The sequence below is a fragment of the Acartia tonsa genome, chromosome 14, assembly GCF_053477335.1.
Source record: "Acartia tonsa isolate MP-2025a chromosome 14, ASM5347733v1, whole genome shotgun sequence".
NCBI classification, from domain to species: Eukaryota; Metazoa; Arthropoda; class Copepoda; order Calanoida; family Acartiidae; genus Acartia; species Acartia tonsa.
The window spans coordinates 22,268,466-22,378,739 of record NC_137273.1 but is presented as its reverse complement, the minus strand read 5'-3'; the positions used below and the strand labels follow the sequence as shown (position 1 = coordinate 22,378,739).

Sequence of the window (110,274 nt, the reverse complement as noted above, 5' to 3'; positions counted from 1 at the left end):
AACACTTACTTTATAAGTTTTAAATTTAAAAGTGTGTATCAAAGATAACTAGGGACAATAAAAATACTGGCCTGCAGTCACTGAACTTGATTTGTCAATCGTTAGCTTGAAAACTTGAATGGGTAGACTAAGTCATGATTATTTTCTACAAAAGAAAGATGTTCTTAACTTTTCTCTTAACAATTTAAATCTAATTTTGCGGTTTTGTCTTTCATTTAATTTGAGGAATCACTGATTTATTGTCCCTTGTCGTCTAAGATCCCTGTAAATAAAATTCTTTTGGAGTTCTCTAAAAATAATATAAAGCAATTTCCCTCAAATTGCTATATCAAGCACTGAAACTTCTGTAAATAGGTGACGGGGGGGGGGGGGAGTGCTATGGTAGTTTTTCGTCTTTATTATAATTTTAGATATGTTATTCCTACGTGTCTCGCAGGAATAGGACACCCCTTTCAGGGGCTAAACATAGGAGAAGACACCATAACGCTTTGTATTCCCAATCTATTTAAAAAAATAAGTGGGCTAGGTTTTAGCGTTTGAACGGCACTTTGTGGGAAAGCCCCAAATAATGATAAAATTACTGTTTCATCTCTTTTGTGAAAATTAGGTTTAAAAGCTGAGAAAGACGACTTTTACAATCAAGTTGAGACAACATAATCTTGTTAAACCTGGAGGAAAAAAAACATGGAATCTAATAGAGAAAATGACCGCGTCCCAGATGGAGGGTTGACATCTTTTTACGGTTTATAATAACAGCGTGAGATTCAACTCCTCCATTTCAGACCCTCATAAAACCCAAGCAGAACTCGCTTAAAACCCCAGCACAGCAGAACCCTTATGAACCCCAACAGGGCTCTTTAGAAGTAACCTAAACCTAACAAGAAGTTTTCTGGAACTGCCTAAAAAAAGAATCCTTCTTATTGAATAATTAAAAGTATAGTTGTAAAAATTATTTTAATCACTATTTCGAATCTGTAAAATACTTTATTTGATATGATAAACCTTTTGAGAATGTAATATTTTTTGTTAGTAATCAGTGGCGTACACAGGGATTCCATAAGGGGCGTGTCAAATTATTAGAAATTATTGGGGGTATAGAAAGGCTTTTCAAATTTCAATTTTAAGGGGTTTTTGACACTACCCAACGTACGCCACTGTAAAAGTATGATATTAACAACAGATAGCAACTTTAACATCTTTTAGTTTGTATAAAAGTATGCTATACTACACATGAATATATAGGTTCTTGTTCATTATAATATTTGTTTAAATATCTTATCGAAAACATTATTGAAAGAAATATATACATTTTTAAAATATGTAATTATCATTTCTTAATTCGGTAATCTATAACATGTCGTGTCTGTAAGACTATTATTTCTTTTTAGATTGGTCCCAAGTAGTTTATATTATTTTTAATCCTTATATAAAAGTAACAGGATTTCTATCTGTATGCTTGTACCGCATGATCTCGCTAACGGAGAAACTGATATTATTCTCATTTACAGCTCAGCTTCTCTTGGGTACTATGAAGAATTATAACTGTTTTACTTTATTTATGTTTTTTTGGCTACAAACACAATTAATGTAACATTCATAATAAGCCATTTTATGACTTCATAAAGGCTTTTAGCAGTTTTATTAACAAACCTGTTACTCATGTTTTCTTCCAATATCGCCATTTGTAATGGTAAAAATCAGTGCCATGGCTGTAAAATTAATTTGAATTGTGAAATAGTTATTACACATGACGACATTTTAGTTCATTCAATTTTGTATCTTTCAATAAATTTACAGTAAAACAAAAACGTACCTAATCAAATAAAATAAAAATTAGCACAAACCTCAATTCGTAAAGTAATAAGATTAAAGGTTTTAAACTTCCCAACACAAGTATAATATTTGGATGTTCTTTTAAACACGAAAAAACGGATTTTCACAAAATACGAAAATATGTCATTCAGAAATCATATGTTTAGCATAATTTACAATCCGATGTCCTATTCCAAATAGCAAATGATACATATATTTTTAAAAACTAGAGCTTATGACAATTCTAACGGTATGCATAAAATTTTCCTACTATTAACACAAGCCGCGCAATTTGAATTTTAAAAATGTGCGCATTTTTTCAACAACCCTTGTAATTGTATCCATAAATCTTCGAAAATAAAGCCTTTGGGAAAACCGGTTTTTTTTGAAAATATAAGTACCATTATTGTGCTATTTGTAGTGTACGTTGAAAAATGTGAGAATAAGGTTGAAAAGTTTTAATTAATCACATAGTTCCTATACTATATTTGAATTTAAAAAAGTGCGCATTTTTTAACAACCTTTAAATCCACAAATCTTCAAAAATAAGGAAGTTGGAAAAATCGAGTTTAGGGCATAATTTGTTGAAATAATCATTTTTAAGTATTTGAAATAATAAATGACCCATAATATGTTTTCCAAATATATATACCATTTTACTTGTTTTTTTTTCTATAAATAAATAAGTTTTAAAAAAATCATTTCGCTTGAATGACCCTGTAAATAAATTGTTGTACAGTACTTAACCCCTAACGGTTGGGGGGGGGGGGCGTTGAACGCCCCCTACCCCTCCGGTTTTTTCTATCTCATTTTCTGTGTGTGAAAGATAAAGAGCCCAAACTGCGTGACTTTTTAAGTATGGGTATGACACATAACTAAGAGTTGGAATTTTTGAATATCTTCATCCTGGCGGGCACAGGATGCCAGCAAACCTGACAGGGTCATCCAGGTAAAGATCAAAAATATTTTTTTGACTAAAACAAAGCATTTTATCATACCAAAATACTAAAATATCCTCTAGTAGTACATCCTTATATAAAATACAGGTGTTCAAGTCACTTTCAGGTTCCAGGTATGACCCTGCAGGTCCTGATCCTCCAGGTCTCCAGAAATCTTTAAAAGGCTCCTGTGGCCGCAATTTTTTACTTAGAGACTTCAAATTTTAAACTTATGCTTTTCTTACATGTCTACATAACGTATTAAAATTTCATAAAGTTCGGCCGCCATTTTCTCCCCGGACCGCTGACTGCGGCAACTGGCAGCTGCCAAGTACAGCTGCGGCCGCAGAAATTTATATTTTGATATTTCTAATGTTAATTTACATAAAGATAAACATTTGTTCTTCTAGCTTCAAAAATGAGAAAATTACAGCTGTTCGAAATTTTTTAGTAAAAAAAGACCTAAAACAAAGGTTGTTAAATAAAAGGGTAAAGGAAGCGAAAATTGACTTAGACTTACAAAAGGTCGGAAATTCATTATCAAACATGGGACTTGCACAAAAGAATTTAGCCCTCTAGCTCTAATAGGAACTGAGATAATAGGGGGGGGGCGTTCAACGCCCCCCCTCCCTATTATCTCCTCTGACCGATTAAGGTCCGGCAAGGGGCCCGACTGTAAAGGGTTAAACCGTATACTGTTAGCATGTAATATCTATATTTACTTTATCAATAAACAAGGATGACAACATCCATAAGTAGCGAAGCACAAAAAATGGTAGATGGGAATACGTACAGGTAGATTTAAAAGGTTTTTACCAAAATCAAGAATAGATTTATTGGATAAAATAAATATGAAACCTTGTTTTATTTTGTATGATGACGATGGTCAAAGTAAATTATATTAACAATGGGAAAAATTATTTTGATACTGATATCCCATAAAAGTTTGAAAATTGGATCAAAATAAACAAATATCTTGGGAAATATGTAAAACATATAAAAATAGCCAAAAACCTGATAAAAGGCAGTCTGGCCGCCATGGTTGTTTTCTTAAAACGACAAAAAATTTTATTTTTAAATCCTTAAAAACTTTAAAAATTTGGAAAATCGGACCATATACACTGAAGATATGGAAAAAAGTGTTAAATACATTTATAAATAGCCTAAAACCTGCCAAAAAGGCAGTCTGGCCGTAATGGTTATTTCCTTTAAAGACGGGAAATTTAATTTTGATATCTACAACTGAAAAAATTTTGAAAATCGGACTATAAACACTGAAGATATGGAGAAAAATGTTAAAAATATATAAAACCAGCCTAAAACCTGCTGAAAAGGCAGTCTGACCGTCATGGTTGTCTTCTTTTAAAGACGGGAAATTTAATTTTGATATCTATAACTGAAAAAATTTTGAAAATCGGACCATACACTGAAGATATGGAGAAAAATGTGAAAAATATAAAAATAGCCTAAAACCTGCTGAAAAGGCAGTCTGGCCTTCATGATTGTTTCTTTAAACGACAGGAAATTTAATTTTGATATCTATAACTGAAAAAATTTTGAAAATCGGACCATAAACACTGAAGATATGGAGAAAAATGTGAAAAATATAAAAATAGCCTAAAACCTGGTAAAAATCGGTCCGACCGCAAATGATGTTTTATAGTTAATTGTGCTCCTTAATAATGGGAATGTTGACAAAAAATTTCAGCATTCTATTTTTTATAGGAGCTGAGTAAATCCCATTTCCCCCATAGCGTTACGGACTGACGGACTGACTGACTGACTGACTGACTGACTGACTGACTGACGGACGGACAAAGTGAATTATAGAGTAGCTTCGCTACTAAAAACACATTACAAAATGAAAATATCATGAATATAAATAACAAGGATGGCAACATATATAAGTAGCGAAGCACAAACATATTGAAATATATCAACAAAGTAGCAACACGGTTCAATGCTATTAGCAAAGCATCTTAATAATCAAATCCTGAAATTGAAAGTTTGTCCTTAAACAGTTTCCAGTATTAAAGCAATTTTGAATACTTTGATACTTTTTGTTTAAAATAATCTTGATTTTAGATCTTCGCGTTTATGGATATTTTCTTCCTTGTGTACAATTTATTCAAATCAGAGGCCTGACCCCTCCTACTTTCTATGGCCGTACATGCATCTAGCGGCGCAGCTGCAAGTTGTTGATAAAAAATGAGACCTCCAGAGCCATGCAGTGTTGATTCAAATCCTACCTTGCCGGCCTAGTACACATAATACAAATGTACAAATTATTATGAATGTTTTTTTTCTAAAATAAACCCGTCATGTCTGATGATTATTATCTGATCGTTGTCAGTTCATTTAAAGATTTGTATAGTTTGTTTTATAATAATGTAATATCTTACAAGGTATGGTTCAAAAATAGATCATCAACACTGTAGCTTCCTTAAGGTACTAAGGTCATATTGTAAACCAACATTTCTCCTGTTCTTTTACAGATAAAATACTATTATAAAATCCTGATTGGTTGGTGTAAGCTAGCAGATCACTTATACTGATAAATTTGTTTTTCATAGTTGGGGATGTACATAAATTTATTGTCCATTGTTTTATCCCTTTAGATCCCTTTACCCAACCTATGGTAAAAGGTAACAAATTTAACAAACAGTTGTTATGGCTGACATGATGTTGACTTGCTGTTTTTACTTTTCAATTTTCTCATCTGGGCGTGCCTGCTGACCATGACACTGTAATGTCAAGTTATGCAAATAGTAACTAAATATCAAAACACCAGGGGTATCAGGTAAAGTAACAATGGACTGACAGCCAATTCTTCGATTGCATGTCTCTTGTCTGGAAGTCCTAACTGTGCAGGAGGATAAGTTGCGCATGTAATGTGCCAAGACATACCATTATTTTAAAGTTAGTATGTTTTTTAACCTAATTTTAAAAAAATATTCTAAGACATACCCCCTAACCTTACTATTGATGTCAAACGCCCGACATTGCAGCAATAGTTATCATTCTAATATCTCTTGTATATATAGGTATATTTTATTAACTCCACACTTGAATCCAACACATTACACATTAAGCTAATTAGGACGGCCTCGTTAGAAATGGTTGCCACTCTGTTGAATTAAGTTTGGACTGTGTGAAAAGATGCCTATAGTAAGAATATTATGTTAAACATACTAATCAAATCCTAATTATAATGATATGTATGCCTTTTATCTATAGTATTACTTCTTAATAATATATAGTATTTATAATGTTTATTTATATTAACAAAAGATTTCAAATTAGCTTATTTTAATTTCCAGCGGTTTCCCTCATATTGCATTGACAATAAATGATTTATATTTTTTTATAAAAAATACTTTAGATGCAAATTTTAGGTTAGGCAAGGATAAGTAAAATTTAAAAGTTCTACGTAGGGATATGGCCCCACAGGGTAAGATTCTCTTGCGATGGGTTAAAGATGAGATCATTTTAGCATTTAAAAATGGAAAGGAGGGGGCTCAGTGGTTAATTTTCCCTTTATCAAACTGATATTTTATAATAAATGTTAATTACATTATCGAATGGACAACGCATTCTAGAGAGTTAGCAACCCCCACCTCCCCCCCTTCACAAAAAATAAAATAGATACTATATCATAGAATGTATTTAGTTGAATTGCATGGACGTCAATCATCTCTTAGGATAGTTCGTAGAATAGCAAAAATATTTAGAATTAGCAAAAATCTTTTTTACTTTAATGTTTACAATGTTTAATAATTTATTACTTAGAAATACCATACATATTTTTATACATTTTTACTAAACTTCTTTCGTCATAATTTTTATTACTCTAATTTTTGTTGTAATCCATTGATAAAACATGAAGATCTGATATGTATATTAAAAGGTGTAAATTTTTTTTCTAAAGTTTAGTAAGCTCGTGAATGGTCTCTAAAAATGATAATTTAGTTATAGTTATGAATTTCCCAAAGAAAGGTGATTTAAATTTTTGAACACACATTGTAGGTTTTACAAATTTTATTTCGGTTCCAGGACAAACGCAGGAGTCCCAAACGTCCGAGTGGACAAACGCAGGAGTGTTAAAATATTAATTGTATTAAGTATATCTATTGAGATTAGGTTAGGTTAAGATATGAATAAACAGCCCCTCGCAGGTGTTAGGCATTTCAAAAACCTATAAGATGGTCTAAAATAGGTTAGGTTAGGTTAAGTGTCCACTCCGACTTTTGTCCACTCCGACGTTTGTCGTAGGACCTTTATTTCTTTTTTTAAAAAAGGGAATAAAATATGGCCTAAGCCACAAATAAAGTTTTAGCCTAACCTAAAGTCTATAACAGTGGCGTGCACAGCACATGGTTTAGCAAGAGGGGGGATTTTTTTTACACCTTTTTAGACATGAATATAGGGGATTTAGACCACAACAGGGGTGTTATTTTAGTGTTAGCCAACCTCCTTAAATATCCTCAATCTACATAATTAACATTCTAAAAGTCCAAATTTGTTATCATCAATTTCAAATAATATCTTTAAAATTTTATGATAAACATCTATGAGTTAACTTTCAGGGGGGAGGGGACGAGAACACATAGGATTAAAAGGATTAAAATTTCGTAAGGTTTATAAGTTCAAAAAATCTGTATTGTGTTGTAGCAACAAAAGTGTATACACTCCTCAAACAACGATATTATTCTACAGAAGGGTTAATTTTGTTGATCATTATTGGGAGTGTATATAAATTTATCTTCGAATTTTTTTAATGTCTCCATTCTGGCGGGTGCCACAATGCCAGCTAACCTGGCAGGGTCAACCAAGTAATAAGCAAAAACATTTTTTGACTTACACAAAGCAGTTTATATTACCAAAATACTAAAATTTCCTATAGTACATTCTCATATGAAATTTAGGTGTTCAATTCAATTTCAGGTTCCTAGTATGATCATGCAGGTCCTAATCCTCCATGTCTCAAAAAATCTGAAAGAGGCTCCTGTGACCTCCGAAATTTATGTTTTGACATTTCTAATATAAAATTTACACAAAGATAAATATTTTTTGAATTATTTTTTAAATTTTCTAAGTAAAAAAGGACCTAAAAACAAAAGTTCTTAAATAAAAGGGTGAAGGAAGCGAAAAATAACTTTGACTCACTTTGACTCGAAAATTCATTATCAATCAGGGGACATGTACAAAATTTAGTCCTCTAGCTCTAATAGGAGCCGAGATAATACGAGGGGGATCATTGCCCCCTCCCCAATCCCCACCGACTAAGGTCCGTAAAGGGTTAATCAGATTCAGAGCTAGGTTGGAAAAACCATTTTAAGTAAATAAGTGTAATACACCATGTGAGATAAAAATCAATTTGAACTGCAAAAATAATAATTATACGAATGAGACATCTGGTTTTAAGGAACAAGGCCACTCTTTATATTATCTATTTTAAACATTTTTTGTATACTTACATTTGTAGACAACAATTGTAAAATTATTGCTCATGAAAATACAATCATTAATGATTTAGTTTTTACTAGAGGCAAAGCCCCTAGACGCCTCCATGGGAACTTAAGGCAAGGGGGGGGGGAGGAGGTGATGAGTAGCTCCTCAAAATTTTTGAATGATAATAGATATTTCCGCGGATATAGAATGAACAATTATAAGATTAAAACCAGTTTTTTTAGCTCCGAGGTGCCGAAGGCAGTTAGTAAGATTCATAGCTACACACAGACATCCTGTTATTTTTATGTATTGCAAAACTTTTAATACTAACATTTATATGGTACATAAGGATAAGGACACACAGAAAACTGTCCCGAATTTGTATTAATTTTGAGGAACAAGACTCCAGTTACGTCATATTTTTCTTTCCCGAAAAAGGGAAGGGGAAAGAAAAAAAAGGGAAGGGGGGAAGAAAAAAGAGATGGGAGAAAAGGGGGTTTTCCCCATCTCTTTTGAAGAGATTTTTTTCCCCCCTTCCCTTTTTCGGAAAAGAAAAATATGACGTCACTGGAGTCTTGTTCCTCAAAATTAATACAAATTCGGGACAGTTTTCTGTGTGTCAGGATAAGACAATGAAAGATTGATTAGCCTTTCACCATTCCAAAAATGAAATTACCACATTGTAAATTATTGATATTTTAAACTAAAATTTAAAAAAATTATCGACAACTCCTACCCCCCTCCCCCCTCCAAAGCTACAACATTAATATACTTTATAATGCTATCCTAATAATGTTTATAAATATAGTTTATTAGCTGATATAATACATTCGAAAAGTTATTGCTCTGGCTTCGCTATGATGATTATAACCATATTTGTCCGGATGCATTTTTGCCCTTTGGAAAACCCTAAAGGTGGTTTCCTTAGACATTATTGTTTGTCATCATCATAATAGTTATATGGGCTTTTAAAAGACCAAAATTGCAGTGTCAAGCTATTATCAACATGGTAAAGCATTAACTTTCAATTAGGAAGGGTTAAGGAGGGTTATTTTGACTTGATGTCTTCTTTGTTGAGAGCTGAGGCAGAATTTGATGGAGAAAATAAAATCCCCCCCCCCCTCAAACGCAAAAATATTTTTTTTTGTCAGGGGGGGAATTATAAAACTTAAAAACTTTGGGTATTTACAAATAATAAATCAATTTGGGTTGATTAAAATAGCAGTGTAAAAATTTTTCAACCATTGATTTCAATCTACAAAAGTAATAATTTTGTTTATTACAAAAAACTACGCAAAAATTTAACGGAAAACTTCCCGCAACTACCCTGCGAAAAAGTTTATACAGTTTATTTCGTACTGTAGAATTTTGCAACTTATCCAGTAAAACCATTGCATCTTACAAATAATCATTTATTATCAAATCTTTACATGTGTTTAAGTTCTTTGTAATGTGACAATTTTAATGGTGTCTTGTATAATTGTATAGAGTTTACCTATTATATAAAGTAGTAAGGTTTATGGCTTATCCATAGAGATTACGCCATAGAAATTTCGGTAATATAACATAATGGACTATTTTCTAAAGTATTGGCTCACCTTTTTCCTACATACATATGTCTAATAAAATCTCGCGACGTCAACTGACAGCGATATTCCACAAATAGGGCCAGTCAGTTTGTCTATCGGTCCCTTCAAAAACGATTTTGGCGGCAGATTCATGTTGTATTCAAGATTGGGTTGTACAAACCTACAGTATCCAAAGTTTAACGCAATTGATTTAATATATAGAAGGGTTGATACTGTTTATCATAATTGGAATGTGCATCAATTTATTCATTGTTTTATCCCTTAAGATCCCTGTCCATATGTCATAATTAACTATTGATAGTAGAATAAATACAAATATTAATTAGTTATTATTCTAATTATCTAAATACTTATATATATCTTGTATCTTTTAACTTTATTCCATAGAACAATTGACTGAAAGGGAAATTTAAAATTAAGTTCTCTTAATGAAAGAATAGATATTTATTGCATCGTATTTCCGCGGTTATAGAAATCCTATTATATAAAGTAGTAAGCGTTTTTTGTCTGTCCCGAAGGATCTCGCTAACCGCTGAACCAATATTGTTCTCCTTTACACTGAAGCTTCTAATAGGTCCTGGGAAGGTTTTAAACTATTTTTGGAGGTGGTGTCATCACACGACTCCCCCCCCAAAAATTTTTTTTACTCTTTTGAAACTCAAATTTAAAATGGGATGAGGTCGACTTTTTTCCCTCATACCTTAAGTGCCCCTAGATGCTTCTGGGGGCGTAGCAACTAGTTAAAAATATAACAAAACTGGTATTAATTCTATAATTCTTATTTTAATATTCGTGGAAAATTGTCTGTGTACATTGCTATGACTTGACTTTTAGTATGGCTGAAAAACGATTCTAATCCAGCCGAAATCAATCCTTTAGAAGCCATGCTTATAAATTATAATTTTAGACCCAAATAAATGGTCTAATCAATAGTAATTTGGGTTCTTTCTTACAGAGTGCATTATTTTTAAAATAAATTAAAAATAAGCGAAAAGGTAATTTTTCCCCTATGCCGCATTGCCTAACCCCAACAGTACCTTAACCTTTAGGGGCTACCCAGTCCCCTATATAACCTAAGCTCAACTGACATAGAGTATTATACAAATAATCGAAAAAACACCTTATTTTTAATTTATTTCTTAAAAAATGATGGAAGAGGAAAGTTACCAGTGCTCAAATAGGAACTTTGTGTGAAAGTGTCATGAGTTGAATTTATGCTACTGGTCACTTTATCTTTAGTAATCTATGATTGTTTAAGCATATTTGCACCTATTCACATTTACTGCATGAACGGATATAATATATGTGGATATTATGACAAGGGAAACTTTTATGTCAGTTTAAGTTGCTACTTTAGTCCTCATTAATTGGTCAGTACTTTCCTCTAGTTTGAGGGGAGGGGGTGGAGAAAGAGGGCTGGTATGTTGGGTATCGTTATATTCAGAAGCTGCTATTCAGCCAATTAATTCCAATTGAAATTGTCGCGAAATTTAATATATTGTTGAGGTAAAGTTGGAGTATAACTTTTTTTTTTCATCTAACTGAAGAGGGATGGAAAAGAAGGGAAGAAAAAGGGGAAGGGGGTTGTGGGGAAATTTTCCCTTAGAATTGTTTTTCAGAATCACATTCCCTTTTCCCTGCGTTATGTTGGATAGCTGGATGGACCATTTTTTAGAGTAGGCAAAAATATGATGCAACATCCAAGTAAATACATATCGATTACTGCCTGGATTGTGTTTATTTAATATTTATCATGCACGCAGTGTACCTTTTCATTTTATATGTATGTATTAGTGGTTACGCCCCTAGAGGGGGAGGAAATTTTTCTTCTTTGAGGGGCAGGTTGTACGATCCGCTAAAATAGTCATAAACCTTCCCAAGACCTATGAGAAGCAACTCTGTAAAGAAAACCATATAAGTTCAACAGCTAGGGATATCCTTTGGTAGACAGACAGACACATAGACTGACAGACAGACAGACACATAGATAAACACACAGACAGACAGACACATAGACTGACATACATAAATAGTGGGTGTTTATTTATCATGCATGTGCTGTGTACCTTTTGATTCTATATGCATGTACAAGGTACATACATACACATTAAATGTTAAACTGTTAAGTAGTACATTTTTGAAATTATTTGCTTGCTGTTCAGAAGAAAAAATAATTTTAGAATAACAATAATACCTACACAATTCTATCTCCCTAAAATTTGAGGGGCGCCTTTTAAGAAAAATAACTATTTATTTTTACTTAACCCTATTATAGATGGGAGGAGGGGGGGGAAGAAGGGTAGGAACACAAAAAAAAAGTTTTTGCCAGGGACGCCCAAGACCCGTTCGCCCCCCCTCCAAAAAAAAAAAGCTTGGACGTCTTTGAGAACCCCCCACCCATTAATCATTTAGGGTTAAACATTTACTATCTACACAAATTACCATGAGGGAAGGGGTGGGTTAATTTATTGTCAATATTTTTTATCTTTTTATCCATGCTATCATTATGCATACACCGTACCTTTTGCCTTTTTAAATCATGCACTTAATATATGTAACCAAGGATGACGACATCCATAAAAGCGAAGCTCTGAAACGGTAGGACAAACGAACATAAACACTTGTAGAGTGTCAGAACTGAATAATCAGAATATAAATGTAAAAAAAGTCAAAACAAAATTATTATAAGTAAATTTGTTAAAAACAGCTTAAATACAGGATAATGTTTAAGGACGTACTTACATTTTTAGGACTTGATATAGAGATGCTTCACTTTTATCATTTTACTTTGTTGTTTAAAATGGACAAAGGGAGATTCTGGTAACGCCTTCTAAATTTTAACTAACTACTACAGGAATCATCATGCAAAGTTTGATATCGATAGGAAAATTCTTACATTTTTAAATTAACAAAAAAGCTATCTGTTCCGGACGGACGGACCGCCCCTAGTTATAGAAAAAAAACTTCGCTTTTAACAATGGTGTAGCCTCTCATAGGTCAAATGAAGGTTAAAATTATTTTGGGAGAGGGTACCACCAACCTCCCAATAGAAATAAAAGAATATAACTAATCCAATCTAGCGGCGAAAATATTTTTTGGTAAAAAGATGATGTTAACATAGATTTAAAAGAAAACATTTTACGTGCCCCTGGAGACATTTTTGGGGCGTAGCCGCTAGTTGTAAATAAAACAGAATAGAATTTGTAAAGCCAATTTTAGGTTTCGGGTATGTGGGATATTCCGTTCAGCCCACATACAGGACAGACAGACTGACATACATCCAATTACTCTACTACATAGTATGTGTTTATTTTTTGTTTACAAAGAAAACTGTTTTTGTTTAAATTAAAATTTAAATTTCCTTCTTCGGTGTATAAGTTATAGGGCTCGGCAGCCACAGTCATAATCATCCTTAGCCGCCAGCTGGCCGCTCAATTTTTTTTATAGAAATTAAAAGCCCCTAAAATTCCGGCCGGACAGTATTGACTGAAAATATATAAGCCGCTGTCAAGACAGCAATATGTAGCTGGTCGACAATTGACACAAAACAAAATATCCACAGTGGAGAGTTTTTTTGCGGCTGCAGCTATAGAGCCCTCAAAATATGCTGTCATCAACATTTTGTTTTGTATTCTATGAACTTTACTAGATATAACTGCTTGGATGTGTGTTAAGAATATGCTGTTCCTCAAAGTTGTAAGCGGTCTTACGCGATATTGGATGGGTGACGCAAATTTCAGATCTTAGTTTTTGCGATTTTAGAAAAATGCATCTTTTTTATATACTAGCGAATTAAAAAATCTTTCATGAATCGCTTTTATCTTATAGAGAAAATAAAAAATATGATAATATTTTACCACGAAAATTGATGTATGAAATTTGCGTCACCCGTCAAATATTGCTTAAAACCGCGTACGACTTTGAGTACGGAATTTTCTTACCCGTCATCAAATTCTTGGGCTTGCTTCTCTGACTGTTAAAAGTTTGATTTGTACATTATTTCAAAGTTTTAAACTCATTTCACTACATAATTATTTTGGTGTCTGGGCTACTTTAAAAAATAGGTAAGTCCGACTGTTAATAGTTTATCAGATGCTAGCAGAGATAGACGACTAAATTTTTTTTTTAAATTGCAGAATTATCATGTTTAAAAGGGACTTTCTTGTCATTATCATAAAGTTGCTTTGCTTTATAAATCATACCTTGATTGTCACAGGAATAATCGTACCAAGTTTTAAATTTATAGGATATTTCTAACATGCCTAAGGGCTATATGTTACGGACGTATGTACTAAGCATTATTATAAAAATAATTTGCGGATTTTTCAAACTTTAAATTTAAAACTTAGTTACTAATATGCCCTATCGTCCCTGTATATTATGTAAATAAAATATAAAAATGTTTTATGAATTAAATAACTAACGATACATTGATGTATAACCCCGATGATGTCAAATATATAGAACTACCCTTTCAGTAGATTTAAATTATTAGATGAACAGTTTCAACACCGCTTGTTTGAACTAACCAACCAATATTTAATAACAGTACACAAAGTGTATTAAGCCGACAAATGAGAAAAAGTATAATTTACCAGCTCTTATCCCCTCCCTCCATGGTTGAAGGAAGAGATCAATTTATCGTCTATTGACTTATCTTTATACCCCATATAGAAACTGTACACTTTTTATCAATATGAAATGTTGCTTTGAACGAGTGGATAAAATTAGGAGAGGAGCGTCACGCCCCCCACCCCCTTAAACCCTATCTATTCCCCCAGGGGTGGGTCTATATATGTTAATTTCAGTGTTTATGTGTTACTGATAAAATTATTGATAAGCTTGTGCCTATCTCAAATACAAGTACATCCAAGCTTCTTATTTTATGGGGGTGAAAATGAGGGAATATTCCCGCTCATTATTTATAATTTATTTTAAAATAAGGGGTTTTTAATTCTTGCAACGAATCCACAAGAGAAATACTTGAACTAAAAGTAATTAAAGGTAATTTTAAGTCTAAGATATAAGAATAAAATTATCCGATTCATCCGATTTTTTAAATACTGATTTCTATTACAACAAGGTGCACTCTTATAAGCGAAGCGAACAAGTGTTAATGTTCGTTTGGCCTTCCATTTCAGAGCTTCGCTTATATGGATGTTGTTATCCTTGTTTTTATGGAAATTTCTGTACATTTTTGACATGTGAAAAACATACATATGATAAAAGATATTTCAAATATTTATTTTAAAAATAAAATATCCATTTACCATTGTTTTTTAAATGCTTTTGTATTATTTAGTTTATGATTATTGGCATTTTCAGAAATGCAATAACCAAAACAAATGTATTAATTATTTTATATATCTTTTTGGAAATTATTTGTTTGATGAAGTTTAAACATTGAACTTTACAAAGATAGAATTGTGAGGCTACTCTTTAATATTACAGTACATATTACGTCATTCAAATGTCTGTCAGTAGATCCGGACCTTAGGGAGGAAGAGAACATTGGGCTGTTTATTATAATAGTCCCAAAATTATTATGATAACGTTTTCTTTTTTCCAATTATGATCCTTTAGCCGTTCAACTGATGTACATCCCCAATGATGATACACTAAATTACCCCATCTTACATTACATTTAGGGCTTGAAACGCTTGAACACCCAACTTGATAAACCAATCAATCGATATTCAATAGAATTTCACCTTTCGCTGCTTTTGCTAGCTAAACCGTTGTTAACCTTCTTTTAAACTGATTACTTATGGACATAATTGTCCTTGTTGTTTTGAGGAAGTGGATATTGGATATTTTAGAGACCCTCAAAGGGTCCTAGGACAAACGTCGGAGTGGACAAAGGTAGAAGTGGACACTTAAGTTAACCTAACCTATTTTAGACCACCCCGACGTTTGGGACTCCTGTGTTTGTCCAGGAACCCCACAAAGATGTTGAAGAACTTTTTCTGATTTGTTGCCTTAAAACCTATGGAGACTTAATCTTGAATAAGCTATTAAAACTAAACTTTCAAACTTTTCCAACCTACACCAATTTATTGCCCTTTGTCGTAACACTTAAATTTTCTGTGGTATCCGTGACTCAAGCATGATAACGTCAGTACTTAAATTTATATTTCTTTGAAAGAGCCTCTAGGAGCCTTTGAGGTGGGGATAGTAGTGAGGAATTGGACCCCCCATCCCCTCTCAATTAAAAAAAAAGTTTCGGCACCCTTGTAAGAAAGGAAGTCTAGTAAGTCATACCGTGGTGCTGCCTAGCGGCACTCTAAAATATTGATCATTTGAGGGTGGTGGTAACCCCCACTAAAATAGTTAGAAACCTTTTCATGAACTATGAGAAGCTACACTGTAAAGGTGAACCATATTGGTTCAGCGGTTAGTGATATCCTTTGGTTCAGACAGACATACACAGATCATGTTTCTTTATTACAGGGATAAATGTTCTAGATTATAATTTCTTTATTTTATTTCAGCTTCATTTTTAACACTTCTTATTCTACATCATGTTTTTAACAATATTTTGCGCTTCTTATGAATATGCGCGTATCCTTGTTATCTATCAGTTATAAACTTTATAAACCTCAGGACGGAAGGGGAGTGGGGACCTTGGGCTGTTTATTACAATTGTCCCCAAAGTTTAATAATAACGTTCTTATTCGTTTGCTTAACAACCTTGGGACCTTGTATTTAATTTTGATTGGTTGGTTCAATAAGTTGAGTGTCCAAATGTTTCAACCACTAATTGTAATCTACAGAAGGGGTAATTTTGAGTATCATTATAGGGGATGTGCATCAATTTATTAGCCATTGTCTTATCTCTTTAGATCCCTGATAAACCCCGATGAGAATACCCCCCCTATGCACTCTTTAGTTTATATTTAATCATCTTGATATAAGTACACTGTAGTGACTTTAATATGAGTTTCGTTAAAAAAGGTAGGTTTACAAATTTTTCGGTTTTATCTTAAATATCCGGTTTGGTGTTCCAAAATTAGGTACAGGATCGATTTTTAGATTCGTTAGAAATGTTTTTGTTTCAAATTTGAAACGGCGAGGAGCGACATTTATAATTCATTTAATTAAACTTTGTTAATTTTATCAAAACTCCACTCTTCATATTTCATATTTTTCGTTTACTCCAATCCTTTTCAATTGCCTAAAAAACTATATATAACTTGTTGCAAAGGAAATACTTATATCTTTAAGACTTGATTATAGAGATGCTTAGCTTACATTGTAAATATTGTACCTTGTTGTTCTAGGAATCCAAAAATCAGATGAGTAGGATAAATATCATATAAAAAGGGGCTGTAAAAAAGTTGAAAAAAAACATTAATTAAATGGACGTACTGACTTTCTGGTAACGTTTATAGAATTGCTTCTCTTTCTAAACCGTATCTAACTTTTTCAGGAAAGTTTGTAATCAATAGAAAAATTATAACATGCCAAAATTAACGAAAAATACTAATTGTAACGTACTGACTCTAATTATAGAAAAGTTAGATCATGGGTAGTAAACGATGTAGCGGGTTTCGTCGCATTTTCACAGTAGCTTCTGATAGGTTACTTTAGGTTAGGTAAATGATTATGATTGCCCCTCAGGGTTACAGCCCCATTCAGAGAAAAGCTACTGTAAAACACGACAAAACCCGCTACTTCCTCTTCCTTCCATGATTCGAAAAGTTTTACATAAGTAATTTTTAATAACTATTTCCTCTAAATTTTCCTTATACGTTTAATATGTAGCAATGCTAATAATTTTACGCTACTCATCGTTATTGTAAATATAGAAAAGAATATTAGAAATAATACGTTTAGACCTTCTGACAAATGATTTTAAGTAACTTTACAAAGTTTCTTAAAAATCAGCCATGTGACGTAATACAAATGAGAGATTATCTTTTTTAGGGATATTCTTTCCCACTTCTCCTCTCATCACACTTATTTTTATGACGCCACATGAATGATTTTTGAGACACTTTGTAAAGTTACAATTAAAATAGAAGGAAGTTATGCATGGAAAAATGAATTTTTTAAGAGGACTTTTTCTTTTTTGCTTGAGCAATATTTAACCCCAAAGTTTAGGTCAGATTAGGTTAGGTTATATTGTTTTCTGGGAATCTACACAGGGTTAGACGCACCAACAAGTAAATTAATTTAAAGAAAAAATATTCATAAAGGTTTACTTTTTTTTCAACAGTAATGTGACGGGGGGTCTTCAGTGCTCGATACTCCCTCATAAGGAAAGCACCATGTTTGTATGAGGTAAATTCAAAAGCAGTCTCTATTTATTCAAACCTCTAATATCAGAATTATTTCGCAATGAATAGAGCGTAGCTCATGACCCCGTCACTGGATATAAAATACGTGGATATTGTGACAAGGATTTTTTGTCGTCAATTTAGGTGGCTAATTTATAGTACTCAGATATTCGTCAATATGTTCCTCCCTGGTCAAGGGAAGGGATAAGATATAATAATGGAAAGTGGAGGGGGGGAGGGGAGATATCGTAATATGAGCAGGCTCGATGGAAAGTTTTATCAGGGTATGCGAAATACTCTCACAATATCCACGTATTCTATATCCATTAAACGTACTTTAAAAATTTCTCATTTTCCTTCTATTTTTACGCCCAGACTCTTATATATGAATGTTTTATAAGTCAATATTTTTTTTAAAATACGAATTCAGGTATTTGACAATAGACAATCTAGATAAATGAAAAGGTTTATTTTAAAATCCTTAAAAACTAATAGTGTCAAAAAATTTCAACCATTAACTTCAATTACAGAAAGGTTAATTTTATTTATCATCATTGGAGATCTACATGGCTTTATAGTTAATTGTCTTAACCCCTTAAGATCCCTGGATATCACAATTTTAGCCAAAAAGAATATTAATAATCCATTGTCCAATCCCTGGTAAATGTACATGTATAGATATTACTCAGGGAGTAAGGGAGGGGACAATGGGCAATTAATTCAATTTAAGTGTATTTGCTGAAAGACCTTGAAATCCAGATTAATCCAGAAAGTATGGAGGAAATTGTAAAGCCACATCATAACAAATTAAGTTTATTGAATCATTGATACTTGTCCGCAATATTCAAAACTAACAAACAAGTTAGCGGCATTTTGTGCGCTAGTACCCAAAGTCAGTCAGAAACTGCTAAATTCTTGCACATTCCCTTTAAGCCAGTACCCAAAGTCTGAGACTCCTAAAAATTGAAAATTCGACCCATCTTCCCCTCCCTTACTCCCTGGGTATTACTACATATATATGAATAAAATGCATGACAATTATATGTTAAAGCATGTATATGGATGTTATTACAAAGTAACCAAAAAGTAAGTTTTATCAATTTTTCCTCGTATTATATTTACTACTGCTTAATTTCCATTAGGACCCCAGCAGAGGGGAAGGAGGGGGGGGGGGCGGGTATTACCACTTCCCATTTCTCAGCTCATATTAAAGCTAAGGGTTTCAACAATAAAAAATAGCCTTTTTAAAAGTAATGTTTGTTTTTTCGTAAAATTCATATTAAAATTTTTAAGAAATAAATTTTCAAAAAACACAAAAAACCAGGGGTAGGCTGCCGCGCGTTAGCCATCTTTAAGCCTCAGGAAAATCAACCTCAACCATTTAAAAATTTACTGAAAGTCTAAACCCAACCTAAATTTGGTAGTCAATCTTTAAAAGAACAAGGATGACAACATCCATAAAAGCGAAGCTCTGAAACGGTAGGACAAACGGACATTAACACTTGTATAATATCAGAACTGAATAATCAGAATGCAAATGTATAAGAGTCAAAGCAAAATTTTAAGTAAATTTGTTGAAAAACTGCTTGATACAGGATAATGATTATGGACATACTTACATTTTTAGGACTTGATTATAGAGTTGCTTCGCTTATAATATTGTACTTTGTTGTCCCAGGAATCAGTATACCAAAAATCAGACCAATCGGATAATTAGGTCATATACAAATTTGTTGTTAAAAATGTAAAAAAAATCAACATGTTTAAAATGGACGTACGAACATTCTGGTAATGATTATAGAGTTGCTACGCTTTCTAACTCGTACCTATCTATTACAGGAATCACCATGCAAAATTTGAAATTTATAGGACAATTTTAACATGCTTAAATTAACGAAAAAAGCTATTTAAAAAAGTAAAAAAATCAACGTCTTAAAATGGACGTACGGACATTTTGGTAATGATTATAGAGTTGTTACGCTTTCTAAATCGTACCTAACTACTAAAGGAATCACCATGCAAAATTTGAAATCGATAGGACAATTCTAACATGTCTAAATTAACGAAAAAAGCTATCCATAACGGACGGACGGACGGACGGACGGACCGACCCTAATTATAGAAAAGCTTTGCTTTAAAAAATTGTTATAAAATCAATACGGGCTTAGATTTGACGGTTAGTCTAGCCTTGCTGAATAAAACAATCTTAGGAATAAATTTGAGTAATTCTTTATTTATAGCTAAATAAGACAATGACAGATAAACTTACGTAAAATTCCAATTATAATAAACAAAATCATCCCTTGGATTTGGTGTACAACCCAATCAACAAAGTCTCATTTTTTTACATCCAATAAAAACATGTACATATGAAATATTGGGGACCAGTATAATTTACAGTCCAATATCCCCCTCCTCCCTGATTGAGGCATTTATTCGAAGGGCTAGGGAAAGGTAGAAAAAATCTAAAGCCATACTAAAACTCATATAGAAAAATAAAAAAGTTTAAAACCATCACGGGACCAATATGAACTTTACAAAAGGGAAAACTCTGTAGGTTCATTTGTTATCGAAATCTTAAGCTGCAAAAAAAACTTACTACTTTATATGATAGGATAACTGTGTATTTAGTAAGATCTCTTAAACCACTGACAAAATGAATGCTCATTTGAAGAAACTTTTTATTAATTATAATCAGGTTTCATGCTATTTATACATCTCTGACCATCGCAAATAGCAATTCTATAATGGATATAGAATATTTGGATATTATGACAGAGGAAGTTGTCCCATTTAGGTTGCTAGCATAGTTCTCAGGTATTGGTCTATACGTTTCTTGGTGTTCAGAGGTGAGTAAAGTCATAGAGTGGAGAAGTGGGGGTTTAGTTTTATTAGCTAGCTGGTAGAAACAATTTATCAGGGTTGGCGAGAATCTCTCACAATATCCACGTATTCTATATCCATTGCTACTGTTAAGGATAAAAAAAAACATACATTAATATAAAATACAATTTTGCTAGTTTTTACTACACATTTTTCAACAATTATATTAACACTTGTTTAAGTTCTATTATACCTTGAATAAAAAGATATAAATATTGATACCGGCGCACATATTAATTCAGTTACTTATTGGTTTTTGAAAAAGTAAAAACTACAACAGAAAAATACATTTATCTATAGATCTAACTATATAAAGATAAAAAAAATAATAAAATGAGAGCCGATCAAAATTCTTACCTAAGACAAGGTAAAAAAAGACTTTTATTTTATCTGTTAAGATAGAAATGGTGAAAATTTATTAAAGTTCAGTTCAAATTCAAATATTACTGCAACCAAACCTTTTCTTTAAAAAGAATAAAAAAGTTATAGGATTCTTGGATCACTGGGCCATAGAAACGTGCCTGAACTGGGTCTTTTTGCGCATTTTGAGCTTCGTTGTATATGATATTGTTGAGTTTTGATATCCTGATAAGATGTAACTCCCAGCCAGCTGGCTAATATAACGATACTTCCCATAACTTTACCCCATCACCTTCTCTGACCCTGGAGGAATGTATTAGTCAATACCTGGAGGACTAGAGTCCCCAAAGTTTTAAATTAACGTTTCCTTATTCATTGGCTTATCAACTTTGGGGACTATTGTTGAATTCTTGGTTTATTAACTTGAGTGTCCAAACGTTTAAACTACTGATTGTTATCTTTGTTTATTTTCATTGGGGATGTACATCGATTTATGGGTTATTATCTTATCCCTTCAGATCCCTGAAAGAAAATACTTAACAAATTAAAAATATGTTTTGCAATTTTTTACCCAGTAATATGTTTTTTCCTGTGTTTTACAAATTTTAATTATGTGTGGTGTAAAGTAAAATATTGCGAAACCAAAAATAAAACTATTCAAAAAGGTTAATTTGAAACAATGATGATAAAATCCATAAAAAAAAGATAGACAAACGAACAATTAGAAATATAGAGTATTAATTTATTTCATAATCAACATTATTTAAAAGTCTCATTACTCAAATACAGGATTCCTAATATGGACATACTTACATTTCAGACTTTTATAGAGATGCTTCGCACTATTAGTCTATATTCCAAATGTATAGTAATTATATCTAAAATATCATTATGTTTAAAATTGACACATTTTCTATATTGTACCTAACTGTTAAAGGAATCGACATGTCAAATTTAAAATCGATAGGTCAATTTTAACTTGCCTGATTCGACGACGTAAGTTATAGAGTAGATGATACAATAATCTATCTTTAATAACAGCTGAGAAAATTGGACGTACAGACAAAATATATTCTATAGTAGCAACGCTGTAACAAATAATTTACTATGGAGATAAGTTTAAATCCATGAAAATGTTCAGTTTTGTTTAAAATTATAAAAAATAAAGTTATAAACAAATAATAGTATAGTTTAGTATTGAAGGTATAAAATGTAACCTTATTTAAATTAAATCAATTTTCAATGTTATCTTAATTTTTGGTATTTATATGACGATAAGATACAATAAAATAAGTGTTATGTAGATGACAAATATTTAAAATATTATTCCATACTATGTACAATTACATCTAGTATTTAAGTAATACAGATTTATATTTCTTTACGGACATATCCTATTATATAAAGTAGATTTTTGTCTGTTGCGAAGGATCTCGCTAAACGCTGAACCGATATTGTTCTCATGAAGCTTCTTATAGGTCTAGGGAAGGTTTTTAATATTTTGGGGGTGGGTATCTTCACCCTTCCAATAAAAAATTTTCTCCCAAACAAACATTTTTTTACTTTTTCTTTATAATATTCATATTGAAAATAGGAGGGGTGGGGCTAACTTCTTTCCCCCCCCCCTTCCACCTTTAGTGCCCCTAGAGGCTAATAGATAATATTCTGTTTGTTCAAGTACTGCCATTCTATAATTGTTAATGTTCGTTTGTCCGATTGTTTGATACGTTGAGCTTCGCTTTTCTAGTTATTGTCATACTTGTTTTTACCTTATTTCAATATAAGTTAATAATTTTTTTTTAATGGAATCAATAATTCAGTTTTTAATAAGGCAAAAGCTTTTCAAATTTTGATAGCGCTGCAACTCACCAGCTTTTACTCTTTTGGTATATTCAAAGAGGTGTATTTGTGTGTTTTTTTGTCAGGGAGGAAAAAGACTGCAATTTAAATCCATCTTTCTCTTTTTCTCTCTTTCTCTCTCTCACTCTTTCTCTCTCTCTCTCTCTCTCTCTCTCTCTCTCTCTCTCTCTCTCTCTCTCTCTCTCTCTCTCTCTCTCTCTCTCTCTCTCTCTCTCTCTTTTCTCTCTCTCTCTTTCTCTCTCTTTCTCTCTCTCTCTCTCTCTCTCTCTCTCTCTCTCTCTCTCTCTTTCTCTCTATATTTCTTTTATATATTCACTGAATATCTGCCCTACAACTTACTTTGTCCGTTTGTCGAATCAATGATTTTTTGTGCTTTGCTTCTTATGTATGTTGTCATCCTTGTATCTATTCAATGTATAGTTTGAAATTAACATCAGCTATACAACTTTGCATCCAGTTGTTCTTGAAAGTAAAAAGTTCAGTTCTTCTCTTTAAAAGTTTGGAACATTTTAGAGGAATGAATAAAGATTTGAATTATTTAATTAGATTTCAAACTTTTTCCTATAAACATTGTTTTAAGTTTTAAAATATTACATTATTAATAAGTATAATTACATACTTTTTGGGTAATACCATTTCTGATATTTTTACCAAAGCTACTCTATAACTATAGATGTACGTGGGAGAAACGTGTATATCTGAGCTGCTATACAAGATAAACTGCTGAATTTGTAAAGATAACCCGTTTGTCTGTTTGTCATGCTAGAAAAGGTTTCGTGATTTTCTTCTTTAGTCAGTTTGCCCACCCATTATTTTGTGTTTGCTTCGCTACTTATGTCATAACTATTTGATATATCTTAAAAGTATTAAGTCTAAATTATTCTTCTGTCTGAGACTATTAAAAATTATCTATGTACTTTTTTATATTTTGGCAACAGGGAAAAAAATACAAATTACAAAAAGACTACTAGACATCATATTATTTCTAATTGTGACAGAAATTCTAACGTAGATTAGAGGGTAAATTAGGGCCATCCATAAATATTGAAAAGCATTGCTTTCAATAATGAACAAGTAAAAACTCTATTTATCTAGATTCTAGATATTTTATTTCTATCAGAGATGTAGAGATGAATAATTACATCCTAATCAATATATAGTAATTTTTTTTGTCTGTGTGTCCCTTAAGATCCACTAAACGGCTTAACTGATAGTTTTAATTTTCTCTTAATGGCAGGTTTTGGGCTTTTTTGCGGGGAGAGTGTATTTCCCCTTCTGTAATAATATCACCCTTTTCCCTCAAATAATTAACCAAAAAAAAAATATGGGGGTGAAGCACTTGATGGTGCAAGAACAGATTATTTTTCAATGTAAGAGGAAGTGGGATTAATTATACCATTAATCCAACCTTTATTCCTTAAAATAATAAAATTATGACAACAAAGCAAGCGGAGCATGTTAAAATTCAAAATATATTTGCCAGGGATCTTGAGGGATAAGACATTGTAGATCCCTAATAATGATAAACAAAATTACCCCTTTGTATAATAAAGGTATTGGTAAGGGGTCTGGACACTGCTTGTTCGAACCTTCTAGTAAGATTTAGGAAAAGTACCCAAAGTTTTTAAGCCAACCCTAAAGAGAATTGGGTACTATTGTAATTCTCAGTCCTATTACCCCTCCCACCCTGGTATTTTCTATTTGTTTGTTTTGAAGTTTTAAAATGACATAACAAATATAAAACCAGGATGACATTATCCAAAAGTAGCGAAGTTCAGAAATAAAACTAAATTAATTAAAGTATCAAGAATATCTAAACACAAACAGACGGACGAATTGATTATTTAGGAATAAATACCAAGAGAATCTCAACAAGTTTTTGAGTTTTACATGTCAATTCAATTTTCCATGCGAATCACATTCCAAGAAAAAATAGGCTTGGTTAACAAAAATGTGTATTGTAAATTAGTTAGAGATAACAAAATAGTAATCAAAAGTTTTTTTTAATATCCATTATTATTTTTTTTTATTTTGGGTTATTTTGTTATTACATTATCATTTACAGTTAAGTTTCTTATATGTCCAAGAAAAGAATCACAAATATTATTGGAGAGGGTACCTCCACCCATTAAGAAGAAATCGTCATAAGAAAAAAAATACAGCCCCCTCCCCTCAAAAAAAATCTTTTCATTTTGAACTTTAAACTCAAGAGTTTATTTACCCTCCAAATGCTTCTAAATGCCTCTAGGGGCGTATCCGCTAGTCATGAATAAATTTAGTAGACTAAAGAATTTTAGCCACACTTGTTAACATTTTCTAAACAAATATTTATTTTACACAAAGTCATTCTGACTTCCAGTAAATATGACGTATTTATGTTGCTATATGACGTCATTCAAAGCCTTTATCACACAATAAGAAAATTACCTTTATTATTATTATTTGAATTCCACCGACGTGTTTTAATTGGTTTGTAAAATAAAAGACCAAATTAAATTTAATTCTTTACAAAATAGTAATGATTAGCCAATAAGTCAAAAGTGGTTTATTTAAAACAAAACATATTTTTAGTTTTTCATGTTCTATATTGCGATTACGCCCCTAGAGGCTTCAAGGTGAATGTTCCATTTCTGTTTAAAAAGGAAAAAAATCCTAAAATTTTAAAGGTGTAGGGACCACTTTGCAAGGGGTATTTTCTTTCGGAAGGGTGGTGGTACTATCATTATGTTACTTCTATAAAAGTTTAAATATTCCGTATCCCTTATTTCGAGAGTCTTATAGGGTAGCTTTGTTACTAAAAATAAAGTATGTCATGCATATAGATGAATAGAAATAAAATGAATTAAATATTTCATTGCAGTATGCTTTTTTTTTATCTAAAAAGTATGATTCATATACATGACATATGTACTTTAATTGTCAAAAATTGTTTCAGCCTTTTTTGACTATTTTTCCTTGTTTTAATAAAAGGAAATAAAAAATACGGACGAGACTGCTATTGATGACGCTTTAACCTAGGGGAGCCTATCTCTCATTAATTTTCCAAAAACCCGGGGTATTAGATTAAGTAACACCCAACATACAACCAACTCTTTGCACGCGCTTTGTCGAGAAGTCCTAACTCTGGAAGGTAATAGGTTGAGCCTGTTTTGGGCTAAGGCATTCCACTTATTCTCTCTATTAATGTCGCACATCCCACACAACAATGGTAGGAAGCATTTCCAATGTCTTTAGTTATGACACGGTGTTCAACCGGGATTCGAACATAATACCTTCCTGACGACGAGTGGAGTGTAAAGTCACAAAAGTAATTGCACAAAAAAAATATATTTGGACAAAAAGACAAAGCTTTTTATAAATCTGATGCTCAGTGGTCATGAAAAAATAATTAAATTGATAAAAAACTTCTGAAAAAAAAAATAAGGAAAACATTAGTTTATTATCAGCAAAAATGCAATTATGAAATTATACTATAAAACTGTTGATATATTAATCTTTTTTCTTGCCATTAAACTGATAACCTTAAAAACATAAATAATAATGAAATATTATAGTGTATATACAAAAACGTGAATTTCTTTATTAAAAAAAGTATATTTTTCGACTCTTACATTTAAGCCAAAAAAAAATATTTATTAATTTTTTATTCGTAAAATTGAAATTGATGAAAATTAGAGGCTGTAAAAATATCCTTAAATTGCTATATTCATATTTTGATTTTTTGCTAATATTACATAAACAAATCATAAATCACCACATTAGATATTTCAACATTTTTATTTCAAACTTTTTTCTTCTTCAAATAGTACGTAACTTTTTATAGACAACTCTTTTTGGTATTTTATAAATATCTCTTATATTAATTGCCTAAAAAGTTAGTCTCTATGAAAATTTCGTCATAACTTAAGACAGAGATAGCGTAAAGTTGCACCAAAAATGACGTCATACGATAAAATAACCAATGAGAGACCAGCATAAATTTTACCATTGGTCAATTACAGTGTATACTGTCTCTCGTTGGTCAACTTTATTGTATGACGTCATTTTTGGTGCCACTTTACGCTGTCTCCTTAAGCCATTTAGATGATAAATTTATTTTTTGTTATTTCTGACTCAATGCCTTACCTTTATGATATAGACGTCTGAGAGTGGGGGTATTGGGTTTTTTATCCCCCTAAAAATTTAAACAGTTAATATCACCCCAAATTAAAACAAAAACAAAAAAAATACATTATATTACTTCTCTAAAACCTTTGAAACTCCACATTTTACCCCCCTCAAAATAAAAAGCTTGGATGTTCCTGCTCTATGACCAATCTAAGCCCTCTAATATTAACAAACATCAAATAATTCTGTATTGTTATGAATAGTATATAAGATGAATACAGACGGTTCGTTCTGTATCACATAGTAACCAGGAATTTAAAGGGATAATACCATGGCCGATAATTTGATGTATATCCTCAAATGACAATACACAAAATTGCCAAACAGTAGATAACAATCGAATAAAACATTTGGACACTCAACTTAATGAACCAAACAATCAAAATTTAATAAATGTCCCCAAAGTTGTTAAGCCAAAGAATAAGATAACATTATTATAAAATTTTGGGGAGTAGTGTAATAAACACCCAAATGTCCCCTCGCGCCCTGCATGTTATCAATTTTTTTATTCTTGTTTAATAATATTTAAACAGTTGTATTTTTAATAAAAATCATTGTTTTTTATGTGTCTATAGATTAGAGATTATGATTTAATGTTTTTACCTTTGATGATTTTTTAAATTCTATTTTGAAGATTTTTTAAAGATTATTCATAAACTTTTTTTGTTTTAGTTTACAGTTCAACAGAATGCGAAACAGAAATAAGTTGCGCAGGTAAAAACAAATTTTTAGGGTGTATGCCTTGGCTAATAAACAGAGCTTTTACTATGCACATTTTAAAAGATACTGCAATCAAAGAATTAATTATATGACTGTGAAACTCAAGTAAAAAACACAAACATTTTAAGCATTTGAAAAAATGACGTCAAACAATACAAATGCCCCACCAGGCCAGTTGACTTTGTAATTTACCAATGGTAAAATCTATACTAGCCTATCATTTGTCATTTGTATTGCATGACGTCAATTTTTATTAGGCACAAGCTGCTTGAAACATATTATGAAGTGCTAAAAATAAGGTATCAAAATAAAAACCTCTTTCATGTCGTCTTGATATAAGAAAAGCATTTGATAAAGGAAACCAGTCCTTTATATTAAAAATTCGGAAATTTTGGTATTGTTTGAAGTAACAACCTCCAGAGAGACAACTCTGTGATTGAATGTGCTTTTTAAAGTTCTAACTTTGATTGAAATAAGTTGCACCTTTTTATGACTATTGGTATAATGTATGACTTTTTAGTCAGGGGCCTAAATGGATAAGACAACGGCCGATATATTGACGTACATCTCCAATTATAATACACAAAATTACCCATTCTGTAGATTACAATTAGTGGTTGAAATGTTTGGAGACTCAACTTATTAAACTAACCAATAAAAATAAACCAAAGTTGCCAAGCCGACAAATAAGAAAATGTTATTAAAAAATGTTGGGGACTAATCCAATGTCCACTCCATCAAAGCGTATTGCTACTGCTCAGTGTATTTGTATTGTGTTACTAATTTGGAATGTTGCAGAATTTCAAAATTTTAATGCCTTGATAATAAATCAAAATAAGGAAAATGTTCACCTATTAGAATTAATGAATTAAGAATAATATCTATAAATCTATGTTATTTTTTCTCTCTATAATCTCATCATTTTTATTACTAATATAAATAGCAATTAACTTAGACTCTATTTAACAATCTATCGTTCTGCCTAACCTATTTTTTATACATAAATCTTATTATCTATTTATTTCATTAATAATCTATTTCATTATTAATCTATCTAATCATCTATATATTCAATTATCTATTATTAAGTTATTTGCCTTTCCAATTATATATCTATCTAATCATTTTTCCACCCCCCTAACTATTAGCTATCTATCTATCTATCTAGGTGGAAAGCTGGTTGTCCTGATATTTTGTGCCCGGTGGAGTGGCCCCTGCCAGATGATCAGCAAAGCTATGGAGGGTCTTTCTAATTACAAAAATGATGTTGTCTTCATTGAGGTATGGCTTTCAATCCAATCAATTTCCACTGGATTAATGCCTGTTCTGAGCCATATTAAATAAAAATCAGTTATATCATGTATTGCATCGTAGTATAGCTAATAACTCATTACATTTACCCCTATGATTTACATAGAAGCATTGCTTAGTGTGCCTAATTGGCATAGAAATTACCATTGCAAAAGTCAATATGATAATTGTCTCATTTATTCTTAAAATAAAGTTACAATGATTTAATCAATTTAAGGTCGACGTAGACGCCTGTGAATCTGTAGCAGACAGATATGATATCAACTCTTTACCATCATTTGCTTTGGTCAGAAATCACCAGGTAGATAGATAGATAGATGGATAGATAGATAGATAGATAGATAGTTAGATAGATAGATAGATAGATAGATAGATAGATAGATAGATAGATAGATAGATAGATAGATAGATAGATAGATATATAGATAGATAGATAGATAGATAGATAGATAGATAGATAGATAGATAGATAGATAGATAGATAGATAGATAGATAGATAGATAGATAGATAGATAGATAGATAGATAGATAGATAGATAGATAGATAGATAGATAGATAGATAGATAGATAGATAAGTTATGACTGCCTTGAGATTTCTAATCTTTAGATGGAAGTCATATCTTTGCCATTAAATTCATATTCTTATACATTCATAAGTTTACATTCCATATAACAAAATATTGTGTCAAAAAATTAGCTAATATTTTTGACAAGAAAATTATCTTTTTTATTAAATAGAATAAAGGAATACATTCATAATTTGCAAGATGTAAAAAGATTTCTTTAAAAATATACTATTAATAAACAGGAAGGTAGGGAATATTAGGCTGTTTACTACACTAGTCCCCAAAGTTTTTTAATAACGTTTTCTTATTCGTTGACTCTTAGATCCTTGCTTAGTAAAATATTTTCAACATTGCAAAAACATTTTTATATTTTCTTGAGTTATTTTTTCCATTTCTTTAAATTATAAGCTTAGGATTTATCAAGTATTTCATCAAATAGTTTTAACTAAAATAATCCAAATGATCAAACTAAGAGGCAAAATATACAGATTTCAAAATAAATTAAAATTTTGTAAATTCATTAAAAAGGTGAATTTATATTTTCCAAATTCATTGCTATCTAAAATTTAAGAAATTATAAATTAAAGGTATTTTTATAATAGAAATTTGCTTAATTTTTTTCAGGAATCCTAAGGGAAACAACAATGAAAGATAAATTAAAATATATCCCAAATGATGATAAACAATGTTGGAAAGTTTGAACACTACTAGTTTGGAACTAACCAATCAAAATCAGATTAAAGTACCCACAGTTTTTGAGCCAACGAATAAGACAATTTGGTTATAAAACCTTAAGTACCAGTGCGTAAAATTTACATATGTTCCTTCCATTCCTGCTTAACCCCAATTTAGAAAATTTATAATGAATTCAATAACTATTTTAATCTTTGTTTTTGATTCAGTTGTTATCCCGCCATTCTGGAGTCGACTTGTTAGGATTGAGGTACGTTTTAAATTATACTTAGAAAAGCTGTTCATCATTAAAACAACGAAGTCTGTCTGTCTGTCCATTTTTACCTTAAGAATATATAATTGCTGTGAAGAGAGTGGTCCTGACTCACTTTTGGATTATATCCTTCCTAGAGGCCTCTAAGGGCACTTAGAGGAGGGAGGGCGTGGGATAGTCGACCCTCCACTTATAATTTTAGATTTGAAAAGTAATAGTTATTTCTCGCATCGTATTATAAACAGCTTTCCGCCGATATATAATGTACAAGATTAAAACCAGTTTTTTTAGCCCCAAGGTGCCAAAGGCACGAGTTAAAAAACTGGTTTTAATCTTATGATTGTACATTTTATATTCGTAGAAAGCTGGATATAATACGATGGCATAGTTTTTTTGTATGGATGAGAACCGGTTCTTATCCACCGGATTCGAATGAATACGAGAAAAATAAGTTGTTGGTGAAAAGTACTTTTAATCTTTTTTTATCTCCAAAGGCATGAATTAGATTTTAAAAATTTGGAGTAGGATTCATTTGTTGTCTTTTTTTCTCATAAATCTTTGCCAAAACGATATTTAATAATCATTTTTGTTTCAGTGATTTGATTGAGAGATACAAATAAAGCTGAAGAAAGAAAATATCTTTTTTATTTTAATCATCATTCATAATCATTATTTTTTATGAATTTTTGCCATTTTTTTTTCTATTCTTCTGCCATAATTTCTTTACAATTCTTTAAATTTACTTACTGATAAATCAACGAAATATTGTTAAAAACTTACAATTTAGGAATTAATTTATTAAATCACCAAAGAATTTTAACTTAATTCTTTTCACCCCATCAAAAAAATAGATACACAGCGATTTGAATCTGTTTAAATCTTAAGTAAACTGTAGTCATCAGGGTCTGTAATCTAAAATATTTTTAAAAGCTTTCACTAAATTGACTAGATTTTAAAGAAACCCTATACTATTTTTGTAAAATGAAAAAAAGAAATTTATATTGATTAAAAGCTTCATGGGGAAGACCTACCCCTGCGGGACCTTTACTTGCAGTGTCCTAACCCTGCAAGGTTACCCTCTATCCAATTTAACCAAACTCAACCCCCCCTCCATAATTTTCTGTTTATTATTAAATAATGAAGGGAGTTCCTTTGCATGACTGGCCATTTTTTGGGAAACTGTTTTTATGAGAAAAAAATCGCTAAATATTTAAACCGTTTTTGGTAGTTTAATAACATAAAACATTGATCTGAAGCAAACAATAAAAAAATTTCCCGCCTTCCAAGCATATCTCATATAATTGCTATAATTAAAAATCGCTACCCTATGTAACTTTCATGTTATTGTACAATGTATACCATTCTAACTACCACTAATAATATAATCTACTTAATGTACTTTTTATTCTTTAATTTCTAATTTATTTCAGTTTCTTTTTAAATAGTTTACTAATATATAAGCAATGTAAAAATGCAATGCCAAATTTTCAACTTTTCTTACAACTTGTTTTTGAAAACTGGAAAAGTTATTTATCGCATCGTATTATAGACAGCTTTCCACGGACATTAAATTAAAAAAGAAAAAATATTAAAACCAGTTTCGTTAGTCCAATGGGGCCCGTGCTAACAAAACTGGCATTGATTTTAAGATCTTTTATTTTATTATTTGTGGAAAATAGACTGTAATACGATGCTATACATTATTTTTTAGTAGGGCTCAGAACCGGTTCTAATCCAGCGAATATCAATCGGTTTCGCAGCCATACTGGAAATATTCTTTTTCGGTGCATCCAAATGTTTAGAACTACACTGTGTAATATTTTTGCTGTGCAAAATTTTTTAAAATCTGTATATAAAATTTTGACTGAAGTATATAGCAGTAATTGTGATATGTTATATGCCAGCCAAAATATGTTTTAATTTTATACTTTTATATTCTTTCATATGAAATATATCTAAAAGTGCCAAATGATTTTTATTTTTAATAGAGTATATTTAATATGTTTAATTCGATAAAAGAGGAGTTTTATGTCAATGACACTTTAACGTCATATGTTCAACAGCAAAGGATGACTAAAGGGAGCTAATCTCTCCTTTTCTGTCCAGCCATCCTAGGTATTAGGTTAATAAACACTATTAGACAACAAACTCTTTGATTGAACTACCTTTTTATGGAATTCTTAAATGTGCATGGTATTATTTGGTTGCGCCTGTTTTGGGAGAGGGTATTGCCCCTTCTCTCCTATATTAATGTCGGACATTTGACATTGATGCAGTAAGAATCATGTTGAACATCTCTTATTTATGACGCTCTTAAGAACAGAGATTCGAACTTATTACCTCCATGACGATTATTGGATGCGCTATATGTTAAGTCACGTTTGTGGGTTATCTAAATCAATATAGACTAAATTATTGAAATGAAAAATCTTACTTTATCTTTTAACTGTTTTATTATAATAGCAAACCAAACTGAACTCATTTCACAATGACTGTCTCAGGAAGATCTGTAGGATCTTTTGGCCAAATAAGATCTCTAATGCTGATCTCCACACAAAGACAAAGACAAAGGAAAAAGATATTGAATCCCAAATAACAACTCGCAGATTAAGATGGTTAGGGCATGTTCTGAGAATGAACAAAGTAAGATATCCCAATAAATGCTTAAGATGGGAACCTCCTGGTGGTAAGCGAAGCATAGGTCAACCGAGAACAATGTGGAGAAGGAGTGTTGAAAAAGAGCTTAGAAAGATGAAACTTACCTGGGGAACAGCTGAAAGTCTGGCTAGAGACCGTACTGATTGAAGGACAAAAGTGGCCGAATTTGCTGCAGCAGCAAGACGCGGATAAAAAAAAATTTAATAGCAAATATGCTTCTAGGGGCAACTTAAGATCCTGTAAAGGAAAGCCTTATCGGTTTAGCGGTTAGTCAGATCTTTCGGTATTATTATGAATACAAACTGGCGGACATTTGAGTTATAAAGAAACCTCAGTATATAAAAAGAACAGTTTTTCGCAATCCTACATATTTCCCGTTTACTCAAAACTTTTTAATGATTCGTAGCAAAAATGCATTTTTATTTGCAAAAAAAAATCATAGATAATTACAAATAGAAGAAGATTGGGTATCAAATATTGAACTCGTAGGGGTTGTCTAAAGTAAATTGAATTGTGGCATAGCCTAAAAACATCTAGATTTTAATTAGATTAGATCTATAATAAAAAGTAAACCCGCGAATGTGGCTCAACACGTAGCGCATCCGCTCGTCGTCGGGAAGGTGATAGGTTCGAATCTCGGGCCGACACCGCGTCATAACTAAGACGTTAAAAATGGTTCCTACTGCTGCTATGTCAGATGCGCGACATAAATAGTTAGAGTAGGGGGAATGCCTTGGCCCAAAAACAGGCGCAACTCGTTACCATACACAGTTGGGAGAGTTGGTTGTCTGACGGATGTTACTTAGCCTAATATCCTTGGGTGTTTGGACAGAAAAGGGTGCATACCAGTCATCCTTAGTTCTCCTGGATTGCTGGACCAGGACCTAGACAGTACACCAAGTCGAAAAGGTCCTGGACTGTAATCCCGCCCGTACGAGGAAATCCTAGGTAATAATAAAAAGTAGAACGATTTTCCTACTGAAGTCTGATTTCTCGCTAACTACTGAAACGATTAAGTTCTACTCTTCAGGGAACATACCTACTGGTACTGAGTTGGTTTGAAGCGGTTTTCTTGGGGGTGAAATAGAAAACCCCCCCTCAAAATATTTTTCTCTGTGTAAATAAAAGTTTTTAAAAAATACCCCCCCTCCCCTCATTTTTTTTACATATTATAAACGAACAATTCTATGACTTCCAAATGACTATGGTGGGGACTTCCAAATAGGGTCGAAACCGCTAGTAATTCAAAGAAAATTGTTAAGAAACTGATTTTACAATGGTTCTTGTTTATGGTTTTCTCTTCAGGAAATAGCCTACCACTTGTTTCTAGGACATTTCTATGTTTCTGGGTTTCTAAAGAACCATAATAACAACATCCATAAAAGCGCAGCTCTGAAACGGTAGGACAAACGAACACTAATACTTGTAGAGTGTCAGAATTGAAATAAGAATATAAATGTATAAGTCGAAAAGAATCGTATGCAAAATTGCTTTAATACAGGATATTGTTTAAGGACATACTTACAGTTTTATGACTTGATTATAGAGATCTCCTTCTCTTATAACATTGTACGAATTTCTGTTAACGATTATAGAGTTACTAAGCATTCTAAATCGTACCTAACTACTACAGGAATCGCCATGCAAAGTTTGGAATTGATAGGACAGTTTTAACATGCCTACATTAACAGAGAAAAGCTATCGATTCCGGACGGACAGACGGCCGGACCAACTCTTAATATAGAATACCTTCACCTCAAATAATGACGAAGCCCCATTATGTATTAAACTAAGAATTGTCTGCTTTGTTGATCTTCGCTTTTATTGATGTTATCATCCTTGTTTTAATGACACACCGTTTTGTTTAACAAAATCAAGCGGTCTCTTGGGTGTAGTTACATGGTAGAAAATCAATTAATGGTCACTAATGATTTTCACATTGAGGAATATGCCATCTGAAATAAAGACTTTTTTATATTATCATTATTTAGACACAAGACATTGTTTTCTGTATCTTATCTCATTGTGGAAGGCCATTTATCAATTTCTATATCGATTCATGAAGTAATAGATGGCCTATCTGTATTTTTTTTTTAAATTCTTAGAGAGCCGGACGTTTCCCTGATGATTAAATTTGTTTCAAACCCCAATTTAATTGTAATTTATTACAAAAGAAAATAATGACATAGCAAATTGGTATTCTATATATTTTCCATAAGAAGGATAGACAGAAGATAGTCATCTAAGATATTTGTTTTCAGGGATGGAGTGGGATTTTTTGTGACGAACATAAATTTCAAAACATATTCGAACTAACAGCCAAATTTTCTAGACAATTCCACAACGCATGATTTAGTTAAGGTACATTACTACTATTTCATAGATTATTGAGTTGCTTCACTACTGTAAGATAGGTGACCTATTAATTAATTAACCATGTTTATGTCTTTTATGGGCGTTGATAGTCATCAAGAAGAAAAAAAAACAATTTCATCTATGGCTGCAGGGAAAAGTCAATGAAGAATAATCTAATATTTGCAGTATAATCATTAGTTTAGTTTAATAAGAAAGGGATAGAACAATAGACTGTAAATTATGCTGTTACCCAAAGTTTTATATGCTTTCGCATTTGTTAGGTAAAAAACTGGAGGTACTTTTATTAAATCTAGCTTAATTGGATCAAACTACCAGTGTTCAAGTCTTTCAACCAATAAATTTCGTCAATAGGATGTATACTCCCCCATACTAATTATTATGAGGCTTAAGTGAATTTAATATTAATTTTATTAAACAAGTACAAATATAATATAACAAAATAAAACATTTTTTAATACAAATATGAACTAGGACAATGTTTTACACAAATATAGCCCAGCATGACCAAAGAAGAGAAAATAAGATAGAAATAATTATTTTATTAGGACAGCGGAAAGTGTCATGTATGACGTATTCAAAATACATCATCTCTGTCTTTCCTTTCCCACTTCTCCTGTCATCCTTCCTTTTTAGATGTATTCAAATGACGTCACACATGACACTTTCCGCCTTCCTATTTTATTCGACATTTTCTAAAAGAATGCTGCCAAAGGCACATGTTGCTCTTCAACAGAATTAATAATGTAGTTAAAGTCTTTTTTCATAACTTAATCTTTTGGCATCTCAGATTCTTGAGTAACATAATCTGGCCTAAAAAACGAAAATTGATATAATCACATAAAAAATGAATATTTAATTGTTAATTTCATTTTTAAAGATTAGACAATGCACGGAACATTGATGTACATCCCTTACCATGATATTTAAAATAACCTTCTATGTAGTTTATAATATTGGTAGAAAAGTTTATGCACTGCTGGTCTGGTCAACCGTATAAAACTTAATTAAATCAAACTGTGTTTGTATTTTTTAAATTTAATGTTAATTGGATCTAGTAAATTTGTTAAGTTAACTGTTTTAAATACTAATAATTAATTACCTTAAAACCATAGAAATAAGATTTTCGCCAACATCAGAATCCACGTCCTTGTCATCGTTCTACAAAAATCAAATGTAAAAGGATCTTACGAGATCTATCTATCAATCTATCTATCTATCTATCTATCTATCAATCTATCTATCTATCTATCTATCTATCAATCAATGTATCTATCTATCTATCTATCTATCTATCTATCTATCTATCTATCTATCTATCTATCTATATATCTATCTATCTATCTATCTATCTATCTATCTATCTATATATCTATCTATCTATCTATCTATCTATCTATCTATCTATCTATCTATCTATCTATCTATCTATCTATCTATCTATCTATCTATCTATCTATCTATCTATCTATCTATCTATCTATCTATCTATCTATCTATCTATCTATCTATCTATCTATCTATCTATCTATCTATCTATCTATCTATCTATCTATCTATCTATCTATCTATCTATCTATCTATCTATCTATCTATCTATCTATCTATCTATCTATCTATCTATATATCTATCTATCTATCTATCTATAAGTTACCATATAGCTGATACTGGTCAAGCACTCCATGAAGAATGGTCTGTTAAGAGAGTTCATAATGTTGTTTTCAATTTAGCAATGGATCTATTACAAATTTGCAATTAATTGTGCGGTACAGTTAGTTTTTTATTTAATTTAAACAGTTTAGAATTGTCCTAACAAGTTTAAACTTTGTATGATAATTTCTATAATAGTTAGATATGATTTATGAAGAGTAGCAACTCTATAATCGTTACGAGAAAGTCCGTTCGTACATTTTAAACATGCTGACCTTTTACTTTTTTGATAACAATTTTTTGTATGTTCTAATTATCCTATTCCTCTGATTTTTGGAATATTGATTCCTATTTTAACAAGTTACAATATTTAAAAAGAAACTTCTCTTTTATGAAGTCATAAATATGTTAGTGTTTCCTGTCCTTGTATTTTGAATTTATGCAAAAAAAATACTTACAATGCTGTTTAGACTTATGCATTAATATTCTGATTATTCAGTTCTGATGATACTCTACAAGTGTTAATGTTCGATTGTTCTACCGTTTTAGAACTTTCTTTTATTGATGCTGTCATCCTTGTTTCTCTGTCTGTTGTTCTTTTTTAAGAAATCAATTTGGTGTAATTATTGAAGAGTTATCATTGTCAGATATTGTATGAGGTAAAATTTAGTTTATTCATTTTTCAGAAAAGCCACTCTACATTGTACATGAAGTATAACGTTGTTTTGTATCAGTGAGAGAGCATTTTACAATAAATTTCTTTTTGACCTCTTCATTTATAATAATCATTTTTGTAGAAGGTTCAAATTTGTATTTGCCAGGAAGAAAACAATAGGCAAAAGTGAAAAGTGAATAGATATTTATTTCATATTCATTTCAAATGGAGTTAACTTACAATCAAAACCTAACACTATATACCTGGTATATTTCAGAGAGAGGGAGGGGACAATAGTCCCCAAAGTTTTATGATAACGTTTTCTTATTCGTTGGCTTAACAACTTTGGGGACTTTAGTGAATTTGATTGGTTGTTGCATTAAGTTGAGTGTTTGAACATTTCAACCAATAACTTTAATCTACAGAATGGGTAATTTTTTTTATCATCTATGGGGGTGTATATCATAGCATAGGCTATTGTCTTATCCCTTAGATCCCTGGGAATATTTTCTGTTTTTTACTAGTACTTGAGAGTGGTGAAAACACATTACACATTTATTGTTGGAAAAGATTTATAATCTTTGCAGTAGCGCAGCTACTCTATAACTAAACAAGTCTATACGTCCGTTTTTCTGTTCAATAGAGACGTTTATTGTATATCATTGAAGTTGTATATTACTTGAAATTTAAATAAACTAACTTTAAAAATTAATTTTAAGCTAAGGAGGGAGGTGACATTGGATTGTGATTTATACAGGTACCAAAAGTTTCATTACTAAATTATCTTATTTTTTGGCTATAAAACTTTGGGTACTTTTATTTAATTGTTATTGGTTAGTTTCATCACCTTTCAGCTAATAATTATGATCTACAGAAGTGGTTATTTTGATTATAATCATTAGTATGTACATAAAATTATCAGCCATTGTCTTATCCCCCAAGATAGCTGGTTTGTTAGACTATTATTGCTTCGATTTAAAGAATATTATCATCCTTGTTTTACATTTTACTATTTATTACATTTTAGAACCAAATAAACAACAAAACCAAAAAAACAACAAAATTAATTTCGTTACAAGGAAAATATTATAAAAATCTTTCAAAATGCTTAATTTGATATTTTAATAGTTATTTTTCGCATCGTATTATAAACGGCTTTCCGCGGATATAGAATGTACAATTATAAGATTAAAACTATAAATAACTAATATTATCATATAAAAAAGAAGATTGTTAAAAGTTTAATTTTATCCTAATTAAAGAAATTAATTATAGTAATTGTATTTTAAAAAATCATATTTATAATAATGATATTTACATTAAAATGGACAGTAGACATATAGCTAAAGGACAGGCGGACAGACAATTGTGATTATTGAGTAGTTGCTACAAATAAAGTATTTTCCTATTATAAAAGGTAGTAAACTTTTTGTGTAGCTAAGATCTCGCTAACCGCTAAATCTCTATGTTTCTACTTTACAGTAAAGTTTCCTGAAGGACAATGGAAGGTTTGAGACTATTATGGGAGATGATATCCCCACCCTCCCAATAAAAAATACCCCCCTCCTCTACCATTTTTACATTACCTCCTCTCACCTTAAGTGCTCCTAGAGGGGGGGGGGGGCCGGAGTGAAGCCGAAGCCGCTAGTAAAATAAATAAGAGTAGCTCCACAGAATTCCAATTTCAACTTTGCATTAATATTAGAAGTGTCAATCTTCCATCATACTGTATTAAAAGTCAGGGATCTTAAGGGATAAGACAATTGTCAATAAATTGATGTATCTCCCCAATGATGATACACAAAAGTACCTCTCTGTAGATTACAATTAGTGGTTGAAACATGTGAACACTGAACTTAATGATACAACCAATTAAAATTTAAAAAGAGTCCCCAAAGTTGTTAACCCAACGAATAAAAATGTTATGATTAAACTTTGGGGACTAGCCCAATGTTCCCTACCTCCCTGATTAAAAGAAGTTTCCAAAGACTTTTAGAAATTTGATATAACTTTACGTATCTGGCTTTAAAAGGACGTACAATCAATTGTAATACTACTAATAAGAACTAATTATTTTCTAGCGGATATACCAAACTTAAATCCGTTTTAATTTGTCCGACGGCTTATCTGAAATTCTAAGGATGACAACAAATTCTCTAACTTTCTCGGCTTTTACAAAAGATATTTAGATTCTTTTGCCGTGTACATTCAACTAACTAATAATGCTTATTTAATCATTAACTTACTTTGTCCGCCTGTCTTGTCAATTGTGCTGTTATTATTTTATACTCGAATCTCGGGCTTAAAAAAAAAATGGTAAAATTTTCTGACTGTACATTTTCTATCCGTGGAAAGCTGTTTATAATACGATGCGAGAAATAACTATTCCTTGTAATTAAGCAGTGTACAAAGTATATGATTTATATGATTAATTATGATGTTACATCAAATTAATGAACAATCTTAATAGGTCAGGGAGGTAGGGGCATTTGGCTGTTTATTACAATAGTCCACAAAGTATTATAACAACGTTTCTCATTCGTTGGCTTAACAATTTTGATTGGTTGATTTATATAGTTGAGTGTCCAAACATTTCAACCATTAATTGTAATGTACTAAAAGGGTAATTTTGTATATTATAATAAGGGCTGTACATCAATTTATCGTCCATTGTCTTATCACTTTAGATCCCTGTTAATGGGTCCATTTATAACAGGATAAAGAAGTTATAATTTTAAGGAAAAGTACAGTAAAGAAAATGCACAATACACTTTCCAGTATGGCTTCGAAAACTAATGTTATTCGCTGGATTAGAACCAGTTCTGAGCCATTCTGAAAATTAATGTTTATAATCGTATTACAGACAATTTTTTACGAATATTAAAATAAAAAGCATAAAATTTATTCCAGTTTTGTAGACTGGGCTTTTGGCCCCTTTGGGGCTAACAAAACAGGTTTTATAATAATTTTCCTTTTTTTCTTTTAGATCCGCTGAAAGCTATCTATAACACGATGCGATAAAAAATAATATAAAATATACAAGGATAGGTTATTCTTTTTGCAGAGCTGGTTAATCCAGGTACTTTTCAACCATCTAAATATTATTGATTTTTTGCTTCGCTACTTATGGATGATTACATCCATGCTTAGAATGGATATAGAATCCTTCGATATTATGAAATTGGAAAATTGTTGTCAATTTAATTTGCTACTCTGGTCGTCATTTATTGGTCCGTTAGTTCTTTCAGTAGGAGGGAAGGGGATAGGATAAAGTTGGTTGATGGAGAATATCGTTAAAATCTATCACAACATCCATTATATATCTACTATGTTAAGAAACATTAGTATTAAAAACAACATTATTTTTCCTTCTCAGATTTTTGCAGAGCTGATAAATGACAAACCAATCTCCAAGGCGGCACTTACACAAGTCAATAAATATCAAATAGATGTATTACCCTAGATGACGAATCAGATACAATAATGCGTCCAATAATCCCTAGTTTCTAGCAGACTAACATTTTTAAAAGCGAAGCTTGTCTATAATTAGGGTCGGTAGTCTGTACGTCCGTCCGTCCGTTCGTAACGTATAGCTTTTTTCGGTAATTTAGGCATGTTAGAATTGTCCTATCGATTTAAAATTTTGTATGGTGATTCTTTTAGTAGTTAGGCACGATTTAGAAAGCGAAGCAACTCTGTAATCATTACCAAAATTTCCGTACGTCCATTTTAAACATGTTGATTTTTTACTTTTTTAACAACTAATTTTTATGTGATCTAATCATTCGATTGATCTGATTTTTGGTATATTGATTCCACGGACAACAAAGTATAATGTTATAAGCGAATCAACTCTATAATCAAGTCCTAAATGTGTAAGTATGTCCAAAAACATTATCCTGTATAAAGCAGTGTTTCAACAAATTTACTTACAATTTAGCTTCGACTCTTATACATTTATATTCTGATTATTCAGTTCTGACATTATATAAGTGTTCATGTCCGTTTGTCCTACCGTTTCAGTGCTTCACTTTTATGGATGTTGTCATCCTTGTTTTATACACATATTATGTAAATATAATAAAAAAGAAGATGCCATTTCTAACTAAGATGCGTAGATTGTAAAACCAATAATGTGGTCAGATTGTCAATACGCTTGTTCATAATGGTCCAGTTTAGTGATTTGGGATCTATAAATTATTTATTTATTTAATATAACATAGGAACGATTTTCTAAAATATTTAAAATCCAATTAAATTTTAATAATACAGATTGTATTTTAAAATTGAAGACTGCACATGTTTAGTTCTTTTTAGCGACAAATTATAAAATATAAATCAATTCAGTATTTATAATAAATAAAGTTATATCTATCCCTTTATATATATCCTTATAAAAGAATCTAATAAAAGTAGATATCTCTTTTTAATTCTATACCAGTCTACATTTTTCTAATAAATGACAACAAATTCTAAAAGCGCTATTTTAAAATTCAATTCAAATCCATTTCTTTAAAATTTTAATTAACGATTCATATAACAAAGATGTTAATAAACAAACAGACAGACAAATACAGTCAAAGATCTAAACAAGACCGGAAACGGTCATAACACGGAAAGATTCAATGAAAAAAATCAAAAGAGAAATAAAAAATTATGGGTTTTATTATGTGATGCATTTATAGGAACCCAAAAAATGAGCTGTATTATTAAAAAAACCGACGATAAACTGACGGTCATACTGAGTCTAAGAGTAGCATTGCCATGACATGTTCAAAAATTAAATTTAAGAAAAAATTATTTTTACGGAAGCTTTTAATGTCTGTAACATAAAATATATATCTATGTGTACTTTAAATGAATAATATTATAATGGATATAGAATATGTGGATATTGTAAGAGATTCTCACATACCCTGATGAAATGCTTCTCTCATCTGGCTAATAAAAAGAAACTCCCTTACCCCTCCTATGATTTTACCCCAATTCTTCACCATAAAGGAACGCAATGACCAATATATGAGGACTATATTAGTTGATGACATTAAATATCCCTGTTTAAATATCCACGTTTCATATATCCATTATTAGAATTTTTTTATTGACCTACAAGATCATTTGATCCAGGAAAATGAACATATAATAGATTTATCAAAAACCAATCTCGTTTCCATTCAAGGACGAAGGGTACAAGTACCCAAAGTTTGTCAACCACGTTCCCAAATTCGTTGGTTAAACAACAACTTCAGTAACTTGCATTAAAAAGAAATTCAGATACTTAGAAATTGTTATTCTGACTTCTAAACAAAATTGAGTATTAAATGCACTGTCTCTCCTCTTTATATTGTCTGATTTATTGAGCTTCGCTTTTATGAATGTTAAAATCCTTGTTTAACGTTATTTTTCCGTATTCTAAATTACATAAGTATGCTGCATATCCGGAATTAATATCTGGACCAATGTATAATTTTATAATCTATTCAACAATGGATTTAGAATATGTGGATATATTGACTTGGGAAAATTGTCGCCAGTTTAGGTTGCCACTAATGTTCTCATTCATTGATTACTTCGTTCATCCAGTAGGATGGGAGTGGATGGGGTAAAAGGGGGCGGATTGGAGGTATAGCTTTAGCAAGCTGCAAACATCACGTTATTAAAGTACATGCAAATTTAGTGCAACATCCAAGTAATAATATATCTATTTATTCAACATATATTTGCATATGTACTTACTTATCTATGAATGAATTTACATAGGCGTGCTTTAAAAAAACATACAATTTAATTCTTAAATTTTCTTTCATTGTATATTAAAAAGAAGCTGTAATAAAAATTCCATAGTTTATATAAATCAAGTGATTTTTTTACATGTCTTTTAACAAAATGTGAGTTTCTCAGCCCAAACCCCTTCTCACCACCCCAGAAAAAAAATATTTTGGTCTATAAACCATTCTCCCTATAACTTAATTCTATTCCTGAGAGAAAACTTTGTTGTTGGTGTGATAAATAGAAATTTAGTGCTTCTCATGCCATTTTACACCCCACCTACCAAGAATTTAATTACCTTAACCCCCCTCTCCCAAAGAATTTTTTTCTATTGGATGCTAATGCACAAAATAGCAACCAAGAAAAACACATTTACCCCAGATCATTACGGACTAATGGACGAACAGACAGACAAAGTAAGTTGAGCAGCAACTTTAATAAAAAGTACTATATGATATTGTATCTATCTATAGATTGTATAAAATAATAATTAATTGGTAAGCATGCTTAGCTCATGTGTAAAAATACAGGGATCTAAAGGGATAAGACAATGGCCGATGAATTGATGTACACTACCAATGATTATACTCAAAATTACCCATTCTGTAGATTACAATTAGGGGTTTTAGATACTCAACTAAATTAACCAACCAACCAAAACTCAATAAAATTTTCCAATGTTGTTAAGCAAACGAATAAGAAAACCTTATAAAAAAACTTTGGGGACTAGTGTAATAAACAACCCAATGTTCCATCCCTCCCTGGTAATAATATCTTTATAATTAAGGAAAACCAGGCTAGAAAAAAGGCATGTACGTACAATTAATGGTAAATACATTATTTTGTCAAAATACAACCGTTACTCCCCTGCTTGAACAAAATTTTAAGTAAATTTGTTGCAAAACTACTTAACTTTAGGATACTGTTTAAGAATTTTACCTTTTACATTTTAACGATTATAGAGTTGATTCGCTTTCTAAATTGTACTTAACTGTTATAGGAATCATAATGCAAAGTTTGAAATCTATAGGACAATTATAACATGTCTATATGAACGAAAAAAGCTAACCGTTACGCAAGGACGGACGGACCGACCATAATTAGAGAAAAGCTTCGTTTTTGAAATTGGAATTTAAGTTTTTTTTTGGTTTCTAGTGACCATTTCTCTATGATTGAAATCAAAAATTAAAAAAAAGACCATTGGAAAAGAAATGGATTTAGGGAGGATAGGAACATTGGATTGTAAATTAAACATGTACCAAAAGTTTACGAAGCCCAAGAAACATAACTTTTGCACCACGTCGTCTTCCTGTGGCGTCATATTATCCATCTCTTTTTTTAGGGATTTTCTTTCCCAATTCTCCTCTCATCTCCCTCATTTTATGACGCCACAGGAAGACGACGTGGTGCAAAAGTTATGTATTTTGGGCTTCGTCCCAAAGTTTTATCAAAAATCTCCTCTCATTTTAAATTTGAAAACTCTGGTAACTTTTCTTACAATTAGATTGTTTTGATCAAACCAACTGTGTTTAACTTTTCAACCAGTAATTTTAATCTACAAAAGGGATAATTGGGGAAGTAGATTGTAGATCAATTTTTCTTCCAAAATCTTATATCTTAAGATCCCTGATTTGGCGATTTTCAAAAACTATGTTGAACTTTTTATCTTTAAAAATATGTTTTTATTCAGCAACATGTCATAGCTTGGCAGCTGTGTGTCAGCCGTTCAGAAGCCGCCAATTTCAGTCCGTTTAACTGCTTTTAAATGTTGAAAATTAAATAGAACAGTTCTAAATACAAATATCATGCAAAATTTATGCTTTATATAAGTTAGATTTTCCTTAAGCACAGCCAATAAAATTGTCAGCAATATGATAAAAAGAATTTACTGAGAACCGTTGATAATTAAATGAAAACGATATTTTTTTACAGTAAAAGTTTTGTGATTTTAAAACAAATCTGCTAATATAAAAAGTGATGTAATCTTGTTTTGTCTATTTTGAAAATGTTTTTTTTTTGTTTTAGTGTTGCAAGAAATGTAATAGAAGCTATGCGTTTTTTTAAACTATGAAATAATTTGTCTTTTTTTCCGGGCTCGACAGCCGCCTTAAAGCCTAATGAAAATCAACTTATTACAATTCTAAAAATCATCTTGAAGTCTAAACCTGACCCAAATATGTAAATCCCTTTTTTTAAAATATATATTAAAGCATCCAAATGGGTTAAAATTTGAGGCTTAGTGTCAGGTGACACGCGTCTGCCCAGCCCTGTTTTATTTTGCTTTCTTTCATTGAAGGGCGTTATCTTTTTTTCCTTACTGTAAAATAACAAGATTAAAAATATTAGTAAATTAAAGTTCAATGTGATTTTTTTAAAAACAATTTTTTGCATAAATTGGTTTTCAAATAACACTAGAAATTTCATTTTCAGGAAGTTTATAAATTTATCATCCTTTTACATACCCCTGTTAATTTTTAAGCATTATTTTTGCATATAACTCAGGAGTCTTAAGGGATAAGAAAGTAAATAATCAATTTCTATGTATTCCTATCGATGACAAACAAAATTACCCATTCTGTAGATTAAATAATTTCTTTAAAAGTTTTCACACTTCTAATTTGGAACCAAACAATCAAAATTTAATAAAAGTATATCAACGTATTTGAGCCAACGAATAAAATAACGTGGTTATAAAATTCTGGGCACCGGTGAAATTTTAATAAAATTTAAGCTGACTTAATATCGATATGGCATTTTAGGGACAAATTTGTCGGATGTAAATTTCGACATTATGACCAATAACTTTCAAAGTCTCGTAAGGTTATGCACAATAGATGATTAAACAGAAGCTTTGCTACAAAAAAATGAATGCATGTCAAATGACGTCATAGAAATGAAAACAAAGTCATGTAACATGCATGTTTGTTCCGGGATCTAAAGAGATAAGATAATGGCCGATAAATTGATCCCCAATGATGATTACCCCTTCCGTAGATTATGATTAGAGGTTGAAAATTTTTGACAATCAACTTAGTGAACCAACAATTCAAAGTCCCAAAAGTCCTTAAGCCAAAATGTTATTGTAAAATTTTGGGGACTAGTGTAATTCTAATGTTCCCTCCCTTACTCTTTGATGTTTGTTTATGTCAAATAAAACAGAAACATATAAGAAAAACTACTTCCCCCCTTAATTTTAAATATTTCAAATTAGGAGAGAGGGGGGGGAGTCTAGCTCGACTAAGCACTTTAGTGGGAAGTTAACAATACATTGAAAACACCTTTTAAATGCATAATTTTTAATCTGTAAAAAAAAACTTTATGGCTTTCACTAGCGGATTCACCCCTAGTTTTTTAGGTTCTCTGTCTTCAAAAGGATAAGAAGGCAGCAGAAAAATAGCCTAAAACCATCCTAAGGCTTAAATCTAAAAAACATCCCGGAACATAAATATATATAAAGCTTCTCTAAAAAGAAGAACTCAAACGGTTCAGTAGTAACCGAAAACAAAAAGCTTCAGACTAAAAAAATATTACTTCTTTATACAATTTTATCATTATTATCATCTTCAAAATGATAATGTATTGACTTGTTGCCTGTCGTAGAAATGTTTCGATGTGCTCCCGTTTTGGACTGTTCTTCAAATACCTTAAAATAAGAAAATTAGTTTTCCAGTATGGCTTTGAAACCGATAAATATCCGCTGAATTATAACTGGTTTTCATGTACATAGCATAGAAAAGTATAAGAACATTTTCCACAAATATTGAAATAAAGATCATAAAACAATTCATACCAGTTTTGTTAGTCCGTGACTTTGATCCTTCGGGTCTCACGAAACTGATTTTAATCTTTTAATTTTAGTGTCCGCGGAAACCTGTCTACAATGCGATAAAGAACTATTAACTAATATGGACATTAACAAGGATGACATTATCCAAAAGTAGCAAAGTACAGCAAAACTTGAATGGAGAAACAGACACAGTAAAGCATAAAGCAAAGAAAGAATGTTTAATCAATCATATAAAAAATCACGAAACCTTTTGAGAAAATAAGTATCCTTTTCTTTTCAAGCATTGCCGACAGACAGACGGACGAATTAAATGATATACAATGACTCTTCATCCAAAATTTCAGACGTCCATCTTAAATAGAAGGGATGAAAATCATATTTCTCGAATGGCATAATGTACTGACAAACTGACGGACGGCCATATGAACAGACAAAGTTAATTAAAGAGTTGCTTCGCTACTAGAGTTTAATTATCTCATTATGATATTTTTTAAAACTCTATTGAAAAAAAAATATTTTGAAATCCTAATGAAAAAAATATAATTTTACATTAAATGCACCAATTATTCTGTAATTACACAATTTTAAAATTCAAAATATCTTTGCTTTGAATGAGAAAATGAAAAATAAATATTTTCTAGTGAATAATCGTATGCACATTGAGGAAAAATAATTTAAAAATTTCAATTTCAATAAAAGTCAAAAATACATTTATTTTCTTTGATAATTGTTTTCGAGAAGTTTTGGAAGTGAATTTCAATAAAGATATTCAATCCGTATACAGAATTAACAGAATCTGTGTCTGTCTGTCTGTAACAAAGGATCTCTACCGAAACTAATGAACCGATAAGGTTCTCCTTTATAGTGAAGCTTCGCATAAGCCCTTGGAAGGTTTATAACTATTTTCAGGGAGGGTAGCTCATCCTTCCTAAAACTAAATAAAAGTTGGGAAGCTCGACTTTTACCCCCCCCCCACAAAAAAAAACTCCACTGTTTAAGTGGGCCCAAGAAATCTCTAGCAGCGAAGTAAAATAATAGTAAAAAACATTATAATGTATATTTTGAAATTGGTTTTAATTCAGAAGAAGCAAAATCTAATACAAAAAAAATAAAAGTTTAATAGAAAATAATAATAATGATTTTCTGGGTTAGCCTTTTGCAATGAGGGAGGGGACTTTTTTTACAGAATGGTTGATTTTGTTCATAATCAGTTAGGATACACAAATAGGAGTTGCGTGAATGTATTAAGACTGAGAAATTTTGGTCAGCTATAAATCAAAACTCTCAAAAATGTTTTTTTTTAATAAAGAAAAATATAGGAGTACATCACTTGGCAATTTGACATTTTCTTATTCTAAAACTAAAATAGCAATGTTCAGTTTAGGGACAGTAACATGTTTTCATCTATTTCTTATAATGCATCTTCTGTATAAAATATTTTAATCGTATCCTATTACATAAAATAGTAAGGTTATTTTGTCTGAAGCATAAGATTGAAAGAACTACTCAACTAATTGAGTTTTCCATTTTAGAGAAGTTTAATAATGGTTTAAGGCTAATCTAATATATATTTAATTCTTGGGATGGTTTAAGCTATCTATTCAATTTTGTAATAGGTGCCTCAAGATGCTAGGGGTGAAGTCACTAGTAGTGTATAAAATCAACAAAAAAAAATACTTGTAAAATAAAATCATGTTTGTATGAATTCCCTACAGAGGCGACAAAGTTTTTACCTTATGTAATAGGATCAACTCTTACCAGGGATTTAAGGGATAAGACATTACGAGATAAATTGAAGCGCATCAAATTTGATGATAAACAAAATTATCAATTCTTTGGATTTAAGTTATTTTTATTGAAAAGTTTGGAAACTGATAGTTTGAAATCAACCAATCAAAATGTAATATAACCTAAAGTTTTAACTAACACATAGGATAACGTGGTTATTATTGGTCCTTCTGACTTACTATCTGTCAATTTCTCTGTTTGTACTTTTTTTTATTTTTTTACCTTCTGTCTGCATGTCCTTCTTCCTTTTTTCTTCTCCCTGTTTGTCTGTTATTCTGTCTGTTTGTCCTTCTGTATGTCTGTTATTCTGTCTGTTTGTCTTTCTGTTTGTCTGTTTGTCCTTCTGTATGTCAGTCTGTTCTGTCTATCTGTCCTTCTCCCTTTTTTTCTTCTCCCTGTAAGTCTTATATTTTGTCTGTTTGTCCATCTGTATGTCAGTCTGTTCTGTCTATCTGTCCTTCTTCCTTTTTTTCTTCTCCCTGTTTGTCTGTTATTCTGTCTGTTTGTCCTTCTGTATGTCTGTTATTCTGTCTGTTTGTTCATCTGTCTGTTTGTCCATCTGTCTGTCTGTCTGTTCTTCTGTCTATATATCCTTCTTCCTTTTTTTCTTCTCCCTGTTTATCTGTTATTCTGTCTGTTTGTCCATCTGTTTGTCTGTCTGTTCTTCTGTCTATATATCCTTCTTCTTTTTTTTCTTCTCCCTGTTTGTCTTGTTATTTTGTCTGTTAGTCCTTCTGTATGGCTGTTATTCTGTCTGTTTGTCCTTCTGTTTGTTTGTTATTCTGTCTGTTTGTCCTTCTGTTTGTCTGTTATTCTGTCTGTTTGTCCTTCTGTATGTCTGTTATTCTGTCTGTTTGTCCTTCTGTTTGTCTGTTATTCTGTCTGTTTGTCCTTCTGTATGTCTGTTATTCTGTCCGTTTGCCCTTCTGTTTGTCTGTTATTTTGTCTGTTTGTCCTTCTGTATGTCTGTTATTCTGTCTGTTTGTCCATCTGTGTGTCAGTCTGTTCTGTCTATCTGTCCTTCTTCCTGTTTTTCTTCTCCCTGTTTGTCTGTTATTCTGTCTGTTTGTCCTTCTGTATGTCAGTCTGTTCTGTCTATCTGTCCTTCTTCCTTTTTTTTAATCTCCCCGTTTGTCTGTTATTCTGTCTGTCTGTCCTTTTGTATGTCAGTCTGTTCTCTCTGTTTGTCCATCTGTCTGTCTCTCTGTTCTTCTGTCTGCCTGTCCTTCTTCTTTTTTTTCTTCTCCCTGTTTGTCTGTTATTCTGTCTGTTTGTCCTTCTGTATGTCTGTTTGTTCTGTCTATCTGTCCTTCTTTCTGTTTTTCTTCTCTATGTTTGTCTTGTTATTCTGTCTGTTTGTCCTTATGTTTGCCTGCCCTTCTTCCTTTTTCTTCTTCTCCCTGTTTGTCTGTTATTCTGTCTATCTGTCCTTCTGTATGTCTTTCTGTTCTTCTGTCTATCTGTCCTTCTGTATGTCTTTCTGTTCTTCTGTCTATCTGTCCTTCTTTCTGTCTGTTCTTTTGTCTGTCTGTCTATATGTCCTTCCTTTTTCTTTCTGTGTGTCTATCTGTTCATATTTCTGTATGTTTTTTTTCTGTCTGTCCGTCTGTCTATATGTTTCTCTGTCCGTCTAACCTTATGACTATCTGTCTATCCCTTCTTTGTTTGTCTGTCCTTATGTATGTATGTCCTTCTGTTTGTCTGTCTTTCTATGTATATATGTCCTTCCCAGTATCTGCCCTTCGTTTTGTTCTTTTGTGAGTCTTTCTTTTTGTTCGTACTTATCTTTTTTTTATGTGGTTTCTGTAATAACTAGCTAAATATTGATCATACAGCACTAGAAAAAATTCACATAAAACTATTTTAAGCTATCTTTCTATTTCCTCACACAGACTATTAAATATCATAAATGTTTTTACAAACTTTTATCATAAAATTGAAAACGAATACCAATTCTCGTTTTATTCTTTCTCATTTTTGTTTTGTAATACATATCATAAATGTATAAAAGTGTATATATATATTCCAAACAACTACCTGTATTCAGTGATGGGGACCTTTTTCGTCTGCTAGCAGACTGCTTTCTAATCTGCTTTTTGTAGCTATGCTAATATTTTCAACGCTATTGGCAGATATTCAAAGTCCCAATTAAAAGTCGGCACATATATACAGTTATTTAACACCTTCCTTCTCTATTAGTTTACTTTATATAATGTACATAGTAATTAGTTTTGCTTCTGTAAAAACCAGTAGGATTTACGCAAGCCTACTGTAATCTTGGGGAGGTTTCGGGGTCGCGTCTCGGCTAGTCTGGAGATATACTAGAGACGGTATAAATAGCACCTACTGCTGTTATGTCTAGCACGTGATACTAATTAAGGAAGTAAGGGGGGTGCTTTTCTCGTTAAAATACGCAACTCATTTAGGATTTTTAGACAATGGTCGTGCAATCGAAGAGTAGTTTGTATGTTACTTAACCTTAAATGCATGGGTTCAGAAAATGTACGATTACCTTAAGTTAATCAAATATCTCCCAAAAAATATTAATTTTGGGGGGTGGGGATACAAAACCACTCCATTGAAATGATTACCTGCCCAGTCTGAGGGTAATTAGAGCAAGTCTCAAGCCACAACTTAAACTTTGACAAACCCTAAATTAGGTCAATTAAATATAAAGTTACTCTTTGAAATACCCTAAACAAAATTAAGTGAATAAATTTGATTATTTCTTATGTAATCAAAATAATACGTTCAATAGCAGCGAAGCCATTTCATAAAACCTATCACATATCATACAATTTTTTCTTAAGCCATAAATATCTATATAGTGCTGTATTTCTACACCTTAAATTTATTATTCTTCCGTTTGTATGTTCGTTAAATTGTCCTTTTGTTTTAAAACCTTGCATTAGAATTATAATGTAGCTCATTTTTTAAAGCCTAACAACTGCCAGAAAATTCACTAAAAGAAATGTTGATAGCCCATCTGCGTTTTGACAACAAACTTTATTAATTTCATTGTTGAAATTATTAGTCCTAGGTTAGGAAGAGACATAATTATACTGTTATGTAAGGATTATGTAATAGTGTTTTAAAAATGTTACCTGTTAATGAAATTAAAGATGCAAAGAAGTAGAAGAACTGAAAACCACCACCACATCACATAAAATACCTAAATAATTACCTTATAATTAAGTTACTACGGGACGTCCAAGTTGGGTGTATTACCCCCACCAAAAATATTATATTATATTTTCTATTATTCATTCGATCCGATTCTAATCCGGTGGATTAGAACCAGTTCTCATCCATACGAAAAAAAACTAATTCTAGCATCGTAATATATACAGTTTTCTACGAATATAAAAATGTAGAATCATAAGATCAAAACCAGGTTTTTTAGCCCGTGCCTTCGGCACCTCGGGGCAAAAAAAAACTGGTTTTAATCTTATAATTGTACATTCTATATCCGCGGAAAGCTGTTTATAATATGATGCGAGAAATAACTTTTACCAAACTATTGTTTCCCCTAAAGTTACTAAAGTCTTTTTCGCTTTGTGCCAAGTTCCAAAGCCCTTGCTTTTCAAAAATTGAGCAATTTTTGTCATTGCATTACCTGCAAATAGTAGGGTTTTACTTACTCCAAACCCACTATACCTTTAAAAATATTTTGAGTAATATCAAATAAATATTCGGATTTTATAAGGGTCAGTCGGTCATTTCATAGTTCATAGTCATCTGTAATTCCTGGAACATTAAGGTATAATCTTGGAAGTAATCTTGTAAACAACTCTTTAACACCCAAGATGGCGTTGTAATTATTGTTAAATGTTACGGAAAGATTTATAATCACGGCTTCACATTCGACGGCTAAATAATTTCTACCTTTTGTGAAAGCTTAACTGTCTAGACATTTAAACCAATAGTTTTAATGTAAAGTAGGGGTAATCTGTTATCATCATTAGTCTTCGACCTCAATATATCCCACATTGTCTTATCCCTTTAGATCCCTGCAAACAACATAAAGATCGAAGCTGAATAATGAGAAAAAAAACAGTCCTTTTCTGTCATCTGTATTCTCTGAACTTACTTTATCATTGATAACATTGAGAGTTAAGATACAAATGGCATTTATTCTCTCCTGCCCACCTCCTAGACCATATCTACAAATACAACAATAATTAAGTTATAGGTACATATGACAGGATGTCTGCCTTCTATCTGTCTGTGTTTAGAGAAGGACAGAAAGAAAATACAGAGAGTAAGAACAAAAGAGATAAATTGTCATATAATTAAAAAAAAATTTACAACATTTATAAGCAGCGAAGCATAAAAAATAAATTTGGACAAACGGCAAAAGTGAGTTTTAGACATGCTTTATATTAGATCCTCATAAGAAATAATAAAAAGATTCTTATAGCGTAACGGACTGACTGACGGACAGACAAAGTGGATTATAAAGCACCTTAGCAACTAATAAATCTTTTCAATTGTCTAATTCAAAGATTATATTCGAAAAAAAAATTTGGCTAAAGTTCATTCCAGGGGGGAGAGGAACATTGAACTATAAACTATAATTGAACCCAAAGTTTTATTCGTTGCCCTAAATACTTTGGGTACTTTAATTAAATCCTTATTGGGGACGCATATAAATTTATTAAACATTGTATTTTCCCTTATAACACCTGAGTTTATTTGCGTAAAGACTAATGGTTTTAATATAGTTGAAATGGGAGACTTATATAGAGTAATTTCAATATTTTATACTGTATCCTAAATCCGGGATTATAAGGGATAAGACAATTAAGGATGAATCGATATACATTCCTTAATAATGATTAATATAATAATCAATTTTGAAGATTAAAACCATTAGTTGAAAAGTTTAGATGCTATTATTTTCATCTTACCAATGGAAATTGAGATAATTCAACATTTATGAACCAACAAAAAATTGAGCACGGGTACCATGATTTTTTTACTGGTAACCTTACTCTTCAGGTGGGGCAATTTTGTTCGCCAAAATGGAGTAATTATTCAAGTTTGGCGTTAAATTACTATAAGGATAATAGACAATTTTAGAATTTAATTTTGCTTTAAATAAAATATATTTCAATCAACAGTGTAACAAACTGACGAATGTACTAACGAACAGACACACATCATCCTACTTTATGAGTAAGTTTACCTGTAGTAATCACAGCTAACAATTCTGGGGAAGGTCAGACACATTGGATTCTTTACCCACGGCAACTGAAATATCATCAGGGATATTAAGAGATAGGATAATGGAAGAAAATCTACGAAAATCGATGTTCATCCACAATAATTATTAACAAATTGACCTTTCAGTATATTAAAATATTGGTGTAAAAGTTTACAAACTACTAATTTAAACTAACTAAAAAGATTTAGCAAAAGCTACCACCCTCATTTTTTAAGCTAGCAAGTAAGAGAACATGTTTAAGAGTACTAGGAGTAGTATGATTTTCATTTCCTCTTCCTAGTTACTTAATTTTAGAGTTTGCTGGATAAATTGTGTCTCCCTTTGACATGATAATCTTTTAGAATCACTAAACCTCTTTACCAAATCAATATACATTTGCTAGCGGCTATGTCCATAGAAGCCTCTAGGGGCACCTAAGTCGATCCTCACCCAATTGCAATTTGAGTTTTAAAAAGAAAAAGTAGACACATTTTTAATTGTGGGGGTAGAAGCTTCATTGGAAAGCAGAACCATATCGATCCTTTGCTACAGACAAAAAAAACTTACTATCCCATAATATAAAGTACTAAGCTTTTTTGTTTGTAGCGAAGGATCTCGTCAACCACTAAGCCCATATGGTTCTTCTGGTTCATCCGTATTCGAAGAACTAAAGAAAGTTGAAAAATAGCCTAAAACCAACCATGGACCTGTAAGAAGTTTCCATAAAATGAAGAACTCAAAAGTTTCAGAAGTTATCGAAATCTTAAGCTACAGACAAAAAACCTTAATAGGATAATGTATAACCGAAATCGATTAAAAACCGCTAAATTAAAGCAAATTTCGAAGCTATCTTGTTAATAAAAAAAATTAATGAAATTATACCTTTCTTTCATCTGATGGTAGTCTGTAGTATTCTACAACTTGAATTCCAAAATCCAAATATCTAAAACAAAAAATATGTAACATATATAAAATTTAAAGCATATCTGTATTTTTGAAAGAAGATACTAGCATATAACCAAAACATGACTTCAATAAAAATATAAAATAGCCTAAAACCACCCCAGGATTTATTTGAAAGTTCTCAAAAATGGAGATTCCATTGGAAAAATTAGCGGCTGCGCCCAAAGCATCTAGAGAGTTTGTTTTGACATTGTAGAAAGATTATAAAATAGCTTAAAGAGTAGGTGGAATGTCTTTGCCTAGAAAAAGTCGCAACTCATTACTGCATGCACAAATGATGTTCTGGTTGGTTGTCTGCTGAGTATTCCTCTTAGTTCTCTCTTTAGTTCCTTATATTATTATTCATTTATTTTTTTTAGGATGCAGGTATGTTCAGAGATATGAAAATCCAGGATAGATTTACATAATACATATACACAATGATTAAAAACAAAATACCCTATCTGTAATAAGTGGTTAAAATGTTTTGACCACTGCTAGTTTAGAACAAACTATAAAATTCAACATAAGTAATGAAGGTTTTTTAGCCAAGAAATAAGATAGCATACTTATAAAACTTTGAGAATCAGTGTAATTTCTACTCCAATGTCCCATCACTTTCTGTAAAGATGTAAATTATTAATACCTCTTTGTTTTTTAAGTGAAAGATAATCCTTTCCATTTTTAAACAGTCAAAACGCTAAAATTACACTTTAAGTTTCTTGGAAAAAGAAAATCTGAAGAACAGTTGGCAGTGCGCAACCAATTCTTTCTACGTAGACACTAAAGTTTTATTTGGTAAGTATTTGATATAACCATTCTGAAAAGTGGAGTCAGGAAAATTTAAAAAGTAAACCGTTATCCAATAGCTGTATTTGTAATAAAAAAAGATTTTGGTCGACGATTTCAGTTCCAAAAAGCCTAAAATGCATTTTTTTTATGTAGTATGGATTAAAAACAGTTTATGCAACAAAAGAAAAAACACCACATTGCATAAAAATGTACCATCCTATTATATAAAGAATTAGGATTTTTTGTCAGGTGCTTAAGATTTCAATATATACTGAAGCGATTCAGCTATCCATTTTAGGGAGCTTCACATTGGTCCACGATTGGTATAAGTCTACTTTATTTTTCAGGTTTTTGATATTTTTCTAGCATCCCCCTAACCCTTCAAATGCATAGCTTCTAGATGCTATGGGCTTAATGAAAGTTTAAAAGTAAAAGAGAAAAAAAAACAATGTTTTTAAAATGATTTAATCATCATCCGCGATCTTATAAGTTTTTACAACTGATAAAAAGTGTGAGAAATTAAATTTAAATTTTCTTTTTGATATCATTTTTTATATTGCATAACTTTTGTTCTCTTTAACCTTTAAACAAGTCTAATGTCTAATATTACTAAAATTTGAACTATTCTCTCCTGGACACAGTGAAATAGAAAGGTGCTAATAACTACATCCTGTTCGGACGGAAAATTTAATATTTAAACCTATTAAATTATTCATATTTTTTGTCAAAAAAGGCATTGGACAGCAGATTTTAATATTTTATTAAAAACTAGCGGCTTAGCCCCTAGCCTCTATGGTCTTTGCCCGAAGAGGTAATTTTAAAAAAAATTAAGTATTTCTGGTGCTGCTAATTATTTTAAAATAACTGCCTAAAAAATGGTGGGGGGATTTTTTTGTTTTTGTGGGGACTGTGGGTGTCCCACCCCCCCAAAAAATAGCCTAAAACCTCCACAAAACCATTAGGTATTTTCCCTGAAGAGTAGAATCCAATCGTGTGATTGGGTTATCTATTACAGATAAGCAATGTGGATATGTATTTTGATGGTTTTATGCTATTTTATTTTCAGATTTAAGCCTTGTGATGGCTGATAGTTTTACAGATAGTCTCATGGAGATTTCAGAATAGAAAATTAGATACAAACCTATGATTTAACATTCTATCAGTGATAAGAAAAAATGCCAAAACATTGATCATATTCCACAGCTCACAAACAATGAACCCAAAAAAGTAAACATCATATCTAAAAAAATAACAGTAGATCAAATAAATTCTAAATGTAATACTGATCCTATATATTTTTTTATTTAAAAGTTTTTTTTTTCCGTTTGTAAGGGTATAAAAAAGTCAATTAATTGGTCCATTGTCCATGATTGATGTTATTGGTGAAATATTGATTTCTAGATAAACGTTCAAAAAGAAATTTTAATATTAAGACATGCAGGATCATATGATCTGGAACCTAAAATTTTCTTAGACACCCATATACATATATATGTATATATCTTTATTGATTTGTACTACCAAGCAATATGTTAGTATCTTAACATAATTAAACGCTTTGTTGAAATCCAAATATCACATTTGCTCTTTATCTTTGTGATTATAAAGTACTTGCTGATTACAGAAATAGAACTTTCTGTAGATTAGTGGTTGAACCGTTTGTACACGTAATTTAATAAACAAACCAATCAAAATCAATAAAAGTTCCTAAGTTGTCAAGAAAATGTTATTATAAAATCTTTGGGGACTAGTAAAAACGCCCAATGTCCCCTCCCTCCGGACTTTTTTGTTTTGGTTTTAGAAATAAACAGTATTTGATACCTGCCTCTTACATGGTGTTGAAAATAATTCACAAGCTTTTCTCTTTTCTCATCCTAAAACATTATTAAAATAGGTAGGACGTCTGTATAGGTGTCTATTCTTATATTAAGTAACAGGATCTGTGTCTGTTTGTAACGAAGGAGCACACTATCTTCTGAACCCATATGGTTCTCCTTAACAGTGAAGGTTCTTGGAAGGTATAGCCCCCCTCATGCTATTTAAAAAACATTAAAAGGGGAGTAAATAAGAATACAGACATAAAGACAGCCAGACCAATTAGGTTCTCATATGGGTCCCAGGCAGTTTTTTTTTATATTGATTTAAATTGAAATTTCAGTGTTTTTAATATGTTTACTCATTTAATTTTTATATGTATGAAATATTCATATTATGTACTTTCATATTCTCAATATCTCTATTTCTTATAAATCTATGTAAGGCCGTTCCTACAAATTAATTTTTATCTCAATCATATGATTGTTCATAGCTGAAAGTTGTGTGTGACTGCAAGAATGATCATACACTAGAACCCAGTGAAATATTGAATCAGGAATATACAGCATGACCCTCAAAAAAGTATTTTTAAGCATCTGCAGCCCTTATTTCTCAATGAATTATTAAAAAATGCATATGTCCTTGTTCTCCATAGCATTCCACGTAAGTAGATATAAAAATATTTTTTTTACCTCCATTAACACCGGAGATTTTTAGAGCTAAAGTTTTGAAAAAGTGACTGAGAAAAAGAATTTTTTTTTGTTTCTCTTATTTTTTGGATGGTTATATTATGTTTTTCTGGCAATTGAATAATGAGACACAAAGAAAAACAAGTTAACTAAATATTTCTTTTTTATTCCACCAAAAAATATAAATTTTTAATGGCAAAAAATACTACTGAATGAATTGATTATTTGCAAATTTTAGGTTATTTATTAACCCTTATTTATAGAAAAGGATTAATTATGACAGTTGCTCCGCCTACTTTTCTGACATCTCAATTATTTGATAAGGGGTAAATTAAGCTTTTTAGACTAAAAAATCATTATGTTTTATTTTTATTTTCTTTATAACTTTTTTGCTATTAAAGTTAGGATTGTGAAACAAAAACAATTTTCCTGCTATATTCATAGAGATTTATTTGGTTTTTTAATCTTAAACAATTTTGCCTAATAAGTAAGTTTTTCAAAATATCATTAAACTAAAACGACTCAAAAAATATGTGTAAAAAAATGCTTTTTACTCAAAAACTAAATTTTTTATTTCATTTTTGTATAAAGTTTCTGCTAGTAACAAAAATAAAAGGATTTCTAGCTTAGTTTTGCTAAAAAAGTCGTATCATGTTAAAAGTAACTTTTTCCTCAGTCACTTTTTCAAAACTTTAGCACTAAAAATCTCCGGTGTTAATTGAGGTAAAAAAAATATTTTTATATCTACTTACGTGGAATACTATAGAGAACAAGGACATATGCATTTTTTAATAATTCATTGAGAAATAAGGGCTGCAGATGCTTAAAAATACTTTTTTGAGGGTCATGCTGTAGAGATAGATTAATTTGCTTCAACTAAAATGGTTAACTATACAAAGTTTACTCAAAAATATTTTCTTAAATGAGACAGATTGAAAAAGAAGTAGCAAAGAATTGAAAGAGGGAAGGGGTGGTTTCCTTCAAAGTGCCCTGCAAGGAGAGAAACCCCCTCCACCTACTATTTCAAAATTAACTAAAAACAAGAGGGGAAAGAGAAGGGTAAGGATAGGGTATTTTTTTATTTGTTTTTTACCATATGTTATGTTGTATTGGTTACATGGTAGCAGTATTAGGGTACCGCAGGCTTAGGCACAGGAGTTAGGCATTAAGAAAGAAAACTGTCTCCTACAAATTTCCAATTAAAGAAAAGAAGGGGTGAATAGAATTCTGTGATTTCTAGGGACTTTGAAAAGTCATGAGTTAAGGTTGATAGTACAAGAATATCACAGCAAACAGAAAAGAAAGGTAAATGGTCATGCTTCTAATGTAAATAGTGATATTGTTTAATTCATTCTTATAATCAAGTCTTTTTAAGCTTAAAGTAAAATTAATTTATAAAGAAGGTGTATCAACTATTTTTTTTATAGCTAGCCGGTTCTTTTAGTAAGTAGTAGATGTAAAATTTTTCATAGAATTCAGATATGCAATCGGTTTTTTTGTAGACCTCTTATTTTTTAAGTAATTTAAGTTTAAAAAAAAAAAATTAAGTCGATTTTAAGGTACTAAAATGCAACAAAAAAAAGAAAGAAAATGGTCATTATGAACAAAAATAGTAAGATCTTTAATTTGACACCTTACTTTTTCAATTCTGTCAGGTAATTATTGAAAAAATCGATTTTTTTTAACCCACGAGAATAAAAACTTTGAACTTAATTTTATTATTTCACAAATAAAAAAATATGGGTTCATATATACCTTCAGAATCAGAAAAATATTACGAATCCATTGTAAGCAAAATTGAAAAAAAAAGTTTACAATATAGTATATAAACTACAATAAAAGGAATTATATGAAAATATCATATTATATTGTACAGGCAACGTCTTAATTCTTCAATTGAGTATAAAAATGGGAAGGGGGTAAAGAGGGGGTAAAAAAGGGAAGACAATAGTGTTGTCTGAACAAAAAAAATAATTGGCCATTTCTTTAATTTTTTAATTTTTTAATTTTTTTCAATTTTGCTTACAATGGATTCGTAATATTTTTCTGATTCTGAAGGTATATATGAACCCATGTTTTTTATGTCTGTTTGAGAAAATATTTAGGTCTAAAGTTTTTATTATACCGAGTTTAAAAAAATAGATTTTTTCAATAATTACTCAACAGAATTTTAAAAGTAAGGTGTCAAATTAAAGATCTTACTATTTTTGTTCTTACTGGCCATTTTCTTCTTTTATTTTGTTGCGTTTTAGTACCTTAAAACCGACTTAATTATTTTTTTTAAAAACTTAAATTACTTAAAAAATAAGAGGTCTACAAAAAAACCGATTGCATATCTGAATTCTATGAAAAATTTTACATTTACTACTTACTAAAAGAACCGGCTAGCTATAAAAAAAAAAAGTTGATACAACTTCTTTTAAAAAATTAATTGCTGTTGCATTATGGGAGCTAAGGAATATAAAAAAAAATATATATAATTTCTGCGCATGACTTTATTCCTGATTTTGGCATAATATGATTTGACTGACATCCAGGAAGTTGGGAAATTGGTTAATCTTACACCAATGCTATCAGAATTTAGTCTCCATTCAATGGATTTTTTTTTGTAAAAGTACTGGATATACTAGATGTTGTTTAGATTGTATTCAACATATTTTAATGCTAAATTTATTATAACCTTTAAGAAGCTTTAAAACAAATATAATATGTTATTTATGAATTGAAGTAAAGAATAAAGCTAACAACACAGTCATTAATATTTTGAGAAAGTTTAATTTTGTTATGTTTTTTATTTCTATCAAAATTCAATATATTCTTTCTTTTGAACAGGAAATTAAATGGTGACCATATAATTTAAAGACACAATACATTTTCTTATTTAGTTCCATTTATTACCCCTCCCCTATAAGTGTTAGTTTTTAGAAAAAAAGTTGTGAAAAATGATGAAATTCTGATATAATATAATTTAGCAAGAGAATGGTTAGCAGATAAAAGTTAAAATCTAATATCCTGGAAATAATCAGTGTTTTTTACCTGTTCTTCAACAACTCTAGATCTTGTTCCCTTACAGAAGAACTTCATCAAACCTCCCTAAACACAAAATGATAAAAGAATAATAAGAAAAGGAATAATAATGTCACCTAGTATAATATGTCTTCAATATGGAGTTAGCTGCTGTACAGCTACAAATGAAACACAAGCACAAGCTGAAGAAGGTAAAGCTCCATGATGGAGATACACCCAGATTGAATTCTTTAAATTATTTGTGGCTTCCCCTTTTTACATTATGGAGCCAGGATCCACATCATTTTTGCTGGGAGCCACCAGTGCCAAACCACCAAATACTGAAAATGATGGATATTTTTTGAATGATGCAATTTGTAATCTATATCTATTTACTTATCTTTATTAAACAATTATGCTCAAATCTGTTAACAATTATTATTGGAGACTTAGAAAGTTTAGGCAATTATAAATCAAATCAAGGAGGTAATGAATTATACTATTACTTGAAAAATTTAGAAAATTACATATTTTATTGTTGAAAATACTTGTGACAAATTTTACTTTATTCTTATTCCCTCATCAACCATACACATTAATATTTCCACATCTCTAGATAATAATATACTTGTGAGATAAACAGAGTGGAATTAATTATTACATAATAATCAAATATAGGTCTAGAACAATGAAGTATACACAGACTTACAATTAGAAAGAAAGTATAATTTGTGCTATAAATTTATTTATATTTCATTCCTACCCTTATTGATGTTTAAACAATTTAAAGTTTAAAACTGGTGAAATTATTTTCCTTCTTACTAATTATTTAAAAGTTAGATTGTTCAACTTTAAGTGTAGTGATAGGTTTATAGATTAGTATGCCCTTGTCTAAAGGGTTAAGCAATTAACTCTTCTTATATTTCCTTTGGGGCAAAAACCACAAACAAAGATACCACCTCTCTCCTTCATCACACATGCCCTCTAATAGATCTTTTTACTTAGTTTCAAGATAAATTTTAATTTTGTTCAATGTATCTTAAAGACTTTCTCTTGTTTTATTCTTGACTTTTACATATTTTATACTTTTCTGAGAGTTTGAAAAATTACCAAAAAGCTAAAAGGATTACCATGTTTGTTATCAACCTACGTCTGAAACTAAGATTTAAAGTATTTTTAGATTATATTTTTAATATCCATAAAAGCAAATTTCAACAAATCTGACAGGTATTAACCCTTAACAGTCGGGCCCCTTGCCGCACCTTAATCAGTCGGGGGGAGGGGGGGGGGGGCGTTCAACGCCCCCCCTTATTATCTCAGTTCCTATTAGTCCCCTGTGTTATGATGAATTTCCGACCTTAAGTAAGTCACAGTAAATTTTCGCTTCCTTCACCCTTTTATTTAACAAACTTTGTTTTTAGGTCCTTTTTTACTTAAAAATTTCAAACTGCTGTAATTTTTTTATTTTTGAAGCTAGAAGAAAATTTTTTTTGCAGAAAATGTTTATTTTTATGCAAATTTTATATTTGAAATATCAAAACATAAATTTCAGCGGCCGCAGCTGTACTTGGCAGCTGCCAGCCGCCGCAGTCGGCGGTCGGCGGGAAAACGGCGGCGGATCTTTATGAAATTTTAATATGTTATGTAGACATGTAAGAAAAGCTTAAGTTTTAAATTTGAAGTCTCTAAGTCAAAAATTGCGGCCACAGGAGCATTTTAAAGATTTCTGGAGACCTGGAGGATCAGGACCTGCAGGATCATACCTGGAACCTGAAATTGACTAGAACACCTGCATTTAATATGAGGATGTACTACTAGAGGATATTTTATTATTTTGGTTAGATAAAATGCTTTGTTTAAGTCAAAAAAATATTTTTGTTCTTTACCTGGATGACCATGCCAGGTTTGCTGGCATCCTGTGCCCGCCAGGATGGAGATATTCAAAAAATTTCAACTCTCAGTTATGTGTCATACCCATACTTAAAAAGTCAAGCAGTTTGGGCTCTTTATCTTTCACACACAGAAAATGAGATAGAAAAAACCGGATGGGGGGGCGTTCAACGCCCCCCCCCCCCCCCGACCATTAAGGGTTAATTTTAAAAATGTAGCAAATCTATCAATAACAGAAAGTCCATAGGTCCAGGAATAACTTTTAATGATAACAGATTTTATATAGTATTATTTTTCTATTCTTTGATTTTTGGTATGCTGATTAGATACAATTTTATAATCAAATTATTTTATAATGAAGTCTTAAAATAATATATATAACATCATATGCATTAACTTAAAATTTGTTTGTTTGTCTGTCCAATTTGTCAAGTTTTGCAATTTTAGATGAGGAGATATTTTTTTTTTAAATTTATGCTTAAACTAAAAATGCACATTTACCTAAAATATAAAATGAGTGGGAGGAAAGACAAAAATATTTGAACTTTAAAGATAAATAAATTGAAGATTTAATATGATAATTAATTTTAAAAAGAAAAGATTTCTGTAAAGATAAAGGTTTGCTCAACATCTCATTCATCTTAATGTTAATTCTTTATTCCCTTTACATTATAGTGAGAATCACAAACGAAGATAAGTGTCCCTAATGGTATTTTCTTATGTCAGGCTTATGTAAGCTTTTAGTTAAGTATACCTTTGGAGTTTCTTAGTTATTGTTAAGTATTCCTAAATGTAGTAATGTCAAGTAAGACTTAGGAAAGGTTTAAGGTATCTTATAAAGTTTACTAGGGGTTCCTATTTTGTTCTTAGTTACATTAAGCTATGTCAAGAAAAAGCAGGTTTGATGATATATGAGTACCTTTTGGGTTATGTCTTAAAACAGCCAATTGTTTTTCTAACTAAAATTTTTAAAAAATATTCCTATCTTTTTAAAGTTTTTGAGCACGGTTCCTTGTAAATTCCGCCACATACATCCTATCTGTGTTATAAATAATAGCAAGTAACCAAAGATATTTTTGATTTTTCTAATTATAAAGAATGGTTACTTAAAAATATTTTTATAGGGTGATTTTTTTAATAGAAAATATGGTAAATTAACCTCCCCCAATATATATAAAAAACACAAATCATATTCAAATATTGGAAATGGGCAGGTGTGCTAAACATTTGCAAATTATTTTTTTTCGTTAAAATGAATGAACAACAAAATAGATGTAATTATTTGATTCTACATTAAAGAGCTATAATTCAAATTTTATTACAATGAGTACACTTTTAGTTATTTATTATGTTTCTTTTTTTCTATTTATGTAGACGAAAAAAAATTTACTCTAATTCAGACTTATCTTTCATATTTTTTAATTTTATTTTTTAATTATTTAATTAGGGTTACATAAAATTACTTAGGTATACTTAACATATAAAAGGTATCTTATCTAGTTAAGTCAGGTAGAAAGCAAGTACAAATTCCCATTCAATCCAGGGAGGGAGGGGTCATTGGGCTTTCTAAAATATTACATTAGTCCCCAAATTTGTATTATAACGTTTTCTTATTCAATAGCTTAATAACTTTTGGGACTTTTTTTCGAAATTTAATTGGTATGTTCATTAATCTTAATATCCAGCCGTTTCAACCACTAATTGTACAGGACAAGGACGTCCAAGCTTTTTTTATATTGGGGTGGGGGAGATCAAAATTCAAAAATTTTGCCTAGGCATCCCAAAATTCAATTTGGGCGGGGTATCAATTTATCTACTATTGTCTTATCCCTTTAGATCCCTGATTTCATCTACATTTAACTGATTGATAATATATTCATTTGTGTTCCTTCATATGCGCTAAAATCTGTATACTAAAGTAGCAGGATGTTTGTTTGTCTGTGTGTCTGTACCAAAGGATCTCGCTAAATGCTGAACCGATCGGGTTCTCCTTAATATGTAGATTCTCATGGTTTCTGGGAAGGTTTATGACTATTTTGGGAGAGGGTACAACCAACCTCCCAAGAGAAATGACAAAAAATCAAAATATTTAAAATATATGGGAGACTTTATTGTAACATAAAGAGAATTATCGTAAAATAAAGAAGTAATGTAGAGACTTTAACAAATAAAAACATCTAAAGTGCCACTAGAGGCCTCTAGGGGCGTAGCCGCTATTTTAGAAATAAAGTAAAAGTGAAGGTAAATACAATGGTCATAAAAATAGAGATATAATCAAGGATGTTTAAAATATCTTGCTAGCTTCTGGAATGAATAGGTTTCTTTTCATGGAAGCTTCTTATATGCCATTAGTTATATTTAAAAAAAGGAAACTTATTCTTGCTTTTAAAAACTTTTAAAGATACTAAAAACTATTTTCATGCGTAGTTCTTAGTCCAGTCCTACACACACAGACAGACATACACCATATCTTTTGGCTACCCCTCTAAAGATATTAGATTTATATGAATTGCTTCAAAATGTTTTGTACAGGATGATTTTTAAAAGCGAGGCTTTTCTATAATTAGGGTCGGTCCGTCCAAGATAGATAGCTTTTATTCGTTAATTTAGGCATGTTAGAATTGTCCTATTGATTTCAAACTTTGCATGATGATTCCTGTAGTAGTTAGGTACGATTTAGAAAGCATAGCAACTCTATAATCATCACCAGAATGTCCGTACGTCCATTTTAAACATGTTGATTTTTCTACTTTTTTAACAACAATTTTTTATGTGATCTAATTATCCCTTTGATCTGCTTTTTGGTATATTGATTTCTGGGACAACAAAGAACTATATTATAAGCAAAGCAACTCTATCAAGTCCTTAAAATGTAAGTATGTCCATAAACATTATTCTGTATCAAGCAGTTTTTCAACAAATTTACTTACAATTTTGCTTCGACTCGTATACATTTATATTCTGATTATTCAGTTCTGACACTATACAAGTGTTAATGTTTGTGATTTTTTAAAATTAATTTCGTTATTGGTATAAGCTGGTAATAAATAGCCCATTGTCCCCTCTTTCTCAATTAAAATAAAACATGTGATGTTTTATTAGCAATTTTCTTAGCACAGTAAAAAATGTTTTCAGTGTTCTCTTTTACCTAAATCAACACTTCATAATAGATAGGCGAAGCATTGCCGTAAAAAAATGTAATCAAAAATAAGTCATTTAAAGCTGTCATTCAAGATTTGAAGAAATAAAGGAACACCAATAAAGAAATTATCAAGTAAGAATTATTAAAAGGTATAATCTAGATGCATACTCCCAAATTTAGCCAATAGGGGAGGATCAATCTACCATATTTTGGTTAGAAAGTAAACAAAATTTGGTTAGAAAAAGCAATTATCCTTTGATATCATTCGCAAAATGAATCATCTATAAATAGTCTTTCATAGGATAAGCCTTTGCTTTGGTTAATCATATGGTTAAAAAATTTCTTCCCTCGCATGATTTAAAGCATATGACATACCATATATAAGAAGTCATCTTTAAATAGTTAACTTTCTTGGGATAAAGTTACCTCTTTGGATATTCCTTATTAAGTTTCACAACTTATTGGGTCCGATTTACCATCTAGATCTACTATATCTATTGGTTCATTATACTATACTTTTGTACTTTCTTGGTAGAATATTTTTTTAAAGGTTATCATTTAAAACAGCTAACTGTTCTTTTAGCTTAAAAATTAAAAAAAAGTATTATAGCCTTCATTAGTTTTTAAGAAGTCTCACAGACACACATCCTGTATTTGTTATACATGATAGCTACAACCCCTCTAATATTTAAAGATGTTAGATTTTTAAGTTAGGTTAAAAAACGTTTTTTAAAAGCGAAGCTTTTCTATAATTAGGGTCGGTCCGTCTGTAGGTCGGTCCGTACGTTCGTAACAGAGAGTTAGCTCTTTTCGTTAATTTAAACAGGTTAGAATTGTCTTATCGATTCCAAACTTTGCATGATGATTCTTGTAGTAGTTAGGTACAATTTAGAAAGCGTAGCAACTTTATAATCAATACCAGAATGGCGGTACGTCCATTTGAAACATGTCAATTTTTAACTTTTTTGACAACAAATTTTGTATATTAAAATTATCCGATACTTCTGATTTTTTGAAAACTGATTTCTTATGCAACAAAGTAAAATGTTATAAGTAAAGCATCTCTATAAACAAGTCCCAAAAATGTTAGTATGTCCTTAAACAGTATCATCTATTTATGCAGTTTTGCAACAAATTTACTTACAATATTTTTTGTACTGATGTATTAATATTCTGCTAATTAAGTTCTGACAATCTACAAGTGTTAAAGTTCGTTTGTCCTTCCATTTCAGAGCTTCGCTTTTATGGATGTTGTCATCCTTGTTATATAGTGATTTCTTACCATGTTATAGGCACCATGTGAAATATAGGTAAAACACATGACACATAATCAAATATTAGAAATAAGCAAGTGTTGAACCTATGTACTTTTTTGTTAAAATGAATGAACATCTATATAGATGTTAAAATTAAAATCTACAAAGAGTCACATATTATCCAATTTGATATGTTTATTACAAAGAGTAGCTTTTATTTCTATAAGATTTTGCCTTATAATTTTTTTCTATTGTAGTAAAATTAAAAATAATCCACACAAAGTCCACATCAAATTGTCTGCATATGAAAGAATTTTAATTCTTATTATTTTTAAAATTAATTAAGGTAACCTTTATTTTTCATAAGTAAGGCTTGGAGAAGTGGATCAAAAGGGTTGATATATGAGTTAGGGGCATTGAAAAGGGGGAGGGGATTAGACTAGCTTTACATAAAGAGTTAGGTATAGCTAAAGGGTACTTAATTGGAAAGAAAGCAGGTAGAGGAGAGAAGAGAGGAGAAGGGGGGGGGGGTTGATAAGGGTTACTTAGGAAACTTATGTAAGGTTTTAGTAAAACTTTAAGGTAGGCTTACATTAAAAGTTAGGGACACCTAAATAAATTAAGGTATTCTTAAATGTATGAGAAAGCAGGTAATTTTTCTTTCTTCTCTAACTTGTTTTAAAGCACCTTTGACAACCAATGAATAGATATTTAAGATCTAGATGGTCTATCTGGCATCAAATTCTGTTATACATATAAAGCGGTTACTATAAGACAAACCCCTTTGTTAATTTTTCAACTTTTTTATTTCATGGGTGGGTGATCTCCAACACCACCTTAAATTTTTTTAAAAATACTTTTATTTTATATTTTTTGGGGGTTGAGTACCCTCCCAAACCCCCTTAAATTAAAAAAAATTAACTTCCATTTTCAATTTTTAAATTTTTTTTCTTTTATTTTTTAATTTTTTTGGGGGTGAGGTGACCTCTCACACCCCCGTAAAAATATTTTATCTGAAATTCTTTTATCTTCCATTTTAAAATTTTTCTTCAATGAAATGGGGTGACTTCCCACACCCCCCGGTACAAATATTTTTTTCTTCCACTTTTAATTTTTCTGGGGATGGGGTGACCCTCTTAAAAAATGTTTTGTCTTCAATTTCAAATTTATTTTTTTTTGGAAAAGGGGTGACCTTCCACACTCACTAAAAAGATTTTTCTTGTAAAATTTTTTTTCTTCAATTTTCAATTTTTTGGGGGTTGGGGCGACCTTGCACAACACCCTACAAATTTTTTTTTTTAATTCTGTTTCTTTCATTTCAAAAAAGGAGTTTTAAAAAAATTTCTGGATACCTGGAGCGGGACGGCCAAGCTTTTTTTGTGGGGGGGGGGGGGGAGAAATTTTTTTTAAGGGGGAATAAAATGGCGTGCGAAGCGTGCCGCAAATTTTATTTAACCTCCTTAAAATTTTTACCCTGGGGGTAAAATTTGCTTTGGGGGGTAATTACCCCAACTGAAATCTGTTTGCAGGGGTAAATTTTGTTTACCCCCCCCCCAAATTTACTCCTGGGGTAAAATTTTTTGGGGGGTAATTTAAATTTTATTAAATATTTAGTATTAAAAATGTGCAGGAAGCGCGGCAAAAATTTTTTTGTTAGAGATTTTTATTTTGGGGGGGGTATTTATCCCTCCTCAAATTGTTTGGGGGGGTAATCCCCACTTCACCCCCCCCCTTGGACGTCTATGCTTGGAAGATCAGTACCTTCAGAATCATACATGGAACCTGAAATTGACTTGTATGCCTATATTTCTTACCAGCGGCTACGCCCCTAGTGGCCTCTAGGGGCACTTGAGGAGGGGGAGTCAAATTTGATAACCCAATTTCTTATTTTAGATTTTATAAGAAAAAGTAAAAAAAAATTTTGTGGGGTAAAAAATTTTTTTTTTTAGGGGGGGGGCGTGCCGGGTGCCCCACATCATCATTTTTAATTTTAGTTAAAAAATTAAAAAAAAAAAAAAATTGGGGGGGGGGGGTATTTTTCATTTTTGGGGGCGTTGGGGGTGTCCCACCCCCCAAGAAAATAGTTATAAACCTTCCCGGGACGTATGAGAAGCTACCTTGTTAAGGAGAACCCAATCGGTTCAGCGGTTAGCGAGATCCTTTGGTACAGACAGACACACAAACATCCTGTTACTTTAGTATAAGGATGAGGATGTACTACTACAGGTTTGGGGGGATGTTTTATGGGGTTCAGGAACCCCTCCCCCAAATAAAATAAAATGGAGGGGATGAAAAATATATCTCCCAAAAAGTTGTATTTTGTCCCAAGTTTTTTTTTTATGTTTTTTTGGTGATCCCCCCCCTTAAGTAAAAAAGGACGTAAAAACAAAGGTTGTTGAATAAAAGTGTGGAGGAAGCAAAAGTTGACTCTCACTCACTTAAAGTCGGAAATTCATTATCAAACAGGGGACTTGCACATTTTTTTAGCCCTCTAGCTTTAATAGGAGCTGAGATAATGGGGGGGGGGGGTCATTGAACTACTGATAAAGGTGCGGCACGGGGCCCAACTGTTAAGGGTTAAGTCTAACAAATTATGGATCCCGATTGACCATCTAGTTCTATTATATCTATTGGTTAATTATACTGTAGTACGGCTGTACTTCCTTATTATTTTTTAGGTTATTTTTCAAAGCAGCAAATCGTTCTTTTAGCTTGAATTAAAAAAAATATTATGGCCTTAATTAGTTTCAAATGAAGTTGCTATTCAATTCCCACGCACACACAGACATACATCCTATATTTGTTATACATAATTGCGGCTACTTCTCTAAACTTTAAAGATGTAAGATTTATAAAGAAAGATTTTAATTTTTTTTTTGTACAGAGTGATTTCTTTGCTTGGTATACAGGCACTACATGAAATATAGATAAATCACATGACTCATAATCAAATATTTGAAATGGAAAAAGTGCTGAATCTTTGATCCTTTTTTGTTAAATTGAATTAACAACTATGGCGATGTGAAAATTAAATTCTACAAAGAGTTATATTTAAAACTTATTACAAAGAGTATGCTTTTAGTTCTATATGATTCTATAAGATTTTTTTCTATTGTATTAAAGTTTAATTTAATCCACAAAATTTTTTGTTAAAAAAATATATCAAATTGTTAAGCTAAGAAACAATTTTATTCATTATTTTTTTTAATAAATTAACGACACCCTTAGGTAACTCTAGGTGGAGAATTATATGAAAAGGGAGGATTTATAAGGCTGGGGCATCATAAAGGGAGAGGGGTTTATGATAGGGATTCCTAAATCTTTTACTTAAAAGATAGGAAGAGTTTTTATTAATCAGCTAAAAAATCTCTAAAGTAGTAAAAACAAGATTAAGATTAAGGAAAAAAATGTAGAAAACTTAAAATAGAATATACAGCCTCATTCATGATAATTTTTAACGCCTCTAAGTCTAATGAAACTTTGCTGCTAATGAAAATTTTCTTATATAACCCCAATTGAAAGAACACTAAGGGACGGGGGGAGGAGGGGAATGGTGAGTGTTATGGCAGCTATTTATTGGGGGGGGAATCGTTTGAAAAGGGTAGATGTGGGGGGTACCTTGTATTGATATGATAGGTTTATGTAAGGTTAAAGTATTCCTATCAAAATCTTTACCTAAGCTTGACATTACTAAATTTAAGGGTAGACTATCTCCCCTAAACTAAAGTAAGGCTAAAGATACCCTTATTTTTAAGGGGTCCCTAATAAACCGTTTGTGATTAGCTTTAATGTGCTTATTTGCCAATTAGGTATTCTTTATACCAGTACTGAGCCATTAAAATAGTACATCCAGAGGCGTTAAGTAGAGTAGGGGGATGTCAACACCTCCTTAAAATTGAAATTGAAAAGGCCTGCTTTAACTTTACTAAACCAGCCAATAGTGAATTCAAGTACATCCATATAAATCTAATTTATTCTTGCAATAGTTATTTATTGCATTGTATTAGAGACATATTTCTGCAGCTATGATTAAAAGATTATAATTAGTTTTATTACCCCAAAGGAGCGAAGGTCCTAGGCTAAAAAAACTGGTTTTAATTTTATGACTTTAATTTTAATATTCGTGGAAACTTGTCTGTTATATGATGCAATATATGAATTTTTAGAATGGCTGAGGGCCGGTTCTAATCCAGTGGTTATTAAAGGGAGTGTGAACGTAAAAATTTCTCATCTGATTATCAAATCTTAACATTTACTAAGCACATTTCACTACACTGATCAACCAAAAATGTCCTATTCACAAAAATATCCAGAAATAATGCCTTGATTTTATGGTATTTTGAGAGGGAAAAAGGAAAAAACAGGGAAAATCTGAACGTTTTGTTTCTTAAAATGTTTGTAGGGATATTTAACTTGTCATATATAGTTAAAACAATTTACTTACTGTTAAGGATTTATTTTATGCTAAAAAATTGCCAATTCGTTTTTTTATAACGTAGTAATTAGGTAATAAAGACATATTTTAAATTCGTATTATTGACAAAAAAAATACCTTACTGTCTACAAAGGGTTGAATCTCATAGGTTATATAAAATAATAATATCCTTTTTTATTGTGTTGAACAATAAATAACCCACTTTGGAGAATTAGTTTACACTTTTATCAGACTGTTTATAAAGAAATATTGCGTCTTTATTATTTACAAAGAAGTTGTATCAACTTTTTTGCTTTTTATTTAAGATAGCTAGCCGGTCCTTTCAGTAAGTAGTAGATGTAAAATTTTTCATAGAATTCAGATATGCAATCGGTTTTTTTGTAGACCTCTTATTTTTCAAGTAATTTAAGTTTTTTTAAAAAATAATTAAGTCGGTTTTAAGGTACTAAAACGCAACAAAATAAAAGAAGAAAATGGCCAGTATGAACAGAAATAGTAAATCTTTAATTTGACACCTTACTTTTAAAATTCTGTTGAGTAATTATTGAAAAAATCTATTTTTTTAACCTCGGTTTAATAAAAACTTTAGACCTAAATATTTTCTCAAACAGACATAAAAAACATGGGTTCATATATACCTTTAGAATCAGAAAAATATTACGAATCTATTCTAAGCAAAATTGAAAAAGTTTTATAAAACTATAATAAAAAAAATAAGTTTATTTTAAGAATCATAATTTTCGGCTTTAAAGGGTTAGCTTAAACCAAACCTGAAAAAAACCTAAACAAAAGACAATGCAATGTAGCAGATATTTTTTAAACACAAGAAACAATAATGTATTTTTAACTGCATTGTTTTGAAGTTTATAAACAGACTGATGCATATTTGTTCATAATTTTTCATTCTTTACATGTTCTTTAATATCACTATATATCAATATTGTAGTATCTATTGTATATATTGTATGAACGTTCTCCTTTTTTTCTGGCAATTCTATAGGTTAATTTTATAGATTAAGCTTCCCGATTCGTCAATTTTTGCGATTTGTGATTGGCTAGTTTAGTAGTTACAATTCTTAAAATAACTTTTTTATTTTTTCTATTTTTTATTACAATTTTTTTAAACTTTTTCAATTTTGCTTACAATGGATTCATATTATTTTTCTCATTCTAATGGTATATATGAACCCATATTTTTTATGTCTGTATGAGAAAATATTTAGGTTTAATGTTTTGATTAAACCGAGGTTAAAAAAATAGATTTTTTCAACAATTACTCAACAGAATTTTAAAAGTAAGGTGTCAAATTAAAGATCTTACTATTTTTGTTTATACTGGCTATTTTCTTCTTTTATTTTGTTGCGTTTTAGTACCTTAAAACCGACTTAATTATTTTTTAAAAAAACTTAAATTACTTAAAAAATAAGAGGTCTACAAAAAAACCGATTGCATATCTGAATTCTATGAAAAATTTTACACCTACTACTTACTGAAAGGACCGGCTAGCTATCTTAAATAAAAAACAAAAAAGTTGATACAACTTCTTTGTAATTAAAGGTGGGCGAGAGATAGGCCATTTAAAGTTAATTGGATACTAATAAAAAACCTGTTTCTGGCTTTGTTATTGTATTTGGTTTTCAATAAAAAAATATTGCTTATTTTATCAATTTCTAAGTAACTATACATTGGATTAAAGCAAGGATTATGTTAAAAGTCAGCTTAACTGTTAGGAAAAATCTAGAACTATGTGAATAAGTTTAATTTTAGCTATAATGGGAGAAAAAAGAAATTTAATGCACATTTTATATAATACGGAAAATTTCTTCCTTTCCCCGTACCTCATAAAAATCGTCGGAAAAAGCCGTTTTTTAAGCAAACAAAAAAGCGCGTTTTGCTCTATCTGTGAGATATTATGAATGAGATAATGTTAATATTTGATATTAAGATGAGAAAAATTTACGTTCACAGTCCCTTTAATCGGTGTTTATTCCTCTTTTTTTTGTCTGTTTATCCCTGCGTTATAAATGATCAAAGACTATTTTTCTGGTAACTGAATTATTAAAAATTCTAAATTCTCATTTCTAATGGAATTTCTCTGTTGCTGTCGATTTCTTTGAAAACAAGGATGATAAGTTAAAGGAATCCTGCAAGATATACCATGCATTAACTGCTGAAAGACTACCACAAGTAGACCCAATACCCCAAATTTAAAGCCTTCAGCTTCAATAACAAAAAAGTTCTAGGCATTTCAAAATAGCATTTTATGTACAATGAAAATTTTGAAAGATTTCCATTGCTTATAAAAGAAAAAACAATATTAAATTACGTCGCCTAGACACAAAATTATAACTGTATCTTTGTCAGAAACTTAGATTGCCAGTAAATGATTACATTTTTACAATAAAAACACCACATTTCATAGTCAAAATCTATGAAAAAAAATTAATTTAAATTGCATTTGTAAGCGAAAATCATAGTGGAAATAAAGGGGAAACTAATACAAGCTCAGCTGTGATTGGTTGTTAAGCTGATTCAGCCTTCTGATTGGTTACAGTACACTTGGTACAACACAATTTAAACTTAATTCTTTTTTAATGATTTTGACTAAAAAAATGGGTATTTTTATTATAAAAATATATAATTAGTTACTGGCAACCTATATTTATGACAAAAATAAGCTTTTAATTTTGTTTATAGGCCACTCAAAATTTCTAACATTAGCAATGAATTTCTTTCAAAATTTTCATTGTACATAAAATGTTATTTTAAATGCCTAGAACTTTTTTGTTATTGAAGCTGAAGGCTTCAAATTTGGGGTATTGGGTCTACTTGTGGCAGTCATTCAGCAGTTAAAGCATAGTATTTCTTGCAGGCTTCCTTTAAAGATTAAAATAATATTGTACAGTACAAACCCCAAAAAAACTTTTTTTCCAGTATGGCTTCGCTACCATAGATTAATATCTGCTGGAATAGAACCGATTCTCAGCCTTACTGAAAAATCATGTATGTATAGCATTGTATTACAGACAATTTTCCACGAATAATGAAATAAAAATTAATAATCATTATATTAATTAGGGTGGTTCCATTTCCCCCTTTTTTAGATTTTACTGTTATCATAAGTTGCGGAAGTCATATATATGTATGATAAACCCCATTCAAGTTTCAAAAGTGACTTGGCTCTTATGGCTACTGGCGCGCGGGGGGTATAAAAAAGCCCACCCCCAAGCTTATAAAACCAAAAATTGAAATTCCTTCAAACACAGGCATGTTGCATATCAAAATGACTGCATTGAAATGCTGATTACGAATCTGAAAACCGTTTTAAAAAATATTGCTCCTAGTTCGAATAAGATCTCATTAAGTACCTAAAAACAGCTGATTTAGTCAAAATTGTTCATTTTGGTAGGTTATTTAAAAATCATTTCAGACTGAATAATTTTTTTTCAAAACGGTTTTCAGATCTGTAATCAGCGTTTCAATGCGGTCATTTTGATATGCAACATGCCAGTGTTTGAAGGAATTTCAATTTTTGGTTTTAGAAAGGGGGTGGGCACATTTTATACCCCACGCGCGCCCGTTGTTTTTTAATTAAAAAACCTCTTTTAAGTTTCACAGGGTTTTATATTGGCCCAGTAACCCTTGCCAATATCTACTAATGTGAAATTCAAAAATCGACCCACCCTAATAGTAATACCCTTTTTTAACCCCTGACATTCGACCCCTCGAGGCTAACAAAACTGGTATTGATCTTATAATGTTTCTTATTCATTTCCGCTGAAAGCTGTCTATAAAACGATGCGACAAATAACTATTAAAATTTGAAGAATACTGTATAGAATCCAAAAACTGTTTTATTATTTAAGTTTTTATAAAAACAAAATATAAAGTAGTAATAAACCTCTTCTCCCGAATTTAAATACCCTCTTCTCCTTATTGAGACCACTTCAACATCTTACTTAATAAAAGTCTAACCCCCCCCCTCTCTTGGAAAAAGCTTGGACGTTTGTTTTTGATTATGTCACAAAATAGTTATACTTTGTTTATGTACTTTTAATCAGAAACTTAACCAAGGTTTAAAACTTTACTTTTCAAACATATTAGGGGGACGATATAACATTGATGACCAACACTGAGCTCTAATATTATAGGCTAATAATTTGGAAACATTTTGTCGACTATATGGTATTCAATGATGGGGTAAATGGCTGACATAAACATAAACTTAAATCAGGAATTATAAGGGATAAGAGAGCAGCCGATAAGTGTATGCACATCCCAAATTATGACAAATAATGATTACCTTGTACAAATAACCCCGTCCACAACATTATTTTTGAAACAAATCCATAAAAGAAGTAATTTTTTTGTTCATTTGTTATTAACTTAAACTTAAATGTTAGTAAAAAACTACCATCTCCCCTTATTTTCCTTCTTGTTGATCAAAGTTATTGATAGAAAAGTTAAAACACTGTTAGTTTAAACAGCGCAATAAAGATTTTATAAAAGTCTCCAATATTTTGAAAAACAAATAAGAGAACCTATTTTAGATCAATTTACAGTCCAATGTCCCCTTCACATCCAATGCTACATTGCAATAACAAACAAAAAACTGATAAACAAGGATGACAACATCCATAAAAACAAAGCACTGAAATGGTAGGACAAATAGACATTAACACTTGTATAGTGTCAGAACTGAATAATCAGAATATAAATGTATAAGATTCGAAGCAAAATTGTAAGTGAATTTATTGAAAAACTGCTTGAATAATGTTTATGGACATACTTACATTTTTAGGACTTGATTATAGAGTTTATAATATTGTACTTTGTTGTCCCAGGAATCAGTATACCAAAAATCAGATCAAACGGATAATTAGATCACATAAAAATCTGTTGTTAAAAAAGTAGAAAATCAACATGTTTAAAATGGACGTAAGGACATTCTGGTAATGATTATAGAGTTGCTACGCTTTCTAAATCGTACCTAACTACTACAGGAATCATCATGCAAAGTTTGAAATCGATAGGACAATTCTAACATGCCTAAATTAACGAATAAAAGCTATATATCTCGGACGGACGTACGGACGAACCAACCCTAATTATAGAAAAGCTTCGCTTTAAAAAATGATCCAACTGACTAATTAACGGATGCAAATACTAACTCCTATAGAGTATATGCACTAGTAAAATTGTACAAAACTTTTGTTGGTATTATCAATCACCTGAAAATATTTCCTAGAATTTGTCTAAATGCAGTTTCATAATATTTAAATCTTCAATCTTTGTAAACACATATTTAAAAATTTATAACCATCCCACGGCTTAAATCTAGCAGTAAAAATTGCCTAAAACTATTTTAGGACCTATCTAAAGCTTATCTTAACTTGTGAATTCAAACAGTTCATTGGTTAGCGAGATTTTAACAAACAAACCAAAAACATAGTATATTATCGGATATCTAGTAAAATTATTTTTAATAGCTTAAATTAGTAAGCTTGTTGATTTGAATGGTAAGATCTCGATAACCACAGAACCGTTTGAATTTTCCATTTTAGGTAAGTTTTACATATGTACCGAGATGGTTCAAGAACTTATTATTTTATCTTTCAAGGTTTGGAACTGTTTTAGGCTATTTTTTGCACATTATTCCCCCTATATATGCAGAGCTCCTATATGCCAGGGGCGCACACACTAGTTTACATTTAGAGAAAAATTAGGCTTGATAACTCTTCTTTCAAATTTTAACTGGTTTTAATTGTTCTTGTTAATATCATAAAGCAACCTAATTGTACTTTGAAACTTTTTTTCCTCAGATGCATATTCAAAAACTTAAAAACCAGTTTGTAGAAACAAAGCATTTCTGCAATTGTGAAATTTTGTCAGAACGTCACTAGATAAAAATTTTTTTATCAACTGCAGTTCACGGTAAAATATTCCTGGTAACGAATATTTTCAAAAATCTATGAATTTGAAAGGCTGCTAGCTGCAAACGGCTGAACGTACAGATCATACCCGCACAATTATGCACAGGGAAAGCTTAACTGAAGAAAAAATGCGTAAAATAGGTCTTTTTCGCGCATTTCTCTGCACTGCGAGATAATTATGCATAATTGATATATGGCTATTCCAGATTATTTGTAGGCCTTCTTATGCCACTTAAAACAGTGTGCGGCCATGATCTGTACGTTCAGCCGTTTGGCAGCTGGCAGCCTTTAAAATTCATAGATTTTTGGAAATATTCGTTACCTGGAATATTTTACCGTGAACTGCAGTTGATCCAAAAATCTTTCTCTGATAATTATTAGGCGTTTATTTTGTAGCATAGCTTTTGATTCTAAGGCATTGAAAATATTTGATTTTAAGGCGTTAAAATGTAAGCTTCGCTGTTTTGGTCGTTGTAATTCTTGTTCATGTTAAAATTTCCATATTCAGTGTTTAATATCGGGGAGGAAAGGAACATTGGACGTTTATTACACTAGTCCCCAAAGATTTATTGCATCATTTTCTTATTCGTTGGCCTAACAACATTGGGGACTATTATTGATCTAGATTGGTTGTTTCACTAAGTTGAGTGTCCAAACGTTTCAACCACTAATTGTAATCTACAAAAGGGGTAATTTTGTGTATCATCACTGGGGATGTGAATCAATTTATTGGCCATTGTCTTATACCTTTAGATCCCTGAATTAAAGTGGTAGATATACACTTTTAATTTAATTCTATTTTGAACAATACATACATTCCAAATAGAACAATGTACAAGGTACATTTACTATAACAAGGAAAATCTTATTCAAAATAGAACAGTAAAGTTTTATACATTTTCTTTAAAAACAAAGACTATAATTATAATTAGTGGTTATAACGTTTGAACACGAAAGGTAAAGAACCAATCAATCAAAATTCCATATAGTCCCCAAAGTTGTTAAGCCAACGAATAAAAAAAACAAACGGAATTATGAAACTTTGGAGACTAGTGTAATAAACAGCCAATTGTCCCCTCTCTTTCTGGATGAAAATAGTGTTTAAATAGCTTCGAACTTATGTGTATTAAAGAATATACAATATATATGTAATAGAAATAAATTCCAATAGCTGATTGATTTCATTGTTAATTTAAATGAGACACATATAGTTTGTAAAATAGAAATGATTAATTTATTCTGGATTCATCTCATTAGAACCACTGATAGCATCTCTATAAATATTCTTATCCTCTAGGCTTCATTCAAACAAATGTAAAAGTACTTTTACTTTTTTTGTTTGCAGCTACTACGCATATTGAGCTATAAAGGTCATACAACGACTTAAAATTTTAGTTTTTAGGTTGGGATAAAAGGTCCCTGAATATTAATAAGGCTTCAATAAAAAAAACTGTTTGAGCTCGTTTAACCCTTACAGCTCGGGCCCCAATTCCCACCTTAATAGATCGGGGGGGGGGGGGGGGGCTCAAAGAGCCCCCCCCCTCTATCTCGGCTCCTGTTACAGATAAAGACGTAAAATTTTTTTCTGGTGGTTCATGTGTATTTTTAGAGAAAATTACTTTTTCTAGTCATAGCGGCCAGGCCGCTCCTTAGCCGCTTTTTAGCGGCCAGCCGCTAAATTTTAAAACAGCTGTAGAGCGGCCAATTTTGCAGCTAGGATGACCAAATTTTAGGACGAACTTTTATTTTTCATAACAAAAAAATTACTTTTTCTGATCATCGCCAAAAAACGGCAAATAACGGAAACCGCCATTTTCGGCGGTTACGGCGGTAAAACGGCGGTTGGCGGCGCCAATTAATATTTAAATCTGTTTGATGTTGCTCAAGGATTTACCAAAAAAAATTATAGGACTCTAGCTGTAATAGAAGCCACGATATTCATGATATATGTCTGTAGTAAAAGCCGGACAAAAATCGGTCATAAAGTCGGTCAGGGAGCGGTCAAACGGTCATAACACAACTTTTCTCAGAAGGTCATTGATATCTAAGTATTCACCAAAAAAAATTTTAGGTTTTTCCTTATACACAAAAGTCATAATGAAGAAATTAAGATTTATTTAGAATTTTTTTCTAATTTTGGTGCTACCCAACCGACTTTGACCGGACACCACGACCGACACAGACCAGATATCCTAATAAAATCAACTCTTGCCGACGTATAATTACTAAACTTAAAAAGTCATGAAGTCACAGCACTCCATCTTACCTACAAAAAAAATGAGATTGAAAAAACTAGAGGGGGGGGCTCTTTGAGCCCCCCCCCCCGATCTGTAAGGGTTAATATAAGTCACATTTAATTAAAATTTGTTACAAATTTATTTATTTATTTGTAACACTACCAACTCTAGATGTTTTTACAGGATGAACCACAACCAGGTTATCATTTAATAGTTACAAGAATTTGTAAAAAAATTTAATAGAAGAGTTTAAGAGTTAGTCTTAAATGGTAAAGAAAAGGTTAATTTACACTCAATTTTAGTTTTGAAAATATAACAAGAACCTTAATAATCTGTATTGCGAAAGTAGAAGTATGCTTATCGGTCCAGGGCCTAGCGAAATACTTTTGCTGCTTTATGTAACGATAATCAATTATTATCATTTCTAAATTACGAATAATATTAATTACCTCTAGTTTAAGCCAAACAACTCTTGGTAGATAAAACAACATGGACATACTCATCAGATATAGGGGCACCCACTGAAAATAAAATAATTTCACATTAGGTAAGATCATATCATTCATAGGTATACTGAAATGTACTTACTAGGGCAACCCTAAATATAGGTTTTTATTAAGACTCCCTCCCCCCCCCCCTCCCCTCACATATTGATGGGAGGAAAAATCCTACTAAAGTTTCCATTATATTTATAAAATCTATTTAAATATTTTAGAGTTGCGTTAAAAACGACCAAGTCTTTTTCTTTCATTTTTGAGGGATTAGAGTAAAACACTAGAGGGAGAAAGGGTTAAATAATTGAATCTCCCCATCGCAACCGCCTTGTGTAACCTTTTTATTGGGTCATTGGAAATCAACCAATGGTGCCGCTTATATTAAAAAAGCCAAGTAGCAGAAAATAATTTAGAAGCAGACAAAAGAGGTCTTTAAAAAGAAAGGGAGGTAGTTTTCAGTATATACATCTACACTAGATCTGTTTTTGAGGGGTAAAAATCTAAATAGGGGGGTTTTCAATAGGGGTATTCACCACTATGATTTTTTTAGGCGGAAGACAGTATTATTTTTTGTGATACATGTCAATCATTCATTCGCCTGATTTGTTAAATTTAAGGGCTTTTAAACCAGAAAAAAATATAGTATTTGTGCAATTTCGGATGGTGGGCAGGAGGATGAAATATTTCTTTGCAAAATTTTCCCACTCCCCCCCCCCCCCCCCCACCTAAAAAAATTAATATCTTTCTAGTGGTATTTTTAATCCCCTACTCTGGCAAAAAAGCTTGGACGTCTATCCATTGTTTAATGCATATAAATATCATCAAAAACCTGATAATAAGAATTGTAAAGCAGATCATCATCTAAGTAATCATAATCTCCAGCAGAACATTGACCCTAGAAATAAACAAGAACAGTATAGTAATGAATTTATACATATAGCTGGCTAAAATAACGATTCCCCACATCCACCCTTAACTCCATTTCCTCCCCTACTACTGGATGAAAGAACTCACCAATAAAAGAACTCCATGTAAGCAACCTTAATTGACAAAAAAATTTCTCCTGTCAATATATCCCATTTATCTTGTAAATAACAAGAACAGATAATGGCAGAGGAACCCGGTATTAGTGTCGGACTGATTATGACGTAACAAAAAAAATTAGCCAATGAGAGGACATTATTGACCAATGGTAAAATTCATAGTAGCCTCTCATTGGCTAATTTTTTTTGTTACGTCATAATCAGTCCGACACTAATACCGGGTTCATGGCAGAGTGACCAGGAGAATTATAGTGGTACCCAAAGTTTTATAATCACTTTGGGTGCTTTTTAAAATATTTATTTGTTGGTTTAAACTAGAAATGTCAAAGTTTTTAAAACACTTGTTTTAAATTAATTTTATTGAATTAATTAATTGTGATTTGTTTTAAAACCTAAAATAATAATCAAAACTTTTTTGTTTCATTTTTAACATATTACCTTGTAATGAGTTGGAACATTAAACGTAGAGTACATCCAACAGTAAGCCTCTGAAAGAAATATTTTTTGATATCACCTAATAATTATAACATGTATTATTTTGATATTATGTCCCATAGAGGCAGAAACTAGTATCATTCTCCAAAGGCAAAATTAGCAAAACTATTTTTGTTGACTTGAACAAAGCATTTCATGTTAACAAAATACTAAAATATCCTAGTAGTACATCCCAATTCGAAATATAGGTGTTCCAGTAAATTTCCAGGTATGATTCTGCAGGTCCTAATCCTGCAGGTCTCCAGAAATCTTTATAAGACTCCTGTGCATGACCGCAATTTTTGACTTAGGGACATAAGTTTTTATAGCATGTCTATATGACATATAAAAATTTTAGAAAAATCCACAACCGTTTTTCTGCCGGCTGGCAGCTGCCAAGTACAGCCGCCGCTGCCAAGTACAGCCGCCGCTACCAGAATTTATGTTTTTAATATTAAATTTTCTGAAGAAATTGTTCTTCTAGATTTTAAAAAAGGAAATTTTAGACGTGTAAAATTTTTAAGTAAAAAGGACCTAAAAAAGGTAGTGAAATAAAAGAGGGAAGGAAGCAAAAGATGACATTGACTCGCTCTTAGTTAGAAATTCAATATAAATTTTGTATCCCTCCCTCTAGCTTTAATAGGAGCTCAGATGATAAGGGGGCTTTAAGATGTATCTTATTTCTGTGCATTTTTTCAAATTTTGCAAAAACATTTAGTTTTAATAGTTTTACAAGGAAGACAAATTTATTAGAAATAAGGCTTATTTTAGTTATGTAGTTCTTACCTCACAAGAAAATAGCTTAAACCAACCGTAGGACTAGTATCTATATTCCTTGAGAACCACAGCATTGTGAATTCAGGCAGCGGTACTGAGATCTTAAGCTTCAGACGGACTTATTTACAGCGTTCTAATTGTATTATAGATAGAACTTATTTAGGATTCAATAAGGCAGACTAACCAACTGTCTAAATATAAAAAAAGGAACTAAATATTTAATGTGGATTTTTTTGAGGTTTCTACAATTTCAATAAATATTATACAATATTGTAGATTTTTCTCTTAACCATTAATGTTAATATACCTGAAAAGTGTAATAAAAAAGTTTGGGTACACCTATTTAGTATTTAATGAGTTAGGTTACCTTAGAATATGATGTGTTGACCTATAAAATATTTTAGGTTTTAGGAAAGGGGGGGGGGGTTATTTCAAATAAAGGTATGGTTACAAACTCATTGTAATATACTCTGAATATGTATACATAAATTATTGAATAGTTCAATTATTAAAAAAATTGGTTTTCCATGTATTTTTATACATCAATCTTTAAACTTTTATATATATTTATGTAGATTTTTTTATTAATACGCTAGCGGCTACGCACCTAGAATCTAGGGGCTATCTATTCCAATGAGTAGGTAAGGGAAGAAACAAATAGACAAAAACCATCCTGGGATGTATGAGAAGCTTTGATGTTCAAATAAAAACATTTTTTTTCATTTGTACTTACGTCAGGGAACAAGGAATATTATATTCGAAAAAAAAATACTTTCTCAAATAAATGCAAACTTAATTCTGCTTTTGATAGATGAATAAATTTAATTTTTGATATCCTACCCCCCCCCCCTCTCTCATGCACAGAAAATCAGATTGTTAATAAAACAGTTAGAATAATGATTTCTTTAATGTCCATTGTCATACCCCTTACCTGTTTTCTGTTTCAAGTTACAGAGATACGATAATGGATAATAGATTTTCATTTCTTGAAATAAGTATACAAACTTAAGGACGTCTAAAGATGGGGAGGTTAAAGGAGTGAATATCCAACCCCCCCCCTTCCTATCCAGATGTTCTAGGCAAAAAATAAAAGCTTGGACGTCCTTACCCATAATGTATTTGTAAATGTCTTTTAATGGCGGGAATGTCAGGGCATGGAATGATTATATTATCTTTTACCCTATGAAAGTAATCCAGGCATTACAGAGGCGTACATTAATTTACAATACATTGTCCTACCCATTTAATTCCTGGTGTGTGATATTTTAGTCACAATGGATGTGTACTACGTGGATATTGTGATAGATTCTTGCATACCCTGATAAAATGTTTCTCCCAGCTGTCTAATATAACGATACTCCCTTTCCCCCTTCAACCTATTTCCTCCCCTGACTAATATCTGAAGACTATATTAGCAACCCAAATTGACGGAAAAATATTCCCTGTGACTTTATCCACGTATTCAATATCCTCTGTGGCCACAACGGATTTAGGAAAGATAGGGATAATATTGAATGATAGGTTACAGGGTAACAATTGTCGTATATTTTGCTTGCTAAAATGAACCTCATTTATTGGTCAGTTCGTTCACCCAGTAGGAGGGGAGTGAATGGGGTAAAAGGGGTGGATGGAGGGTATCTGCTAGCATCCCTTTATCATTATACGTGAAGATCTGGAGCAACATCCAAGTATTAATATATCCATTGTGGCCACGTAGTGTCCAACCTTTTGCCAAGAAAAAAAAACATTAATCTTATCGCTACTGTGATTTCAACATTTTTTTTCCTCGTGGATTTTCCGAAATATATAGATACATTCTTATATACAAGTAACATGATGTCTATCTGTCTATGTGTGTTAAGCTATATAAGTTGGAAAGAATTTTAATGTATATAATAGATTTGAAATCTGTATAAAATTTTAAGGATTTTTTATAAAATTCGTTTTTTGTATAATTCTTTATCTAAAAGCTCAAATACAATTTAAGTTAATTTATTTTGACATCTGTGATTGATGTGTTGAAAACAATCTGCGCTCTGATTGGAGAAGCTTAAGTGTCGTACACCATTCAACCAATTAGAGCTCAGGTAGTTTCCAATCCACCTATCCCATTGGTCAAAATTAATTACCTTGAATTGTATTTGCGCTTTTAAATAAAGAATTATATAAAAAACGATTTAAAAAAAATCCTTATAATTTTATGCAGATTTTAAATCTATTATATACATTAAAATTCTTTCCAACTTATATAGCTTAATGTGTGTGTCTATCTGTCTGTACCAAAGGATCTTTTTAACTGATGTACCGATATGGTTCTTCTTTACAATATAGAATGTCCTTGGAAGTTTTATAACTATTTTGGGGAGGATACCACCACACTCCCAAGAAAAATTGTTATATAAATCATTTCCCAAAAAAATATATATATATATTTTAATTTTCATTTCTCCCCCCCCCCCCCCTCAGAAAAACAAAAGTTATATTTCTTATTTCTATTTCTCAGCTTAAATCTCTGAGAGATATTTCTGTGTACTGTACTTGACCAATGATACATTTGTACTGTAGATATACTTGTATGAAGCGAAGCTTCTCTGTGTGGTTGTTTTTTGTATGTTCTAAATAATAGGAATATTCGTTAAATAAACATACAAGGGACAGACAATAATCTGAAGACCCAATAATGTTAAGTTATTGCACGACTGCATTTAACTGAAATATAATCTGTGAATTGGTTATTCTTTTTATATTATGTGTAAAAAATATCCTGTATAGTCAACCGTTTGTTCGCCCGGAGCCTGGGGAAAAAAATAGCTACTTCTTTTCAATCATTGGATAACAGTTAATAATAATAATATCTCTAGGGGTGGGGCATATGGGAAAATATGGTTGGAGTCGACCTTATGTTTTCTATATTAATTAAACCTTATTTTTTTTTTTTTGGGGAGGGGGATTATTTTTCTAGGGGCGATTTATCTTGGGAGGATATATGTAGGTACTACCCTTCTTTAAACAGCCATAAACCTTCTATGCACCTATGAGAGGTTGGCGAGTTCCTTCGTTACACAAACACACATACGGACAAACCGCCTGTTGCTTTTCTATAAGGATTATGTACCAACCTAATACAAATGAATGATAAAATAAATATTATCTTCAATGAATAATTATTTCAGTGTATTGTCTTGTCTAATAAAAAGCTTTTTTATCTCACTTTTTGTAACATGTATTACTATTGAGTATAGACTATTAGACAGGGATATAGTATCCGAAGAGAATATTTTGCCTCCAACCTTCCACCTTCCTTTATTATATTGCATAGTAAAAAAGTGTATAAGATAGAAGGCCAAAACTTCTTGTCAATATTCCCATCAATATGGACCATAATTAAGTAAAAAACATCCTTAGCGGTCAGACTGCTTTTGAGCAGCTTTTTAGCCACTTTTACAACAGTTTTTCTCGGCCAAAACAATAGATACATAAATGGCCGAAACTTCTTGCCAAAATTCCCTTCATTATGCTTTATAATTAGGCATATAAAATATATTGTAATCTGACTGCGACGAAGCCCATCTGTATCACTTTTGCACCACTTTTGATTCCTGTGACGTAATAAAAATGAGAAATTCTCCATCTCTTTTTTAGGGGTTTTTTTTCCCACTTCTCCTATCATCTCCCTCATTTTATGACGTCACAGGTTTTAAAAGTGGTACAGATTGGGCTTCGTCTCTGACTGCTTGTAAGCAGCTTTTCTTTGTTACAACTTATTAGAAGACATATGTAAACCTTTTTTGAGGTTTGTAATTCTAAGTTTTTGCATAATATCTCTCTTTCTTTTCTTTGTTATGATAACAGCTAATCAGCTCTATAGCTCACTTTGTCCATTTGTCTATTGCATAATAGATTTTGTGCTTCCCTACTTGTGGATGTTGTCAGCAATGTTTCTTGTCCTTTTTTATATTTCATATTTGTCCTTTTTAAAAATTACCTCTTTTTTCTTTTCAATAATAACAGTTTTTCTTCAGGGGACTATCTCATTCTCGTTTATAAAGTGCCAAGAACAAATAATATATAACATGTATAATGAACAACCTTAAAAGTTTTCTAGCTACACCCCTAGATTCATCTATTAGCACTTTAGGGGGGTGGGGGAAATCACACCCCGCTTATTTTTCAATTTTAGGTTTTTTTTCAAATTAAAAAATGATTGGTTTAATTTTTTCCTAGAGGCGATTTCATTTGGGATAGGATTATGGTACTCTCCACCAAAATAGTTGAAAACATCCCTTGGACCTATGAGAAGCTTCGTTGTGAAGGAGAAACTTATCAGTTCAGCGATTAGCAAGATCTTTAGGAACAGATAAACAAATTTACACATCCTTTTACTTTTATATTAGGATTGCGCATACAAAATAATAATTTATCTAGGAAAATCCTTAGTATATTCCATAAAAAAATCAGAAAATCGGCAGTTTGCAAGATATTAAAGGTCAAATGTAGATTGTTTGCTTTATATTATGGATAATAATAATAGGAATAAAAATTTGGAGTGAAAAAACGATGATTTATTTGCACCAATCTATCAAAAAAATATAATACAAATATATCAACCCTATTCAATTTATACCTCTCAATCATTTGAATGAAAAAATACTCATTTTGCCAGTTTGAACCCTACCATTAATTTTATGATTTGTTATTTTAATACTTATTGAAAAAAAGTCTGTAATACAATACGATACATGTTTTTTTAGTATAAAATCTGTAAGTTTTTATATGTTCGATCATGTATATAGCCATAACTCTGTGTAAAATGCTTACAAAACTAATCTTTTTCGACCTAAGATACTAAAACAGCTTATTTATAAGCCCAAGTAATCAGTCTAGAAATATCTTTCTATTTTATGGAAAATTATTGAAAATACTAAAATTAGATCAAAATTTGGGTATTAGTTTTTAAATGTATGGTTGACATAAAATCATTGGAAAAGTCCATTTTTTTTACTTTTCTCTCATTTTTAAAGTTTGGTTCTGTTAAATTAACCATTTTGAAAGGGATTTATGCAATGATTATTATAGAAAATAATATTAGGTAGATATTAATTGTATTTTAAATAAAGAAAATTTGGAAAATAAGCAATTCTCACTCTCTCATTTCAGAGGACAGCTGCCAACCTGCAGTTTACAGGATGTAGTTTAATACTTGTTATAGATGATAATTAGCCCAAAAAGTAAAACAAAAATTTTCTTATTATGGTAAAAAGATGATTATCTAAATCTTTATTCTGGGGATGATGATTTTAAGACGCCCTTATTGGTCGGGTTGATGACCCAGATGGTTTCAAAATATATGAGCATTATGACAACTTATCTATTAAACTATAGTTCAATTTTTGTATTTGTAGTATTCTCCAATCAAGAGAAACTCCAAATATACAATCATGGTTTTTAAATTCTCCAATTCATAAGGTAAATAGTGTAGTTTTTAAAAGATGGTTATATTTCTTGTTACAACTTTTGCTGTACTTTTAAATCATCTAGGTCATCATCACCATGAGTAAGAGGGTCTTTAAGATCAACCAAAATATAGATATAGATAATCATTTTTTTTACCATATTAAAAAACTGTTTGTTTTACTTCGTGGACTAAACATTATCTCTAACAAGTATTTAACTACCTCATGTAAACTGGATGTTGGCAGCTGTCCTCTGGGGTACGCGCACTTCCTGGCTAATTCCTCTGCACGCCTCTGACCCAGTGGTTGTCATCTTTGTAATCCCCCAACTTACCTAATGCTGCTCCGTCTACTTTAGCGTGTCCAGGATCACATTCGATTGGATCACCAAAGAACTGCTTGGATGTCACAGCTATACTGAAAGAGAAATCATTTAATTTAGTAGGGTTTGATGATACTCTATGTCTGTCCGTCCATCAGTCCGTAATGCCAGATAATACCAGCTGATTCTTTATATATTGTCTATGAAGAATCATGTCATAATGTCCTAACATTGCATTGGTCAATTAAAATGTATACTTGCCTGTCATTGGTAATTTAGTCTGTACATTGGCATATTAGAGTAAAACGCTAAAAGGGGAAGGGGTTAAATAAATGTATGTCCTCATCCCAACGATCTTGTGCTGACTCTCAATTAGGTCTTTAAAAATCAATCGATAGTGTCAGGAATATTAACACAGCCAAGTAGAAGAAAACAATTTGCTAGCAGACGAAATAGGTCCTTGGAACGGGGGGGGGGGGCAGGTAGTTATCTATATTATATATATCTATACTATAGTTCTATTATTGGGAGTAAGAGAGGGGACAATATTCAATTTTTAGGAGTCTCAGACTTTATGTAATGGCTTAAAGGGAGTGTGCAAGAATTTAGCAGGTTCTGACTGACTTTGGGTACTAGCGCATCATTGCCACTAATTCGCTGAGTTAGTTTTGAATATAGCAGACAGAAAAATTAGTTATGAGTTTTAACATTTTTTTTTCTTCAAAAATCTTTTTCTTTAAATTTTCTGGATAAATCTGGATTTAATGGCCTTTCAGCACAAACTCTTAAATTGAATTAATTGCCCATTATCCCCTCCCTTACTCTCTGATTATTGGCCTTTTATTAGTCATTACTTCGTGCAACTACCCCTTTCCACATTACTTAAAATAAAATAAAATGGAATAAAATGGCATTAATAATTTATGATAATGCATTTTTGTTTAATACTCTCATTGTATTTTATTATAAATATAAATCTCTGTGAAGTCAAAAATGCTTTCAGAAATTTAGAATGTGTTGCATACTTTGAAGTATAATATAGGCTTTAGTCAGGGAGGGAGGGGACATTGGACTGTTAATTATACTGGTACCCAAAGTTATATAAACACATTACTTTGGGTATTTTTAATAAATTTTAATCTGTTGGTTCCAAATAAGTAGTGTTGAAATTTTTAAACCAATAATTTTAATCTACTTAAAAAGTTATTTTGTTTGATAACATTGGGATGCATATTAATATATCGTCCATTGTATTATCCCTTTGATATAAGCACACAGAAGTTCTAATAATTTGACTGAACAGACTGATTGTAATATGAGAACCGTTTTAATAACTAAGCTAATTTTGAACTTTTGAAGATATAAAACAAACCAATTATTATATTACATTTTTTCAATCATAAGCGAGCAATATCTTATCATAGACAAGTAGACAGATTAGAAAATGTCCTGTGGCTTTTCAAAAGCTAAGCTAATTAGGGTAGGTCCGTCCGTCCGGAAGGGATAGCTCTTTTCGTTAATTTAGGCATGTTAGAGTTGTTCTACCGATTTCAAACATGTCGATTTTTAACTTTTTAACAACAAATTTGTATGTGATATTATTATCCGATTGATCTTATTTTTAGAATACTGATTCCTAACAAAACAAAGTACAGTGTTATGAGCGAAGCATCTCAATAATCAAGTCACAAAATGTCAGTATGTCCTTAAACATTATCCTGTATAACAGCAGTTTTTAACAAATTTACTTACAATTTCTTTGACTTTTATACTTCTATATTCTGATTAATGAGTTCTAACACTTTACAAGTGTTAATATTCGTTTGTCCTACCGTTTAAGAGCTTCGCTTTTATGGATGTTGTCATCCTTGTTGATACCATAGTTTTCATCATTATTTTTGCCATTTATAAATTCTTGGAGTACCAAATATCCAAAATAAGCAAATTTCCCGGTATAAATAAATCTCAATATCACTTTACTTGGAAATATTTTCTAATCTTCGCCTAACCATAGTTTTCTAGGAAGTAACAACTTTCAAACATTGGATGTATAATACGTGGATATTATGACAGGGGAAATTTTGTCGTCAATTTAGGTTGATACTATAGTCCTCATTTATTGGTCCTTCAGTATGAGGGGAGTTGATTGGGTAAAGGCGGTGGATGGGGTGTATCGTTTTATTAGCCAGCTGAAAGAAACTTGTTATTGGGGTAGGCGGGAATCTCTAACAATATCCACGTATTCCAATCCACTGTGGGCTAGAATTGAATCAAGACAAAAGTAAGTGCCGAGCCCTGAGACCTATGTATGGTGAAAATAGACATAAAACCATGATGATTCCAGGTAAAACCAAAATATTTCAGCGGGGGCTTTTTGAGAAAATTAGATTTGAAAATTTCAAGTTCAATTTTCACCCCCTAGGAGTTGCCGCATAATCATGACAAGAAAAGCAAATATTATTTATTTTAAATTTTGAACAACTTTGCTTTTATGAAGTCCTTCTTAAAACCTCTCTATATATGATTTATTTTAGGCTGAATTTTCGTGACCTTTGCAAAGCAAGTGATAAAAATGGCCATTTATTAACTCCCTTCAGGAGTGGTTTTATGAAGAACTTTATAAAAGCAAAGTTGTTCAAAATTTAAAATAAATAATATTTGCTTTTCTTGTCTTGATTATGCGGCAACTCCTAGGGGGTGAAAATTGAACTTGAAATTTTCAAATCTAATTTTCTCAAAAAGCCCCCGCTGAAATATTTTGGTTTTACCTGGAATCATCATGGTTTTATGTCTATTTTCACCATACATAGGTCTCAGGGCTCGGCACTTACTTTTGTCTTGATTCAATTCTAGCCCACAGTGAATCCATTTAATTTTGAACTGATGTAGGAGAATGGCGGGGTTATGAAATAAATATATTTGAACTAGTTTTTTCGTCTCTAACCCATAGGGGAGGACGAGGGAGCTGGAAAAATAGCCTAAAACCACCCCGTGACATTTATAAAATTTCCCTGAAAAGCATAACTCATTTGGATTAACATTTTCTGAGCAAATTTCTAGATAAAAAAAATGATTTTACTGAATCTTGTTTCAAGAATTTAAATTTAAAACAAATAAAATAACAATGATGACAACATTCATTAAAGAGTGGGTGAACTTAATAAGCAGCATATTTGAGTTTATAAAATTGTATAAAAAGTTTTAAATACAGGATTCGGTCTAATGACATACTTACATGTTTTGGATCTTAACCATAGAGATGCTTAGCTTGTATTGTTGTAAATTTTGATTAAATCCCTTTTATTGAACCAAGAGATCTAAAGGGATAAGACAATGACTGATAAATTGATATACATCCCCAAATACGAACCACAAAATTGTCCATTTTATTGATCACAATTAGTGGTTGGCACCCTTGGACACTCAACTAAATGAACCAACCAATCAAAATTAAATAAAAGTTCATAAAGTTGTTAAGCCAACGAATAAGAAAATTTTAGTATAAGACTTTGGGGACTAGTGTAATAAACAGCTCATTGTCCCCAACCCTCCCTGTATTGAAACCCATTGTTAGATCTTGGCATCGTTCTGTTTAAACATTCAACAAGCAGAGAATTTTTTTGAGAAAAAAAACAAGGAATATTATTTTATTAGCTGCGAAGAATTAAGAATCTAACTAGTAATATGAGAGGTCTTCAAAGATAATTAAAAATATATTTTTCACTAAAACTATATTTTAAGTATTTCATTTTCCAGTATGGCTATCTATCCACTCTGGATTAGATTGGTTTTAAGCCATACTCAACAATCATGCCGATTCCGAGGATAATTAGTTATTGTTATGAAAAAAGCACCTCAGTAATAAAATCCTTGTAAGTATATTCATTTTACGACAGGCTTACAAATTATTTTTAAATTGTATAAATTTCACTCTAGAATTGCAGAGTGACTTCTCTGGTAAAAATATTAATATTAGAAGCAGGGATCTTAGGGGATAAGAATATAGTTTGATATTCAACCTATTTCTGATAAACAAAGTTACCCCTCAAAATTATTGGTTGTATAGTTTTAATTTTAATAGTTTGAAACCAACCATTCAAAATCAAATAAAGGTTTTAATCTTTAAAACCAACAAAGATAACTGGGTTATAAAACTTTGGAAACCAGTGTAAATTACTATCCAATGTACCCTCGCTTCCTGATTCCAAGAGATTTATTATTATCTATTGATAAAAATCCAAGGGTTTAAGATACACAAAAGGACTTTTTTTATGGTAAGCACAATCTTTTCAAACTAAGTAAATAAAGAGTTTGTTTATCTATTTATCTTTCTATCTATCTATCTATCTATCTATCTATCTATCTATCTATCTATCTATCTATCTATCTATCTATCTATCTATCTATCTATCTATCTATCTATCTATCTATCTATCTATCTATCTATCTATCTATCTATCTATCTATCTATCTATCTATCTATCTATCTATCTATCTATCTATCTATCTATCTATCTATCTATCTATCTATCTATCTATCTATCTATTTATCTATCTATCTATCTATCTATTTATCTATCTATCTATCTATCTATCTATCTATCTATCTATCTATCTATCTATCTATCTATCTATCTATCTATCTATCTATCTATCTATCTATCTATCTATCTATCTATCTATCTATCTATCTATCTATCTATCTATCTATCTATCTATCTATCTATCTATCTATCTATCTATCTATCTATCTATCTATCTATCTATCTATCTATCTATCTATCTATCTATTTATCTATCCATCTATCTATCTATCTATCTATCTACCTTGCAATGATGAAAAGAGTAGTACTCCATTTGTAGAATAGTTTGAATGCCCAATCATCGATGGAAACTTGATTAATTTCTAAAAATGAACAAGTTTAATCATTGTAAAGAAAAGTGTTAGTTTGAATTAAATTTTTAGAACAATGATTCCTCGGACAACAGGGTACAATGTTTTAAGCGAAGCATTTTTATGATCAAATCGAACTGGTTTTAATCTTATAATTTTTTATTTTAATATCCGCGGAAAGCTGTGTATAATACGATGCGATAAATAACTATTTTACCGTATGTACAAAATATCCATAAAATACAAGAAAAATAAAATCCATAAAACGGAAACAAACTAATACTGTTAATAAACATTTGCAATTTTTGTGCTTTTTTGATGGGTAATGTTAAATACATTTCCATCAATAATTTCAAACCTGTTAGAGAGGTAAATTTATCATAATAAATTCTAAAATCTCAAATCCGATTAGGCTGTGATTAATGTTTGTTGTTTAAAGGTGGTTTTATGTTATTTCCCTTTATCCCCCCCCCCCCCCCCCAAAAAAAAAAAAAAAAACCTAAAGGCTAGGGAGACTCATAAATCTAAAAATGCCAAGGCAAACACTACAATAAAAAGATGGGTCGCTCTCAAAGTGTCCTAAAACAATGTTTCAATGACAGGTATACTAACGTACTGATCCTAATAATAAAATATATTCGCTTCTAAATCCAATGATATTACCAAATATGTCAAAATTATCTAAATCTGTAGGAAAAATACAGATATTTTCTTTTAAAGCGCCTTGTTGAGCATTAAACCCCCCGCACCCATATTTTTAAAAAAAATATAAAATGGTGGGAGTAGATAATCGTTTTTTTATTAATTCGTGACAGATTGATTTTAATCCAATAATATTAAGAAGTGAGATTTTGTCTAAAGATTAAGATTTCAGAAGATTAATGGGGGAAGGGGGAGTGGTTAAGTACTCAACAGGCGTACTTTAAGTGAAAACACCAAAATATATAAAATACAAGTTTCAAGAAACAGATCATGTAATATTTATTCAGATGGCTATTTTTGGTGTTTCTTCAAGTTTACAAAAGCTATGTTAGGCAAAAGCATTCGGCCTTTCAAATTTTAATAAACAAGAATAAAAACACCCATAAAGGCGAAGCTCTAAAACGATAGGACAAAGAATATTAACACTTGTAGAGTGTCATAACTCAACAAGCAGAATATAAATATATAAAAGTCTAAACCAAATTGTAAGCAAATTTGTTGCATAACTGCTTAAATAAAGGATATTGTTTAAGGAAGTACTTACATTTTTAGAACTTGATTATAAAGATGCTTTTCCTTTAACAATGTTCTTTCTTTTCCTGAGAATCAGTATTCCAAAAAAAAGATCAAGGGGATATTTTTATCACATAAAAACTTGTGGTAAAAAAAGATAAATATCAACATGTTTAAAATGGACGTACGGATATTCTGGCAACGATTATAAAGTTTCTACGCTTTCTAAATCGTACATAACTACTACAGGAATCACTATGCAAAGTTTGAAATCGATAAAAAAAGGCACTAAATAGCGCTTCTTTAAACCCAAAAGTAAATATTTTTGAATTAATAAGACGAACGTAACTTGTTTAATTTTTATTTTAACAAAAATAAAACACATTAGTTTAATTTTATTCCATAATATTACTGGCCAAAATTATAACATAATCAGTAGTTAAGTTTTATTTCAAAATAATTCTTTTAAAATTATAACACATTAGTTGATTTTTCTTTCAAAATAGTTTTTGCAAAATTATAACACAATTTTAAAATAGAATTACTTGCAATCTCTATGTTTCATTTCAAGACATCTAAGTCCAACAACCAGACAAGTATATCCAATGATCACAGCAGCGCCGGCCATTGTCAGAGAAGCTTGTATTATCACGCGTTTTGCTGGTGTAGTATTAACCAGAATGGCAATACAAATTGCACAGCCAGTAACTAGAGTTAAGAGGGCTCCAAATATGTAGATGTACAGCAGGCAAGGAACTCGTTCTTTGTTGCCATAGAGGGCCAGAAAGCCGGAAATGAAACAAATTATTCCAAGATTAAGTCCAATCCAAGCTCGGACCACATTTAAAGGCGTTTGTTCTCCACTGATATTTGACTCATCTTGAATTTGACAATCAACCGCATCACCATAAATAGTATTGCAGATATTGTAATTGATGAACCTAAAAAAGACCTGGGATCCATTGACGAGACCAAAGAATGCAACTAAAGCAACCCCAGCCAACATTTGAATGAAGCTAAGCATGCATGTTGCATATCTTAATGGGATACATCCAAACGCTCGTTTGCAGAAAATTGTTTTAAGCACTCCCATTTTCTTTCACGTTTGACACTTGAATGAAAATGATTTCAAAATCTTTTCAGAACTCGCAGATTTTTTTTGAAAATAATTGGAAGATTTAAAAAAAGATATTGAAAGATTTTATTTATCAAATTAATTAATTTTAAAACATATAAATTTTTTATACATTAACTTTTCGAAAGGAAAAAGTATTTTTAATACTTTGTTACGGTTAGATTGAGTGAGTAATGAGTTTAATTTAAATATTAGACTTAGGATTGTTTTAGGCTATTTTTGCATCAAATTGTTTAGAGTAAACAGTTTTAAAAAAACGGAATAACAAATATTTGCATTTATATATCTTTCGTTGGTAAATAATAAAAGTAACAGAATAGAGAAGACACGAGCTATGTAACTCTATTCACAGGTAGGAGACCCTGTGCCGACTTTCAATTGGGTCATTGAAAATAAGCCAATAGCATCAGAAATATTAAAACAGTCACGTCGCCACAAAATATCAAAAAGCAATTTGTTAGCAGACGAAAACGGTTTCAGTACTTGAACTTGTCTATGTTATACATCCATACTTATACATTTCTTGTCAAATATTTTTCGTTTTTCTTTTTTTTCTACTTTTTAAACACCTTTAAATAGAGACCCAGTGCCGACTTTCAATTGGTTATTTGAATAAAAGCCAATAGCAATGGCCAATATGCTATACATCTACATACATTTATTGACAAATAATTTTCCCTTTTTCTATATTTTCCTACTTTCTCCTCAATCTTTAAATCTTTTTCTCGTATTCATTCGAATCCGGTGGATAAGAACCGGTTCTCATCCATATAGCAGCGTATTATATCCAGCTTTCTACGAATATAAAAATGTACAATCATAAGATTAAAACCAGTTTTTTTAGCCGGTGCCTTTGGCACCTTGAGGCTACAAAAACTAGTCATAATTGTACATTCTATATCCGCGGAAAGCCGTTTATAATACGATGCGAAAAATAACTATTCTTTTATCTTATGCTTGTGTTTTATAATACATCTATATGCATATTTTATGTAGCCAAATAATTTCTAATTTTGTTTTCTTTTTTGTTATTCAATATTCAATATAAATGAATTAAATATGTATTAAAGAAACAATACAAAATAAACAAAAAAGCTCATACTTATTAGTAGCAGAGCTTTTAAAATCGTTTATTTTTAAAAGCGAAGCTTTTTCTATAATTAGGGTCGGTCCGTCCGTCCGTCCGTCCGTACGTAACGAATAGCTCTTTTGATTAATTTAGGCATTTTAGAATTGTCCTATCGATTACAAACTTTGCATGATTATTTCTACAGGAGTTAGGTACGAGTTAGTAAGCGAAGCTACTCTATAATCGTTACCAGAAAGTCCGTACATCCATTTTAAACATGTTGCTTTTTAACTTTTCAACAGCAAAGTTTTATGTAATAAAATTATCCAATAGTCTTATTTTTGGAATATTCATCCCTAGGACAACAAAGTACATTGTTATAAGCAAAGCATCTCTATAATCAAGTCCTAAAAATGTAAGTATGTCCTTAAACAATATCCTGTATTTAAGCAGTTTTCATCAGATTTACCTATAATTTTGTTTCGTTCGACTTTTTTACTTTAATATTCTGATTATTCAATTCTGACACTATACAAGTGTTAATGTTCGTTTGTCCTAACCTTTCAGAGCTTCGCTTTTATGGATGTTGTCGTCCTTGTTTTTTTTACAATTTTACTGTATGAACTAAAAAGAAAGGGATAGAATGAAAGCAAAAGAAAGAGAGAGAGAGAGAGAGAGGGAGAGAGAGAGAGAGAGAGAGAGAGAGAGAGAGAGGGAGAGAGAAGGAGAGAGATAGAGAGAGAGAGAGAGAGAGAGAGAGAGAGTGAGAGAGTGAGAGTGAGAGAGAGAGAGAGAGAGAGAGAGAGAGAGAGAGAGAGCAGCTGAGAGGCGGACGAATAGACAATTCGAATTATTGAGTAGCTTCACTACTAAAAATGCAACTTACCAAAAAAGTGTTTAGTAACTGTGGAAAATGCACCAAAAAGTCCGGCTACAGCCGCCATTTTGTCTGTCACAAGAGCAGTTATTTATCACTTTGTATTATAGACAGTTTTCCGCCTATATTAATATAAAGGAAGACCCAGGAAAAAGTATTTTTTAGGGTGTACAGCCCATATTTTTTAATGTATCATCAAAAGTAGCAAATGTTCTTGTTCTCTATACAATTTCACACAAGACAAAGAAAATATCAACGGAAAAAGCACTCGAGAAAAAGATTTTTGTTTTGTTTTCATACTTTTTAATGGATATATATTGTTTTTCTACTAACTGAAGAATTGGCAAAAATACAACAAATTAAAGCGGTTATTTGCGAATTTCAGCCTGTTTTTAGCTTGTTTAGTCACTCTTACAAATCAATAGGATTAATTATGACACTTACTCTTCCATAGGCGTCCAAGGGGGGGGGGGGGTAATGGGGCGATTACCCCCCCCCCCCCATTCAAAATTTACCCCTACCCTGGGGGTGCCGTAGGAACCCCCAACCATTTAGGAGAGGGTATTTACCCCCCCCCCCAAAATAAAAAATCTCTAATAAAAAAAATTTTTGCATTTTTAATACTATATATTTAATAAAATTTAAATTACCCCCCCCAAAAATTTTACCCTGGGGGTAAATTTTAGGGGGGGTAAACTAAATTTACCCCTGCCAACAGATTTCAGGGGGGGTAATTACCCCCCCCCCCAAGCAAATTTTATCCCCGGGGTAAAAATTTTGGGGGGGGTAAAAGAAATTTGCGGCGCGCTTTTACCATTTTACCCTCCCCCAAACACGAATTAACCCCCCCCTAAAAAAATTTTACCCCCCCCAAAATAAAAAGCTTGGACGCCCCTGTACTCTTCCCCCTTTTTGACATGTTAATCATTTGTGAAGTATCTTATTATGCTTTTTAGAATAAAATAATAATTATTTTTAAATTTTATATTAGTTATATTTTTCTTTGATATACAAGTTAGGATTATGAAACAAAAACACTTGTTTTGCTATATTCAAACTAATTTATTTGTTTGTTTTATCTTAACCTAAAAATACACAAAAAAATGTGAAAACAAAAGTTTAACTTTTTTTAACTTAAAACTTTTTTTTACACTAATTTATAATAAAAATTTCCCATAGTAAAAAAGTGAAAGCATTCTTACCTTAATTTTGCTAAAAAAAATTGTTTCATGTAAAAGGTTATTTTTGGCCTAGTCACTTTCAAAACTTTAACTATAAAAAAATTCATTGTTAATGAAGGTAAAATTTAAGTTTTTATATATTAATCTTATGTGGAAATGTAAAGTGAACATGGGAATGTACAACTTTTGAAGATATATTAGGAAATATGGGCTGTATACTAAGAGATATAAGTTTTCCGGAATTGTAATGTAAGGAGTAGATTTGAAATCTGCATCAAATTTTAAGGATTTTTTATAAAATTCGTTTTTTGTATAATTCTTTATCTAAAAGCGGAAATACAAATTAAGTTAATTAATTTTGGCATCTGTGATTGGTGGATTTAAAAAATCTGCGCTCTGATTGGATGTCGTACATCATTCAACCAATTAGAGCGCAGGTAGTTTAAAATCCACCTATCCTATTGGTCAAAATTAATTAACTTAAAATGTATTTTCGCTTTTAGATAAAGAATTTTTAATTTTACAAAAAACGAATTTTATAAAAAATCCTTAAAATTTGATGCAGATTTCAAATCTACTCCCTACATTAAAATTCCGGAAAACTTATATCTCTTACTGTATACCCAAAAAATTACTTTTTTGTGGCTCTTGCTGTATAAAGTTTTAAGATTAAAACCAGTTGTGTCAGCTAAGAGGAGCTGAAGGCCCAGGCCAACAAAACTGGAAATAATATTATGATTTTTTAATAATCGTAGAAAATTTTCTGTAAAATGATGCTGTACATGATTTTTAAGTATGGCTGAGAACCAGATCCAATTTATTGACAATAATTACATTTTATTTTATGTTTGAAATATTTACCAAATAAATGTACTAATCAGATATAAATACATCTCACTTTCTTCACCATGTTTTTAGAGGCATTTTTAGTTAGGCATTTTTAAATTAGGTGTTTTGTCCCCACTCCAGAGCTCGATCTTTAAATCGTTTATAGGTGATTTAAACCGGGGCGATTCATTTGGCGCACCATCAAATTATTAATATCAATCTTTAAATCGAATTTGCATGGGTGATTTGAATCGGGCAGTGGCGCGGGCCCGGCGCGCCAATGCCACTCACCGAGTGGCATTGGCGGTTTAAATCGGGGTGATTTATTTAATAAATAAATATTTTTTTTAATTACTTTAATATTTTATTGCAAAACTATCATGAAAACATTTTTATAGTTATTTTTAAAATAAATTATATATTAATGTTTTATATAAAATACTATACTGACACGGTATTTTATATAAAATACCTTACTGACACTGCTTAAGTAATAAAGTTGTACTGGCGCGGATCGATATTTTAGTGAGTGCGCAAGCGATTTAACAACACCGCACCGAAAATCTTTTAAAAATCAGGTGCGCTGTGGCTTACCACCAGCGCGCCTACGGTTCACCCCTGAATCGCCCCGATTCAGCGCGGCATAAAAACGATTTAAAGATCAAGCTCAGTATAAAGCCGTTTGGTATACACTTGACTCAAAACTCGCTAATTTATGCTAATGCCATTGGTTTAGTACGTAAGATATAGCCATAAAAAAAAGATTGGAAGTCCTGGTTTGTTGTTTTATTCGAATTTTATATTTTAGAAAACTAACACTTACACATATACGTACCAAGATTTTAATTCAGGATAAAGTAGAATATGTTTTATATATATTTAAGTATAGTTCTATATTTAAAGTTGCGTACTATACTATATGATAAATGCTAGAATTTAACTAAATTTTAGATGTTTTTCCTTGTGTTTAAAGTGGAATTTTAAATTAGAACTTTAATTTCTTTTGATATGAGTTTTTTTGGCTGAAATAAATTAGATTTACAAATGCAGTTTTACCCTTTGATTATGTTAATCTGATATGTTTATACAGCAAAACTACCTACAGACAATTCACTCATTAATTAATTGAAGCTTGACTGAAAGTCCTAACTATAATATGTAACTCTACCAACGGGTTGGGGACCCTGTGCTTACTTTCAATTGGTTCTTTGAATAATGGCCAATAGCGACGGAAATATAAATAAAGCCAAGTCGCTACTAGGGAAAAGAAAACAATTTGCTAGAAGAAGAAAAAGGTCCTTATGATGAAAACGTAAAATCTAGGAATCGATCTAGCACCGCAATAAATAGACAAATCTTAATGAAACTTGATGGAAATATGTAGAATATAAGCATATTTAATCCCTAATAATTTAGGCCGTCAATCCTGAATAGGAATAGAGAAAATTACAAAACCCTAAAAATTTAGGAATCGATCTAGCACCCCAATTAATAAACAAATCTTAATAAAACTTGGTGAAAATACTATGAATGTAAAATAAATTAATCTCTGAAAGTTTCAGCCTTTTATCTTGACTAGGAATTGAGGAAATCATAAAAACTTGAAAATCTAGAAATCAATCTAGCACCCCAAGTAACAGACAGATGGACAAAACAATGTATAGATTAGATGAGCAATGTCATAGGTATCTTCACTAAATATTTCAGCTGTCTATCTTGAATAGGAGCCGAGCCGTTTCCCTTATAGCGTTACGGACTGGCTGACGGACTGACGGACAAAATAATTATCAATGTTAATTTTTTTCTTTTCCAGAGTTTGTATTAATTTAGCAAAACATGTTTCACATTTAATGTTTAAAAATAAACAAGGATGACAGCATCCTTTACAGTAAAGCTTAACAAATAAAATACTTTGCGAATATATATAACATTACAAGTACGTTATATGGATATTAGGTTTTACAATTGATTGCCTAACTAGCCTAGGTATCATTATTTAAGTTATCAAGTTGATAATTTTATCATAGAAAAATATGTTGACAAAAAAGTTAGAAATAATATGCTTAAAACAAACTTTCGAAATTTAAGACGATAATAAAAGAGATTTAATACTTCAAAATTATGTTACAGAAATCATAAGGATTCATTTGAAATCGAAGAACCAATTCCAACTTATATAAATACCTACGAAAGCTATGCGTTACTAACATACAAACATATATAAACTTTTAGAAGCTTCGCTTTAAGGCTATCATTAATCACATACTAAAGTAGTTAAGCTAGAACTTTTTACAATATATTATTATTTAATTTTTAGAGCTCATTTTTCACTGTTAACATAACGAAAAACGCCTTGGAACTGAGTGAGCATTCGCGCATTTATGTTTAAATAAAACTGCTAAAAAACAAGGATTACAACATCCACCTAAAGGAAGAGTGATTAATAAGGTTAAAGTGGAGCCTAGCACTAATATTAAAAAATCTAAATTTTATTTCTAAAATTAATATTATTTGATATTAAAAAGAGAAAAATCCATATGGTTAAAATAAACTTTTAAAAGTTGATGCACTTTCTAAATTATGACCTTATTGTGACAGGGATCCTCGTGCAAGGTTTGAAATCTATGTTCCTTTTTAACATGCCTGAAATAACGATCTGGGCTATCATAAAAAGAAAGACGGAGGTTCTGACTGTAGTAGATAATAAATTCACCTGACATTGTAGGAGATAAAAATATTTTAAAGTCTCTATATATGACGCAATCCAAGCCGTAACTCGGTGGTACATTCAAATGATGAGTAAAAACGCCCTCGAACCTATTACCACACCTGCAACTTTTGCGTAGCCGCGTTAGCTAAATTTAAAGGTTACTAATTTGCCTAATTGGATGAACACTGTAGTCCCCATAGTTGTATTTTTTGGATAATTTTTACGAGATGATCACATATTCAGTTTACTACCTGAATGCATGCTAGGTTTATATGTTTTTTTTTATTATTAAGATCTCTCTAACTATTTCGTCACATGATGGTTATATCAAATATATGGGGATGTTTTAGGCTAGAATTCTCTATCCTTTCTCTTTCAAGCCCCTAAATCTATTGGCGCAGCCGATAGTAATAGATTTCTATATGAATAAAAATAGCCTTATATTTTACAAAAATAAATAACTTTTTTTTAATAATACACATAACTTTAATAACTTTGAAACTATCTAATTCATAAAATGTTGATTCTAATATCTAGTTTTCTAATTATACGAGAAACAAAAATTCTTAAATAACCCAGCTAACATAAAGAAATAATTGACTTACTGACAAGCTAACCAATTGGTTATTGGAATTTCACATAAAAAAAGCCATGAGCTGTAAAAGAAGCTGAGAAAACAGAGTCCCTATTGAAATTTCATATCACCCACAGCATTACAGACAAACCAATTGACAAAGTAAGTTGTAGAGTACATGCTTATTGTGCCGAGGAATCTTCACAAAAAAAATTAAACAAACTAAAGTACTTTTTCAACTTCAAGACTTTGAATTCTATGTTTTTTAAGACAGCCTAGTTGATATTCTATAATTTTACAATAAGCTTTGTTATGGCTTTTTAGGGATGTAAAGAATTCAAGAGTATCTTCACCCCTGCTAAAAATAATAAAGTGACAACTTTTGTCAAAATTTAATACTTAAAAATAATTTAATGTGATGATTGATTTCTATATCATAGAAATAGGGAGAGATTTTTAGCCGTTTTAATACATATTCATCTTGTTATGTATGTATAGTTAGTTCTGTTTAATAAGATCGTATTCTCAAAATTAATAGTAGCGGATCTGTATAAGTATTTGTGTCCAACTCTCTGTTCTATATTACTAATGTAGCCTTTTATTCTTCTAAGTCTAGATAATTAAATTTCCGATACAAAGAAGGTGTATCAACTTTTTTTTTATAGCTAGCCGGTTCTTTTAGTAAGTAGTAGATGTAAAATTTTTCATAGAATTCAGATATGCAATCGGTTTTTTTGTAGACCTCTTATTTTTAAAGTAATTTAAGTTTTTAAAAAAAAGATTAAGTCGATTTTAAGGTACTAAAACGCAACAAAAAAAAGGAAGAAAATGTCCATTATGTACAAAAATAGTAAGATCTTTAATTTGACACCTTACTTTTTGAATTTTGTCGGGTAATTATTAAAAAAATTTATTTTTTTAAACCCACGAGAATAAAAACTTTGAACTTAATTTTATCATTTCACAGGTAAAAAAATATGGGTTAATATATACCTTTAGAATCAGAAAAATATTACAAATCCATTGTAAGCAAAATTGAAAAAAAGTAAAAAAATAAAAAATAAACAAATGGCCAATTATATTTTTTGTTCAGGCAACACTTTCGTCTTCCCTTTTTTACCCCCTCTTTACCCCCTTCCCATTTTTATACTCAATTCAAGAATTAAGACGTTGCCTGTATAATATAATATGATATTTTCATATAATTCCTTTTATTGTAGTTTATATACTATATTGTAAACTTTTTATTTCAATTTTGCTTACAATGGATTCGTAATATTTTTCTGATTCTAAAGGTATATATTAACCCATATTTTTTTACCTGTGAAATGATAAAATTAAGTTCAAAGTTTTTATTCTCGTGGGTTTAAAAAAATCGATTTTTTCAATAATTACCTGACAGAATTGAAAAAGTAAGGTGTCAAATTAAAGATCTTACTATTTTTGTTCATAATGGCCATTTTCTTTCTTTTTTTTGTTGCATTTTAGTACCTTAAAATCGACTTAATTTTTTTTAAAAAACTTAAATTACTTAAAAAATAAGAGGTCTACAAAAAAACCGATTGCATATCTGAATTCTATGAAAAATTTTACATCTACTACTTACTAAAAGAACCGGCTAGCTATAAAAAAAAAGTTGATACAGCTTCTTTGAGGACAAAGATTAATTCATCATTATTTGTCCTTTCCATAAAGCCATGAAAATTCCAAACACACATGTCGATGCAAAGCAAAAAAGTATATATTTGTATTTATGTTCCATTCAAAGCAGCTAATTTTTAATTTATATACATATAATGTCCGCACGTTCATGTCGTAACTTCACTTAGTAAAAGATTTTTAAATTGTAATTAATTTGTTAATTCGTCCCTTAGGCTCTAGGGGAGGGCGAAGTAGGGTAGAAAATAGCCTAAACTCACCGAAAGACAATTATAAAGCTTCATTGAAAAGTTTGATAATTCAGACCAGCAGTTACCAAGATCTTTAGCTTCAGACAGAAATTTACTGACGCAAACTCCCGCATTAAAGCAAAAAAAAATCCCATACCAATACAAAACTATTCTGAAATAATTGTAAGGATTAGTTTAACCATTTACAAGATCTTATTCGACACTCGAGACAGAAAGCCATCCAGTAATTTTAATATAATTTTTATAAGCGAAGCTTTCCTATAATTAGGGCCGGTCCGGTCCGTACGTACGAGACGGTTAGCTTTTTTCGTTTATTTAGAATTTATGTTAGACTTGTCCTATCGATTTCAAACCTTACATGGTGATTCCTGTAGTAGTAAGGTACGATTTAGAAATCGTACGTCCGTACGTCCATTTTATACCTGTTGATTTTTTAGTTTTTTAACAACAAATTTTATGTGATCTAATTATCCGATTGTTCTGATTTTTGGAATACTGATTCCTGGGACAACAAAGTACAATATTATAAACTCTATAATCAAGTCCTAAAAATGTATAATATGGTATGTCGTTAAACATTATCCTGTATCAAGAAGTTTTTCAACAAATTTACTCACAATTTTGCTTAGTCTCTTATTTATTTATATTCTGATTATTCAGTTCTGACACTATACAAGTGTTAATATCCGTTTGTCCTACCGTTTCAGAGATTCGCTTTTATGGATGTTGTCATCCTTGTTTTATATATATGTTGTTGGTTATGAATATTGGTAGCATTGTGTGAATGATTTGTTGATAAAATTTCCGCCTACACTTTTATGTTTTACTCTCATCTTGTTTCACTTTCTCTTTCAATATGTAGCTATCTTTCTATCTATCTATTTGATTTATGTAACTAATTTTCCTTTTCAAACTTTGCATGGTGATTCCTATAACAGTTAGGTACAATTGGGTACTCTATAATCGTTACCAGAAAGTCTGTACGTTCATTTCAAACATGTTGCTTTTTAACTCTGTCAATAATATTTTTTATGTGATATACATAATACATATCCTATTCATCTTATTTTTGTAATCTGATTCCTATTACAACAAGGTACAATGATATAAGCGAAGTATCTCTGTATCTAAGTCCTGTGGAAATGGGGTTGATTTTATTTGTTTGGTTTTTGAACCCATAAAATGTACAGGTTTATTACAAAAAATCTCCTAATATTCTACAGGAAATTTACAAATTAAAAAACTTCTAAGGAATTTGTATTTAGTGAGTGCGAAAAGAAAGGGGCATTTGGTGCTAATGCCTAAAACGACTCTCTACACCCACCAGGTAAAAGCATAACCCAAAGATTTAGTAAGTCCAAATACAAGAACCCAAATCCCTTAAAACGCCCTTATTTAAAAATCTATTCAGATAATCAAAATAACCACCCCTCCCCCTCCCCTCCTCCTAAAGCAATGTATGTGTGTTGTACGCCACTGTTTATATTCTTCCTTATTTTTTCTTTGATAAAAGAAAAGTGCATGAAATCCATGCATTTTTAAACAAGGATGACATCATGGCACTAGCTTTTGAATAGTGCAGCATTTATTGGGTGATAGAAAAGTCCTATATGTTTCAAACCTTTTATGATGACTCTTATTTTAACATATCTTCAGCTTTTTAATTTGAATTTAGATTGCAATTTCCATTATTTCTTATGCTTATTAAATGGATGTACTATTACTTTGATCTTACACCAGATTTTTATGAGCTCTAATCAAATGAATTATGCAGCTGTCTAAAATAACGATTTCTCCCTTCCACTTCTCTTACCCCATCCCCTCCCCTACTGGAGGATAAAAATCCGGAATCTAAAGGGATAATAAAATCGCAGATAAATTGATTTACATCCCCAATCATGATACACAAAATTACTCCTTCTATAGATTACAATTGGTGGTTAAAATGTTTGGACGCTCAATTAAATGAATCAACTAATCAAAATTGAATAAAAGTTTCCAAGGTTATTAAGCAAACCAATAGGAAAACGGGCGTTATCCTCTTAGAAAATTTTTTTTCAACTTTTTTCAATTTTCTCGGATTTTTATTGCTCTGATTAGCATTTAATTATTTTTAATAAACTTGTAAAAAAATCATAAAGTTCATGAGAAGTTTGGAGATTAGTAATAAAGGGTTAGAAATTAAAAAAAGGGGATGTCTAGGGCAATAAAATCCTGACCTGATTTTTTAATATTTTTATTCAGCCAAAATATTAAAATTTCCAGTCAATTTCACACGTCCCTATATCAATATTTTAATGGTAATTAACACCTTCATATTATTTTTTATTAAATTTCTACCCAGCATATGCCTGAAACATTGTGTGCTTATAAATCGGATCATATACAGAGTGTTTTCAGAACAGATTTAAATGTCGACTTTTGTCTTTATGTCCATTTCTAATGAAAAAATTTGTTTGTCCTCTTTTTGGTTACAGTTTGACCAGGGTCTGTCATTCATTAAATTAATTCCATTTGAAATTGCCAAAAAATAAATATTTTGTTGGCGTAGAGTTGGCGTAAAACTTGTTTTTTAATGTAGCTGATGGGAAGTGGGTAAGATGAGGGGTGGAGAAACAAGGGAAGAGGGTTGAAGGGGAATTTTCACTTATAATTGTTTGTCTGAATCACATTCCTTAGTTAAAATATACCACATAGAATTCATTAATTTGTATATCTGTGGTAAGCCGAAGCGTTTCAGCTCACCGGTTGCGAGTTCGAATCCAACGAGCCCTAGCCTTGAAGTATTCTACCAAAACAAACTAGCAGGATTTAGTCATACAGAAATTATATATTTAACTGAATACATTTACAATGGATGTTTACTATATATATACAAATAGATTATAACAATAGGTTAGGTTTGAAGGGGGTGTGGGAGACAAGGGCGTAGCCCGCGGCGGTAGACAGTCTGTGGGGGTAGCTGTGGTAAAAGGGGAGGCACCGCCTCCTGGTTGTATAGTTGCCTGAGGGGCGCGTGATTGCTGCGTGTCCGTGCCCCTCCCCTATTTAGCCAGTCCAGTTTGACGGGGTCATCTGCGGTCATGAGGTGAATGGTGATATAATAGGATTAGTGCAGAAGGCTTGTCATGATAAGCCACTGCGTAGCAACTCTGTAAACTACCCGTCCGTCTGTTGCCGTATTACCACATATCTTTATACAAAAGTAACAGAATGTGTGTGTGTCTTTTGCATATGATGACGCTAACCGATGGACCATATGGTTCTCCTTAACATTGAATAGGTCCAGGAAAGTTTTTTTTTGGAAGAGGTTACGTCAACCCTCACAAAAGAAAACCTGGAAAAATAACACCCCTCCCCAAAATTTTTAAAACCAAAAATTGAGGGATCAATTCCCCCCCCCCCCCTCCTTCTCCAATATGGGCGTATCCGCTAGTATTATGATAAGTTATAATGTTTGTTTTATACCTTTATTTTCCGTGTTTTGAAGTATTGGTATACCCAGGGAGAGAGGGGACATTGGGCTGTTTATTTCAAAAGTTCCCAAAGTTTTATCATAATGTTTTCTTATTCGTTTGCTTAACAACTTTGGGGACTTTTATTGAATTTTGATTAGTTTATTCATTAAGTTTAGTTGTACAAACCTTTTACCTTCTACAGAAGGGGGAAGGGGTAATTTTGTGTATCATCATTGGGGGTGTACATCAATTTAACGGCCATTGTCTTATCCCTTTAGATCCCTAAGGAAAATCTGTAAAAATTGCATAGTCTGCATAATACATTAGTTTAATTAATGAAACCTTGCTGGTTCTATCAGTAAATAGATCCATTAGATATAGAGTTTTATTTATAAATCATTAGTGCATTTAGAAAACACAAGACCATATAGGCCCAAAAGGACGAATAAACCAAAAAAAACGATTAATAAACTTTAATTTAGAAATTTTTACATAGACAAGGGCCGATAAATTGATGTACATCCCCACTAATGACACATAAAATTACAACTTCTCTTTATTTCTAATATTGGTTTAAAAGGTTTGGACATTTAATGATCCAGCCAATCAGAATTCTCAAAAACTCCCAAAAGTTTTTAACCCAACCAATAAGAAAACGATATTTTAAACAGCCCATTATTCCTTCTCTCTCTGACTTAGAGAGGTATATACATTCATTTTTTAGTCAAAAAGGATGACAACACCCACAAAAGCAAAGCTCAACATTTCTTGGAAGTCTTAACAAAAAAATCCCAAAATACAGGTTGCTAATTATGGTCGTACTTACATTTTAAGATCTAATCTAAGAGATGCTTTGCCTAAAACATCATGACTGGGAGCTCTATGAATAAATATTCCAAAAATCAAATGAAAAGAATAATTGAATCGTTTAATGTCAGCTATATTTGTAACC

The 110,274-nt window shown here is 31.1% G+C and overlaps 2 protein-coding genes across 3 annotated transcripts; one reads left to right on the top strand and one right to left on the bottom strand.

Annotated features, from left to right (window-relative positions):
• The first annotated feature begins 6,696 nt into the window (after positions 1-6,696).
• On the top strand, positions 6,697-32,850 carry LOC145305637 (thioredoxin-2-like). 2 transcript variants are annotated; one of them, XM_080147338.1, is made up of 6 exons: positions 6,697-6,746; positions 28,012-28,053; positions 29,228-29,340; positions 29,588-29,671; positions 30,841-30,881; positions 31,480-32,845. In XM_080147338.1, exons 1-6 carry the CDS (start codon positions 6,728-6,730, stop codon positions 31,502-31,504), a joined length of 324 nt encoding a protein of 107 aa, XP_080003464.1. In that variant the 5' UTR covers positions 6,697-6,727; the 3' UTR covers positions 31,505-32,845. The 2 variants fall into 2 exon arrangements, with proteins under 2 accessions (XP_080003464.1, XP_080003463.1); XM_080147337.1 differs by lacking the exon at positions 6,697-6,746 and adding an exon at positions 21,192-21,319 and having other exon boundaries at positions 31,480-32,850.
• A 3,458-nt stretch (positions 32,851-36,308) lies between these two features.
• Positions 36,309-98,781, bottom strand: LOC145305326 (innexin inx2-like). The gene is made up of 19 exons (XM_080146937.1): positions 98,671-98,781; positions 94,299-94,377; positions 89,484-89,566; positions 82,884-82,933; positions 82,232-82,297; positions 81,358-81,429; positions 62,046-62,102; positions 58,327-58,379; positions 57,647-57,745; positions 55,654-55,714; positions 54,754-54,818; positions 53,656-53,728; positions 52,670-52,737; positions 52,157-52,216; positions 47,582-47,633; positions 41,592-41,642; positions 37,571-37,612; positions 37,018-37,076; positions 36,309-36,728 (listed from the first exon to the last, which is right to left on the bottom strand). Exons 1-19 carry the CDS (start codon positions 98,726-98,728, stop codon positions 36,686-36,688), a joined length of 1,191 nt encoding a protein of 396 aa, XP_080003063.1. The 5' UTR covers positions 98,729-98,781; the 3' UTR covers positions 36,309-36,685.
• Positions 98,782-110,274: the final 11,493 nt, after the last annotated feature.

Excerpts from the sequence above, each read along its gene's own strand:
- LOC145305637 (XM_080147337.1), top strand. The coding sequence starts at position 21,286 with ATGAGAGCCGATCAAAATTCTTACCTAAGACAAG. Across the intron at positions 29,341-29,587 it reads ATGATGTTGTCTTCATTGAG|GTCGACGTAGACGCCTGTGA; the intron begins GTATGGCTTTCA and ends AATCAATTTAAG. Across the intron at positions 29,672-30,840 it reads CTTTGGTCAGAAATCACCAG|TTGTTATCCCGCCATTCTGG; the intron begins GTAGATAGATAG and ends TTTTTGATTCAG.
- LOC145305326 (XM_080146937.1), bottom strand. The coding sequence starts at position 98,728 with ATGGCGGCTGTAGCCGGACTTTTTGGTGCATTTTCCACAGTTACTAAA. Across the intron at positions 82,298-82,883 it reads ATGTTCCAACTCATTACAAG|GGTCAATGTTCTGCTGGAGA; the intron begins GTAATATGTTAA and ends GTTTATTTCTAG. Across the intron at positions 37,613-41,591 it reads AGCTCTGCAAAAATCTGAGA|AGACCATTCTTCATGGAGTG; the intron begins AGGAAAAATAAT and ends AACTCTCTTAAC.